Raw genomic sequence first — 144179 nt, 5'->3', positions numbered from 1 at the left:
GGCAGATTGTACAGTCAACTTCCCTGCCAGTTCTTGACTATGGTGACACCATTTACTAGATTGCAGAAGCCGTCTACCATAGCAGGGTTTCCCAAACTCGGTCCTGGGGTCCCCCCCGGGTGCACGTTTAGTTTTTTTGCCCTAGCACTACACAGCTGATTCCAATAATCAAAGCTTGATAATGAGTTGGTTATTTGAATCAGCTGCGTAGTGCTTGGGCTAAAACAAAAACGTGCACCCAGGGGGGGGCCCAGGACCAAGTTTGGGAAACCGTTTGCCATAGCGCCCTTTGCTTTACCATAGGTGACAGTGCTAACCACTGCATCCTGTATCAAAAGGTTGTCTAGTCCTTATTAAAGTCCCGTAGATCACTTCATTATTCCCTTTTTGTTCACAAAGCTCTACTACACAAGCTTCCAACTTACCTAACTTAGTTGCTAATGTATAAAATAATGAGTTACGGTTAGCTTTTGAGGTCCCTCTGGTCTTGACCAATTTAGGTAAACCTTCCTTTAGTTTTAGTGCCCCCCATTGTTGGAATAACCTACAAAATTCCATGCATCTTGATTCCCTGGTGCTGCTAGGGCAGTTTAGGACTCTGGTGTTGAATTAATTAATTGAGGATTGCAGTTGTGTCGATTTGATTGTAGTGCTTTATTTGTCGAAATGGTGGTGTTGAGGTTGTGCCTTGTGGTTGATTTTATTCTTATTGTACATTTTTCTTCCTGTTTGTGAGAATGTTTGTAGTCGGGGCACTGTTGTGTCTCTGACTGATTAAATTATACGACATGCTATTTTATCAAATCGATTACCTAACGTTTGATTGAATACGTGATTGAATTAAACCATGCAACAATTAACTCATTAATAACCTGGGGCACCACAGAAGTATTAGTTTATATAGAGCGGCTATCTCCCGAATCCACTCTTGAAGATCTTTTATATCAATAGCAGTCAATTATTAATCGTCACCTTATTTAGTCTCATCTGAACGTCGTACAATTCTTGGTTATCTTCACGAACCCTGGCTAACAAGTTGAATCAGCAATGCAAAAATTCGCTTAATTATTTTTTGACTAAATACCTAAATAATCACACAGAATTACATATAAACAGGATGGATCATACATCGATTACTAATCCTGTCATAAAAGAAAAAGTCCCAAGCGGACGAAACCTATATGACGGCTGGTTACACAAAGAAAGGGAGTTGGGTTTGAATGAAAAAGCGGGAAGACTGAGGAACAAAAGGGGATTGGGTCTCTATCGGACCTTGAGAAGCTATGCTACCGTAAATACAGAATCTTATGCATTCTAATAACCGCCCATTTGGAAAAGGAAAATGCAAGATATATATTTACACTGAGCTGTGCTTCGATAGATGGGTCGAAGATGGAAGACTGGTTTGCCCACCAGAGATCGCCCTTGTCCCTTGTCGAATCTGTCTGGTCGTAGTGTCATAGAGCGGATACATTGTAGTACCCTGTCGTTCTCAGAAGATTGTCTGTCCTTTCCTAGGCCACGTACGTTTACAGCTGCTGCTGATAACTCGACGTATAGGATGCATCACTTCTTCAGTGAATAAGAGTTCTAAGTTCATACCAAGTTGCCATACTCAGCTCGTGCTGTATTCTGGCTGGTCTAGTCGAAATTCACCATTCCAGCGTGGTGATCGTCACCTCCACGTTGAAATTCTCCCTTTTAAACGTTAGGACAACAGTCCTAATATTTCTTGAACTAAATGTTAATTTCATTAGGTTGTAGTTGAAATTAGCCCTTTTAAACGTATGGACACAAGTCCTCACGTCATCGGGAACTAAAGTTTGACTTCCATCAATGGGCTTTTGTAGTGGGGGAGAGAAGGGCGTGTTTCATAGTTCTCAACCAAAGTCTGTTCACTTGGGACACTGAGTGAGCATAGTTTACTTTATGAAAACAATTCTCTCATTTAGAAGCTAAAATTACATTTAGTCTTTTCACAAATAGTTTCATTTTTAAACATTTATATTGCACAGCAATTCCAATTCTACTATAATGTGTAGACTTTCCAAGATACAATTTATGTCGTCCAATCATCAGATATAATGTCCCAGGTACCAACTGATCTGACATCATATTCTTTAAGTACCAACGGATACTTTCAACTGGTTGGATTACAGAAATATTGTTCTTTCCCCCAACCTTTTTATGTTGCCATGACAGCACCATTGGGAATGAGACCCTGGTCTCAATTGGGCTTCCCTGAATAAATAAATGTTAATAATAAAGATAATATACATGTAGGCCAATTAGAGCTGTATTTTGTTGATATCCCATGCCCATCCTTTGGATTGAAGTATCCTAATTATCTAGATTGTTTTTGGACTCTCTGTTTTGCTTGCTGGCAGCATGATTGATGGTACCTCAAAGATAACATTTGTCTCTGCCTGAGACGGACCCAACTATGTTAAATCCAAAGATTAGACCTGCAGTAATTAAATTTGAATCACAAAGCAGTCTGTGTTTCAGCTTCACTTCCTCCACTCAGGAATGTTAATCATAGAGAATTTGACATGTTTAATTCTTGAAACTATGTTGAGGCAGCTCTCACATTTAGGAGGTCCAGCTACTTTTCAGTTTTTTTATCTTGTTGTGATCGTCTCTCAGTTGCGGTAATAACACATACTTTGTCTTAGGTCAGATCTAAATAGACTGGTGTGTGTTGTATCTTAGCGAGATTACCTTCAGAGAGCAGAGCATATTTGTGTGGGGACATTGTGATTCATCCAAGCAATACAATACATGCAGTGTGTACCCCTACCCTAGGGGAGTTCACTGGAAAAGTGTGACAGTGATAGCTACTCTGCTGCCTTCTTAAATAAGCCTTCAATTACATAATGCAAGAGGAACAACAAAGCTATTTGGTTAACTGATTTGTGAAAGATTTCTGATGTGAATTTTTTGGTGTTTTTCAGTATTACATGAGGTATTGCTCTATGACTGTGTGTATGGTCATCACTGCTATGCACAACATGTTCCAGGTCTCATCCTTACCATTGGGTTTGGGAATACTGGTAGCTTCATAGAGATACACAGTACTTAAGAGGAGAACGTCTAACCCTAACATTTTTCAAAGAAAGCTGATGCTGTATACTGGCCATTGGGGTGGGGTCCGTGCTATCCGGTATCCTTGGGACTTCCGTGAAGTAGAAATTTAAAAGGGTTAAGGTAAGGGTTAAAGTTAGGGGTAGGTAAGGGTTAGAGGTTAGGGTTAAGGGTAGGGACATCCCAAGGCTTCTGGATAGCACTGACCGTTGGGGTGGGCTTGGTTTTGGGGAGTGTCCGGGGGTGGCTTTTGACCCATTATTTGGATTCCTCAACTTAAACATTGTTAAGAAGAGGTTCGGTCCAAATTCGGATGTTGGGTACTATATTCATTGAACATTATATGAATCCTATAATTTGAAATGGGCAATTTGGGTGCAATCAATGACCTTAATTTCTCAGAGTTCAAATGATCTTTCAACAAAATAATGTTTCAGGAATCCTGATGTTATCTGTTTCTAACTACAGAAACCATTTCAGAACAATCTGAGTGTCGAAATCCTCTTTCTTGTGCATTTTGAGGTGGAACACCTTTATGGTCTTAGCTGACAGCAGACCCCTTCCCACCAACCTCTAGACAGCTCAGCTCACCCCCAGAGCTATTTTTAGCTCTTAGCTCTTTCCCTCCCTCTCTCACTCCTATCTCCTCCCTCTCTCTCCCACTGTTATCCCCTTAAAGAGTGGGGATGTGGTTGGGGGTGAGCTTCCACCAAGACTGATTAAATAAACCCCCCGTTTTCTTCTGTTATGCATTATTGGTCCAGTCTCAAAATATAACATTACTGGAGCATCCCTTCAAAAATACATCACGCACATCATATACATCCACACACATAAACACATACACTACATTACCAAAAGTATGTGGACACCTGCTTGTCGAAAATCTAATTCCAAAATAATGGAGTTGGTCTCTCTTTCCTGCTATAACAGAAGGCTTTCCACTAGATTTTGGAACATTGTTGCGGGGACTTGCTTCCATTTAGCCACAAGAGCATTAGTGAGGTCGGGCACTGATTTTGGGTGATTAGGCCTGGCTTGCAGTCTGCATTCCTATTCATCCCAATGGTGTTTGATGGGGTTGAGGTTAGGGCTCTGTACAGGCCAGTTAAGTTCTTCCACACTGATCTCGACAAACAATTTCTGTATTCACCTCGCTGTTGCCACAAAGTTGGAAGCACAGAATCGTCTACAATATCATTGTATGCTGTAGCGTTAAGATTTCCCTTCACTGGAACTAAGGGGCCTAGCCCGAACCATGAAAAACAGTCCCAGACCATTATTCCTCCTCCACCAAACTTGGCACTAATTTGGCACTATGCATTGGGGCAGGTAGCATTCTCCTGGCATCCGCCAAACCCAGATGGTGAAGCGTGATTCATCACTCCAGAGAACACGTTTCCACTTCTCCAGAGTCCAATGGCAGCGAGCTTTACATTACTCCAGCCTGTGCTTGGCATTGCATGGTGATCCAAGGCTTGTGTGCAGCTGCTCGGCCATGGAAACTCATTTCATGAAGCTCCCGATGAACAGTTATTGTGCTGACGTTGCTTTCAGAGGCAGTTGGGAACTCCGTAGTGAGTGTTACAACTGAGGACTGACGATTTGTACATGCTACGCGCTTTAGCACTCGGCAGTCCCGTTTGGTGAACTTTTGTGGACTACTACTTTGTGGCTGAGCCGTTGTAGCTCCTAGCCATTTCCACTTCACAATAACAGCACTTACAGTTGACCGAGGCAGCTCTAGCAGGGCAAAAATTTGACCAAATGACTTGTTGGAAAGGTGGCACCCTATGACGGTGCCACATTGAAAGTCACTGAGCTCTTCAGTAAGCCATTCTACTGCCAATGTTTCTATTGCCATGGCTGTGTGCTCAATTGTATACACCTTTCAACAACTGGTGTGGCTGAAATTGCTGAATCCACTAATTTGAAGGGGTGTCCACATACTTTTGACTCCAATTTACACATGACAATGGAGGGACATGCAAATGTATCAGTCATGATGACTCATTCTGGGTAGCTGGTTCTTTTATTCATTACACCTAATACTAAGTCACAGCCTAGGTCTCCCCTATTACTGAGTCCCATACAGTGATACTAATAGCATTGTTACTTAACGGGTTTAGTCCAGATTTGAATATATTCAGGTGCTAAAACCATCCTCTGGAATAGGTGAGCCATGTAATGATGAAATAGATTTCAGGCATAAGAATTGTGGTTTATTTAGTAGTCTACAGTGTATAAGACCTCCACAGAAGTTCAGAGAGGTGTGTAGAGTGCACTTCTGTCTTTTCTACATACGCTTCACTGTGCACTGACAGGGGCTAACTTGCACGCAACAGTGTGGATGTGTGTGTGTTTGTGMATGTGTGTGTGTGTGTGTATGTGTACGCTTGTGCTTCTGTGTAAGAGGGAGTGGAGGACAAAGAACACCAGTGAGTGGGGGAGAGGGAGCAGTAGGAAGAACAGAGTAGGGGAGAGGGCGCAAGAGAGAGAGAGAGCAAGAGAGAGAGCTAATCAAAAGCAAGCGAGAGAGAGCAAGAGCAAGAGCGAGAGAGAGAGTGAGAGAAAGAGAGCAAATCAAAAGCAAGAGAGCGAAGGAGAGAGAAACCAAGGGACGTCTTAACACGTCACAATTCCCAGGAAAGGTTCTCTTGTGTGAATTTAAATGGGCTTCAGACAGAGGATTCCCTTCACTTGGAGTGGAGCTGCTCTCTGTTCTGTAGTGTAGTGAAGCGGAGCGGAAAGAACAGGAAGAGAGGAGAGCAGAGGAGTGAATTGGTCCCACTTCCCATGCAGCCCAACTGTTTGACAGATGGCATGATCCTTGGTTCTAACCCAGCTACTGCCCTTTTGTGCTCTGAGGTAATGTATGTTTCCTACCTTGCTTTAGCGAAGCTTAGGTCTACAGTATACATACATGTATTGTACATGCTGTACTGTAATGCTTTGAATGTGCTTGTATGAATGGGTGTGAATGGAACTACTGTACTATGTGTTTAAAATGAATGAGCACAAGTTCAGTGTCAGATCACTATGTCATCATACTACAGGCTAGTGGTAGTTTATCATCACTTCATCGATATGTTATCAGTCACCTTTGAGGGATTTTCTGTTGGTTCATTGCACTCTTCAGTTCATTTTCTCATTTGGCAGGAGATGCATGTTTGGTCACTAACCTTCGATTACATAAATTAGGTGATGTAGTGTAATAAATGGAAGTTTAGCTGAGGAGAGCACCCTATGGTGAGCACTTTCCTCTAGAGTCTGCATCCACCTGCACCTTTTATCAATCGTCTGTTGTCAAGCAAAATGATGCTGCTGGTTGCCACTGCCTGAATAGGCACACACCTACTGTGGAAAAAGACGTTGTCCCTGCACCTTCCTCGCCTTCTCATTTCTATTAGTCCCTGAGCAATAATAGCCAGTGATGTGTAAGAATACAGTATAATGATCTCTGCCCCAAGAGGGGAACAAGTCTGATTAAGGTTGTGTACATGGAACATAATGTGCGGTAGGTAGGGGAGAGATGGGGAATGTTAGATGGAGAGATGGGGAATGATTGTAGTTGCACATTTTGGGTCTGTTTGAATTCTAGTACTGTTCAAGTCAATGGAAAATACACAAGATCACCAATTTAGCTTTAGATTTGTAAAGAGCCTGAGGTTGAATTGTTGAAAAAGTTACATTGAACTACTAAACAATGGTAGCTCTTGAGTGAACAAATTACCCCTTCATTGCATCAAATAGATACTTCTAAGATCAGAGAGCACTCAATGATTCTGTCACATTTTGATAACCATCTTTTCTGGTAGAAATAATGATATGTTATGTTAAACATAGAGGTCTCTAATTGAATACTTTACGTGGAACAGTTTACTTTAAAACATTCGTCATAACGAGCAGGAATAATCTCATAGATTATTAAACAGAAGTGTGACTGAAGCAAAGGGATTACTTGAAATGAGGCGTAAAGTGGACAAATAACTAAGAGGATAATTACCTCATTTGATTTAGGGCTGGATTCAAACAAAGCTGCCTTGCATGTCTAGACGTACTTTTGTTCTGCTTAGAAGTCTGCTGGAAACATATTGAGATCTGGCGTTGCATTAGAGGAATTTCTTTCTCTCTCTCTCTCCTCTCTCTGTGTGTTAGAACGTCTGAGTTACCAGTTTAGATTTCTTATGTGTTCCTTCATAGCCCTGCAAACAGTCCATAAAATAGAGCCGTTTTTACTCTCATATCCTCTCTAATAATTCTTCAGATATATTTGAAGGGCGCAGACAACAGTTGGCTGTATTCATGTGTCATATCATTGGCACTGGCTGAGGTCAAAAATGACATACAGAGTGATGGCTTTACATCACTGCTATGCATTAGCACTTAAATCAAGACAAATATGCATTGATACGTCTCATCCAGTTCACATTATTCATTTTGACGTGAGTGCAAAAGCATGGCCACCTCCTTCATGCAGACTTGAGTGCCAGCTGGACGTCACGCATATGGGAAATACACTGAAACATGCAGACAGTGCAGATTCAAGGCATAGACATTACAATCTGGAGCTATGTGGAGTTTGGTCTCTTTTTTTCAGCCTTTTTTCTTCTGCATCTGATGGTTTTTATTTGTTCTATTTTAGGTTATCATTGAATTCCACTGAATCATGATTGATGGTTAACATCCTCCTCCTGCATTCCTCTGGGTCACTCTCTCCATTCATCTAGACCCCATTGATCCTCTCATTATTAACTGTAGATTTCGTAAAAGACGTGCTGCACAGCACTGCCTTCCCCTGCTAGGTGCCAATTCTCCCAGCCAGGGTGACAAAGTATGTGAGTTGGTAATCCACCGGGGGTCTGAGCAGTGGAGGAAAACCTGCTGTGTTTCATGTTTTCACCCATGTCCAGCTTAATGGGCAGATCTGGGATATTGGGCTCAGACTCTTCGTAATGAGTTGTAAAAGCAGACTTTAGCCTTTCGTAGTGGATAGAATATCGGTTATCGTGATTTACGTCCCATTGAAAACCAGGACTAGGCTGAATCCTCCAGAGAATAGCTAGGTCTATCTTGTTAAATGTCATACATTGTATAATCTGTAGGACCTGTTTTTTGGCTATTTTTAGCCACATTTTTTTTTACCTTTCCTTTATTTTGTATCTTATTTTAAAGATAAACAGACGTAAGCAATACAACCATAAAGATCAGCAAGACATGAGTAAGCGTCAGTAAAGAGGATCCCTTGTGTCAAATAGGAATAATGCACAAATTCTTGAAGACCCAACCTATGACAATATTCACTGCAACCTTGGTGTCAGTCTGTTAATGAAGTGACGATTCAGTCTCTCACTGCCAAGAGGAAAATGTCATAAGGCATTAATTTAACCATGGGTCAGATAAACAGTTACTGGAATTTCCTAAATATGTTAAATGGTATCATGTACCTCTCAAAGTTCAACAAGGAAAGTAACACCGTCATGTTGAGTCAGAGAACAATACTTGTGAGTTTGATGAGGAGGATTGGATGAAATAATCAATAGATTTGTATTATGTTTTTTTGGTAAACATCTGCCTGTACAGCTCTGTAGTATCTGGGAACAGTGAACATTAGTAAATTGTCTGTGAGGTTTAAACTTTTGATAAAAAATAAAAACAATTTTTTTTAAATCTGTGCATTCATGTTTAGACCTGATATTGTCATATATAGATATGGGTCTATTTTGTTTGAGGGAGGCTTATTTATACCACACCATCCCATCCACAGTAGTTTCCTTCATTCATCTGTATTGGTAATAATCTCATCTGTTTCTTCTCTCTTGCCTCACCAATATCAGAACAATAGCACAGTCTCTCTGCTTCCCAGGAAAATGCTCTCAGTACAATTGATCACCTGTCTCATGAATGTATTCTCAGTTTCCTATTTGACTCAGCCATGCATCCTTCCCATCCAATATTTCCTCATCTCCCACCCCTTCTAATGCGACTAGCCACGATGCTCCTCACTCTTTTCCCCCTGCCCTGCTACAAAGTTTCTCCTTGCAGGCGATCACTGAGTCAGAGGTGCTAAAGGAGCTCCTTAAACTTGACCACAGAAAAACATCTGGGTCAGATGGTTTAGACCCTTTCTTCTTTAAGGTTGCAAAATATCATCACCCAGCCTATCTCTGACCTTTTTAACCTGTCTCTCCTCTCTGAGGAGGTTCCCGTTGCTTGGAAGGCAGCCACGGTGCATCCTTTATTTAAAGGAGGAGATCAAGCTGATCCTATCTGCTATAGGCCAATTTCTATTTTGCCCTGTTTATCAAAAGTGTTGGAAAAACTTGTCAATAATCAACTGACTGGCTTTCTTGATGTCTATAGTATACTCTCTGGTATGCAATCTGGTTTCTGCTCAGGTTATGGATGTGTCACTGCAACCTTAAAGGTCCTAAATGATGTCACTATTTCCCTTGATTCTATTTTTATTGACTTGGCCAAAGCTTTTGATACGGTAGACCATTCCATTCTTGTGGGCCGGCTAAGGAGTATTGGTGTCTCTGAGGGGTCTTTACCCTGGTGTGCTAACTTCCTCTCTCAAAGAGTGCAGTGTATAAAGTCAGAACATCTGCTCTCTCAGCTAATGCCTGTCACAAAGGGAGTACCCCAAGGCTCGATCCTAGACCCCACACTCTTCTCAATTTACATCAACAACATAGCTCAGCAGTAGGAAGCTCTCTCATCCATTTATATACAGATTATACAGTCTTATACTCAGCTGACCCCTCCCCGGATTTTATGTTAAATGTTCTACAACAAAGCTTTCTTTGCCCTTAACCTTGTTCTGAACACCTCCAAAACAAAGGTCATGTGGTTTGGTAAGAACAATTCCCCTCTCTCCACCGGTGTGATTACTACCTCTGAGGGTTTAGAGCTTGAGATAGTCACCTCATACAAGTACTTGGGAGTATGGCTAGATGGTACACTGTTCTTCTCTCAGCACATATCAAAGCTGCAGGCTAAGGTTAAATCTAGACTTGGTTTCCTCTATCGTAATCGCTCCTCTTTCACCCCAGCAGCCAAACTAACCCTGATTCAGATGACCATCCTACCCATGCTAGATTACGGAGACACAATTTATAGATTGGCAGGTAAGGGTGCTCTTGAGTGGCTAGATGTTCTTTACCATTCGGCCTCCTTATAGGACGCATCACTGCACTCTATACTCCTCTGTAAACTGGTCATCTCTGTATACCCGTCATAAGACCCACTGGTTGATGCTTATTTATAAAACCCTCTTAGGCCTCACTCCCCCTTATCTCAAATCAAATCAAATGTTATTTGTCACATACACATGGTTAGCAGATGTTAATGCGAGTGTAGCGAAATGCTTGTGCTTCTAGTTCCGACCATGCAGTAATATCTAACAAGTAATCTAACCTAACAATTTCACAACAACTACCTTATACACACAAGTGTAAAGGAATGAATAAGAATATGTACATAAAAATATATGAATGAGTGATGGCCGAACGGCAAAGGCAAGATGCAGTAGATGGTATAGAGTACAGTATATACATATGAGATGAGTAATATAGGGTATGTAAACATTATATAAAGTGGCATTGTTTAAAGTGGCTAGTGATACATTTATTACATCAAGATGACAAGATGCAGTAGATTGTATAGAGTGCAGTATGTACATATGAAATGAGTAATGTAGGGTATGTAAACATTATATAAAGTGGTATTGTTTAAAGTGGCTAGTGATACATTTATTACATGAGTTTTTCCATTATTAAAGTGGCTAGAGTTGAGTCAGTATGTTGGCAGCAGCCACTCAATGTTAGTTATGGCTGTTTAACAGTCTGATGGCCTTGAGATAGAAGCTGTTTTTCAGTCTCTCGGTTTCCGCTTTGATGCATCTGTACTGACCTCGCCTTCTGGATGATAGCAGGGTGAACAGGCAGTGGCTCGGGTGGTTGTTGTCCTTGATGATCTTTTAGGCCTTCCTGTGACATRGGACGGTGTAGCTGTCTTGGAGGGCAGGTAGTGTGCCCCCGGAGATGCGTTGTGCAGACCTCACTACCCTCTGGAGAGCCTTACGGTTGTGGGCGGAGCAGTTGCCGTATGAGGCGGTGATACAGCCCGACAGGATGCTCTCGATTGTGCATCTGTAAAAATGTGAGTGTTTTTGGTGACAAGACAAATTTCTTCAGCCTCCTGAGATTGAAGAGGCGGTGCAGCGCCTTCTTCACCACGCTGTCTGTGTGGGTGGACCTTTTCAGTTTGTCCGTGATGTGTACGCCGAGGAACTTAAAACTTTCCACCCTCTCCACTACTGTCCCGTCGATGTGGATAGGGGGGTGCTCCCTCTGCTGTTTCCTGAAGTCCACGATCATCTCCTTTGTTTTGTTGACATTGAGTGTGAGGTTATTGTCCTGACACCACACTCCGAGGGCCCTCACCTCCTCTCTGTAGGCCGTCTCGTCTTTGTTGAAAATCAAGCCTACCACTGTAGTGTCGTCTGCAAACTTGATGATTGAGTTGGAGGCGTGCATGGCCARGCAGTCGTGGGTGAACAGGGAGTACAGGAAAGGGCTGAGAACGCACTCTTGTGGGGCCCCAGTGTTGAGGATCAGCGGGGTGGAGATGTTGTTACCTACCCTCACCACCTGGGGGCGGCCCGACAGGAAGTCCAGGACCCAGTTGCACAGGGCGGGGTCGAGACCCAGGGTCTCAAACTTAATGACGAGTCTGGAGGGTACTATGGTGTTAAATGCTGAGCGGTAGTCGATGAACAGCATTCTTACATAGGTATTCCTCTTGTCCAGATGGGTTAGGGCAGTGTGAGATACTACTGCAGCCCTCATCCTCCACATACTGTACAACACCAGTTCTGCCAGTCACATTCTGTTAATGGTCCCCAAAGCACACACATCCCTGGGTCGCTCCTCTTTTCAGTTCACTGCAGCTAGTGACTGGAACGAGCTGCAAAAATCAGTAAAACTGGACAGTTTTATCTCCATCTCTTCATTCAAAGACTCAATCATGGACACTCTTACTGACAGTTGTGGCTGCTTCGAATGATGTATTGTTGTCTCTACCTTCTTGCCCTTTGTGCCATTGTTTGTGCCCAATAATGTTTGTACCATGTTTTGTGCTGCTACCATGTTGTGTTGCTACCATGCTGTGTTGTCATGTGTTGCTGCCATGCTATGTTGTTGTCTTAGGACTGTCTTTATGTAATGTTGTGGTGTCTCTCTTGACGTGATTTGTGTTTTGTCCTATATCTTTTTTTTTTCCCAACCCCCTTCCCCTCAGGAGGCCTTTTGCCTTTTGGTAGGCCGTCATTGGAAATAAGATGTTTTTCTCACTGACTCACTGAGTTAAATAAAGGTTAAATAAAATAAATACAATAAAAACTGGTAATGAGTAATATTGCAGCACTGAGCCAGTATTAACATCCATAAAGACTACTTACCCATGATAAACATCAGCACAATTTCCATAGCATTACTTTTCGAGCAGTGAATCTAATAAGCTGCAGTCAGTGGTCAGTGACGGCTTGATGTAGGATAATTCATTTTTGTAATTCACCATGTCGGAGAGCATTGTATATTAGTGTTAATTTGTTAATCACATTGTCAGCCATAATGAAAATACGAAATCAAAGGCAGTGGTTTCAGCTCAAGCATAACTGACATGCTTTGCTAGTATTGACATAGGTGTTACAATAATCCAGGTTTGCTGGAGTTGTATTGATGAAAGCATGCTGAGTTAACTTTACTCTGCTCTTTATTAAATGTCATTGCCATCACGTGAAGAGTGGCATATTATTTCGCTTCTTTTAAGTTTTCAGCATTCTTTTTACCATGCATCTGGTACTTTTTTTTGGTATCCTGCCTTATCGACTTTGGCAGTGTCTTGCAATACTGACTGTAACACCAGGGACGACATAAGTCCTTTTCAATAAGAATTTCCATACATTTTCTCACCTCTTTAGATTGTGTATTATATTTTGGATTTACAGATCATATCTTGCCTGACCAGCACAATTACTACCATACAGACACAGTGACCTCTCTGTTACAGCTTTGTGTAAATGGTATTGTATTTGATTAGAGGTGGCTGGTTCACTCAGCAGAGGCAGCTACAGTTTTGGATGTAGTGTAGTGATGATTATATATTTTTCCTATCTGTGTACACTGATGCTTCCATGTCATCCACATGGGTAATGAGGTGCATCCCAACCATCTCAGGCATCCTTCCCTGGCAGTGACCGGATGTGTAGTTGATACGTCTGGCTGGATGAATTGAATAGTTAGTGTTATGATTTTCTGTATCAGGGAGTTCCATCAATGCTTCAGAGAAAAGCCCTGTCTAAACCAGAGCTCTTATGCTATCGGCATTTGCCACAGTTTACTATTTCATCATTATATCCATGCTTAAATCTCCTAAAAGCAGTGCAATAAGAAAACATAAAAAACTCTCCATGATTGTCAGAGCAGGAGAAGCTATGCTCTTACAATCATGTTTCTAGCCATGTCTATAAACGTTGGTATGCTTGTTACTATCATAGTTGTTTTCTCAAGTATATTTGTCATACTGTATATAATACTGTAAATACATTGGATATCTTACTCCCCAGAGCTCTCACAATAAAAACAGAATATTCCATTCTTGTAATTATTTTTAATTCCCATGACATGTCGCCACACCTGTGCCTCTGCTTGTTAGTGGAAAACTCAGAATACTTAGATGAGGTGTATCTCACACCTAATTGTTCTCAGGCAAGCTGCATGATCTCACAAGCTTACATGAATGTTTGATAGCGCAGCGGTAATCAGTCTGGTAATTATGAGGCTAAAATATTCAGACAATTTCAATGTGTTTTAAGCCCCGGGATAGATGCTGGTTGTTATGGTGACTGACTGGTGGTGGCAACATTGGGTCATGCCGTTTACCTCGATTAACCCTTTTGACTGCCACACAACTGTCCAAGATTACCCCATCACCCCCACACAGAAATGGAGCATGCCTCCAAGTAACCACTGAAACACACTCTTAGTCATGTATTCATTCCCTTTACAATTTCATGAAGCTTACTGCAAGTTTACGGCAGGTCCTCTCTAAGCTTGTGGCGCAGTTCTTCCACTTTTAGAAATTAAACTCTCCAAATAAGAAACTGAGAGTTTGAGTGTTCACTTTGGGAATGGGAAATCTACCTCAGGATTTCCTCTGAGAGTTCAGCGTGGTTAGCGGATCACACAAACTAGCCTCCATTGTGATTTTTTTATATTCTGTGACGTACATGAGTTCATCTTCAACATTATTATCTTCTGATTGAATGCATCTTTCTAGTTGACATGGAGCTTGCTGTTCCAGTGGTGCTGTACAAAAGTCATGATTTCATACGTACAATAATTGCTGGGTTGACAGCTTGCCAACACATCAGACATTCTAATCTCAAAGCCATTAAACAGTAGCCTCTGGAGGTCAGTGCTATTACTCCTAGCTGTGCCATTTGCCACCTCATCGAATTCAGAACCATTACATTTCGACAAAATCATTCTTCTTGATTTAAATGGTACTTAGACCAACAGAGAAATGACGGTACCACAATGACATTAATATGGAATGCTAACTTCTTGAAGTGTCATAAAGGAAGTAGGTGGTAACTAATGCGAATGTCTAGCAACCCAAAGGTTGCAAGTTTGAATCTCATCAGGGACAACTTTAGCATTTGAGCTAATTAGGAACTTTTCAGCTACTTACTACTTTTTAGCTACTTTGCAACTACTTAGCATGTCCCCCTAACCCTAACCTTAACTCTTTTAACCTAACTCCTAAACTTAACCCTAACCTTAACCCCTAACTCTAAGCCCTAGCCTAGTTAATGTTAGCCAGCTAGCTAACATTAGCCACCTAGCCACCTAGCTAGAATTCGTAACACATCACATTCATAACATATAGTACATTTTGTAAATTCGTAACATATAACACAAATTGTAATTCGTGACATACAATACCATACGAAATGGGTGATGGACATCCACAATTTAATACATACCAGACTAAACATAACATATCATACTAAATCGAGTGTCTCAGATTTAAGTACAGAATAATACAAAATGCTCTGAGACAGGTTGAGCTATTAGATACTGTCAGCCATAGAGCTAGTTCCAACTGCTCATTAATACAGCTTCAGTAGAACTGTTTACTGAACCCATTGAACCTGTTTACAGCACAGACTAAAATACACCCCTTAACTCTACCAAGAGTTGAAGTTGTTGTCAACTCTGAATTGTTGTTGTCAACTCTGAATTGTTGTTGAACAAAGATCTGTAAAGAATCGGAATGAAAAACTGCTGGAGTACCTCTTCTTAACTACTGTACAGTATTGTCTCAGTATGTTTGATGTTCTTCACTCTCATGTCAATACTTCTCTATCATATTCAAGGTCCTATCCTCACTGCTTATGTCTCACAGGATGTTCGTATTTGACTATGTCCTATGTTTAGTACATTTATTTCCTATTTGTCTGGTTAATACAGAATGAACAATAATAGCTAGATCACCCCTGAGTCGTGATCAACCTATGATTTCCCATAGAAATGCATTTTTCTGTATATGAATTATTCATTCAATGGGGAGAGCCTGCAGGATAAAGAATAGATAACAATTATTCATCACCAAGCTCTAAACTCGAAAAGGAGCCACTAAATTATCCCATGGGGGAATCAATGGGGAAGAGTTATTTTGAATGTCATGCTTTGTTGAAGCACCCTATATAAAATGCTGATTTAGACTAATTAAGATCATGCACGGTTATTAGTCATATTCCTGCTCCATAGCAGGTGAAATCTTTATCTGTGAAAGTGTAGCAAATCACATCCAAGTATTCCCACTTGGAAGGCCATTGTAAAGCTAAAGAGATGATTGCTTTTTTTGTCATTAACCATGTTGACTATAGTGATAGTCCACTTGACATACTATAGATTGTTAAACAAAGTGTGCCTGAGGTAATGGTGCTAATGGTTCCAGTAGTGATGCAATCTCTTTAAATAGTTCAGGCTTTGACATGTGAAATTAACTCTGATGTTAATGGGGCATGACACCTCAATGAACAAATTCATATCTATAGATAGATGGATGTCACTCAAATGTGGATAAAAATGGAACAGCGAACAGCTTTGATGTCTAGCATCTTATATACAACATAGCCCTCATATGGATTTCTTGTTGTGGGAATGGGTAAAAATCCATTATTTGCTGGGGAATTGATTTAATTTGCCTACATACAAACCTAAAAACAAATCAAGTGTTACCTAGTATAGCTTACAGCGTACAGTAATATATTTGCATATACTGTATTTCTGCTACAGCTTTCATTTTGTGAAATTAGCCACCATTTGAAAAGAGCAAAAGAGTAGCAGTTTGTCATCCTCTCCAGCCAGCACCATTAAGTGTGTTTACCTCCACCTGGCAGGATGGTGGGTTGGCTGGTGGCCAGTGTCCTCTGTGCCCCAACGCATTCTGGCAGATTTATGAAGGGGGATGGATGGGGACCACACTTGTCCTCCTGGCTCCTAGTCTGAGCTGTTAATGTCTTTGTACTGTCAATTAATTGAGTTTCAGAGCATGATGAGGGCACAATGGAGCAGGCTGTCATCTGTTCACCTTTTATGGACCATGACAGCTCTTCAAGGTGAATGGGAGGTGTTACCTTTAAAGCTTACTGTTGGTTCACCATTGGCATTAACAATGGCTGCTGAAAATATACTGCTGCTGCATTGGCAGTACAATTGGGAATTCAATGTTATATGCTGGTGAGGCATAGTCAAGTAATCTGAAACATTTTGTCGTATGAAGGGGTTTGTATCGTGTGGTCTCTGCTGGTGCATACTCTGAGTAAACAACTTGATAACTTTGACAGTTTGATACAGTACCGCAGTTTGATACAGAGAGTAAAAACAATATGCTGAAAACACATTTATCTCACTGCTCAAAAACATATATAACATTGTCTGCTTTGAGAAAATATGCTTTTCACTTCCGCTTATGATAGCTTGGTGTCACTCTATTCTCTATCTAGACTTGGATCAGTGCCACAAGTTGGTGCAGGCAAGTGCAGACTGCATTTTCAAGGCAGTGTATTTTAGGCATTGATACAAGGACTGCCAAACAAGTCGACTGGAATTATCTAAATGTGCTGCTTAATGGAAGTATTGCCTACTGTCTCACTGATAAGCAGAGGAGAGGTGATATGAGTGTGCCTACTGTCTCACTGATAAGCAGAGGAGAGGTGATATGAGTGTGCCTACTGTCTCACTGATAAGCAGAGGAGAGGTGTTATGAGTGTGCCTACTGTCTCACTGATAAGCAGAGGAGAGGTGTTATGAGTNATGAGTGTGCCTACTGTCTCACTGATAAGCAGAGGAGAGGTGTTATGAGTGTGCCTACTGTCTCACTGATAAGCAGAGGAGAGGTGTTATGAGTGAGCCTACTGCATTTTCTATGGTGATATACTGTATATGAAATGTGTGGGACAAAATATGTGACATCATGATGAATGGATGCTTTATCCAGCTCACATTACTAGAAAAACACAATTTAGTTTATTCCACCAGCAAATATTATTTTGAGTCAGGTTGACTGTATTTTGACACAATCAGTCGACAGTTTCCTTAACAATATGACAACCCTGGTTCAGAAGTCTCTAATAAAATAAAAATGTTCACCTCATGGATAAAAGCAGTGGTGTTGGTGTACTTGGAACTTAAACACCTGGAATATTTCTGGCTATTATTACTAATAAAAATAATATTGAATGGAAATGCTGGACAAAGTAACAGAGGCTTTAGATCCATTTTAGCCAGAAATATTCCAGGTGTTGTAGTTCCAGGTACAACAACCAATCACGCTGCATTATTCATTTGACTCTGCTCTTTCTTCTCCAGCCAGCCTAAACATACTACTCATTTAAGGGTGCTTTTATCCACTCAATAGAGAGTATATGTACTTCTTTTCAGCAGACCATGGAGGCCAGTAATACTGAACCATGCAATGGAGTTCTACTTTAACAATGGACTCTACCAAATCAGTTTATAGAATCACTCACAGTTAAGATTATGTTTTTTCACTTAGATGCCATACAAGACAGTAGTGTGCTTGCATACTGTCAATACCAGCCCCCTGACAGATGGTTGAGTTGCAGCCAGGTTTTAAAGGTCAACACATAGACTCAGCATCACTCATAAAGCATTGGATGTCCATAAAGGAACCACATCAGACCAGTATGAGGATATTGACGTGTTTGCTGCACGGTTTATTGGATTCTAACACTGAGTTGTCCTTTTTGGCACCTGTGTAAAGAAACATTTCAGGAGTAGAAATGCATCATGTAATCTACCCATTTATCATTATAGCTTGTTTTATCCTCCAGATCTACTGCAGTGGGGTGGTCCTTATAGAATAGACAATTTGCTGTGTGTGTAATTCACTATTTACAATCAGTGCTTGTACCATTATGAAGTGAGCAAATAACTCCATGATTGCTGGATGTTATTACAATAGAACATCTTTAGCGGATGCAAATTTGTCTGTTGAAATAGAGTTAAAGGTTTGCCATTTGGGGATAAGCTTATGTAACTGTATTGACGGTTTTAAATACCCTATTTAACATAAGAGCAGAAAGAGTTGCACCTTATCACATACATTAGGCTGACAGTTTCTTATTCATCCATTCTTACACATACTGGTTGAAGGTGAGTAGATACAGTAGCTTGCTGACTTCCTCCACCATCCTTCCTGTGATATGATGCAAAGCAATTCATCTCATATTCCTAATTATTGGAAGACTATACTTTAACTCAGAGATGACCACACTGATAGATGAGTTACACTCCCATTAGCACTGTAAATGGTTGACTTGTCAATCGAAAAGTTAAACTATTCTAGTTGTGAAAACTAGACGCTCTCTCTTCATGATCTGGTCATTATCTCCTGTGAGGGAAGAACCCCTGGGGTGTGTGTGTGTGGCCACAGACTTCTCTGACTCAGTCAGTCAGTCTAGTCCAAACAATTAAAAATCTATTCCTCTGATAACATTAATAACACTTGTCTATTGTCTTCTGTTTCTCCGCCGGCTTTAATTAACTAATCTCTGTTTGTATTCTCTCTACATAAACCCTGTCCGGTTTTGTCAAATAGGTGCCATTTCCTTTGATTTGTCCCAATACCATACTGGCCCATGGTGATTCCTAGGGGGTCAGAGAGTGAATGTGTCTAAATGGTATTAAGCCCATTCATCATCCATCCTTGTCTACCCTTCCACTGGCCTTGGAGATTGAAAGAGACTGCTAGGATTATAGACAGAGCAATCAGAAGCCTCTAATTCCTCTACCCAGTAATTAGTGCATCTAAAGCCAGGGTCTTAGGAACTAAAAGACTTAAGGCCAGTTTATACTTGGTCTGACGACATGTCTGTAGACAATTAGAATGTGACAAGTGTCACTGGTCAAAACAACATTTAATTTATAATCCGGTGGAATGTCTATAGACCATCACTGCAACTGTCAGTTTCACACAGACATGAAAAAAGTTTAACGCCTCATGTCCACCAGATGCATCAAACTCTTTGCGTTCCGACGGAAGTCATTAATTGTCAATGGAGCCGTCCGCAACGATACAGTATGTTGGGGATGCCCCACTAGGCTGCGGTAGTTCTGTGTACTGCATGCGTTGCTTTACCATGCAGTGGTACAAACAGAAGTACATACTCAGACTCCAACTAGCTAGCTTTTAGCTAGTTGAAAAGCGAAACATATGTGCGTCAAGTACAAAAAATGCGGGCATAAGTCTTTGCAACTGTCGCAACATCCATTGTCGTGGTTACCCAACTGCCACAGCAACCAGACCAAACCCTCTTGTGACAAGATGATGAAAGAATTCTAAAATTCTCTGGTAGAATTACCCACTTTTATTTCGTCACACTGTGGTAGTAAACTATCTTATGCAAGCTTGCCATTACCTTGTAAATAATTATGTTGATGTGGGTTTATTTTCCTGTAATATTGAATAAAAAGTAACTAATGTTAAGACGTTGTCAGCTATACTCTGGTTGACATTTACTGCTAGGTTGACATTTACTGAATTCATTTTTAAATGGTTGGGTTTATTAGTGTTGAAATAGAGAACGTATGCTATTTGAAGTACTGGGCTGCTGATGTCATAAAGAGGCTGTCGTCTTGTGTTTATACGTTTTCATAACGCCATCGACAAGTTTGATGTCGCTATGACAATTGTCTACAGACATGTCGATAGACGGACTGTAAACCAGCCTATAATGTGATCCGAGATGTCTATGTGCTGGTGTTTTTTAGATATGAATTGTAACGTCTGTCGTCTTCCTCGTCTGAGGAGGATAAGTTAGAAGGATCGGAGGACCAATGCGCAGCGTGGTAATTGTTCATCTTGTTTTAATAAAGGTGAACACTCAAAATACAAAAACAACAAACGTGACAACCGAAACAGTTCTATCTGGTGCAGACACACAAAGACTGAAAACAACCACCCACAAAACCCAACACAAAACAGGCTACCTAAATATGGTTCCCAATCAGGGACAACGATTGACAGCTGCCTCTGATTGAGAACCATATCAGGCCAAACACAGAAATAGCAAAACATAGAAATACAAACATAGACTGCCCACCCCAACTCACGCCCTGACCATACTAAATAAAGACAAAACAAAGGAAATAAAGGTCAGAACGTGACATGAATATTACTTTGAAACTCAATTTCAAACGTTTTAGGAGCTTATTCTTCTCACCATTGAATAGCCAGTGTCACAGTTCAGCAGTTAATTTGTGACAATAGTTATTATACTTTGTCTCTCACGGTTTGAATTTAGGAACATGCCTGTGGTCTGAGTGTGATGGTAATCCTGTCAGACATGGGCAGTGAGGAACCATCATGTCTTCAATCCCCCAGTCACAAGACCTGTGTAACATTATTCACAACATGGTGGTGGCCCACACAGCACCTGTAGGACCCTATGATTAGTGTCTCCCTGGATCTCTCTCTCCTTCTCTTCTCTCTCTCTCTCTCGCTCACTCACTCACTCACTCACTCACTCACTCACTCACTCACTCACTCATTCACTCACTCAAAGGCATCATGTTGTGCAGGGACACAAAGGACTTTTCGGTGAAGTCCATCTAGGTGGTTTGAATGTTGCCTGTTCTGCCAACCAACAGCACACTGCCTGAGTTTCACAGGCAGTGTTCAAATGACAGGTACCACAGGCCTAGTCTCCACACCTTGATGGAAAGGTGGATGTAGGGATGCTTAACTTTGCTTTTTACACTTTTCTGCAGTAGTGACTCATTTGTGTAATTGGGCTTGTTGTGTATTATTTAGACTGGCTTGGGATCCAGGTTCAATTCAATCTCTTCTCAGCTCAGCTTCCCCTGCCACTACCATAAAGAAGGCAAATGAACAGTCTAACTATTCTTCAAGGCAGGGTGACTCAGGCAGGGATTATACTGTTCTAATTACAGATCTAGTTGCACAGTGTTTCCAGTTACAAAAGCTGTCATGCAGTCTGGCAAACCAATCATTAAGTGAATTAATGCATGTAAGATGGCACAATTGTAACGACATGACAATTCCCCCATCAGGCTAATGGATTACTGTCATCTTGCCAGCTAAGAACATGAATGAGGTGCTTGGTGGTTGAATAGAATAAGGAAGTTAGCCTTAAGTGGCTGCACCATATGTTTTACTCACAGTGATTGCACCCTCTAGCCGCTTCCCACGCTCCTCTCCAACCATGTATTAGAGCAGTGACTCGCCACATTATAGGACACATTTACTGCAAAATGGGAGAAAAGCCTAGTATGATCTGGTCTGACACATCCCATTTAAGAAACTATGTCTTTTTTTGTCACATTAGTCTTTAAAGATGCTGTCTGGGATCTTAAGCACTTACACATTTGTAACATCATATGAATTCCCCCCAAAAACTACATAATTGTGCACAGTTTTTGGGGACCGTTTTGGATCGTGAGCACTGCTTTCAAAACTACTGAGAGAAATGATACAAAACCTTTGGAGCATCATTTCAAGCCAAGTGATATTGCTCCATCGGAGTGCCTTCCAAGCAGAAAATGTGTTGTGAGTTTGGAAACGAGGGAGGTCCTTTTGAATCTATTCCAGAGGCCCTAGTGGCCTAGTTCTGTCTTTCATGTTAGAAATGCAGTGAAAAAAAGGCAGTTTAATACAGATTACCCCTCCACCAATCAATACCAGTTAGTCAAATTTCAAAGCCCACTTTGATATTATCAACCAAGTTCTACACACACACAGACACACAGTGATACAATCCTTGGAGAGGCATGAGCCACCCGTCTCAAGTTAAAATTTTCAGATTTTCCTCCCAACCACAATGATGAATACCGTAAAACGTCAATTAATAGCCCAGGCGTTTATTTGCTTCAATCACTGAACACAACCTATGCTTATTAGAGACAGGCTTCTATTTGAGCCAGGCATCTATTTCCTTAATGCACACAGATTTTGCTCAATAGAATGTTGAAAAGACCAACACACTGTTTATTGTGACCAGTATGACCTATAAAAACATAATAATAACAAATCCATCGCATATCAGACTTGCAAAGGCTGCCTATCATAGACCCCCGATTTCGCGCCTTAGCACCATAGAGAGCGGTTTAGAACCGCCGATGCCCAGCTATTACAAGGGACAGGCGGCTATTTGAGACATTTATTTTAGATTTAGGGAAGGCAGATTATCAATAATAAATGATCTACATCTCTCAGTCCAAGTCCTCCACCTTTCCTGAACTGTTATCTAATTACAATCAAGTCTCCACCTCTCTGAACTGTTATCTAATTACAGTCAAGACTCCACCTCTCTGAACTGATATCTAATTGCAATCAAGTCTCCACCTCTGAACTGTTATCTAATTGCAATCAAGTCTCCACCTCTCTGAACTGTTATCTAATTACAATCAAGTCTCCACCCTCTCTGAACTGTTATCTAATTACAATCAAGTCTCCACCTCTCTGAACTGTTATCTAATTACATCAAGTCTCCACCTCTCTGAACTGTTAGCTAATTACAATCAAGTCTCCACCTCTCTGAACTGTTAGCTAATTACAATCAAGTCTCCACCTCTCTAAACTCGTTATCTAATTACAATTGTCGTGTCTGGACTATCATTAAATGTGAAGACTGTATATTATCAAATCAATCCTCAGGTTGAATTATTACGTGATTAAACTAATCATGTAAACATTAACTAACTAGGAAGTCGTGGTACACGGGAAATTGTTTAGCGTTACAGAGTTATAATTTCCGAATATAACTCTTCAGATATTTTAATATCTTATCATTTAGTCTTCCATTAATAATTATTAATTGCTCATCAGTTCTCATTACTGAACGTCGCAAACCCTTGATATCTGCACAAACCCTAGTTAAAATCATGAATCTGCGATATACAATTAGCTTAATTATTTATTTACTAACTAACTAAATAATCACACAGAATTACATAACAACAAACTTATAGATATTGGTTACTACCAATGATAGAAAAGTCCCTGTGGGCTAAGCCGATATGGAAGGCTTGTAGACAAGGAAAGGGTGGGGACTGAGAAAGAGCGGGAAAGACAAAATGGATTCACTACACACAGCGCATAATTATAATAATTGAAATGCTAATCCTTTGCACATGAACTTTCCCAGAAGTTACAATGTATTTAGTGGTTGTAGTGGTTAGAATGACTACTTTCAAGAGTACCATTCGGAAATGTTCTCATAGAAAAGATGCTTCAGCGTTGTCGGTATTCTCGTTCTAGGTTGACAGTAATTTCTAGCTGCAGACTAGTAATTCGTGTCGTCTAGAATTGCTCCTTCTTCTGCAGTGATCGATAGTCTCAGAGTTTAACCATTTCCAGCCGTGTAGCCAAAAACTACAGCGCTGTATGGTCTCCGTGGCCTATAGAATTGTAGCCATTCCAAAGTGGGGACTCTGTCCCGGCATTCTCTGACTTAATGTACATTTGTAGGAAATGGGGTTTTACACTTCTAGAAAAGATGGTGTTCTATGACGCCTGATATAATGGCTGGCCTCACGGGGGCATGGCCACTGACTAGATAAAACTTTCATCTTAACAAGTATCTTGTTTAGAAGGCCAACATCACATTACTTATTTCACAAATAGTTTAATCTTCACTCATTCATTTATATCAACAATTAGATGTACATCTGATGACTGTGAAGTATACACATACAGAGGTACAGTTATGTTGTTCTCTGTCCTTCCCTGATGTCACAGAATAAAATAACTTTGACAGGATTGTTCTTTAATTACCCACGGACCATCACATTCTCAAAAAATAGAAACATTGTTTAGTTCTCCCATTTTGGGATTAGGAGTTTTGGCGAGAGAAGCCCTTTGTTCTGGAGACTCTCTACCTCAATACTGCATGGCAGTTCTTACCCGGTATTTAGGACCTGAGATAATAAAACCTGGGTTAGAGAGAAAGAGTGAGAGAGGGGGGGAAGCCACAATCTACACCCAGAAAGGGCCACGTCATGACACCTATCAAGTTTCCATCTCTCTAAACTGTATCTAAATAGCAGTCAAGACTCCCACCTCTTAAACTGTTATCTAATTACATTCAAGTCTCCACCTCTCTGAACTGTTATCTATATTAATCAAGTCTCCACCTCTCTGAACTTTATCTAATTGCAATCAGATCTCCACCTCTCTGAACTGTTATCTACTTACAATCAAGTCTCCACTCTCTGAACTGTTATCTAATTACAATCAAGTCACCACCTCTCTGAACTGTTATCTAATTACAGTCAAGTTTCCACCTCTCTTGTCACGAATCCCGCTTCCTGAGTCTGTTTTGCCTGTGTTCTGCCTGGAGTGTTTTTTCCGGTGTCCTGGAACGCACCCTGTCTGGTTTCGGGCGACGTAGCTAGTTGGAGGATCTCTGAGTACCCGCACCTGTATCCCATCAGCTATCTGCACACCTGGTCCTGATCATCACCCCCCACTTCATAAGCGTGACCTGACATCCCATTCCCTGCCGGATCGTTAGCCATGAATATCATTCACCCGGACACTCATCCCATCCCTACCTGGTCGTCGGTGACTTCAGTTACTTCCTTGGATCTGCTTACTCAATTCCCAAACTCACCTCCGCTGCCCGCCCCGCTACTTGGATTTTCTATTCACTACATTTACACTTGTAAATAAATACTCACCTTCGTCTACTCTCCTTGTCCTGGTCTGCTCTTGGGTTCTACTTAGAGAACCGTGACATCTCTAAACAGTTTCAGACTAACCCATTTAGAATCATTTATAAAACCGGAGATAAAATCTTCTGAGACAGACTGGTTTTCTGCCAGTTTCAAATGTATTTAATTTCCTCCGCTGTATTGTCACAGCTATTTCCATTTGATTTGCTCTGTTTAACAGCTCTAGGTTCCTTTTAATCAAGATAAAGTTAACCAACACCCACTTGCAATAACCCTTAGCCTCTAGGGGATCAGTGTCCTAAACCGGGACAGTTGTTGCTCAATATGTGATAATGTGATTAGAATGACGTTGTAAACAACAGCCCAACTTTCCGGGACATAACATGTCTTATATGGGCAGGAAGCTTCAATTATTGTATATCTAACTGCAGTGTCCAATTTACAGTAGCTATTTTAAAGCAAAAAAGACCATGCTATTGTTTGAGGATAGTGCACAACAACAAAACACATCTATCACGGCAACTGGTTTGATACATTCACCTCTGAAGGTAAATAATGTACCTACATTCAGTAATCTTGCTCTGATATTCTGAGGGTCCCAGAGATAAAATGTAGTGTAGTTGTGTTTGATAAAMACATTTTTATATTCAAATGTAGGAACTGGGTTCAACAGTCTGACCCCACTTCAGTCTCTGGCTCCACACCCACCCCGCCCTGCCATCTAGATGTGTGAAGGTTAGTGTATTTTCTGTAGGGACGCTAATGATCCATCATGTATGACATGCCTGGGAGTGTGTAAACTTAAATGTTTTATTAGCATAGCATGTGTGTATGGTCTCTATAGTTATGTACTTGAAAATGTATAAATTGACTGATTCGGCACATTTGGGCAAARTCCTAGCAGACTTGATACATAATATTGTGTAGTGATGTAATTCTTCTCTGGATCAGTCTGAAACTTTGCACACACACTGCTGCCATCTRGTGGACAACATTTAAATTACACCTAGAATCCAACATCACTGTCTGTCCTTTCTCTTGCATTTCAAAGAGCATGCAACAACAACAAAAAATAGAAAACGCATTTTTGTTTGTATTATCTTTTACCAGATCTGAAGTGTTATATTCTTCTACATTACATTATTCTCCTACATTTCATATTTCCAKACACMTCAAAGTGTTTCCTTTCAAATGATATCAATAGTATGCATATCCTTGCTTCAGGTCCTAAGCTACAGGCAGTTAGATTTGGGTATGTCAGTTTAGGCGGATATTGAAAAAAATAGTTGAATCCTTGCAGTAGTACATTTACATTTACATTTACATTACATTTAAGTCATTTAGCAGACGCTCTAGTACAGATCCATCAGTTGACTGGCACAGACAAGCCAGGATATTCTCTGCATAGCTTCCTTCAAATCCATTACCCCTGACCTTTTACGTGTCAGTAAGGTTGTCAGACATGACGGGAAAAGCTGCATCCCCAAAACAAGGAATTGAAGAATGATTCAGTCATGCAAGGCCTATGGGATGAAGGTTATGCTTTGGAGAGGGGAGAAGATGAAAGACAGACAAGTTATATCAATCAGCCAGTGTTACTTGGACTGAAGGCTCAGAGAGAATKTTGATGACACATCGCATGATGTTAGACATCCTAAGCACTGAGGCGCTGGTATATGACAGGTCATATGTTGCATCCATTGACCCAACCCTATGGCAATGATCCGTTCCGTGACAAAAACTGTTGCTCACATCCAACACACATCTCTTGCTCTATCAGACTCAAAGTATGAGGAGCCTGTTAGTGGTTCACTAACTTCAGACAAGGAGCCAGAGAGAACACATCTCTTATCTGTCACCACCTAATTGGCTAAGATGGTATTCTGGACCTGGGTCACATGTCTCTCCCACTCAGAAAATTACAGTGGCTCCTGGCTGCTCTCAGATTTAATAGGGAAAACTGATTACAACCATGGGAGAGATGGAAATGCTCCGGAGTGGCCATTGCCAGATAGAAGGCTTGCATGCGACCTACCACACACAGGTCACATTTAGGAGCTAGCAATCTTGTAAGGAAGAGGTGGTGATACACACATACACATACGCACACACACACTATCAGACAGACAGAAGTCCACTCTGTTGCCTATGGCCTTTTAACCCTTTGTTCTGGAATAGGCAGAAAGGTCAGGATTAGCATCAGGGTCTATGATATAACTACCCATCATAGAGATTTCACTGTCACTATATGAGCCATGTTTCCCTCTGAACTCAATATCAGTGCAAGACAGATTTCAAATGTAATGTGATGTAAATGAGACAAAAAATTTGTCATTTACATCCGTGGTTGTTTGCCAGACACCACTAAAGGTTAGCCCAAACATCATTGAATGCCAAGACATAAGATTACACTAGTGCCACTTCTTCCTATGCGCAGACTACGTGCTGCGCGTTGCGCGTTGCGCGTTGCGCGTAGAGCCCTGTGCCCGCTAGAGGGCGAAAAAATAAAACTCAGTCGGGGTCTCAACTTACTGTTGAGAGTTAGAAAAGTAGAATTCACAAGGTGACATTCTGACATCTGGTAGGGCATCAGCAGTTTTCTACTTTTTATGTCACTCAATGTCAGCTAACATTGCTAGGTAGGTAGTTTAGCCAGCTATCTTAACGTTGTAGTCGGCCTAATCATCACCAAATCACCAACCGGCAGGGCATGTGCTCAGGGGCCCTGACCTCCAGGGTCCCCATTGATATCATGGCCAAAGTCATGGCAAAAGTGTAAAATTGCAGGAAATTTGCTTTAAAACTGCAACATTTTCTCAGTCCCATGGCAAAATGTGAAGAATTTGCCTTGACCATATCCCGCCCCCAAAAGTCTAGAGGCTGCACTGGATTACACTGCAATTATAAGGATTAGCTCTTACATTGTGCATGTTTCTGTAACACTTGTCTCAAAACCCAATTATTATTGTTCTACTGTTGCATTTGTGCTCATTCTTAGGATGGAAATTGGGCATTAAGCACGTACAGCATTTCATTTCAGAGGGAAATCCTAACTAAAACTAACAATTAATTATGCCCACAACAGTTAGAAATGCCGTATGGACCTGTGGGTTTGAATTCAATAAAAAAAAGGCACATTTCTGTTTCCTTGTAGAATTTGACCATCTGACAGCTGTTTCTCTCATGGTGCCAAGTTCCGGGTTGAGAGCTCTGTGTGGATGTCTGCTGGGCTGTGTGCCACAACCAAGAGACAGTCACTGACTCTGGCCCCACTGTGTGGTGGTGGTTTAACTGTTGCTAAAACTGTCAGAGAGAGAGGATGCTGTAGTAACATTTTGTGCAACAGTTGGCTAACAATTTGGTGTCATGTACAGCTGTTGGTTTTAATAGGGTGGTTGTGTCACATTCAGTGGRGGATTTAGGTGTAGGCGACATGGGGAGCCACCCAGGGCTGCATCTCTCCGGGGGCGGCAKGGGGCACCCGCACAAAAAAAAATTGGAATGGTGACATTTGCACAATCGGTTTTCTATCGCTTATTTGCGTGTCACGTCAATGATATCATGTCACCGTGTGGGACCGTGGGTCAATTAACCTGGTCGGAGTGGGCACCCTGATTCTAGTTTGTGAGCTAGGCAGGCTACTGCCTGGGAAGGTCTCCCACTCAGAAGTACGAGATGGGGAGGGGGGTGGGGGTAGGTTGACCCCCACTGGAAGCCCGAGGTAGGGGGAGCGGGGGAATCTATCAAATAGTGCACCTCTAACTTTGTTCAGTACTAATGCAATTAGTCAAATCAGTCACACTACAAAATGCTACCAAATAAACCACAATTCATTCATAATACTGTGAATATATAGTTTCACAGACATGTCGTGGCTTTTTTTTCTGGTTTGTGCGAAATCGTTAAGAATAATATAAAACCAGTCTGCACACCACCAAGGTGAATTGGTTTAGTCTTGACTCTTGGTTGACGGTGTTGGGGGATGGGTAACGTATTGATGCTCAAATGCCAAATCAACACAAATTTGTTTCTATTTGTCTTTGTTCGGCTAGGGAGCCATACAAGCTTGAACCGCCACTGGTCACATTGAACATTGAGGTATCTGCCTGCCTGGACTCATATACCCCATATACCCTGGACATGATGATGATAATTTATTGTGGAAATAGTTGTCAAAGTTATCAATCTGAATAGCATTAGGAAATTAAATCATGTATAGGCATGTTTAGGAATACCTACCTCACATAGCTTGGATGTTTCTGAGTTTGTGGGAAATGTGTATTTAATCTTGATAACTAAGAGGTTAAAATTAGGGAGGTCAGTTTACTGTTTTGGTCAGCAGCATGTGCTTGCAACTGATAGGTCACTGGGCAGTGGTCTGCTCTCTCTGGCTCTGAGAGGCAGGGAATGATTGCTCGGATCCAGAGTAACGGGACTTGGCTCCGCCTACAAGATGCACTGATAGTTCGTGTGTTCAACGAATCAATCTCCTTGTGCTCACTGAACTTCTTCGTGCGTATTGAACTACGCGTCAGCTTCACGTTCAATGACTAGCGTACTCAAACTTGCTGATGTTGACGAAAGATTTAAACATTTTGAAGAACATCTGGAAGGTAAAGCATTTTGAAATACAAGTAAAGATTTTGGAAAAGGCTTTATATAGCCACACAGTCCACTTCAACCAACTGATAGGCTAAATCAATTAAATCGTACCGAGTTTATAAATWGAGTCTTAATGGATTTCTGATATTTAAATACATAATGAAATATAAGGATGGAGGCAATTTAATGTTTCATGTTATAATTGAGAAATAAACGCGTCACACTGGCCACGGATTATGCTGGACCTCTGCAAAGGTAGGACATTCTTATTTACCTTTACTTTCCTTGTTCACTTGTTGACATTCATTACAGCCGACGATAATTCGTTAGTTTGAGTTAACAGCGATATGGGTAATAGTTCAGGTAATATTACGCAGCCCATCGACTGTTTCATGTCAACGATGTTTCACTTAATTGGTGGTTGTGAAGCGTCTGCTTCTGCCATGACTTGAGTCGCATAATTTCCTTATAAAATAATCATATTGATTGGCATGCCTGGCTTTTTTCAAACAAAAAGTTATTATCACTGCATTGAAAACGTTTTCAAAGGCCATAACTAAGACTCCATCACAGGATCCTCTTGAACACTTCTTAAAAATCTATAATGAACTTTTCAGACTTTCTATTATGGACAGTAATTCATATTGGGAGGCTTGATGAGGGATGGATTACAGTGATACCCGTTGGACATGTTGCTGACATTCTGCACACAGCTCCTCTCTCAATTGGCTTTGTAACATGACCCCCAGCCAGCTGTTATGCAGGGCAGCATGTGTGCAGCAACAACTGGAGAAGTACCAATAGGGGTCCCCAGTCCTACTCTATAGCACCCTTTTGCCTCGATTATGCATGTTTCTAAACACTCCTTTGTGTGCATTTACCCCATAAAACCTTTGTAGCCTAACTAAACCTCCTTAGTACAGTATGATGTAACTGTCTCTTAAAAGTGTGTTGTTTTCTCTGTACTCTAGGCTATATCTCTACCTAGAATATGTGCCATCTCCATTTTATTCTGACAAACTCTCGGGATGCATGCAGCATGAATATAGCCTACAGTGTCTCTCTTCCTAGACAAATCTGAATAACACCACTTTGAATGCTTCTCACAGCCAGCCAATCTCTCTCAGCCTCAGACAGCTTCTCTTCTTCTGTAGTGTGTGACATGACTTTGTCAGGCCTGGGAAAGTGCTTCTCTAGCTCACAGGAAGCAGCAGTCAGGGCCCTTTCTCTTTCTGTCATATCGAAACTACAATGTTTTCTTCACAGCTTATATAAATTCACAAACCTTCTCCCTTACTGCAGTGCCAGGTGGCTTGGAGGCAACATTTTTCATTAATTAGAATCTACATAATCCTGTTGCGGCAGGATTATTTTTCGGCTGTAGCAAACTGGCTCAAATCAAGATCCTACATCTGTACTAGAGAGTTGCAGATACTCTGATGAAGTGGCTGGTGGTGAAGTAGCGTGGGAACTGTCTGTCCAAGAGACTGTGGTGGCACAAATGGCATCACTTCTATGTAAATGACTGAATCAGACTGGCCTTAAAAGGCATTGTTTGTTTGGGATGACATGAGCCAAAATGTAATTTCTCAAGAAAATTCAGTAATTGGTCTGGCTGTTTGTAGCTAGACATCCTGAGTGGTTTTGACAGTATTTTAAGGATGTCTAGAACAGTATTACCATGTAGGATGATTAGTGCTGTCAACCTGTCTTCTCTACGCACTACAAATTAGCCATATCTAGTTAAACCTCTTTTTTTGTTTACGGCCATGAAAGAAATACCTTCTAGTTATCACAAACCAGTTATCACGAACACATCACTTAAGCTTATAAAGAAGATAGAAGGTGGATAATAGAGCATATCAAACCCAAACAGACTGTCAAATGCTTCGTTAGAACACATAACATCTATTGAAGCTTAGCTGAAAGTGCCGTCATCTTATTTATTCACAGGCACAATTAGGCTTAATAACACAGACATATCCTCCTGTGATTGTGGTTTAACAAACACTGTCGGTCTGGTGAAAACCTACCTTTCACTGTTTAAAATGAGACTGGCTAAGTGTGGTAAAGCTTGTCTGTCTGACCAACTATTTCATACAGTGTTACATGTTCCACACCACACTCTGGGCCCAGGTTGGTTTCCACAATGGAGCAATTGCTAATTTTATAACACACCGAATACTGTAAATAAGAGATAAACTCATTTCCTCCATAGACGCGAACCAAAACATCATTCAGCTGTTTTTAAGATGGAGAGAATCAGAGGAAGGCATAAGTATTCACTGCCAGTCTGATAAGTTGTGATGTACTTCAGCCACCTCATCAACCAGAATGGGGTTTAGAACGCCCCTTTAACGTGTGTAAAGTGAGGCTACAGTCACATTACAAGGCCCTCAATGCACACAAGTATGCCTTTGGAGAGTGTTGGTATGATATGAATCCTTGTAGCCATTGATGTAAGATTCATGCAAAAGATAAACATAGTACAGATKATTTCCAGACGRATTTAAAATGCTATTTGTGTTTACACCAGATTTTTTGGCATACAGTGCCTTCGGAAAGTATTCAGACCCCTTGACTTTTTCRACATTTTGTTAGGTTACAACCTTATTCAAAAATGATTAAATTGTTTTTTCTCCTCATTAATCTACACACCATACCCCATAATGACAAAGCAAAAACAGATTTTTAGAAATAGTTTCTAATTTATAAAAACTAAAAACATATCAGACCCTTTTCTGATTACATTGTTGAAGCACCTTTGGCAGCAATTACAGACTCCAGTCTTCTTTGGTATGACGCTACAAGCATGGCACACCTGTATTTGGGGAGTTTCTCCCATGCTTCTCTGCAGACCCTCTCAAGCTCTGTCAGGTTGYATGGGGAGCATTGCTGCACAGTTATTTTCAGGTCTCTCCAGAGATGTTCGATCGGGTTCAAGTCCGGGCTCTGGCTGGGCCACTTAAGGACATTCAGAGACTTGTCTCGAAGCCACTCCTGCGTTGTCTTGGCTGTGTGCTTAGGGTTATTGTCCTGTTGGAAGGTGAACCTTCGCCCAGTCTGAGGTCCTGAGCGCTCTGGAACAGGTTTTCGTCAAGGGTATTGTGTGAAGATTGCTGAGGATTTWAAAAAATGTAATCCATTGAAAAATAAGGCTGTAACGTAACAAAATGTGGAAAAAAGTCAAGGGTCTGAATACTTTTCCCGAAGGCACTGTAACTAATTTCCATCTGTGGTCCAACTCCAGCTTCATGTACCATCTGACACTGTTGTCACAGGCACATACAGTAAGCAACACAGAAGCAGTTGTATAGTTTCTGTATACAGGATGAATGGTCATGAATGCAGTGGGTTAATGAGTGATCAAATTCCAGTGAGGCCTGTAGCGTATTGTGAGGCCTGTAGCGTACTGTGAGACCAGTGAGGTCTGTAGCGTACAGTGAAGTCTGTAGCGTACAGTGAAGWCTGTAGCGTACAGTGAYGWCTGTAGCGTACAGTGAGGCCTGTAGCATACCGTGAAGGCCTGTAGCATACCGTGAAGGCCTGTGGTGTACAGTGAGGTCTGTTGCGTACAGTGAGGTCTGTGGCGTGCTATGAGGCTTATAGCGTAAAGTGAGGTCTAGCTTAAAGTGAGGTATGTAGCGTACAGTGATGTCTTTAGCATACTATGAGGTCTAGCGTAGAGTTAGGTCTGTAGCATACAGTGAGGTCTGTAGCATACAGTGAGGTCTGGCGTACTATGAGGCTTATAGCATACAGTGTGGTCTGTAGCGTACAGTGAGGTCTGTAGCGTACAGTGAGGCCTGTGGCGTACAGTGAAGGCCTGTGGCTTACAGTGAAGGCCTGTGGCGTACCGTGAGGCCTGTGGCGTACCGTGAGGRCTGAGGCGTACAGTGAGGTCTGAGGCGTACAGTGAGGTCTGAGGCGTTACAGTTGAGGTCTGGAGGCGTACAGTGAGGTCTGTAGCGTACAGTGAGACCAGTGAGGCCTGTAGCGTACAGTGAGGTCTGTAGCGAACTGTTGCATACTGTGAGACTTGTGAGGCCTGTAGCGTACTGTGAGACCAGTGAGGTCATAGCGTACAGTGAGTTCTGTAGCGTACATTGAGGTCTGTAGTGTACAGTGAGGTCTGTAGCGTACAGTGAGGTCTGTGAGGCCTGTATCGTACAGTGAAGGCCTGTGGCGTACAGTGAGTGTCAGCGTAAAGTGAGGTATGTAGCGTACAGTGAGGTCTGTGGCGTGCTATGAGGTCTTTAGCGTAGAGTTAGGTCTGTAGTGTACAGTGAGGTCTGTAGCATACAGTGAGGTCTGTGGTGTACTATGAGGCTTATAGCATACAGTGAGGTATGTAGCGTACAGTGAGGTCTGGTAGGTCTGTAGTGTATTGTGAGACCTGTAGCGTACTGTGAGGTCTGTATCGTACATTGAGGCCTGTGGTGTACAGTGAAGGCCTGTGGTGTACAGTGAAGGCCTGTGGCGTTACAGTGAAGGCCTGCGGCGTACCGTGAGGCCTGCGGCGTACCGTGAGGCCTGCGGCGTACCGTGAGGCTGCGGCGTACTGAGGCCTGCGGCGTACCGTGAGGCCTGCGGCGTACCGTGAGGCTGAGGCGTACCGTGAGGTCTGAGCGTACAGTGAGGTCTGTAGCGTACAGTGAGACCAGTGAGGCTGTAGCGTACAGTGAGGTCTGTAGCGAACTGTAGCATACTGTGAGACTTGTGAGGCCTGTAGCGTACAGTGAGGTCTGTAGCGTACTGTGAGACCAGTGATGCTGTAGCGTACAGTGAGGTCTGTAGCGTACAGTGAGGTCTGTAGCGTACAGTGAGGTCTGTGCGTACAGTGAGGTCTGTAGCGTACAGTGAGGTCTTGTAGCGTACAGTGAGGTCTGTGAGGCCTGTAGCGTACAGTGAAGGCCTGTAGCGTACAGTGAGGCCTGTAGCATACAATGAGGCCGTAGCATACAATGAGGTCTGTAGCGTACAGTGAGGTCTGTGGCGTGCTAGGAGGCTTATAGCATACAGTGAGGTCTAGCGTAAAGTGAGGTATGTAGCGTACAGTGATGTCTTTAGCGTACTATGAGGTCTTTAGCGTAGAGTTAGGTCTGTAGTGTACAGTGAGGTCTGTAGCATACAGTGAGGTCTGTGGTGTACTATGAGGCTTATAGCATACAGTGGTATGTAGCGTACATGGAGGCCTGTGGCGTACAGTGAGGTCTGTAGTGTATTGTGAGACCTGTGAGCCTGTAGCGTACAGTGAGGTCTGTAGCGTACTGTGAGACCAGTGAGGCCTGTAGCGTACAGTGAGGCCTGTAGCGTACAGTGAGGCCTGTAGCGTACAGTTACGGCCTGTAGCGAACTGTAGCGTACAGTGAGACCCGTGAGGCCTGTAGCGTACAGTGAGTCCTGTAGCGTACAGTGAGTCCTGTAGCGTACAGTGAGGCCTGTAGCGTACAGTGAGATCTGTAGCGTACAGTGAGATCAGTTGCTACAGTGAGGCCTCCGAGGCCTGTAGCGTACTGTTAGGCCTGTAGCGTACTGTTAGGCCTGTAGTGTACAGTGAGACCTGTAGCATACAGTGAGCCTGTAGCGTACAGTGAGGCCTGTAGCGTACTGTGAGATCAGTTGCGTACAGTCTGGCCTCCGAGGCTGTAGCGTACTGCTAGGCCTGTAGCGTACAGTGAGACCTGTGTTGCCCTGTAGCGTACAGTGAAGGCCTGGAGCGCTACAGTGAGGCCTCCGAGGCCTGTAGCGTACAGTGAGGCCTGTAGCGTACAGTGAGGCCTGTAGCGAACTGTGAGATCTGTTGCGTACTGTGAGACCTGTGTGGCCTGTAGCGTACAGTGAGGCCTGTAGCGTACAGTGAGGCCTGTAGCGTACAGTGAGACCTGTGAGTCCCGTAGCGTACAGTGAGACCTGTGAGTCCCTGTAGCGTACAGTGAGTCCCTGTAGCGTACAGTGAGGCCCTGTAGCGTACAGTGAGGCCCTGTAGCATACAGTGAGGTCTGTAGCGTACAGTGAGGCCTCCGAGGCCTGTAGCGTACTGTTAGGCCTGTAGCGTACAGTGAGGTCTGTAGCATACTTTGAGACCTGTGAGGCCTACTGTAGATTTAATGCAGGAAGGGGAAAGGTAAGATGGGGTAAATGTGGTTACGTGAGCGAGCAGGGTTTATGTTATTTTCACAGCTTAACATAACTCATGATATTTCTGCATCACATCACTTACCTGTGCCTTGGAGCATAACTCTTGCATTACATATTAAACATCTAAATGGGTCTGACAATTAACACTTGTCAGTTTTCTGTTCAAACACTGTTGTTCTCCAATCTCGTCTCCACGTCAGTAACATTTCACCCTGAGAAAAAGAGAGAACTTGTAATGTATGAATATTTTATGTGTGGCAGTACCTATATGCAAAACTGTTTTTTGTTTGTTGTTCATGTAGCGTACTGTATCTGTCTCCTTTTCACATCGTAGCTTTGTTTGATGACTCGAGTCCACTGGCATTCTGTATCAGTAGTTCATCTGGCAGTCACTGTGTATCAACGTAAGATTCTCCTTGAAGAGGGAGGCCTTGGACATGCAGTAGAAACTAGGGAATAGCCTGAGGGGAAGAAAAATAAAATATATATATATATATATATATATTTGACAAAGGTATAAATCACAACAGAGCGCTGTTTCACTCACACACTCCGACTTTCTGCCATGCTGAGTGGAGAGCGGACCACTCTTATCAGAGATGCAACCATAGCTCTATTATACTGTAGGCTTATGCTACTAGAAAAGATGTCGAAAGATAATTAATGATAGCCCTGTCTGTGATACATAAAGCTAGTACAGTCAAAGTACTTAAAAGTATCTATTTTCTGAGTATTTACCATGCTTTGCACTACAAGAGTTTATTTCATTCTCTGAGAGCAGGCATAACAATGAAATGTTCAGCTATGTAACCTCTTTAATATCTCTCTGAATGACTATGAGATCTCTTTGATCTCCCTTTGAATGGTTCTGTGACCCGTGTAAATGTCTCAACTGATTGCAGTACTTAGAGCTGCTGTTCTGTCCTCACCAAAGCCTTACATCACGTGCTTACTTTAGCATGAAAGACTTAATGATCGTTAACATGACTCTGTAATCTGCACACGCTTTGTTACTTCGTGCTGTTGARATAGCGATGGTCTAACAATAGAATGGGGAGAGGACAGAACAATACTATGAAACGTTTGATGGTGAGAAATGAGGCATGGAAGGAGGCTAGCAGTCATATGGTCGTACTGTAGCGCAGAGTGGTCGACCGCAGCGGTCCAAAGTCATGGAAAATAGCCATCTCTGTCTCAGCTGTAACAGCAAAGTAACTCTGTGGTGGGTCCCAATAATGTAAACCAGGCACAATACATAAGGGCATTTGAGGTTCCTCCATCTGTGCCTGATGGCCTCGAGTCACCGCACGTTCCTTTGGTCTTAGCCAGCGTTGGTCTTAGCCTCGGAGACATTGTGTCCTACTGTACCTCTTTGTTCCTTGCCTTTAGCATCTTTATTCATGAAATCATTTCCATATGCTTTTTCATATAGAAACCATTTGATGTGTTATATGACATGACTAATATGTCATATAACACATCATGATATGTTATATGATATGACATGGCTGTTACAGTGGAAACCTTATTAATGAAGTGACTGTATAGGGCTGAGACCACTCTTCTCCCCTGTCTCCTCATTCTCAGCTCCAACCTCTCGTTTAGTGGTGGTGACATCACCTGTCCACCTGAGCATGTCCAGGGCGACCTGAACGTGTGAAGCTGTAAAGAGAATGTATAATGCATGCTGTTATCCCACTGCCACACTGAGCCTGCCAACAGGTTGGACTGTGGAGAGGGGGGGTGGGGGTTGATTTGGAGAGGTGGGGGGAGAGGAGGTGGTGAGAACAGCTGTGGCGCACGCTCAGACGGGACTAGATGATAGGTCAAAAGGCATCCCGCAGTCTCGCCACGAGTCCCCGTTTCCCCCGGTAACTTCATCTGCTGCTCATGAGTCACGGACACAGTCACCTTGGAATCTGACACCTGGAGGAGAGCAAGTTCGTGTGTGCACGTGCATAAGTGTGTGTATATATGTGAATTGCTGCTCTCTATTGCACTACTTTGCGACTTTAAAGGCATTATCGACCTGAAGAGTGATGTTTTACTTTCTCCTGAATTTTCTGTCGATCGTTTCACAGATTGTTAATTATTGTCTGTATTGTTATTACCTAGCATTAAGACAGCTGGATGGCTATGACCTGGAAGTGAACTGTCTCCACGTTGTCATCCTTTAATATGTTATTAGACAGAATAATACATTCTGTAGAGTACAGTAGTGTTGTGTAGAAAACCAGCTGATGGTAGTACATGGTACAGTATCGTACTGAAGGCAGCTATTGGAAACAAAACACTTTTTGATGTATCGTCTAGTTCATTATTGACTGCCGGTAGTATTTGTATTGATCTCTAGATAGCCCAAGTCCAATATTTGACCACGGCTCACAGGTGAATGTTGTTATCTCGAGGGCAGAGGGGCCAGTGCTGGCTAGTGACTCTGATAGCAACGATTAAATCGCTAGATTTGTTTACTGTCTCAAATTCAGTTGCAAATGCAACACCTTGGCACATTCATCCATCAACCTTCCCCATTTGTTGTATTATTAATACATTCATTTAATGAAGGCGTTCAGTTCTATACAGGTTACAGACCTCTTAAAGTTTGAGCTTTTAAGATTAAAAAATAATAATAATCTTTGTTTGGAAAAAAGTTTATTTGGAAGTGGAAAACCATCCTCTTCCTCTATCGAAGATCAACTAGATTTACAAGACCAAGATCACGAACACACAGTGCAAATGGCATTTCAAATGTAGTACAAACATTTCATAGAGGTAAAATCCATATACTCCTACACACTCAAAACATGCATGAACATAGCTTCAAACATCCCATAAACACACCCACAAACATCAGATAAACACACCCACGCCATAAACTCCACACAATAAACACATTACCCCACCCCACTCCCAACACAACCCCAACTAACTACCAACCCATACACACACACAAACACATATACATATCAATCAATCAAATGTATTTATAAACCTCTTTTTATATCAGCAGATGTCACAAAGTGCTTATACAGAAACACAACCTAAAACCCCAAACAGCAAGCAATGCAGAAGCATGGTAGCTAGGAAAAACTTAGGAAGAAACCTAGAGAGGAACCAGGTTATGAGGGGTGGGTGGCCAGTCTCCTACTGGTTGTGCCGGGTGGAGATTAGTAGAGTACATGGCCATTAAGGCCAGATTGTTCTTCAAGATGTTCAAACGTTCATAGATGACCAGAAGGATAAAATAATAATCACAGTGGTTGTAGAGGGAGAAACAGCTCAGCACCTCAGGAGTAAATGTCAGTTGGCTTATCATAGCCGAGCATTCAGAGATTGAGGAAGATGGAGAGTCGAAAATAGCAGGTCCAGGTCAGGGTTCCATAGCCACAGGCAGAACAGCTGAAACGAGCAGCAGCACGACCAGGTGGACAGGGGACAGCCTTGCCGTTCACCTTCGCACCCCTGGGCCAGACTACACTCAATCATAGGACCTAAAGACTTAAAGGTTGATACCGAYTCTACGTCTCTCACATGGATAGGCAGACCATTCCATAAAAATTGAGCTCTATAGGAGAAAGCCCTGCATCCAGCTTTTGCTTAGAAATTCTAGTGACAATAAGGTGGCCTGTCTTGTGACTGTAGCGTACATGTAGGTATGTACGGCAGGACCAAATCGGAGAGATCGGTAGGAGCAAGTCCATGTAATGCCTTGTAGGTTAGCAGTAAAATGTTGAAATCAGCCCTAGCCCTAAATAGGAATTCAGTGTAGAGAGGCTAGCACTGGAGTAATATGATAGAAAAATGTGCTTCTAGTGAAGTTGCCATATTTAGCACTAACTGAAATGTATTTAGTGCTTTATCTGGGTAGCCGGAGAGTATAGCTTTACAGTAGTCTAATCTAGAAGTGACAAAAACATGGATTAGCTTTTCTGCATAATTTTGGGACAAAAAGTTTCAGATTTTTGCAATGTTACGAAGATGGAATAAAGCTATCCTTGAAATATATGTTCATCGAAAGAGAAATCAGGGTCCAGAGTAACGCTGACTGTACAACCATCAACATTAATTGTCAAATCAAATAGCAGATATCTTTGTTTGGTGGGACCTAGAACTAGCATCTCTGTTTTGTCAGAGTTTAAAAGTAAATAATTTGCCACCATCAACTTCCTTATGTCTAAAACACAGGCTTCCAGGGTTGGCAATTTTGGGACTTCACCATGTTTCATCAAAATGTACAGCTGTGTGTCATCCACATAGCAGTGAAAGTTGACATTGTGTTTCTGAATGACATCACCAAGAGGTAGAATATATAGTGAAAACAATAGTTGTCCTAAAACGGAACATTGAGGAACAGCGAAACGTACAATTGATTTGTCAGAGGACAAACGATCCACAGAGACGAGCTGACATCTTTCCAACAGAAAAGATCTAAACCAGGCAAGAACTTGTCCTTGCAGACCAATCAGGGTTTCCAATCTCTTCAAAAGAATGTGGTGATCGATGGTGTCAAAAGCGGCACTAAGGTCAAGGAGCACGAGGACAGATGCAGAGCCTTGGTCTCTGTGCACCTTTCATCCAAGCTACTCAATACTGCCCCTGCAGCCATGAGTTAAGCAATCACTTTTTTCTGGACACTCTTCTATAAAGCCCAGCTCTGTGGAGTGTACGGCTTAAAGTGGTCCTATGGACAGATACTCCAATCTCCGCTGTGGAGCTTTGCAGTTCCTTTAGGGTTATCTTTGGTCTCTTTGTTGCCTATGATTAATGCCCTCCGCCTGGTCTGTGAGTTTTGGTGGGCGGCCCTCTCTTGGCAGGTTCAAAGTTTTGGATATTTTTTTTTATAACCCACCCTGATCTGTACTTTGTRCCTGACCTGTTTGGAGCGCTCCTTGGTCTTCAAGGTGCTGCTTGCTTGGTGGTGCCCCTTGCTTAGTGGTGTTGCAGACTCTGGGGCCTTTCAGAACAGGTGTATATATACTGAGATCATGTGACAGATTCATGTGACACTTAGATTGCCCACAGGTGGACTTTATTTAACTAATTATGTGACTTCTGAAGGTAATTGGTTGCACCAGATCTTATTTAGGGGCTTCATAGCAAAGGGGGTGAATACATATGCACGCACCACTGATGAATACTTGCCCAAGGCACTGTAAACGTAACAAAATATTGCTTCATCCGATGTGGTCCCAGAAACACCTCTATGACATAAGGTCCAGCATATCTCTTGATGATTTCTTCCTCAAAGAAATCTCGAGCCATGATACCTGAAAAAGGAGGAAAGAGTGAATTATTGTGGAACACCTAACAGTCCGTGAGGTGTAGGCTACAATATTTTATGTACCTTTTGCTTTGTAAATAGCCAAACTTAAAATCAAAAATCAAATATGGGCCTGGTCCCTGGCGAGAAAACCCCCCACACATGGAGTTTGAGTGGATGTTTGGGACTCGGCTTGCTTGATATTCTTCCCTTTTTTTCTGTAGCAATTTTGAGCAAATTGCTCAAGGGCCACAATTGATTTGTCTGTGTAGATGACGTCATTGAATGTCTTGCCAGRTTTGATCCATGCCTGGGCCTGCAGGACGCGAAGGTCTTTGTTTGTRAGACAAATCATTGGGTCGAAACTACAGAACATTATGGCTATTAGCAGGGCTATATTCTGGCCTTTCTAAATATTATTTTGGCCTTTATTCGGATTACAATCGCTCACTGTTGTTTTTTTGAAAACAAAATATTCTCCAAAATATCGTTATTTATAGCCTTCCCGCTGTGGATGTCTATTTCAGCACCGTTTCTCGCTGCTTTGAGACAAGCATGGAGAAACTAAAATGTTAAATTATATTCCATGATATTCTTAAGATATGTGTTGACTGAATATAAGCTGGTGATGTCTGCTAAATAATCAAGTTAGGTTTCTCCAGAAATAAATCATTCTAAATAACAAACTGGCTTTATTTACAAATTAGTGAGAATGTCTCACCCCATGTTCAAGGATTGCCTTTTTCTCTCTCACTCTAGGTTAAATGAAAACTAAATCTCCAAAATATCATTACTTTTTAAAAAGCCCTTTAGGATCTGTGAGAATATCTGAGAATATCTAACGGAAAATGCCCCTTAGATATTAATTTTGAATCTTCCAATCCTCTAAATGTAATTATTGGCGGAGAGTCACGTCATTGAAAAATATATTTTTAGATATACTGTAGGACCATAGGCAAAATGAGTCTCACTAGTATTGAGTAATGTGGTGTAGGTCTTGTTTAAAAATAATATTGCGCTCTGATCCTTGCTTCAGGCTGCACAGCTATTCTTTCATCAAGTGATCATATTTTCACCCATCGGAAAATTCGCAATATAATCTTATCTTTACAAATATGTAAAATGAGTTTAGATTTAGAATGGCACATTATGAAATGGGCAGGAACAGGAACAGGAACAGGGGCAGGGGAAAAAGAGCAAATGGAGGCCGCGCTCTTTCCCACCGGTCCGTTTTGTAGGTTACTTGGGGGTTTATAGTGGAGCATGTGCTTAATATGAGCAGCTGAGAAATAAATATAACAACACTTATTTCACTCCACACATCAACTACTGTTTGAGGAGCATGCTCTCACTGCCCGATGGGATATTCCTGTTTGAGGAGCATGCTCTCTCTGCCCGACAGGGGATATTCCTGTTTGAGGAGGCATGCTGCTGCACGCCGATGGATATTCCTGATTTGAGGAGCATGCTCTCACTGCCCGATGGGATATTCCTGTTTGAGGAGCATGCTCTCTCTGCCCGACAGGGGATATTCCTGTTTGAGGAGCATGCTCTCTCTGCCCGACAGGGGATATTCCTGTTTGAGGAGCAATGCTTTCACTGCCCGATGGGATATTCCTGTTTGAGGAGCATGCTCTCATCTGCCGACAGGGATATTCCTGTTTGAGGAGCATGCTCTCACTGCCGATGGGATATTCCTGTTTGAGGACATGCTCCTTCTGCCCGACAGGGGATATTCCTGTTTGAGGAGCATGCTCTCACTGCTCGACAGGGGATATTCCTGTTTGAGGACATGCTCTCTCTGCCCGACAGGGGATATTCCTGTTGAGGAGCATGCTCTCACTGTCGACAGGAATATTCCTGTTTGAGGAGCATCTCTCCTGTCCCGACAGGTTGACTTTCCTGTTTGAGGAGCATGCTCTCACTGTCCGACAGGTGATATTCCTGTTTGAGGAGCATGCTCTCACTGTCCGACAGGTGATATTCCATCCAAACGCTGTATGCCATGGCCTCTCCAACATTGTTCCTGCAGCTACCCAGTGCTTAATTTGGGAAACCAAGTGAAATCTGTTTGGGAACATCGATAGTAACATGTTTTTGCAAAGAAACATACAGTGCCTTCTGAATCTATTCAGACCCCTTGATTTTCTTTCGACATTTTTGGTAGGTTACAGCCTCATTCTAAAATTGATTAAATAGTTTTTTRCCCAGATCAATCTACACACAATACCCCATAATGACAAAGGATTTTTTTTTAGCTAATTTCAACTGAAATAACWKATTTACGTAAGTATTCAGACCCTTTACTCAGTACTTTGTTGAAGCTGCTTTGGCAGCGATTACAGACTCGAGTCTTCTTGGGTATGATTCTACAAGCTTGGCACACCTGTAGTTGGGGAGTTTCTCCCATTCTTCTCTGCAGATCCTCTCAAGCTCTGTCAGGTTGGATGGGAAGAGTTGCTGTACAGCTATTTTCAGGTCTCTCCAGAGATGTTTGATCAGGTTCAAGTCCGGTCTCTGGCTGGGCCACTTAAGGACATTCAGAGACTTGTCTCAAAGCCACTCCTGCGTTATCTTGACTGTGTGCTTAGGGTCATTGTCATGATGGAAGGTGAACCTTCGCCCCAGTCAGAGGTCCTGAGCGGTCTGGAGCAGGTTTTCATCAAGGATCTTTCTGTACTTTTCTCTGTTCATCTTTGCCTCGATCCTGACTAGTCTCCCAGTCCCTGCCACTGAAATACATCCCTACAGCATGATGCTACCACCACCATGCTTCACCGTAGGAACAGTGCCAGGTTTCCTCCAGAAATTACGCTCTGCATTCAGGCCATAGAGTTCAATATAGGTTCATCAGACCAGTGCATCTTGTTTCTCATGGTCTGAGAGTCTATAGGTGCCTTTTGGCAAACTCCAAGCGGGCTGTCATGTGCCTTTTTACTGAGGAGTGGCTTCTGTCTGGCCCCTCTACCATAAAGGCCTGATTGGTGGAGTGCTGCAGAGATGGTTGCCCTTCTGGAAGGTTCTCCCATCTCCACAGAGGAACTCTAGAGCTCTGTCAGAGTGCCCTTCTCCCCCGATTGCTCAGTTTGGCTGGGCGGCCAGCTCTAAGAAGAGTCTTGGTGGTTCCAAACTTCTTCCATTTAAGAATGATGGAGGCCACTGTTCTTGGGGTCCTTTAATGCTGCAGAAATGTTTTGATCCCCTTCCCCAGATCTGTGCCTCGACACAATCCTGTCTCAGAGCTCTACAGACAATTCCTTCGACCTCATGGCTTGGATTTTGCTATGACATGCACTGTCAACTTATATAGACAGGTGTGTGCCTTTCCAAATCATGTCCAATCAATTGAATTTACCACAGGTGGACTCCAATCAAGTTGTAGGAACATCTCAAGGATGATCAATGGAAACAGTATGCACCTGAGCTCAATTTCGAGTCTCTAAGCAAAGGATCTGAATACTTATGTAAATAAGGTATTTCTGTTTTCGCTTTGTCATTATGGGGTATTGTGTTTAGGTTGCTGAGATAACTTTTTTTTTTTWATCAATTTTACAATAAGGCTGTAACATAACAAAATGTGGAAAAAGTCAAGGGATCTGAATACTTTCCGAAGGCACTGTATTTCACTAAACTGTTGACAGCCCGTCTGCGTGGTCGAGAAATTAATAAAGGAGAGAGAGGAGGAGATGGAAGCATATGGCGGTGAGATATTCTGTAAAGCTAAAGTTAATGTCACCCAATGAATTATGAAAACATAAAAAACGACCTATTACTGTACTAGGCTATTCAAAATCGTATACAAATTCACTAATTGTAGGCTAACTGTAAGCCACCCTGCACAATCAATGAACCAACAGCATCGCCTAGCATCGCCCAGCATCGCCTATACGTTCTCTCCCAGACTCACGGATAGAAATGTTGGAGTGTAGCATAAAGTAACCAGTCCATCCAGTGTACATAATAATACAGTCCACACTCAAAGGCAATTACTCGAATTTGTTTAATTTTGGAGTATAGGCTAGACCAATTATGTACCAAATACTTCTTTAATCAGCACAATCATAATTGGGGGCTTGGGCTTATAAGCCTATGCATATGCATAAGCTCTAATATGCATGTGGGAGTTTTGAATGAATCATCATTAGAAAGCTCTGTCCATTTCTTTGTTAGGCTTTGGAACAACATACACAACAACCATGTTTCACACTGTTTCAACCTGCTGTTGTTCTTTCTTCAAATGTATCATCACAGTGAGCTGAGTTTTAAAAGTAGATAGGCCTACTGTTGATGATAAGTGTTTCATGTGATTTTTGAAATCATTTGCATTGATGTCAGACTGGTTAGAGAGACAATAGAGCCCTGAGTAGCAGGCCATAAGGACCTGATGGTAGTTAGCAAGTTGGGTACTACCAAAGCATGTCCAGAGTGCATAAAAGGCAGTTACCATGACTCGACGGTCACATAGAATTTTACTGCGGTCATGACTCATTCCTGCCGGTGTGCCATTAATACTGTCACTACAATAGCCCCAAGCCTGTACTTTGGTATAGAATAAGCAGTATGACTATAAGCAGAATAAGCTATTTTGGCATAACGTTTACTATACTGTATATTAGTCAACATGTAGAGCTTAAGACTTGTGAAACTGGCATTTCAAACCCAGATAGTTACGATTGCCATTGACTCCTCTGTGTGTCTGCTGTGCTCCGACCTACAGGCAACTTACAAAATAATGGAAACACTTGAGTGAATGTTGGTGTTTCCTTTATTTTGGCCTTTATGTTTTATATCCTCAGTTGGTTGGTTCAACAGCCAGTCTGCTTTAGTGGTTATTTCTACCCACGCTGTCTCTTCACACTGTTCATAAAGAGGTACTGGAGCAGGCTTGTTGACACACAACTGTTTGTTGACACATACAGCCGTTAGAGTGTATGGTAGAGGACATGAAACCTGCCTGTTAAAAGTGTATGTTAGAGGACATGAGACCTGCCTGTTAAGAGTGTGTGGTAGAGGACATGAAACCTGCCTGTTAAGAGTGTATGTTAGAGGACATGAGANAGTGTATGTTAGAGGACATGAGACCTGCCTGTTAAGAGTGTGTGGTAGAGGACATGAAACCTGCCTGTTAAGAGTGTATGTTAGAGGACATGAGACCTGCCTGTTAAGAGTGTGTGGTAGAGGACATGAAACCTGCCTGCTCCGTACACTAACAATGGAAGGCTAGAGCTCCATTGTGCAGTAAAAGGTTTTAAGTTCATCGGAGACCTCTTCAGCGAAGTGTTTTTCTCTTTCATAATAATTGTCTTCTTCAGACCCACGTTTCAGATATTTGTACGTTCCCCATGCCAATATCACTTACCCATCACACAGTTTAACAAATACATTTAATCTGCTACTTAATAAATAATGTGATAGTCAATGTGTCTTTGGTTCAATGTATATGTCATGGTGGGTATATCTGAACCTATAGGTCTACAATTACCTCTGTATTTGTACAGTGAAATGTAGACTTGAGCACATGGCTATTGGTTCAAAACATCTCTTATTGGTTAATGTTCTCGGAGTCAGTAAGGTATATGGTGGTGGACTCAGACAGTGGAGACACAGAGTATCACTGCCAGCTAACAGCATTAAATGCATTACATGGGCATACCAGTGTAACGACAGGTTAGTGTAAATGAGAAAGTGTGTGTGTGTCTACATATTTGTGTGTGTGTGTTTTCTGTCTGTGTTCATTGTGTTTCCTGGGTGCATGTTTGTGGGTGTGCATGTGTTTGTGTGTGTGTCTCCTTTGCTGTGTCATCGCCCTCAGCCTTGCCTGTACCTAGCACCCCTATCACCTTCCTTTAACCTGTAGGTGCTGTCTGTGCGGAGCGAGAGAGAGGACAGTGGGACACCGGTGCTCCAGGCGACGGACTGCAAGAGCCTACCCAACCTACAACACATGCGCGGGACAGTAATCAACCACCCAGGAGCATACAGTACAGAGCTCATCTGATCTGTCAACTTCAAGACTGGAGTGTTGCTTGTACGTGGAGACATCCTGTCTAGCATTGGGAGTAGCAGTGACAGCCAGCCCTAGCAGCAAGCAGTAGGCAGGCATCGAGCAGAGAGAGAGAGAGAGCTGTGAATGTGTGTAACTGGGCCTGCCAYTTCCGGGGGAGAGAGGAGGAGTACTGTTACACTCCCTGACAGACCTTATACATGTTTCATCTGCTGCTTGGAGAACAGACACCCCGTTTGTTGTCTATTTCAGCCGTCTCTCCTGGCCCGAAACGCTGCTGCAAACCGCTAGCCCTGTTGTCGCTTGACGACCAGCAACAGCCACACATCTCCCCAAAGCTGAGGACCAAGCCAGGCCCCAGCTATCTTAAGGACTCACCTCCTCACCTGTCAAGCCATGCACAGGGACATGGAGTAAGCTAACTTTGAAAACTAGTGGTAAGGATCCAGAAGAGTATATAAGGCTATATGAGAGATCAGTAAATGAGGACGACCCTGGATTTTTAAGTGTCTCTGTGCTGTTGCAGCATCTTGGCACCTGACTCAACAACCAGCTACCGCCTCAGCTTCCGCCAACTACAGCTCCCAGCAAGCCTGCCAACTACTAAAACAGCGAGCCAGCCAGCACTTCTCCTCCAATATCCACTGTCCTCGACCATGAACGAGAACTTACGGCCCCCATCACTCCAGGTGAGCGTTCCCCGCGATGCCCCTGCCTACTCGGATGGGGGGAACGGCGGGGTCTCAGATGGTCCTGTGTGGTCAAGCTTGTCCACCCCAACGCTACGACGCAAGCGCTTCAAGATGAGGCGCATGAAGAACGCGCCCAGTGAGAGGGAGAAGGAGAAGGACAGGGGTAGGCTGGTGAATGGGTGGCTAGCCTCCACCCACTCCCACTCGGGCTCCAAGGAGTACCTGCAGCTGCCCTCCATCGAGATCACCCGGTCCAGCGACGAGGATGGGGCCTCCTGGTCCAACTTCTCTACGCCCAGCGCCTCACCCCGACGCAAGCGCTTCCTGCTCCGCAAGTGGCTGAGGGTGAGAGAGAAAAAGGAGCACACCGGCAGCGAGAGCAGGTTGGTATGGGGTATTACCTCCCCCAAAATTTACACCCAGACCTCTTCTCCTTTCTTCCCTGCTGTCTCCCCCTTAAACCCTTCATGCTGCTTTGAGCCTGCTGTCACTGTCGACTAATGTTTTGGCCAGTACTAACACTAACAGAAAGAACAAGGTCTTTGTCATTTTAGAATGTCTGTTTTTTCATTGATCTGTAAGATTGAATAAGATTTAAAGGTTTATGATTGTGAGGCAGCAGCCTGCTGCCCATTGTATTCAACATTATAGCTGAAGGTGAAGCATGTTTTTAACACACCAAGAGGCAGGAACTAATGCTTTCAGTTATAGCACCTCGATACAGCATTCAAGTGCACCATGACCTAGAGGTGAAAAAATCTTTAAGAAAGTCCTTGCGGAACTGCACATAGCCGTATTTAGAGAATATAGAGGCCTAGGGTCAGTGGATTAATGTTTGACTGCAGCCTAATGATTTGGTTAATGTGCATTTCCATGTAAAAAGACCCATGAGCACTAGTTTCAAGTTGTATTGTTACATGCACAGGATACAGCAGGTATCAAATCAAATGTATTTATATAGCCCTTCTTAGATCAGCTGATATCTCAAAGTGCTATACAGAAACCCAGCCTAAAACCCCAAACAGCAAGCAATGCAGGTGTAGAAGRACGGTGGCTAGGAAAAACTCCCTAGAAAGGCCAAAACCTAGGAAGAAACCTAGAGAGGAACCAGGCTATGAGGGGTGGCCAGTCCTCTTCTGGCTGTGCCGGGTGGAGATTATAACAGAACATGGCCAAGATGTTCAAATGTTCATGAATGACCAGCATGGTCAAAAGGTATAAAACATTACAGTGAAATGCTTAACTTCCAAGCTCTTTCCCAGTAATGTACAATATAAGTAGTAATATAGATAAGAAATCAAATGTGAAATGCAAGAAAACACAAAAAGAAAAGAACAAGAATGCAGTGATACAGGTCTTCTATACAGGTCAGTGCTGTGCCAGTACTGTTACAATGTGCAGGGGTACTGGAGTGATTGAGGGAGGAATGTACATGTACAGGGTTAAAAGTGTGGTAGCAGGATAAATACTCATAGCAATAGTTATCACAATTACCAATATACTAACATGTGAAGTTCATAGGAGCACATTTGGTGTCAAATGAAAGCTAGTCTATATATTTTTTAATTAAGGCAAATATACATTTTTCCAAACATTTTCCATCCTAAAAATGAAGAATAAGCAAAGGCTTTGAATTCTGGTCAAATGAATCTCTTTCCATTTACTGTAGCCCTTTCACTCACTGAACACTGACCGACACCAGACGTTCATGGATGTTGAAAATTGGTTAGTCCAAATCTGAACCAATCATAGCTGTCTGTTTCACAAGTAGAGTAGGGTATAGGTCAGTAAAATATAGTACATTACTGTACTGTACAGTAGAGTTTGTTAAAGTAGAGCAGAGTATAATTTACTGTATTGTACTGTACTGGACTATAGTCTACTGTACTTTACTGAACTCTACTGTACTGAACTATACTGTGCTGTGTTGTGCTGTGCTGTACTGTGATGTCCAAACTTGCGAAACATAAACGTCTATGATGGGTACAGATTTGATCACAAGTCATTATGAAGTCAATCATTATTCTAATGAGCGCCGCCCCAAACTTTTATTGACTCTTCTTTGGGGGCGGCACTCATTAGAATAATAGCCAGGTTAACTGGACAAATATATAAAAATGGTATCCACGAGTTTATATGACTCTGGGGAAGTAGATAAAGGGCTGCACTGTCAAAAATCCCAAAGTATTCCTTTAACGTTAACGTCCCAATTACTTTGAAACGTTTTGACGTTTCAACGTTCACACCCCTACAAAATCAAAACGCATAGTGCAGTCGGAAAGTATTCAGACCCCTTGACTTTTTCCACATTTTGTTACGTTACAGCCTTATTCTAAAATTGATTAAATCGTTTTTTTCCCCTCATCAATCTACATACAATACCCCATAATGACAAAGCAAAAACAGGTTTGTAGGAATTTTAGCAAATTCATTAATTAAATATATATATCACAATTACATAAGTATTCAGACCCTTTACTCAGTACTTTGTTGAAGCACCTTTGGCAGTGATTACAGCCTTGATTKTTTTTGGGTGTGATGGTACAAGCTTGGCACACCTGTATTTGGGGAGTTTCTCCCATTCTTCTCTGCAGATTCTGTCAAGCTCTGTTAGGTTGGATGGGGAGTGTCGCTGCACAGTTATTTTTAGGTCTCTCCAGAGGTGTTCGATCGGGTTCAAGTCCGGGCTCTGGCTGGGCCACTCAAGGACATTCAGAGACTTGTCCCAAAGCCACTCCTGCGTTGTCTTGGCTGTGTGCTTAGGGTCGTTGTACTGTTGGAAGGTGACCCTTTGCCCCAGGCTGAGGTTTTGAGCGGTCTGGAGCAGGTTTCCATCAAGGATCTCTCTGTACTTTGCACCGTTCATCTTTTCCGCAATCCTGACTAGTCTCCCAATCCCTGTCACTGAAAAACATTCCCACAGCATGATGCTACCACCACCATGCTTCACCGTAGGGATGGTGCCAGGTTTCCTCTAGACGTGACGCTTGACATTCAGGCAAAAGAGTTCAATGTTGGTTTCATCATAAACTTGTTTCTCTTGGTCTGAGAGTCCTTTAGGTGCCTTTTGACCAAATCCAAGTGGGCTGTCATGTGCCTTTTACTGAGGAATGGCTCCCGTCTGGCCCCTTTACCATAAAGGCCTGATTGGTGGAGTGCTGCAGAGATGGTTGTCCTTCTGGAAGGTTCTCCCATCTCCACAGAGGAACTCTGGAGCTCTGTCAGATTGACAACCGGATTCGTGGTCACCTCCCTGACCAAGGCCCTTCTCCCCCGATTTCTCAGTTTGGCCGGGCAGCCAGCTCTAGGAAGAGACTTGATGGTTCCAAACTTCTTCCATTTAGAATAATGTAGGCCACTGTGATCTTGGGGACCTTTAATGCTGCAAAAAATGTTTTGGTACCCTTCTCCAGATCTGTGCCTCGACACAATCCTGTCTCGGAGCTCTACGGACAATCCCTTCGACTACATGGCTTGGTTTTTGCTCTGACATGCACTGTCAACTGTGTGACCTTATATAGACAGTTGTGTGCCTTTCCGAATCATGTCCAATCAATTTAATTTACCACAGGTGGACTCTAATCAAGTTGTAGCAATATCTCAAGGTTATGTAAATAAGGTATTTCAGTTTTTTTTATTTGATCTAAAAACCAGTTTTTGCTATGTCATTATGTGGTATTGTGTACAGATTGATGGGGAAAGTATTTTTATCGATTTTAGAATAAGGATGTAATGTAACAACATTTGGAAAAAGGGAAGGGGTCTGAATACTTCCCGAATGCACTGTAGTACATATCAGGGACCTATAATGTCATTATTTTACCATCATCCTGCTAAGGGCTCTGCGACTAAACACCTCCCTCTGCAACTGGATCCTGGACTTCCTGATGGGCCGCCTCCAGATGGTAAGGGTAGGTAACAACACATCTGCCACGCTGATCCTCAACACGGGGGCCCCTCAGGGGTGCGTGCTCAGTCCCCTCCTGTACTCCCTGTTCACCCATGACTGCATGGCCAAGCACGACTCATAATTAAGTTTGCCGACGACACAACAGTGGTAGGCCTGATCACCAACAATGATGAGACAGCCTATAGGGAGGAGGTCAGAGACCTGGCAGTGTGGTGCCAGGATAACAACCTCTCCCTCAACGTGATCAAGACAAAGGAGATGATTGTGGACTACAGGTTAACAGTTAAAGTTTTCAATGTTTAGGTTAAAGTTTAGGCCTGGTAGAGTTGCATCCTTAGTTTACAAAGATCAGACAGCCCACTTGGCACAAACGTTAATTCAACGTCTATTCCACGTTTGTTCAATGTAATTTCATTGAAATTACGTGTAAACAGCATTGATTCAACCAGTGTGTGCCCAGTGGGAGGTTTACACTGGAGTAACACACACGCACACTAACGTCAAGCATTTATTTCACTGTTTGTCTACGAAGCATGTGATTCATAAAATTGGATTTGTCAGCAAATTACACAATTAGATGAGAACCTGCAGTGCAGACTGTGTTCTTGTCATGTTCATGGGAATGGAGGAGCTTCTAGTTGTGTTGGGATTCGTGTTCTCCCTCTTCCCCAGCAGGGAGCAGAGATGGGAGCAGAGATGGTAGCAGCAGATGGTAGACATACAGAGGGTGATTACAACATGTCCATGCCATTTGACTGAAAACATATATTTTACCTAGAGGCATGTGTGCATAACCCTGTCAGCTCTCAAGATAAAATAACTTTACCATTTCAGACTAATCACATCTATATCCCCCTCTAGGGATGCAAAACCAGTTTGTTCACACCGTATTATCAGTCAATGGTTCACATATACATACAGTATTCCTTTCTGCTGCTGAATAGTCTTGTCTTGGTCTGTTTTGCTGTGAGAGAACTGATGGATGAAGACTGAAAAGACTTAACAGTGGGCGTATGTGTTACATAAGCTACCACAACTCAATATTAATAATCCCATCATCAATTATTTATTTGGCAGTATTGAAGACCCAAGCTATTTTCATCTTGTTGGGTAGCGGCGACACAGCTAGCGAACATAACGAGATATTGACATTTTTCTCCATCTACACTCTTGTAGCCTTAAGGGAAACACTGCTTCTGACTGCCTCTGCAGCACACAGCTATGAATTAAGCATTCATAAAAGAAGCTGTGACAAATGACAACACACTTATTTCAGGGCTGTGCCGTTGATCCAGACCCACATTTGATGCCTGTTTGTCATATGCTGCAGTTTGTCATATGCTGCAGTTTGTCATATGCTGCACTGGCTCCAGCGTTCTCCTCCCATTCTTTGTATTGCTATGATTTACAATGTAGTGCAATGGGGGCTGTCACTGCCAGCAGGGCGTGTAAGTGCATGGTCAGAGCAGCCTTGATGGGAACAAGGCACTGCTTCTTGCCCAGGTGATGTAGTGTAGTGAGGGAAGGTGGGGGATGGTCTGCTGGAAGCTCTACGTCCACTGGCTGGCTTTCCGTTACAATACGATGGCCATGTTAGAGATTATATGTGCAGCCCCTCGCAGTTGCAACACCACAATACATTTACTTCATGCATTATTCACTCCCACTGTATCTCCCTGAAAATGTCATTCTAGCCTTTGCACACCAATAAAGTACAGGTTCCAGGTTTCCTTGTTTGCAGTGAGGTTCTGTCTGTAGCAAGCCTCAGGTGAAGCCATTGTAGTCAGATCTGGTTCAAGGCCATTTTCAGTGTACTTGAAAGCAATGCAATAAGCATTCCTTGTGTTGTAATTGTCCCTGTTACCTCAAATCAAATTGTATTTGTCACATGTGCCGAATACAACAGGTGTAGTAGACCTTACCGTGAAATGCTTACCCCTAACCAACAATGCAGTTCAATAAATAAAGTTATGAAAATATTTACTAAATAAATGAAAGTAAAAATAAGTAACACATGGAAATTACATAACAATAACGAGGAAATATGCAGGGGGTACCAGTATCGAGTCAATGTGTGGGGGTACAGATTAGTTGAGGTCATTTGTAAAGGAGTCAATGTAAATAGTCTGGGTGGCCATTTGATTAATTGTTCAGCAGTTTTATGGCTTGGGGGTTAGAAGCTGTTAAGGAGCCTTTTGGTCCTAGATTTGGCGCTCCAAGCGGTAGCAGAGAAAACAGTCTATGACTTGGATGACTGGAGCCTTCCTTTCACACCGCCTAGTATATCGGTCCTGGATGTCAGGAAGCTTGGCCCCAGTGGTGTACTGGGCCATACGCACTACCCTCTGTAGCGTCTTGCGGTCAGATGCCGAGCAGTTGCCATACCAGGCGGTGATGCAACCGGTCGGGATGCTCTCGATGGTGCAGCTGTAGAACTTTTTGAGGATCTGGGTACCCATGACAAACCTTTTCAGTCTGCTGAGGGGGAAAAGGTGTTGTCATGCCTTCTTCACAACTGTCTTGGTGTGTTTGGACCATGATAGTTCGTTGGTGATGTGGATACCAAGGAACTTGAAACTCTCAATCCGCTCCACTTCAGCCCTGTCGATGTTAATGGGGGCCTGTTCGGCCCGCCTTTTCCTATAGTCCACGATCAGGTCCTTTGTCTTGCTCACATTGAGGGAGAGGTTGTTGTCCTGGCACCACACTGCCAGGTCTCTGACCTCCTCCCTATAGGCTATCTCATCGTTGTCGGTGATCAGGCCTACCCACCGTTGTGTCGTTGGCAAACTTAATGATGGTGTAGAGTCGTGCTTGGCCACACAGTCGCGGGGGAACAGGGAGTACAGGAGGGGATTAAGCACGCACCCCGGGGAGCTCCAGTTTTGAGGATCAGCATGGCAGATGTGTTGTTGCCTAGTCTTACCACCTTGGGCGGCCCATCAGGAGTCCAGGATCCAGTTGCAGAGGGAGGTGTTTAGTCCCAGGGTCCTTAGCTTAGTGATGAGCTTTGTAGGCACTATGGTGTTGAACGCTGAGCTGTAGTCATTGAACAGCATTCTCACATATGTGTTCCTTTTGTCCAGGTGGGAAAGGGCAGTGTGGAGTGTGATTGTCATCTGTGGATCTGTTGGGGTGGTATGCGAATTGGCGTGGGTCTAGAGTTTCCGGCATTATTGTGCTAATGTGAGCCATGACCAGCCTTTCAAAGCACTTCATGGCTACCGACGTGAGTGCTACGGGGCGGTAATCATTTAGGCAGGTTACCTTTGCTTTCTTGGGCACATGGACTATGGTGGTCTGTTTGAAACATGTAGGTATTACAGACTCTGTCAGGGAGAGGTTGAAAATGTCAGTGGAGACATTTGCCAGTTGGTCAGCGCATGCTTTGAGTACAGGTCCTGGTAATCCATCTGGCTCCGCGGCTTTGTGAATGTTGACCTGTTTAAAGGTCTTGCTCACATTGGCTACGGAGAGCCTGATCACACAGTTGTCCGGAACTTATGCTCTTGTGCATGCTTCAGTGTGGCTTGCCTCGAAGCGAGCATAAAAGGCATTTAGCTCTTCTGGTAGGCTTGCGTCACTGGGCAGCTCACGGCTGGGTTTCCCTTTGTAGTCCGTAATGTTTGTCAAGCCCTGCCACATCCGACGAGCGTCAGAGCCGGTGTAGTAGGATTCAATCTTAGTCCTGTATTGACACTTTGCCTGTTTGATGGTTTGTCTGAGGGAATAGCGGGATTTCTTATAAGCGTCCGAATTAGTGTGCCACTCCTTGAAAGCGGCAGCTCTAGCCTTTAACGTAAACTAATTCACTTTGTACATCGTGCTGGTCCGTACAATTGACCTTATTTTAGCGCCCAAAAAAGGTAATAATTCGACATCAACTGTAATATCAATACCATTGTTAAGCACAATTTCTCCCCTTTCCAACKAATTCAATGACGAGACCTTCATGATGCCCATCTCTGCATGATTTAAGAAGGCAATGAGCTCCATCAGGGTCTTTTTTTTAAATGGCGGGTGGGGAAGCTAAACCTATTGCGTGATAGTGATAAGGAGTTTTTAGGGCGGTGCTAAAGTGATCTTCAGAAGTAAACAGCGGCTTTTGAGAGTCATGATAGCTTGCAGTGATGACGCAAAAAATGACTAGGTATCCCCCCCTTACCTGTCCCTGTCCCTTTCTTGTTTTTAAACGGTGAGAGAAGTGCTACACCTGGTGGAGAGAGGCTGTAAAACAGAATTAGTTGCTTTATGCGTGCTGTACATTACGCCATGACAAGTCATGATGTAACGTACAGCGTCGGAGGGGTCTGTTTTTTAAAACTTTTRTCCAATACTATAGAGCCGTTACCATGTCAATCAACACTTGAATAGAAACGTAGTTCACACCCCAGAATTTGAAGTCAACACAGTCGCTACAGTCCCATTAGTTTTCTTTGCAGCCTCATTTGAATGTCGCGGTTGCGCACATTTGGACGGAATGGGGTTAGCGTATGTTAGCTCTTTAACAAGCAGGGCAAAGCCCTTAAATTGTATTGTATGACCTCGGTCATTTCAACATTGCGAAAAGTAAATATGTTACAGAGGAAGTATTGTTTTATTGTTACATTCTTACTCAAGGGTTATTGTGTGTATAAAAATGGGAATATGAGRTGTCTGTTTCACAAGGTTAAGTATTATAACCTGAAGGAATGTATGACTCTAGATTCTARGGCTACAGGTAACTACAGCTTCAGTCCAAGCTCAAGTGCGACCTAGCTGTGTATTTAGTCAGTTAATGTATAAACATGGTACGGCGGCATTAATAGTTAAACTGGCTTGTGTGACTTATGGACCCCTCTGGACATTCTAAGCACATTTTAGCTGGACTTCACAGAGAACACCCATCAAACATGCTGTGAGTACAGTACTCTAATTACTGATAATGCTATAGGCTGTACCAAGGGTGAATACTTGGCCATTGTTTAGGCCCTATTCCTTAGGAGTTGGCTGAATTTCTGTACGACAATCCAAGGCAATACACTACTATGTGCGCTTTGTCTGACTCAAAACACTGTTTCTAATCATTGCCTAAAACATGTTTGATAGGGTCTGAAGTTGTCTTAGATGTACTGTTGTCTGTTTCAACTGTTTCAATGGCAAATATATTCCAGTTTGTATGAAAATCCCAGTGTGGATTGTATATAATTATTTCATGCAGCAGTAAGATTGAAAGTGAGACAGTCAGACATGGTATGACACTTTTTTCAATCAGAGACTTATGTTATGAAAAACACTTTTAGCCTTGAAGCAGATTTACGTCAGATATTTCCAATCTCTGACACAAGGGACAACTCTGTTAGGACAATATATTGGAGTTGGGTCTTCTTTAAGTGTCTTACCAGATATCAAAACTGATCCAGATATCAAAACTGATCCATATCAAAACTGATCCAGATATCAAAAATGTTCCATTTGTACTGTATGACATCCAATAAAGATTTGTTACAGTTTTAGATAAGTCATCTAGTTATGCATCAAATTGACCCATTGGTTAGTGTGAGTAACTTACTGTAGTTACAATGGAACTTATCGTGACAGTTTAACAAGTAATGATTAGTGTACAATCTGCATAATGCAATACAGCTATGTCAAGTTTATATTATGGTGTATATTTGGTGTAAATTTGGGTCTTACCATCTCCTCTCAGAGCCTGTAAGAACTCCTCCAGTCTGGTCTCTGTTTCAAACTTCAAGGGGGTGCAGTGTTTCAGTGTAGTGTGTGTGTGGGGTGTCTGGAAGTGTGTGATTATAGTGTGTGTGTTTGTGGGGGTCTGTGGTAGTCGCTTCAGCCCCTGTGGAGTCTCTGTTATGAGTAGATAAGACCTGGACTATTTTAGGGAAACACGACAGTATCTTTCACCAGGCTTGAGTGTCTCTGTCTGGCCTGTGGATTTAAATATTTCAGAGACAAAACCTTTCGACAAGATACTGGAGATAAAAGATAGCAGTTAACAAGACTTGGAAAGTGTTGCTAATGCAATAGAAGAGATTAGAAATGCCTCCCAAATGCATTTTTAGAAGGGTTATTTCTGATATGGTTTATTGAATAGATTCCCAGGAGCAGATTATTATTTTTCTTTAGTGTACAGGTTTTCCTCAGCTTTAAACTAAGGAATGTGGTGAATGACAAATGTTAACCCTGCTCACCTTTTTTTGTAAGTGGCTATTTCTTGCGAATCAACCACTGTTGATACTTATACAGATAACATAATAGGAGATATGGTTGTCTAATAGTCTATTAAAGTCCACKATTTTGTTTGGATTGTCTCTCAGAAACCCATCCTGAAAAGCAATTGCTTTGGAATGAATTCAAAGCCCAGAGAGAACCCCATTACCACTACTCTGGCTGCCTCTAAGTCTGTAATGCCAGTGCTCTCTAAATTCACTGTTTTGTTACATCTCCTACAGTAGCTATCATGTTCTAAGCACATAGTGAATCAATTGTGTATGAGTTATTAATGATTTAGTGAGGCCTCATGCCACCTGCAACTTTCATTGCTTGTGTTCTGAAAGAGGCATGCACAATTGTGCAGCATATACACGCCATACACTTGCATAAAGTCTAACCAACACACACATGCACACAAACTCAGAGCAGTGAGTTTACTAAAAACCTACACCTGATTTCTTGTAGAGCAGGTGCAATCCAGGCATTGCTGAATGTTTCACTTGGGTATACATCTCCCTCCAACCCTCAAAACAACCTTGATAACTACCTGGAAAACTTAGGCAGAACTTCACTGACTGGCACGCCAGTTGAGAAACCACAGAATCTAAGTTGACAGTGGGGCGTATTACCTAAGCAAAAGAAAGGCCCTCTCTAAAAACCTCTGGAGTCAGGGACACAACCACCATTTCACAAGGTCTCCAAACACATAATGATTGACTGTTCTTCACTGAAGCATTATTTAGCCTAGTCTGCAGTTTTAAACTGGTTCCTCAGAGGCAACATGATGAACGAAAATTATTTAAACAATGACTTTACTTTTTAATACTATGAATAAGACTGGAGGAAACATAGCTCTCAGCTTCTCTTTGGATAATTCTGAACATCTGTCTTATGCAAATGTGTTATGTTAAAAACTTCCCTTTATGATCATGTTAAAGGCAATGTCAGAGTTCTTTGAAAGTGATCATCCTCAGATGTCTGACAATTTCTCCATGTCAGCTACCTACAGGTAACTGCCAAAATAAAGGAAACACTTGAGTAAATGAAGGATATAAAGTATATTGAAAGCAGGTGCTTCCACACAGGTGTGGTTCCTGAGTTAATTAATCAATTAACATCCCATCATGCTTAGAGCCATGTATAACAATGCCCAGTTGCCAATTATTTTTGCTATGATGACTAGAAGAAGAGACCTCAGTGACTTTAAAAGAGATGTCTCAAAAGAGCATAGGAGGTTTAAAGTGTGTGTGTGTTCAATTGAACACTTATGGTAGATTCTGGAGTGGCGCCTGAGACAGCGTTTTCCATCACCATCAACAAAACACCAAACGATGGAGTCTTTAGTGGAAGAATGGTGTCCCATCCCTCCGATAGAGTTCCAGACATTTGTAGAATCTATGACAAGGCGCATTGAAGCTGTTCTGGCAGCTTGTGATGGGCAGGCAATACCCTATTAAGACAATTTATGTTGGCAGTTACCTGTATGTCTTCAGAGTTTCTGGATGGACTTACTATACCTCTAACTGGGAATCAAATCAGTACTTCACACAGAGATCGAATGGGTTTAATGGGTAGCCAAGCAGCACAGCAGGACTGGTGGGATTCTCTTAAGTGCCACAGTATAGGTGAACATCTCTACCACAGACCTTTATCTCTGTATGACTCATGATCAGTGTTTGTGTGTCTTGTAGGGCCATCTAGTGGGTATAACTAAGAAGTATATATACTGTGGTATTACACATACTGAAGTTTGCATTCTCAGGACACAGAATCACCGTAGCAGTGAAATTCTCTATGAATGTACCTGAAGGAGTGGGTAGGGCCACATATGTTTTCACTGGATTTATTGTGTGAGTGTGTATTTGTGTGTGACTGACATGTGTTCCTCTCTGTGTTCTGTCACCCAGCAGCCAGCAGAGCAGCCAGCAGAGTAGCCATGATGATGACTCCACTCGCTTCCTGACTCCCTTCAACCTAGAGGAGAGGTAAATACAAGAATATTCTGAATTTACTTGTGTGTATTCTGTGTGTTTTGTATTTATGAAAAAGTATTTAATTGTTTGTCTGGTTTGATGAAAGCAAGGGGAGAGCGCTGACGGTATGAATCAGGATGCTCAGGAAATGACTGTATTCTCCGTCTGCTCCTTATACTGCTGCTTTTTCACCACTAGATGGCAGTTGGTCCTCAGCACTGCTAGGCACTGCTGCATCTGGCTTGTAACACCCATTATTGGTAATTAAGCATGCTAAATTTGCAATTGTAATTCACATGTTAGTGGCAGTGCTTCAAATATGAGTGAGAACATACTTTTCCTTAATGTGGGAACCTACCTCCTCTCCCTCTCTTGGGGTGTGTGTGGGTGGATGGCTGCGGCTCCAGCTCTATATTACCTCTGTCAGCGGTGGGGATATATTGAAGTGTTCTCAGGGAGCACAAATGTCAGGCATGGGAAGTAAATCAGATAGAGAGCAGAGCGTGGTGCCTGCCTACCTGCTGGCCTGGTGAGAGAGGATCATACCTCAGCTATGAGATACCACATCAGGAGGAACTCAATGGCCTGTAGCTCATTCTGGAGAGAGGAAGGGCTGTTATAAAAGCTTCCAAAGGCACCTGTCATATCTGCCTCTTTCAAATGCTGCGTCTTTGTAATGAAAATGGATTCGTCATACTGTGGTTTAGTGGTGAAATAATTTTTTTTGACATTCAAACAAATCGCAGCCAAATTGACTGTGAGGAAGCTTAAAGCAGTGATAATGGCTTTGAATAAAATGAAATAGAGTATTAACCATTATTGAAAAATCAGCAGCCTGAGCTGGTGCTGTTGGAATACCCCATTTRTAACTCTTTATTTCTCTCTCCTATAGTATCTACGGTAGACTACAACATTCTACTCTCCCTTTCCTATCGCTCTCTCTCTCTCCTGCTCTCCTCTCCGTACTGCTCTTTTTCTCTACAGTTTTTCCCTCGCTATTTCTGTGTACTGCTCCGAATAGGAACCTTACGTTTGACCTTGTGGGATTTGTCCTGCATGCTACTCTTTTCTCTCTGCTTGTAATAACTGGCTACTGCTGCTGGGGGGTAAACGGTCTGTACCCAGCTTTAGAGGGCATGGAATGTCATGTCTCCTCTGCAGGTAACAGCTATATTTAATGTCTGCTCTGGATGTTCTCGATGGCTGTCTGCAGCGGTATGTTTGCTCACAGTGCAGCTACAGCATGGCACAGGCTAGCTGGCTTACCGGTAGGCTAGCTGGGATGCCGGTGGCAGTGTGGATGTTCCGGTGTAATAGGAGCAGGCTAGGTTATTAGCATTAGTATTCATTGCACAAGCTTAAGCGGTTTTGCCTCGACAAGTGGATTTTGTGGTTTGTTGTCTTTGCTTACTAGCTTACAAGATTATCCAGGATGACCCCCTCTTCGCTCATTGTTTTGGTGCCTGTTGTAGAATGCTGCGATTGGACAATAACTGTTGATTATGCCATTTTTCTCAGGATAATTGAGGCTTTGGTCACAGCCTGACCCCACTGTTAGATACCAAGATGATGAGAGACAATGACTTGTCAAGCTATTCACCTGTATGAGTGAAGTATGAGGATGCCTCTGTGAGTGACATCTGCTTTCTCTCTTCTCTGCCTTCCAGGTCTGACAGTGCAGCGGACAAGATCAGGTAAGCCTGCGCTCTTCCTTATACGTCCTATTCTCAGCTGGGTGGTGGATCCTGTGCTGTGGGGTTATGGTGTTTATGGTTTGGTGTATAGGTTGTGGGTTTATGGTGTGATGTATAGGTTGTGGGTTTATGGTATGGTGTATAGATTGTGGGTTTATGGTGTATAGATTGTGGGTTTATGGTATGGCGTATAGGTTGTGGCATTAGACGGCGTGGGGTTAGATGGCGTGGTGTATAGGTTGTGGGGTTATGGTATGGTGTACTAGATTGTGGCGTTAGATGGCATGGCGCTATAGTGTGGCATAGACGGCGTGGCGTATAGGATGTGGTTAGATGGCGTGGATATAGGTGTGGGCATTGACGGCGTGGCGTATAGGTTGTGGTTATGTAGCTTGTATAGATTGTGTTAGATGGCGTGGCGTATAGGTTGTGGCATTAGACGGCGTGGCGTATAGATGTGGGGTTAGATGGCGTGGTGTACATTTGTGGCGTTAATGGTGTGTGTGGGGGCCTCTGGCGTTATAGGTTTGTTCTGGGGGTGTGCATTAGAGGCGCGTGGCATTGTTTTGTTATACTGGGTTTGCGTCTACTTTTATTTTGTATCTCAGTTTTATATATTACAGTTTTTTATTAGTAGTTTCGCAGCGTATAGGATGAGCGGGGTAGTATGGATGTTTGCCAGTTTATTTTGTATTTTAATATTCTTTATGGACTATGGATGTATTAAATTGTGCTGGTTAGGATGCTTGGCGTATAGGTTTGTGCATTAACGCGTGGCGTTATAGGTAGTCGGTATGGCTATAGTTACTAGATTGTCGGGTTAGAGGCGTGGCCGTAGGTTGTGGCACATCTAGCACGGCACCACCCGTCAGGCGCCCTATCAAGGCATCGTGTGTAGCATCAATTTCAAATCTTATATATAAGCGCCTCCTTAAACCATCAGCTGATGTCACAAAGTTCTGTATAGAAACCCAGCCTAAAATCCCAAACAGCAAGCAATGCAGGTGTAGAAGCGRGTGGTGTATAGGTTGTGTGGTTAGATGGCGTGGTGTATAGGAACCTGCTGTCCTGTCACCCCATGAACCCCAGCCCGCCCACCCTGCATGTGACAGATGGCTTTGTCCCTGCTGACTGAGGTGTCTGAATACACTTTACATTTGGAAAGGCGAGTCGTGAATACAGTTGCAAGCCATGGAATGTCATTGTTTGCTTTTACTGGACAAACAACATCAGTCACAATGTGGGACACAAACAGGGCTTTGTTAGTGGACAGCAGGTTGCTGCGATTCGTCTGTTAGCTACTCTGTTTGGTCGGTTTTGAAGATCTGTGTGCAGTCACTTCATTCTGAAGGGTTTTCAGACAGTTACACCTATGGAGACACTTGCCAGGTCTGAGTAACACTGTTTTTATGACACAAGCCCAAAAGGTGAGTGATAGTATTGTAATGGGGAGGTATGAGAAATGCATGACGGTTTTGATTTGTATGTGCAATATGGTAGTTGTCTTTGTTCATCTGTCATTACTCATTGTGTATGTGTGTAGGAGGGGAACCTGCCATCTACACACAGTTCACAGTTTGGTAGGTCTGTCAGCAGTGTGTTGTTTTAGTATGGATGTGTGTGTATGTGGGGTGACTGGTTGTTGCTGTGTTAAGGTTGCGATTGCTGATTTAAGTTATTTATTTATTTTAATTTTTTTAGGTAGAAAGAGGGTTGTAAGGACAATGTTGATGTGTTTGCAGTTGAAGCTGCTTAAAACACAGGCAGCTGATCCTCAGTTGTCCCTCATCATTCTTAGGCACGTCTGGGGTTACCATGGTTACTTACTTTTATTGAGGTTACACAGATATACACTACCGGTCAAAAGATTTAGAACACCTACTCATTCAAGGGTTTTTCTTTATTTTTACTATTTTCTACATTATAGAATAATAGTGAAGACTTCAAAACTATGAAATAACACATATGGAATCATGTAGTAACCAAAAAAAGTGTTTTATATAGCCACCCTTTGCCTTGATGACAGCTTTGCACACTCTATGCATTCTTTCAACCAGCTTCACCTGGAATACTTTTCCAACAGTCTTGAAGGAGTTCCCACATATGCTGAGCACTTCTTGGCTGCTTTTCCTTCACTCTGCGGTCCAACTCATCCCAAACCATCTCAATTTGGTTGAGGTTGGGGGATTGTGGAAGATCGGTCATCTGATGCAACACTCGATCACTCTCCTTCTTGGTAAAATAGCCCTTACACAGCCTGGAGGTGTGTTGGGTTATTGTCCTGAAAAACAAATGATAGTCCCGCTAAGCCCAAACCAGATGGGATGGCGTATAGCTGCAGAATGCTGTGGGAGCCATGCTGGTTAAGTGTGCCTTGAATTCTAAATAAATCAGTGTCACCAGCAAAGCACCCCCACACCATAACACCTCCTCCTCCATGCTTTACGGTGGGAAATACACATACGGAGATCATCCGTTCACCCACTCCGCGTCTCACAAACACACGGCGGTTGGAACCAAAAATCTCAGATTTGGACCAAAGGACAAATTCCCACCGGTCTAATGTCCATTGCTCATGTTTCTTAGCCCAAGCAAGTCTCTTCTTATTGTTGTCCTTTAGTAGTGGATTCTTTGCAGCAATTTGACCATGAAGGCCTGATTTCATGCAGTCTGCTCTGAACAGTTGATGTTGAGATGTGTCTGTTATTTGAACTCTGAAGTGTAGTATCTGTGATCTACATCTGTTTATATTAGTTACTATGCTGTTACTAAGCAGTAATGTATTACGGCAATGGTATGTTACTACACCTAATAGGAAATGCACATGCGCACTATTGGGCCGGGGGCTGTTGAGCACGAGAGGTTTTGACTAAACGAAACTAACTGTACTCCCGTCTCCTGCCTGGTCATTTCTCCACAACACAAATATTACATGAAGCATTTATTTTGGCTGCAATTTCTGAGGCTGGTAACTCTAATGAACTTATCCTCTGCAGCAGAGGTAACTCTGGATCTTCCATTCGTGTGGCGGTCCTCATGAGAGCCAGTTTCATCATAGCCGTTGATGGTTTTGCGACTGCATTTGAAGAAACTTTCAGTTCTTTAAATGTTCGATATTGACTGACCTCCATGTCTTAAAGTAATGATGGAATGTCGTTTCTCTTTGCTTATTTGAGCTGTTGTTCTTGCGATAATATGGACTTGGTCTTTTACCAAGTAGGGCTATCTTCTGTATACCCCCCCCCACCTTGTCACAACACAACTGATTGGCTCAAACGCATTAAAAAGGAAAAAAATTCCACAAATTAACTTTTAACAGGGCACACATGTTAATTGAAATGCATTCCAGGTGACTACCTCATGAAGCTGGTTGAGAGAATGCCAAGAGTGTGCAAAGCTGTCATCAAGGCAAAGGGTGGCTATTTGAAGAATCTCAAATAGAAAATATTTTTATTTGTTTAACACTTTTTTTGGTTACTACTGTACATGATTCCATATGTGTTATGTCATAGTTTTGATGTCTTCTATTATTCTACAATGTAGAAAATAGTAAAAATAAAGGAACTCTTGAAAGAGTAGGTGTTTGAAAATTTTTGATCGGTAGTGTATCCTCTTTCATAACTATCTTATTCAATTTTCAAAATGCATTCCTGTTGGTCGTGGTCCTATTATCTGTTCAGATCATGAAGGACAGGACATGATCAGGCAAACTAGTGGAGTCCGGTGGTATGTGTCTGGCTTGGCCTGGCCTGAGTTGAGTTGCCAGTCATGTGGGTGGTGTGACCAACAGACAGAGCCAGGTTTGGATCACTAAAGCTACTGACTACCATCACATGAGGTACAGATGGTCTACTGAACTACATCTGAATCTGTTTCTATTGTGTCCAGCAATTAAGCTCCCTGCCTTTCAAAATAACTGATACAATAAGTAAGGGATAAACGCCGACTTTGTGTACATTACCTTGGGAAAAATGGACGACACAGCGGAGTTTAATTTGCAGAGTTAATTTTTCCAAGGTAATGTACAGAATGGAGGCGTTTATCCCACTTATACCACAGTTGCCAAAGAAAACAATACTAACCACACATTTATCTGTAAATACTTTGTCATCTTTTTGTTGCCAGAGACGTGATCGAGTCGGTCGTTCAATTAGTTCGATATTTATGGACGTGACTCAGTTGTTTGTTGTTTATGTTCCGTTGCCATGTTCGCTGGCAATGTTCTTACCCCTTGCTTGCTAGCTAGCCTGCTATCTATGGCTAACACAGTCACGACCAGCAAAGTAGCTGTTTTCTATTGACATTAATTTAGATACATACATAACAATGATTATTTTCGTTATCAGATGCTCCAAAAAAAAATCTCGAATTGTGTATCCAATTTCAGTGTATGTAGTTGTTGGTTTAGCATTATGTAACTTTGTAGCAAGTATGGTCTGCATGTGTAGGCACATACTGTATCATGATTACAAGGTGTCCTGATATCTTTTCCAACTGTCCCGTTATATGGTTTTAATGTCCATTCTAGAATGCCCTTCTAGCCAATCAGAAACAAGTATTCAACAAAGCTGTGGTGTAAGCCATAATACAGTGCCTTCAGAAAGTATTCACACTCAGAAATCCCTCCAGCCAATAATGTCTATTTTCACAGCATTCAGCTCATGCTCTGGTCCAAATCAGCTCTACTACCTCTTAATAACCTCTTAAGTGTAGGGGGCAGTATTTTTGTTTTTGGCTAAAAAAACGTACCCATTTGAAACTGCCTATTTCTCAGCCCCCGACACTAGAATATGCATATAATTGTCAGATTAGGATAGAAAACACTCTAAAGTTTCCAAAATGGTCAAAATTGATATTGCAAGCGAAAACCTGAGGAGAAATCCAATCAGGAAGTGCCACTTTCTTTGAAACCTCTCTGTTCTTATGCATCCCTATTACCCATTTAAAGGGATATCAACCAGATTCCTTTTTCTATGGCTTCCCTAAGGTGTCAACAGCCTTTAGACATKGTTTCAGGCTTTTATTTTGAAAAATGAGCGAGAACCATCACATTGCGTAAGTGGATAGGTGGGGGCTCTCAGAGTGAGTTGTGCGCAACAGAGAAAGGCAGCCATTGTTACCCCCGGTCCTAGTGAAAAACCAACACTCCTGGTTGATGTATTATCGAATAGATATTTGAAAAACAACCTGAGTATTGATTATAAAAAAACTTTGACATGTTTCTGTGGACATTATGGATATTATCTGGAATTTTTGTCTGCGTTGTCGTGAACGCTTTTTCCTGTGGATTTCTCAGCATAACACGCGAAACGAACGGAGGTATTTGGATATAAAAATATCTTTATGGAACAAAAGGAGCATTTGTTGTCTAACTGGGAGTCTCGTGAGTGAAAACATCCGAAGATCATCAAAGGTAAATGATTAATTTGATTGCTTTTCTGATTTTCGTGACCAAGTTACCTGATGCTAAGTGTACTTAATGTTTTGTCGAGCGATCGATAAACTTACACAAACGCTTGTATTGCTTTCGCTGTAAAGCATAATTTCAAAATCTGAGACAGGTGGATTAACAAATGGCTAAGCTGTGTTTTGCAATATTGTACTTGTGATTTCATGAATATGAATATTTTCTAGTAATATTTCTTGACTGTGGCGCTATGCTATTCAGCGTTGCTGATGACAATTATCCCTGATCCGGGATGGGTAACAAGTAGAGGTCTTAACTCAGCTGTGTGAAGCATGCAACTACCACCCATGTTCGCAGTCAAAAAACAAATCACCTACTTAGGCATTACCATATCCCCCTCTATTCACACTACTTGCAGGAAGAACTACTTAGAAACCTTTCAAAAGATCAAAAAAATACAAAAAAAGATGGTCCGCTATGACCACTTATTTGCATATGCTAGAATCTCAATTATTTAAGTGAATGTCCTCCCTCGTATTAATTTTATGAGTTCTATGTTACCACTGCCTCTTCCTCTAGACTATTGGTCTAAACTTGACTCTGTCATAAAGAAGATAATTTGAGGGAGCAAATGTCAATAGTTTCACCAATGAGATTACAATATTAATTATTTTCTGGATTGACTACGAAAGATGTGCATCATTGTTTGGATCCATTATAGCATACTCAGTAAATGTGTGGAAAGCTACACAGAAACATATGAGATCTAATCTTAAATGGCATTCAAACTCTCCAATATTGCGTAATAATGAATTCTTAGCGTGTAAGAAACCACTTGTATAATATTCTTGGTCTAAGAAGGATATTTATACTTTCAAAGACCTATTTAATGTGAATGGACTCCTCCGTTTCCAGGAAATCCGTCAGTGTTTTAATGTCCCAAGTTCATAATCTTTTCTTTACCTTCAACTCCGCCTATCCATGTGAGCCTACGGGTTCCAGTGTGTAGACAGTGTGTAAAAATATATTTGGATCATCTAGAAACCCCAATCGCCAATTAATTTTAACATTTTCCATAGGTTCTAACACCTCAAAGACATGGAAATGCCCGGGAGTGGTTGAATTCTGGGGGAAAGTCGAGGATGTAAAATCTGTACTTATAGATAAAATAATGCCATTAGATCCAATAGTGATGTTGCTTTGTGATGACTCTGATTTGCACTTGTCAGAGTGCCGGCGGAGAATGTGGTTGGCAGGAACCACAATTGCTAAGAAAATGATTGTACAAAGGTGTATTCCACCTCATGAGTTACCATTGCAACAATGGCTACTCACATTTAAGGAAATTGTACTTATGGCGCTCTCCACTGCCAGGATCCACAGGGCTAAGGTGTTCACTCTGGACACATGGAAAAAAGAAGCAGCGGACATTTCTCAACTCTTAACCAATGGGCCTTTACATCCGTGAATCTGTATCAATAATTTGTCACTATTTCTGAGGTTATATGAATAGATTTACTATGTAATATGAATAAATTGGTTTTTATCTCATGATTTATTTTATATGCTATCAGATTGCCGGTGGGGGGATCTTTAAAAACCTCTGTAAATGTATTGTATAAATCCTACAAATTTAAATAATAAGTTGATGTAAAAAAAATATGTAATAATTCACATTTACTTTTTTCATCTCATGATGTGTTAAAGTGGGATTCAAATGGATTTAATTGTTGACAAAATGACAATCTACACAAAATACTCTGTACTGTGAAAGTGGAATAAAAAATTCTAACATTTTGAAAAAATGTATATAAAAAATAAACCACCTTTGACAGCTGTGAATCTTTCTGGGTAAGTCTAAGAACTTTGCACACCTGTATAGTACAATATTTTTTTATTCTTCAAGCACTGTCAGGTTGATTGTTGATCATCACTAGACAGACATTTTCAAATCTTGCCATAGATTTTGAAACCGATTTTTAAGTTGTAACTAACTATGCCACTAATGAAAATTCTATGTTGTCTTGGTAAGCAACTCCAAGCTGTCATTGAATACCCATACTAACATACTGTATACTACATATTTAATGAGTATGTACTACATACTGTAAACGAACGGTATCATTTCAGTTGAACGTACTAGCGCTTTGCCTGTCTAACGGAAGTTGATGCTGTTGCTATGCAACCTCTTGCTAGCTTGTTAGCATAACAAATGACTAGCAATATATTTTACGATTTCAGGTGTGTTTATAAATTCAATCTGGAGTGCCAAAATGCACTCCGAGTGTGCTCTGGGCATTCGTAAATCCAGAGGGTTGTCAGATTGTCCATTTGTAAATTCATAGAGTTTTGCTCTCGGAGCAAAACAGAGCAGAGCACATACTGGACGCTCTGGGGTGCGTTCGTAKATTTCAGAGCGCTCTTGTCAGAGTGTGCCAGACGGCAGATAAACTGATTAATTTACGAACGCTCAACAACACCCGTTGGGCTCCCGAGTGGCGCAGCGGTCTAAGGCACTGCATCTCAGTGCTAGAGGTGTCACTACAGACCCTGGTTCGATCCCGGGCTGTATCACAACCGGCTGTGATTGGGAGTCCCATAGGGCAGCACACAATTGCACCGGGATAGGGGAGGGTTTGGCCGGGATAGGCCATCATTGTAAAATAAGAATTTGTTCTTAACTGACTTGCCTACTTAAATAAAAGTTCAATAATAAATAAATATGGCCTGTGTCAGTAAACATTGGCAAAAAAGGGTAATTAAATTGTTGCCAGCAGCACAGTTAGTCACCAACGCTCTGGATGACACAAACAGCCTAACCAGCTCTGTAAGGGTGAGTAAAATGGTCAGTTGAGGTGTTCTATCATTTGTATCTGGAAGTAGCTAGCAAGCTAGCCAACATTAGCCAGTTAGCTTGGGTGCTTGACTACCGTTATAAGGTCAGAATGCACGGCAGTCAAGCATTTTTGAATGGAGTCTGTTTCTGACCGTTTGAGCAGACACWTGCACATTTGTGGCCTGCTGGAGGTCATTTTGCAGGGCTCTGACAGTGCACCTCCTTGCACAAAGGCGGAGGTAGCGGTCCTGCTGCTGGGTTGTTGCCCTCCTACGGCCTCCTCCACGTCTCCTGATGTACTGGCCTGTCTCCTGGTAGCGCCTCCATGCTCTGGACACTACGCTGACAGACACAGCAAACCTTTTTGCCACAGCTCGCATTGATGTGCCATCCTGGATGAACTGCATTACCTGAGCCACTTGTGTGGGTTGTAGACTCCGTCTCATGCTACCACTAGAGTGAGAGCACCGCCAGCATTCAAAAGTGACCAAAACATCAGCCAGGAAACATAGGAACTGAGAAGTTGTCTGTGGTCACCACCTGCAGAATCACTCCTTTTTTGGGGGTGTCTTGCTAATTGCCTATAATTTCCACCTTTTGTCTATTCCATTTGCACAACAGCATGTGAAATTTATTGTCAATCAGTGTTGCTTCCTAAGTGGACAGTTTGATTTCACAGAAGTGTGATTGACTTGGAGTTACATTGTGTTGTTTAAGTGTTCCCTTTATTTTTTTGAGCAGTGTATATAGTACCAGTCAAATGTTTGGACACACCTACTCATTCAAGGGTTTTTCTTTATTCATACTATTTTCTACATTGTAGAATAATAGTGAAGACATCCAAACTATGAAATAACACATGACATCATGTAGTAACCKAAAAAGTGTTAAACAATTCAAAATATATTTTTGATTCTTCAAAGTAGCCACCCTTTGCCTTGATGACAGCTTTGCACACTCTTGGCATTCTCTCAACCAGCTTCATGAGGTAGTCACCTGGAATGCATTTCAATTAACATGTGTGCCTTGTTCAAGGTTAATTTGTGGAATTTCTTTCCTTAATGCGTTTGAGCCAATCAGTTGTGCTATGACAAGGTAGGGGTGCTATACAGAAGATAGCCCTATTTGGTAAACGACCAAGTCCATATTACGGTATGAACAGCTCAAATAAGCAAAGAGAAACGACAGTCCGTCACTACTTTAAGACATGAAGGTCAGTCAATCAGCAAAATTTCAAGAACTTTGAAAGTCTCTTCGCTTTGAAAGCTTTGAAACTTTGAAAGTGCAGTCGCACAACTCATCAAGCGCTATGATGAAACTGGCTCTCATGAGGACCAACTTAGGAAAGGAAGACACAGAGTTACCTCTGCTTCAGAGGATAAGTTTATTAGACTTACCAACTTCAGAAATTGCAGCCCAAATAATTACTTTACAAGGTTCAAGTAACAGACACATCTCAACATCAACTGTTCAGAGCAGACTGCGTGAATCGGACCTTCATGGTCGAATTGCTGCAAAGAAACCAGTACTTAAGGACACCAATAAGAAGAAGATACTTACTTGGGCCAAAATTTGAGATTTTTGGTTCCAACCGCCGTGTTTTTGTAAAACGCAAAGTAGGTGAATGGATAATCTCCGCATGCGTGAGTCCCACCGTGAAGAATGGAGGAGGAGGTGTGGTGGTGCTTTGCTGGGGACACTGTCTGTGACTTATTTAGAATTCAAGGCACACTTAACCAGCATTTTTACCACAGCATTCTGCAGCYATACGCAATCAAATCTGGTTTGCGCTTAGTGGGACTATCATTTGTTTTTCAACAGGACAATGACCAAAAACACATCTCCAGGCTGTGTAAGGGTTATTTGACCATGGAGAGTGATGGAGTGCTCCATCAGATGACCTGGCCTCCACGATCACCCGACCTCAACCGAATTGAGATGGTTTGGGATGAGTTGGACCGCAGAGTGAAGGAAAAGCAGCCAACAAGTTCTCAGCATATGTGGGAACTCCTTCAAGACTGTTGGAAAAGCATTCCTGCTGAAGCTGATTGAGAGAATACTTTGAAGAATCTCAAATATAAAATATATTTTGATTTGTTTAACACTTTTGGTTACTACATGATTCCACATGTGTTATTTCATAGTTTTGATGTCTTCACTATTATTCTGTAGAAAGTAGTAAAAATACCTTGAATGAGTAGGTGTGTCCAAACTTTTGACTTGTACTGTGTGTGTGTATATTATATATGTATATATATATTTTATATTTTCCTTTTATTTTCCACAAACCCTCCCATCCCTCCCTTAGTTGGAGTAAACTAATTGACAGTCACACCAGCCTTCGCTTTGGCTCCCCCTCCTGTCCAGCTCAGGCGTTCGGTGTCGCCGGCCTTCTAGCTGCTGCCGAACATACTGCTGGCAAACGCTCTTCACTCTTCAACCCCGGACTTATCTCTTCATCATTACACACACCTGGTTCCAATCCCCACTCTATCACTGTATATATACTCCTTCTGCCATTTGTCCGTGTCGGTCATTGTAAATGTTACTTGTTTTCCTAAGAGGAATCTCTCCTACTATTTCCAAAGGACTTTATTATTTAGCGCTTTGGGTTCGCCAATTGGATGTACATTTTTTGGTCCTTAAATTAAACTTGTATACTTTTTTATTTATTACAATTTTCTTTAAAATATCAGAGTAAGAACTCGACTGACACTATGAAAGCTTAAACCAAGTTTATTCACCCCAAAGGATCGAACAGCTGAACAGACAATGACATGGTTCCACCAGTGGTGGTATATATACCCCAATTTGGGGTGGATCTCCTCCTTCTCTCTAAACACTACATCTTTGTTGCTAGGCAGGAAATTAAGTGACGCAGGCGATAAACTGTTCCTTCTCCCTTAACGTGACCTGACTTCGGCCCCCTTCCTCACTAATCCACAGCTATCCACCCTTATCACTGCCTGCCAAGATATGATTGTCTTTCCTTCACTCAGTACATTCCAAGCTTAATTGCCTCTACCATATACATTCCTCCTACAGATAACCATTAACTTCTGGTGTAGACCCTAGACTATGGCACCCCTCATGTCTCTAGTATAACTGATGATTAACAATATTTAAAGTTTAGAAATCCAAACCCATCAGCTGCAATTAGTTGGTTGTAATTTTGGATAGATCAGACATTTCCATGTAATTTTTTTTCACTGTATGTGTGACATAACTCAACCAGTTGTATTTATGATATTATTTACAAAGATTATACCGTTTGAAAAAATGTGCCTAATTTCTATGGCTTGTTTAAAAATTTTGGGAGAGGATTTCATTTTCAAATAACCAAAAGTGAAAGGTGGTAATCTGAATAAAGGGAAAAGGCCATTCTTGAACACGGGGTGAACCCTTCTTTCTAATCTGCTAGAGAACCAGTTCAGATTTAAGAATAACTCTTGTATTACTGAAGCRTTTAGTGAGAGGTCTAATGCTTTAATATTTAATCATTTCTGCCCCCGAATTCGTATTCATTATATAAATAGGCCCGTTTAATTTTGTCTGGTTTGCCATTCCAAATAAAATTTCATATTTGTTGCTTATATAATTGAAAAAACAAGTCGTTAGGTGTAGGCAGGGCCATAAGCAAATGGGTAAACTGGGATATGACAAAAAAGTTAATCAGGGTGATTTTTCCACAAATAGACAGGTATTTTCCTTTCCATGGAAGCAAGATCTTATCTATTTTTGCTAACTTTCCATTAAAATGTATTGTAGTGAGATCATTTCCTTCTTTCAGGATATGAATACTGAGTATGTCCACTTCACCATCAGACCATTTTATTGGTCAACTACATGGTAATGTAAAAGTTCTCTTTTTTTGTGATCCAATACATTATCATAATTTAGTTGTAATTCAGAGAGGTTAGAAAAGTTCTATAGATCATCTATGAGGCTATGGAGGAATCCAAATTGTGGATTTAAAAAAATAACATGTATGTTTTTAAGCCCTGGATTTACAGCCCCTTGATATTATTGTTGGATCTGATTTTAATAGCTACATTTCGATGACCATATTAGATACAGTATGCCAATAGTGGAAAACCTCATTTTACTCCTCTTGACAGTTTAATACTTTGAGAAGTAGCCATTATTTACTAGTTTACACTTACAGTAGGATTACTATACATAACTTTAACCCATTGTAGAAGATATTCTTCAAAATGGAAATATTCCAGGCATTTATATCTAAATTCAACTCTTACTTTATCAAAAACCTTTTCAAAGTCAGCTATGAATACCAGGCCTGGTTTCAATGATTTTTCATAGTGTTCTATTGTTTCCAGTAGTTGTCTTATACAGTATTATCTTCAATGTATCATCCATGTAAAAAACCTGTCTGATTAGGATGAATAATATCCAACAATACCTTTTTAATTCTATGACTCCATCATTTGTAACAAGTTTCAGTAAATTCTTTTTAGTAGCATTTCTATGTTGAAGATTCTAAAATAACTGGGTGCATTTTCCGCCGTATTCCATCCAGTTGGATTTYTTTTTATAATATATTACACTTGATCTTTCTTGTTCCTCCAGCTTTTTTTGTTTTTCCTCTAACTTATTCTGTGCCTCTATAGTCCAGTTTTTATTGCTATACACTACCGTTCAAAAGTTTTGGGTCACTTAGAAATGTCCCTGTTTTTGAAAGGAAAAGCTACAAATTTTGTCCATTAAAATAACATCAAATTGATCAGAAATACAGTTTAGAAATTGTTAATGTTGTAAATGACTATTGTAGCTGGAAACGGCAGATGTTTTGTGGAATATCTACATAGACATCAGCATTTGTGGTTTAAGTTACAGGCTCAAAATGGCCAGAAACAAAGAATGTCAGTCTATGCTTGTTCTGGGAAATGAAGGCTATTCCATGTGAGAAATTGCCAAGAAACTGAAGATCTCGTACAATGATGTGTACTACTCCCTTTACAGAACAGCGCAAACTGGCTCTAACCAGAATACAAAGAGGAGTGGGAGGCCCCGGTGCACAACTGAGCAAGAGAACAAGTACATTAGAGTGTCTAGTTTGAGAAACAGATGCCTCACAAGTCCTCAACTGGCAGCTTTATTAAATAGTATCCACAAAACAACAGTCTCAACGTCAACAGTGAAGAGGCGACTCCGGGATGCTGGCCTTCTAGGCAGAGTTGCAAAGAAAAAGCCATATCTCAGACTGGCCAACAAAAAGAAAAATTTAAGATGGGCAAAAGAACACAGACACTGGACAGAGGAAGATTGGGAAAAAAGTGTTATGGACAGACAAATCTAAGTTTGAGGTGTTCGGATCACAAAGAAGGACATTCGTGAGACGCAGAAAAAATGAAAAGATGCTGGAGGAGTGCTTGACGGCATCTGTCAAGCATGGTGGAGGCAATGTGATGGTCTGGGGGTGCTTTGGTGGTGGTAAAGTGGGAGATTTGTGCAGGGTAAAAGGGATCTTGAAGAAGGAAGGCTGTCACTCCCTTTTGCAACTCCATGCCATACTCTGTGGACGGTGCTTAATTGGAGCCAATTTCCTCCTACAACAGGACAATGACCCAAAGCACAGCTCCAAACTATGCAAGAACTGTTTAGGGAAGAAGCAGTCAGCTGTATTCTGTCTATAATGGAGTGGCCAGCACAGTCACCGGATCTCAACCCGATTGAGCTGTTGTGGGAGCAGCTTGACCGTATGGTATGTTAGAAGTGCCCATCAAGCCAATCCAACATGTGGGAGGTGCTTCAGAAAGCATGGGGTGAAATCTCTTCAGATTACCTCAACAAATTGACAACTAGAATGCCAAAGGTCTGCAAGGCTGTAATTGCTGCAAATGGAGGATTCTTTGACGAAAGCAAAGTTTGAAGGACACAGTTATTAAAAATCATTATTTATAACCTTTTCAACATCTTGACTATATTTCCTATTCATTTTGCAACTAATTTCATGTATGTTTTCATGGACATTTCTAAGTGACCCCAAACTTTTGAACTGTATTGTATACAGTATCTGTACTGGTAGTCCCTCTATTTTCTTTGTTAATATGAACTCTTTCGACCTAAATTGCTTTCGTTTTAAGGATTAGTAGTGAAGTGTATGGCCTCTAAAGGCACGTTTAAATGTGTCCCATACAWTAAGGGGCTCTCCTTTACCTACTGTATGTTATGTTGAAAAAAGTAAGTTATACATTATTTTGTCCTGGTTAAAAACAAGTTGTCATCCAATAGGCTTTGATTACATTTCCAATATAATCGCCCACGTGGAAATTCTGTAAGAATAATGTATATGCCCATTTTTCGATGGTCTGATCGCGTTCTGTCCCCTATCAACACTTTTTAAACTTTTGGTGCCAGAGAGAATGACATAAGAAAGTAGTCAAGACGACTAGCTTGATTGAGCCTCCTCCATGTACATCTCACTTTGTCCGGATATTTAAGCCTCCATATATCCACTAGTTCCAATATATCCATGATATTCGTGATTTCCTTAAGTGCATGAGGGTGATAGTTTGTCATGTGATTTCCTTTATGATCCATTGAGGTATTCAAAACAGTAATATAATCTCTGACCATAATAATAGTCTTGTATTGCTTGTAGACTTGATAAATTATGACATATATATATATATATTTTCAAAGATGCGTGGATCATCATTATTCATTATTTATTTAAAAGAATACATTTACCTTGCGGATCTGTTTGGACAATTTGCACATTCGGATCCAAATTATTGTTAATTTATATAATGTGGAAAAAGTCAAGGTGTCTGAATACTTGCACTGTAATTCGCCCCTCCCTCCAGTCCTCTTGCCACACAACTTTGTCAAATTTTTTTGAGTGAGTTTCCTGTAAACGATAGATATTATATTCCTTATCTTTTAGCCAGGTAAATACTGATCGTCTTTTGTTATTATCTGCTAAGCCATTGCAATTACAACTGGCTATACTTATTTCACCGTTTACCATAAATAAAAAAGTTTCAATTTTATTTATCATAATATATGTTAATAAACTTACCGTTAAAAAGTACCATGATGATTGACTGTCCATATAGCTGTACCATGATATTTGCACTGCTACTGAGTAAGCCTCCAATTGTTCTCCACTATACCACCCGCTAAAACCTCCCCCCATTGACGTCCCAGTGACTGGAAGAACAACCCTGGCCATCTGGATCCTAGGGCCTTTGAGAGATTGGGACCCATCCTTTAAAAAGAGCACACAGTGCCACCTAAAGAACAGAAGCAGAATAACAGCCAAAAGCATTTCCAACACCCTCACCTCGATTGTATTGTATACTGTTATTTAATATATATACACATTTATTTCCACAATTAACTAATAATATGCGTAATAATGTAGGTGCTTCATAACCAGGACTGGAGTTACAAAAATATAGTTTTTTTGGCAATAAATTATTATTTTGTGAAAGAATTATTGTGATTCATCCTATACATCATTACCCCTTAGCAACAGATCTGATATACATACACACACTCTCCCCACCCTTCCCCACAAACAACCACAAGCACAGATGTTCAACAGTTTTTCCATCCCCGGGCCCAACTCAAGAGAAGACTTGATGTGCGAATGCATATACAGTTGTAGCTGTTTGAGAAGGCATGCAACATTTAGCAAGAATAGGAGATATTTGCTTTACCAATGTCAAGTCCTAGCTGATGGAGCTCAGATACACCCCTCTTCCCTGAAACACACACATGCTGGTCCCCCGTTGTGAACATTTTCCCAACCATCTCTGAGCAGTCAGACCTTTTGATTATTTTGTGCCACCAGGGCCACAATAATTTGCCCGCTCTCTGATTGTCCGAGTGTGACCCCCTGCCCATGGGTTACTTCAGCTAGTGTTGCCAGAACTGCCACTACCTAGGGGGGTCTCCACCGGAATCCCCACCGACTAGGTACAAGGTCTTCAAGGTTCTCATTAGCAGCTTTGAGAAAGTCCTTGTATATTATGCTTAACCACCCGGGGGCTTTGGCTTTGTTGGACCAACCCTGCCAGGCAGGCTCAGACTCTTGCTGGGGCAGTGCTGCTTTAGTGGGTCTCTGACCACATTTATCTTTCTGTCTTGGCTGCGTATAAGGCTACTTGCAGTAGGCCTATAAAATACATAAGGACTTCTTAGTGTGTGGGTTGCTCAGGTGGGTTTCTAGGGTTGGGGACCGTTCCATCATGATAGGACAATAAATAAATAAACTATATTTGTAATTTATTTTAAAATGTACATCCCATATCTGCACTAAATTTAAAACGCTCTCTGCACAACTCCTGCTCGCAGACACACATGGGCTCTGGCATTTGCAACCATTTTCCTTTTTCACTCACTTAATCTCACCACACTTTTCCAATCACAAAAACACACATCCCGTCTTCCATCACAACCACACTCCCCCCACATATACACCCGCACATACCCACATACTGTGCCTTCTACAGTATGTCCTCTGTTTGCTGTGTTTTTATCTCTACCATGTTGATTCCTAACTCATTTCGGGCTTTTGAGGACTTGTGTTCCAGTTCCTTATATTTGAATATGTATTATTTCAATAATTGTCCTTTAAGCTAATGCTGTGTTTTATCTATTTATAAATACTATAAATATAAATTTGAATACAAAATTATTTTACAATATTCCCTATCTTGAATGGTATAGTGTATGTGTAGTTTATTTCTTTATCAATTGTTTTATTTGATTGTTTTCCTGTTTTTTATCACAATTCCTACCATGGATAGTATTGGGTGTTCCATTATTCGTCTCCTCTATGGGAACTTTGTATTATTTAGAATAGCCATGGGGTAGTCTTGGTGTCTCAGAACAGTTGGTTATCAATGTAGTTTATCGACGACAAGAGCTACACGTTTCCATTTTAGTCTATTAATTTTGAAGAGTGGGTAGAGAACTTTGTGCCGTTCTGCAATTCTTCAATATATCCACATAAGTTTCTTACCTCATGATGCCATCTATTTTGTGAAGTGCACCAGTCTCTCCTGCAGCAAGCACCCCCACAACATGATGCTGCCAACCCCGCGCTTCACGGTTGGGATGGCGTTCTTCGGCTTGCAAGCCTCCCCCTTTTTCCTGCAAACATAACGATGGTCATTATGGCCAAACAGTTCTATTTTTGTTTCATCAGACTAGAGGACATTTCTCCAAAAAGTATGATCTTTGTCCCCATGTGCAGTTGCAAACCGTAGTCTGGCTTTTTTCTGGCGGTTTTGGACGCTCTTCCCTGCTGAGCGGCCTTTCAGGTTAATTCGATATAGGACTCTTTTACTGTGGATATAGATATTTTTGTACCTGTTTCCTCCAGCATCTTCACAAGGTCCTTTGCTGTTGTTCTGGGATTGATTTGCACTTTTCGCACCAAAGTACGTTCATCTCTAGGAGACAGAACGCGTCTCCTTCCTGAGCGGTATGACGGCTGTGTGGTCCCATGGTGTTTATACTTGCGTACTATTGTTTGTACAGATGAACGTGGTACCTTCAGGCGTTTGGAAATTGCTCCCAAGAATGAACCAGAATTGTAAAAAAAAAAAAAAAAAAATCTGAGGTCTTGGCTGATTTCTTTTAATTTCCCCATGATGTCAAGCAGAGGCACTGAGTTTGAAGGTAGCCCTGAAATACATCCACAGGTACACCTCCAATTGACTCAAATGATGTCAATTATCCTATCAGAAGCTTCTAAAGCCATGACATCATTTTCTGGAATTTTCCAAGCTGTTTAAAGGCGCAGTCAACTTAGTGTATGTAGACTTCTGACCCACTGGAATTATGATACAGTCAATTATAAGTGAAATAATCTGTCTATAAACAATTGTTAGAAAAATGACTTGTGTCATGCACAAAGTAGATGTCCTAACCGACTTGCCAAAACTATAGTTTGTTGACAAGAAATTTGTGGAGTGGTTGAAAAACGAGTTTTAATGACTCCAACCTAAGTCTATGTAAACTTCCYACTTCAACTGTATGTATTAGCACCACCCAGATTCAGCTAAATGGACTGTAAAGTTAAGTTATTCATCCAGTGCTTGTGGGCCTTTATCCATTTATTCCTCAGCGGAATATATTTTTCACAAAGTTCCACTTCAGCCTTTCAACCAGTAGATCATTTATCCATCCCTCTGTCCGTGGGGTGAAACATTACCTATTCCCCCTCCAGTTTGTGAATGTCAGCAAAACCTGATCCTCCTCTTTACTCTGTTAGGGAGCCCTGGAGGAAACAAAGACCCCCAAAAATTATACATTTTTGCAGAAAATTGACAAATTGTTGCAGAAGGGAGTTTTTTTTTTAAATAATACTGCACCTTCTAATGAGTCAGTTTATACAGTAACTGCAGTACTCATTCTCTGATTTTATGAGGTGACATTCACTAATGTTTTTCCTTGAGCTATATAATAATGAAGATGATCATGATTATAATGATGGCGATGATGACGCCGAAGATGATGGTAATGATGATGATATGGGATTTTAAATGATGACGTGATGATGGATGACTATGATAATTCTGGGTTGGGGCAGAGCAGCTACAGTACTATGCAAAAGTTTTAGTCAGGTGTGAAAAAATACTGAAAAGTAAGAATGCTTTCAAAAATATACATGTTAATAGATTATATTTATCAATTAACAAAATGCAAAGTGAGTGAACATAAGAAATATCTACATCAAATCAATATTTGGTGTGACCACCCTTTGCCTTCAAAACAGCATCAATTCTTCTAGGTACACTTGCACACAGTTTTTGAAGGAACCTGGCAGTTAGGTTGGCCCAAACATCTTGGAGAAATAACCACAGTTCTTCTGTGGATTTAGGCAGCCTCAGGTGCTTCTCTCTCTTTAGGTAATCCCAGACAGACTCGCTGAGGTTGAGACCAGGGCTCTGTGGGGGCCATACCATCACTTCCAGGACTCCTTGTTCTTCTTTACGCTGAAGATAGTTCTTAATGACTTTTGCTGTATGTTTGGGGTTGTTGTCATGCTGCAGAATATATTTGGGGCCAATCAGATGCCTCCCTGATGGTATTGCATGATGGATCTGCCTGTACTTCTCAGCATTGAGGAGGCCATTGATTCTAACCAAATACACAACTCCATTTGCAGAAATGCAGCCCCAAACTTGCAAGGAACCTCCACCATGCTTCACTGTTGSCTGCAGACATGTACTGCTGTCATGTACTGCTGTCCAGCCCTTCAGCGAACAAACTGCCTTCTGCTACAGCCAAATAGTCCATCAGTCCAGAGCACCTGCTGCCGATTTTCTGCACCCCAGTTCCTATGTTTTCGTGCATAGTTGAGTTGCTTGGCCTTGTTTCCAGGTTGGAGGTATGGCTTTTTGGCCGCAAGTCTTCCATGAAGGCCACTTCTGACCAGACTTCTCCGGACAGTAGATGGGTGTACCAGGGTCCCACTGTTTTCTGCGAATTCTGAGCTGATGGCACTGCTGGACATCTTCCGATTGCGAAGGGAAGTAAGCATGATGTGTCTCATCTGCTGCAGTAAGTTTCCTTGACCGACCACTGCGTCTACGGTCCTCAACGTTGCCCGTTTCTATGTGCTTCAAAAGAGCTTGGACATCTGGAAACCCCTGTCAGCCTTGAAATTTCTGCCTGGGAGAGACCTTGCTGATGCAGTAGAACTACCTTGTCTTGTTGCTGTGCTCAGTCTTGCCAAGGTGTATGACTTTTGACAGTAAACTGTCTTCAGCAACCTCACCTTGTTAGCTGAGTTTGGCTGTTCCTCACCCAGTTTTATTCCTCCTACACAGCTGTTTCTGTTTCAGTTAATGATTGTGTTTCAACCTACATATTGAATTGATGATCATTAGCACCTGTTTGGTATAATTGTTTAATCATACACCTGACTATATGCCTACAAAATCCTTTGACTTTGTGCAAGTGTACCTACAAGAATTGATGCTGTTTTGAATGCAAAGGGTGGTCACACCAAATATGGATTTGATTTAGATTTTTTTTCTGTTCACTCACTTTGCATTTAGTTAATTGATGAATATAATCTATTAACATGTCTATGTTTTTGACAGCATTCTTGCTTTATAGCATTTTTTCACACCTGCCAAAAACTTTTGCACAGTACTGTATGTCTGTAGGAGATACTGTGAGGTCATGACGCAGCTGCACTTCTCCCCATTCCCTCTCTCCCCTCTCTCTCTCTCTCCGTGCAGTGGAGATAAGTGCTGATGTGCCTATTCACAGAGACGCCGCAAGGCTCCAGTCTAGAGCAGCCTGTGCTGCTAATGCATGCCTCGCAGCTCCTACAGCACTGAGAGAGAGAAAGGAGGAGGGGAGAAAGAGAAAGAAAGGAGAGGGAGAAGGAGAAAGATTGATAGAGGAGAGCAGAAGGAAGACCACCCTCATCAGGCAACCACATCTCTGTGAGCCTACCAAGAACCGTCCCACACACACCATGGCAAGCCAACCAATCAGAGCATTCGCATCCTTGATCTATCCTCCTTCGTACAACTGCTCATCCACACACAGTTGAGAGCAGCAGCAGCAGCATCCGTGGAGGAGAGGTACTGTAGGAATGTAACGTTACCCATAGACCACCTGACCTGAGCAGCAAACAACCTCTTTACTGGAGAGTTGTACAGGAAATACAAAGGAAATACTTTAACATTTTTATCAACCATATGGAATTCAATGCAGAAGATGAGAGTCGGATGTTGTGTTTTCAATTTTTACTTTGATGGTTATAATGGAAGCAATCAAGTCATTCAACCTTAATTCTTTGGACTTCATTCTTTGGGATGTGGGTTTTAATGTTTCTCAGAAGACCAACCTACTGAGACGTTTCCTGTCTACGTTTAGACATCACTTTTTATGCTGGCATGAGACTTGAGCTGTCTTTTTTAGAGCTTGGGTGTGTTGTGTGAGAGGGGACGTGGTAATTGTACGTGTGGAGGCCCGCGAGGATGACATAGCAGGCCAGTAGTGTTGTGACAGACTGAGGCTGAGAGAGCGACACAGTGGGACAGAGAGCAGAGCAGGCGAGGCCATGAGAGCCAGGAGAAGGGACAGGATGGTGTCTATCTGTTCACCATGCACAAAAACAAGGTCAGGTTCTTTGTCTCGATTCTTATCAAGTTTTTACCTATAGTTTATTAAGTCTTGTAAAATTAGTCTATTCTGCTTTTGCTTCTACAGTATTTCCTCTGTTAATGGAATGTGGTCTCTTCATATGAGGTTGACATTAGTAAGAACTGTCATCTTATGTGTATAAAAGTGCAGTACACTTTTCTATATCAAATCATTTCTGGGTAACAATTAAGTGCCTTACTGTGATTATTTTCAATTAAAATGGTCAAAAATAAACAAATATAGCTTCTTAGCAAAGAGCAATTTCTCAATCAAGAATTTAGCTAGGACTGTTTGGGGTGGTCTGAGTGGGGAGGGGAAAACTGAAAACTAGCTGTTATTGGCAGAGAGGTTTGGAACTGTCTTTCTTAATGGTGTATTAAAAAATGTACCGCCTGGTGATGTCACCAGGTAGGCCAAAATTCCATCCCATCAAAACAGGCTAGAATTTCAGGCAGTCTTTTCAAATAGTTCTTATACTAAAAGGGCATTATCATCATGTTCACAATATATAAAACACAGGAAAATCACCTTTTTGACTTAAGACGTTTTTTTTCTGCTGATGATGACATTGACTTCTCTAATCTTTTTGTTAAATGCATTTTGTTTCAATATCAAATTAACCTCCTGCAACAGTTTCAACAGCCCCAGTTTCCTTCCCTAAGCACTTCATAACAAACACAATACAGTATGTGGAATTTGATCGATCGTTACAACACCTATATATGTAACATAATCAGATCAACACTCCTGTTAGCAGACAGTAGCATAAATCACTACAGAACATTAGACAATTATAGATGTTTATAATTGTTTAAGACCTCCAGTGGAGTATAGGGATTTTCCAGGCGGCTTGATGGCCTTCCAAATCTGTACTGGGATCTGTGCTCCCCAGTCGGCTCCATTAGGGGTAATTTGGCTAGATTTATGTTCCCTGTAAAGCTGAGAACCCAGTGTGGCCTGCAGGCACTCCCTGTACCCCCACAGTGATGAATACCCGACAGGTAATTTTCTACTATCCTTGCGTAACTCTCTGTCTCTTTTTAATTACTGTGAATGACTGTCACTAATGAGCACATAGAGGGCTATTAGGAGAAGCCCACGTCAGTCTGCCATTACTGCAATGTAATGAGAGGATGAAAGGATTGACCATTTACTGTGAGAGAGGTAGAAGAGTGATTGCCATCTAAATGCTCTATATCAAACACTTCCCATTAAAATGGGTCACTTGCTTTAGTTTTCACCTCTTGTAGAATTGATGGAATATGATATGATAATTCTAGAGGTAATGGATTGGTCCAAGTTAACCAGTTTACCAAGAGGGGTTTCTCTGACACACATAATAATATATGTCTTGGTTCTTAGGTAGATTTTTTTTAGACTAAGATTTACCATCACCAACGGTAACAGTTTGATGTCCCCACATCGAGGCTGATTTATTATACACACAAACACACCCAGTCAGACAGTCTATCAGTCACAGTCTCACATGGTTTAAACAGCTCCTGCTACATGCTGGGTGGGCATCTGTCTCACCTGAGATCTCCCTACACAGGTGAGGCTAGTTACCCAGCTAGTCATTCGGTGGTCCCAACTGGTGTATTAATGATATATATGGCTGGTTCTCTATGTCTCTCAGCTCTGTCACCAATAGGGTACTGTACATTTTTTACTAAGGTTTTCCCCTCACTGATCCATCCTTACACATCCATTAGACCATGTGTCTGCAGACAGGCAGGTAGAACTGAACCTGAGCTGCTGTGATGTGCTGACTAATCATCAGACCTCTGGTGACTGGCTGTAATTCTGTTAAGATCATTAGTGAATCTATCCTGCTGCTTAGGCACTGTAAAAGCATGTATCTCACCACATCAGAAGCCAAGCTACTGAATGCTAATTGTATTGCTTACCGGCACTCATGTACCGGTACATATCCATAGGGTGTACACACAATATGTCATTATGGGCAGAGCCCATCTGTCCAATACCCAGTTAGGTAATTAAGTTAGATCCTTAATTGTGGAGTAGCAGTGGGCTGGTGATGAAAACACTGCAGGCCCACGTGGGTAACCTACCAGGGATACGGCAAAACTACAGAGAACTGTCGACTGGCAGATGTGTTCAAAGAGGACATGCAGAGTCTAAATTAAGTTTCTAAATATCCCTCCAGTTTTCATCCCATCCCTCTTTTTTTGAGAGGTCTCTCCCAGACTTCATAAATCAAGAGGTGTAATCTGTATCCTATCTGTCCAGACGTGATTGATTTTCCCAAGCTGGCCTAAAGGTTCCATGTATTATTCATTCTGGGGCGGTCCACCTCTAGCCCAGGGGTGGGGAGATATGAAGCACACTGGTTCAACATCACCCCTCTGAGCCCCTAATTACCCCAGAGGGGCCAGCTCTCTGAGGGCGTGGGTCTCTCTCACTCTGCGTACTCATGGGATGAAAGCCCTGGAGGTCTGGCACTTGTCAAAGGATGATCAGAGGGAAATGTGAGGGTATGGAGGGACAGATAAACCAAAGCAGATGGTAGAATATGTCATCTGTGTTGAAGCCACCAATTTAACAATACCTCTCAGGAAAATTTTGCCAAATTGTGATTTTTGTCAACAACAAAAAATCTGCTGAATTATTTCAACTCCAAATAACTAGGGGGTTTGATGGAAAATCATCAGCCAGCCAAGCTCAGGGAACCACTTTAATGGGTGCCGGGAAGCCCACTTTCACACATAAGTGAGACAGTGGGAAGTTATGAGTCTGCCTAGTGAGTGGAATCCAGTAATGTAAGACTCTTACCTCTGAGGATATGAATTGATAGAACGAACTAAAGGCCACCGAACAAAGTGATTAATGGGAGATGTGGGCGCAGCGCCTCATGTTGAGTCACTGGTGATAGCGATGGATGMAAGAGAGAGAGAAAGGCCTGGATGGATGAGCCACCGGCCTCCCACACACATCACTCCATGGCCTTGGGTGATTGTTTTGTCTGTGTTCCCTGTAGTCAGTGGGCACTAGAGAGAGGCAGGGCTTTCCACCATATGGGTCTTCATTTTTCACACATCCCTTGGTAACCCAGTAGCCCTAAATGAGTTAGGTTAGGATAACTATTATTTTGATATAAGTAGATATCACAGAGTTGGCTCTATTATTATAATCTGAATGAAGCCTGTCTCTGTCTCTTATGCCATTATGAACACACACTCTTTATAATAATATAGCAGGAACAGACCACACATCATCCTCAGCCGTTAAAGATCATGCCGCTCCTTTATCACGTTGAGCAAAGCCAGACAGGGACAATGTTCATATCCTCAGGCGTCTGCTAGCCTGGGCCTCCTTAAATAATGGGGGATCTGCTGCATTCTCTTCCACAGAGGACCAGGTATACAGATACTGACTCACCGCCAGTGGGCTGTAGTGAACTGACAGAAATCTCATTGTGCTCCCACCCCCGCCCAGCGGCATACTGGGAGTTAGGTATCATGGTTATTCGCCTGTGTGCCTCCCCATGTCCCATTTCCTCAGCCATATTAAAGTCTCACACCTTCTTCTCTACCGATAGGCCAAGCAGAGGAAGTGGAAGAATCTGATATGGAGACCACAAAGGTAGGATATACTGTATTCACTAAACAGACACAAGTACTGTAGTTTGTTTAAAAACACTCAAATCAAAGCCTTCAATATTGCACCATTCATACTGTACTGCTTATAATGTATATCTTACCCAGATGAAACACTTCACTCAGCTGTAACCATATTCAGGAATACCACAAGAGGGGACATTCTCCATAGGGTGTGAATGCCCTGACTGCCCTGGCACTGTGTTGACCCAATGGCTCGTCAGTCTTCACATATCACAGTCTCATTAAATACTGTACTAGAGTTGCTGCCACTTGTCCTTATCTGCAAGCCCATGGTCTATCAGGTCTCTGTCAGCATTGCATTGTACAGGGACAGTCACCGTGGCTTTTGTGTGCTCTCTACTGCACTGTACTGCCTGCACAGTCAACATGGTTAGCTGATCCAGAGGTGGTCCACCACTGTACTGTATTGTATGTCACTAAGGAACAGGACAGCTGTATCCTAAAAATAGATCCAGGCTAGATGTATTTTAACAGAATGAGTTACCTTGCATTCGCCCCACTCCAATTGTCCTGGTGGATTTGTCAAATAAGGAAGCACAACTAAATATGTCAAACCATTGGGGTAATAGATCGCCTCTGATATTACGCAAGCAGAGCTATGTAATACGTGTTGTTTGTGTCAGTTTCTGATGTCCATCAGAGTACACTGTAACCACCCTCTTGGGGGTACATGACCTGATAATGATGTAATCACAGCTTTCCATCAATTATTTTCATTATCTGAGGTGGGATTGTAGAAGGATGTTTTCTATCTCTTTGTAGGTTTCTGGAATGAGATGTTTGGGGCTGCAAGGCTGTTTTGTGGAAGTTTGTTAAAAGATGCTGCTTTTTCACAGTGAGTGGCGTGGATCATCTGCTCAGCTCAAAATAACTCAAGTTCCATCCTTGAATGTCTTGTGGGGTTTTGTGGCATGACAACCAACAGTAAACTGATGAAAAGGTGTGTGTGTGTGTGTGTGTGTGTGTTTGAATGAAAACAGCAGGCAAGGTCCACATATGGCCTTCAAACAGCAGGCAAATTACTCCTGACTTTGATAGTGATGCGTCCCATTCATCTCTATTTGCCAACAGGGAGTTTTCTTTCTGGGGTCTTGAAAATACCAAATATACTGTTGAAGTCAGAAGTTTACATACACCTTAGCCAAATACATTTAAACTCAGTTTTTTCACAATTCTTAAACATTTAATCCTCGTAAAAATCCCCAGTCTTAGGTCAGTTAGGATCACCACTTTATTTTAAGAATGTGAAATATCAGAATAATAGTAGAGAGAATGCTTTATTCAGCTTTTATTTATTTCATCACATTCCCAGTGGGTCAGAAGTTTACATACACTCAATTAGTATTTGGTAGCATTGCCTTTAAATTGTTTAACTTGGGTCAAACGTTTCAGGTAGCCTTGGCCCATTCCTCCTGACAGAGCTGGTGTAACTGAGTCAGGTTTGTAGCCCTCCTTGCTCACACACGCTTTTTCATTTCTGCCCACATTTTTCTATAGGATTAGGTCAGGGCTTTGTGATGGCCACTCCATAACCTTGACGTTGTTGTCCTTAAGCCATTTTGCCACAACTTTGGAAGTATGCTTGGGGTCATTGTCCATTTGGAAGACCCATTTGCGACCAAGCTTAACTTCCTGAGTGATGTCTTGAGATGTTGCTTCAATATATCCACATGATTTTCCTACCTCATGATGCCATCTATTTTGTGAAGTGCACCAGTCCCTCCTGCAGCAAAGCACCCCCACAACATGATGCTGCCACCCCGTGCTTCACGGTTGGGATGGTGTTCTTCTGCTTGCAAGCATCCCCCTTTTTCCTCCAAACATAACGATGGTCATTATGGCCAAACAGTTCTATTTTTGTTTCATCAGACCAGAGGACATTTCTCCAAAAAGTATGATCTTTGTCCCCATGTGCAGTTGCAAACCGTAGTCTGGCTTTTTTATTGCGGTTTTGGAGCAGTGGCTTCTTCCTTGCTGAGCGGCCTTTCAGGTTATGTCGATATAGGACTCGTTTTACTGTGGAAATAGATGCTTTTGTTTCCTCCAGCATCTTCACGAGGTCCTTTGTTTTGTTCTGGGATTGATTTGCACTTTTCGCACCGAAGTACGTTCATCTCTAGGAGACAGAACGCATCTCCTTCTTGAGTGGTATGACGGCTGCGTGGTCCCATGGTGTTTATACTTGCATACTATTGTTTGTACAGAGTAAGGTGGTACCTTCAGGCGTTTGGAAATTGCTCCAAGGATGAACCAGACTTGTGGAGGTCTACAATTGTAGACTTGTGGAGGTCTTGGCTGATTTCTTTTGATTTTCCCATGATGTCAAGCAGAGGGGCACTGCGTTTGAAGGTAGGCCTTGAAATAAATCCACAGGTACATGTCCAATTGACTCAAATTATGTCAATTAGCCTATCAGAAGCTTCTAAAGCCATGACATCATTTTCTGGAATTTTCCAAGCTGTTAAAGGCACAGTCAACTTAGTGTATGTAGATTCTGACCCACTGGAATTGTGATACAGTGAATTATAAGTGAAATAATCTGTCTGTAAAATTGTTGGAAAAATGACTTGTGTCATGCACAAAATAGATGTCCTGACCGACTTGCAAAAACTATAGTTTGTTGACAAGAAATTTGTGGAGTGGTTGAAAAACGAGTTTTAATGACTCCAACATAAGTCTATGTAAACTTCCGACTTCAACTGTAAAAATACACGACCGTTCAAAAGTTTGGGGTGACTTCGAAATTCCTTGCCTTTGAAAGAAAAAGCAATTTTTTTGTCAATTAAAATAACATCAAATTGATCAGAAATACAGTGTAGACATTGTCAATGTAAATGACTATTGTAGCTGGAACGGCAGATTTTTTATGGAATATCTACATAGGCGTACAGAGGCCCATTATCATCAACCATCACTCCTGTGTTCCAATGGCACGTTGTGTTAGCTAATCCAAATGTATCATTTTAAAAGGCTAATTGATCATCAGAAAACCTTTTGCAATTAAGTTAGCACATCTGAAACTGTTGTTCTGGTTAAAAAAGCAATAAAATGGCCTTTAGACGAGTTGAGTATCTGGAGCGTCAGCATTGTGGGTTCGATTACAGGCTCAAAATGGCCAGAAACAAAGAACTTTCTTCTGAAACTCGTCAGTCTATTCTTGTTCTGATATTGAAGGCTATTCCATGCGAGAAATTGCCAAGAAACTGAAGATATCGTACAACACTGTGTACTACTCCCTTCACAGAACAGTGCAAACTGGCTCTAACTAGGATAGAAAGAGGAGTGGAGGGCCCAGATGCACAACTGAACAAGAGGATAAGTACATTAGAGTGTCTAGTTTGAGAAACAGACGCCTCACAGGTCCTCAACTGGCAGCTTCATTAAATAGTACCCGCAAAACACCAGTCTCAATGTCAACAGTGAAGAGTTCTTCTGTATAGTGTATGTGTTATTTTGCCCATCTTAATCTTTTCTTTTTTTGGGGGGGCCAGTCTGAGATATGGCTTTTTCTTTGCAACTCTGCCTGGAAGGCCAGCATCCCGAAGTCGCTTTTCACTGTTGACGCGGGAACTATTTAATGAAGCTACCAGTTGAGGACCTGTAAGGCGTCTGTTTCTCAAACTATGCAAATAACTTTATACGGTTGTTTAGCTATGGGGAAGAGGTGTCCTGGGGGGGCAGCCTCGACCTTAATAATACCATCCTCCACCAGGAAACTCAGAGCGTGGTTTGTAAGGACAAAGGTTTGTAAGGACACAGATGAGGTTGCTCGCCTCCAGTGGTTTGCATCTGAACACAGAGCTATAAACAGATAAGAGACCTGAAGCTGAAGTTTATCTCACCATGCATGCACATGGGCATTCAGTTGTTATGAGAATAGAGGGTAAAGGTTACGTCATAATGCTGAGGCTACACTCAGCAGGCATCACTGTTGTGTACAGTTTTATCCATTGGGAAAGGACCTAATCCTCCAATGTGCAATTGACTGTTTACTTTGTATTAAAGAGTAGAGGGGAGTATTAATAATGTCAGTCTGGTGCGTGTTGACTTGACCATATTATGCATTTCTGAGTTTATGAAATTATGAGTTTCCCAGCCTTATTAGAATTTTTTTTTTTTAAATGTTGGTCACATGCTTCGTAAACAACAGGTGAAGACTAACAATGAAATGCTTATTTACAGGCCCTTCCCAACAATGCAGAGAGAAAAATAGAAAAATAATAACAGGAATAAATACACAATGAGTTGGCTCATATGTATAGGTAACTGCCAAAATAAAGGAAACACCAACATATAGTGTCTTAAATAGGGCGTTGGCCCACGAGCCGCCAGATCCACCAGAACAGCTTCAATGCGCCTTGGCATAGGTTCTACAAGTGTCTGGAACTCTATCGGAGTTCAACACCATTCAACACCATTCTTCCACGAGTAATTCCATCATTTGGTGTTTTGTTGATGGTGGTGGAAAATACTGTCTCAGGCGCTCCAGAATCTCCCATAAGTGTTTGATTGGGTTGGGATCTGGTGACTGAGACACACACACACACAACCTTTAAACCTCCTATGCTCCTTTGAGACCCCTCTTTCAAAGTCACTTCATAGCCAAAATAAATGGGCAACTGGTAATTTTTCTACATGACCCTAAGCATGATGGGATGTATTAATTGCTTAATTAACTCAAGAACCACACCTGTGTGGAAGCAACTGCTTTCAATATACTTTGTATCCCTCATTTAGTACTTTGTTTTTGCAGTTACGTGCATGTCCACTGCAATGATGAATAAGTATTGAAGGAGGAAGTCAGGGACAAGTAGTGGGTACAGTACTGTAAATAAAATACTGTAGTTACAGACAGGCCTATGAGCATCACCAATGAGGTCACAGCCAAACAAAATCCATATAGAATGTAATAAAATGCTGACTAAACCTGATGAGAGCAGTACACAATCCCCTAGTCCTCAGCACACCATATGACATCACTTCCTGGAACAAGCACAGCTGACACTATTTTTAGCGTTCAGGATCGCACTTGGGTTGAGTCATTGATATACTGCAATGGTACAGGAGCACATCTCTCACGGAAAAGTCTAAACAGTGTCCTTCAATTGCTAACAAGCGTCGGTCAATACTGAAGCCACTTTTTCAAAACTCTTCACACAGTCTGCATTACCAACATGCATTTTAGCCAAACAGTTCATCTCACCTCCAAAACTCACTCAAACCACTAAAACACTTCATACATGTCTCAAAATAAGCTCTTTCGACAATAACACAGGCAACAATTCTCACTCAGAAAGCATAACATTGTCACTCATAACACACTGATCTAAAAAACACTAACAAGGAGCATTACATAAATGATTAACTTTTTTCTTTGAAGTTTGAATGATTTTTCACATTAATCAATATTTCATTATAGAATAAGAATAACACCTTTTCACTTTATTGACTGTACTGAAGTATATGTAACAAGAATGAATCAGAAATGCAGCAATTTGCTTCGAACTAAATCATCCCGAAGCCGTTCTCTTTTGTCTGTTTGGTAACGAGAATAAAACAGGACAATTGGGTAGGCTTTCAGCTGAAATTGCAATCAACTGGGTTTGCAATGATTAAATATTCTGCTGAGATTTTCTATATGTTTCAATCTGGTTACTGCATAAATGCACGACATTTGCCATCATTCTGTTTTTAATGTGTTTTTAACAGTTTTGGAAACAGTGTGTTAGCATTTGAAAACATGTGCTGCAAATATATCCTTTTGCAAGTGGTGGAGTATGAATGAGAAAAGAGTTAATGGATTTCGGAGAATGTGGTTTGGTCCACATACACTTCTGTTTCGCTGACTGTGTGAAGAGTTTTGACAATGTGACTTTAGTTTTAGGGTAAGGTTAGGGTAAGGGTAGGGGTTAGGGTTTAGGGTAGGGATGTCCCGAGATAGCACTAACCCATCTCTTACTGTGGCAGAACACTGCTGCTGTTCACTGCAACCTAAAACTTGCTTGTCACATCACTTGCTACCACCTCCATTTGACCCCACCACGCACAAGGAGAGAAGAAAAACAGAGGTGTGTTGATACCCTGTTGTACTCAAGTCTGTTGTGATCTGTTGTTTCTTTCTCTGTCCGTCATCACAGTCAATAGACAACAAGTGTCTCTTGTTCAGTCAAGGTGTGTAACAACTTTCCTCTTCTTCTGACGAGGAGTAAGAGATATCGGACCAATGTGCAGCGTGGTAAGTGTCCATTTTAATATATATATAACTGAACACTACAAAAATACAAAATAACAAAGTGAATGAACAAACGAAAATCGAAACAGTCCCGTATGGTGCAAACACAGACACAGGAAACAACCACCCACAAAACACAAAGGAAAACAGGCTACCTAAATATGGCTCCCAATCAGAGACAACGACTGACACCTGCCTCTGATTGAGAACCATACTAGGCCAAACACATAGAAATAGAACAACAGAACAAAACATAGAAAAACAACATAGAATGCCCACCCCAACTGACGCCCTGACCAAACTAAAATAAAGACATAAAAAAGGAACTAAGGTCAGAACGTGACAAGGTGACTGAAAACTGTTTGTATTTTTCCTCTAGCTGGCTATGTTAGAGTTGTGTATTGGTTTCTTTTTGCATGATTGAAAACCAGAAGGCATCCAAACAGCCTGTTCCCTGGTCCCGCCCCTCTCCTCTTTTTATTCTGTGTTAATTGTGTGTGCTGGGGATTTGATTTGGTGTGAGAGCCTGTCTATTTTGTGTGTGTGTGTGTGTGTGTGTGTGTGTGTGTGTGTGTGTGTGTGTGTGTGTGTGTGTGTGTGTGTGTGTGTGTGTGTGTGTGTGTGTGTGTGTGTGTGTGTGTGTGTGTGTGTGGCTGTGACAGTAGGGCCATTACAGCTCTGTGTCTCTACTCATTGGCCATGTGCGACTGTGGGGTTGGCGTTTAAAAAATATTTTTATTTATTTAACCTTTATTTAACTAGGCAAGTCAGTTAAGAACAAATTCTTATTTACAATGACGGCCTACACCGGCCAAACCTGGACGACACTGGGCCAATTGTGCTCCGCCCTATGGGACTCCTAATCACGACCGGTTGTGATACAGCCTGGATTCGAACCAGGGTGTCTGTAGTGATGCCTCTAGCACTGAGATGCAGTGCCTTTGACCCCATGGCCACATTTTCCCTGGTCGCTCTGACAATAAACAAATGTGACAGCCACCCAGTCACCGGATTGCCCATAGTCGTCTGATTGGCTAGTAGTGATCAACCTATACGTGTCTGAAAAAAGCATAAATCTGGTCCTAGGGAGAGACTCCCAGAAGGCAGCACAATAGGAGCTCTGGCCTGCCTGACAGAATACATCCCATCCCACACAGCACACCACAGTGTGGGATTAATGCAGATTAGCTAGCAATACTAAGAAACAAATAAAACGTCAAATAAAAAATAAAACGTCTAGGCTGGATTAGGAATCCTAATTTACAAAATAGTTACACAAATCATGTGAGTGTGTTACTGCTGACTTGCATAACAGTGTCATAATAAATTTACTGAGATGACATCATAAATGTAGAGATGTATTAAAACTACACATGAATGTCCTGATCTACAGCCACTACAATCTGTAGATCAGGACATTGACATTGCTGTTCTTAAAAACATATGTACATTTCAATAGGACATAACATTTGTATTTCTATTGATACAGTTCTAAATTCCTGTGATAGAGCTGATGATAACTGACACAAACCGTTAATAGTCCGTGTTTCTGCTAGTGTAATGCAGTCAGCAGTGGGTGTTGATGAGAGGGACAGATCTGTCCCAGGGTCAGATCTAGGCTGCCTGACAGGGAAAAGGCTATACAGACACTCCTGACCTGCAAACCGATATTTTATTTCATAATTTGTTAAAATTAGGTTACGGATAGGGTTAAGGTAAGGGTCAGGTTAGTGATTCTGCAGGTCAGTGGTCTCCTTATAGTCTCTCCCACCTGACAGGCTTCCTCTCCTGCAGGGAGCTGTTCATTCAGCAGCACTCTGCTACTGCACTGGAGCCTCAGCCTCACAGAAAAACCTCCACAGAATTCTCATGTTGCATTCTGTACAGTGCAGAAGAACAGCAAGAGCTGAAATCATCTTAACATCAAAAGATCACTGGATAAAACTAACTAGTCAAAATAAATGAATAAAGTAAGTAGTGACTTTGCCACAACAACGTGCAGAAAACCTGACATAACAGCCCTAAAAACATCACAGACTGTAAAATGGCCACCTTAGCTCCCTCCTCTATGCCCATAGATGGCCAATGCCATTGAGTACATTCATTACTCTGATTACGTTGTAAGAGCCACAAGAGGTTTTGCCTCATCATTGGTACACGGAAGCTGTCTTCACACACAGTCATGGAAACAATAACCACTCATGTCAATTTGTATCCAAAGACTGGGCAAGACAAAATGTGATGTGTCATTGCTGAAAATTATGCTGGTTTCCAGGAAACAGCATGTGGAGTGGAAGACGTGGTCATTTGTGTCACTCTGTTACTGTGTAGCCCAGTGGCTCTCTGGGTATTGTTTTTCTGGGACCTCAAGTATTCCTCTCTTTGGTAGTGGTTAATCTTTATCTTTGGTTGTCCATAAAGGAGCTGGGCATGAGTAAAGTATTATCCTGCTGTGTGAGTTAATCTGAGATGTTCTATTGTTCTGAATCAGCTATAGCACGCAAGGAGGGTCAGGACTGACACTAAAGCTATAAACAATGTCTTCTGTCCTTGCTTTGTCAAATCAAATGTTATTGATCGCGTACACATGCAGATGTTCTCGCGGGTGTAGCGAAATGCTTGTGTTCCTAGCTCCAACAGTGCAGTAATACCTAACAATACACGCAAATACCCAAAATAAAAAGAAAGGAATTAAGAAATATAGAAATATTAGAACGAGCAGTGTCAGAGTCCGGAATATAAATGAATAAAGTAAGTATATATGTGATGGTGTGTATAGACAGTATGTTTATAGAAAAGGTGTGTACAGCAGTAGTTATATAGGATGAACCAAGACTAGAATACAGTATATACATATGAAGTGGGTAAAAAGTATGTAAACATTATTAAAGTGACCAGTGTTCAATGACTATGTATACTGAACAAAAATATCAACGCAACATGCAACAATTTCAAAGATTTTACTGAGTTACAGGTCATATAAAGATATCAGTCGATAAATTAATGAATTAGGCGCTAATCTATGGATTTCACATGACTGGGAATACAGGTATGCATCTGTTGGTCACAAGTCCCTTAAACAAAGGTAGAGGGGCGTGGATCGAAAACCAGTCAGTATCTGGTGTGACCACCATTTGCCTCTTGCAGCACGACACATCTCCTTCGCATAGAGTTGATCAGGCTGTTGATTGTGGCCTGTGGAATGTTGCCCCACTCCTCTTCAATGGCTGTGCGAAGTTGCTGGATATTGGTGGGAACTGGAACACGCTGCTCAATGGGTGACATGTCTGGTGAGTATGCAGACCATGGAAGAACTGGGACATTTTCAGCTTCCAGGAATTGTGTACAGATCCTTGTGACATGGGGTGGTGCATTATCATGCTGAAACATGAGGTGATGGCGGCGGATGAATGGCCTCAAGATCTCGTCACGGTATCGCTGTGCATTCAAATTGCAATCGATAAAATTGTGTTCGCTGTCCGTAGCTTATGCCTGCCTATACCATAACCCCACCGCCACCATGGGGCACTCAGTTTACAACGTTGACATCAGCAAACCGCTTGCCCATACGACATCATACACGTGGTCGTCGGTTGTGAGGCCGGTTGGACGTACTGCCAAATTCTCTAAAACAATGTTGGCTTATGGTAGAGAAATTAACATAGCATTTTCTGGCAACAGCTCTGGTGGACATTCCTGCAGTCAGCATGTCAATTGCATGTTCCCCCAAACTTTTTGACATCTGTGGCATTGTGTTGTATGACAAAACGGCACAATTTAGAGTGGCCTTTTATTGTCCCCAGCACAAGGTGCACCTGTGTAATGATCATGCTGTTTAATCAACTTATTGATATGCCACACCTGTCAGGTGGATGGATTATCTTGGCTAAGGAGAGCTGCTCACTAACAGGATTGAAACACATTTGTGCACAGAATTTTAGAGAAATAAGGTTTTTGTGCATATGGAAAAATTCTGGGATCTTTTATTTCAGCTCATGAAACATGGGACCAACATTTTATATGTTGTGTTTATGTATGGGAACATATTTTGTGAGAGTGTTGACATGTTTTGTCATGGGTCGTGTTGGCAATATCTAGATGTTCTTTTCACAACACATTGAGACATTAAAACCTCTACCGCTTTTCTCTCCCGGATCCGGGATCCTCCTCATCAAAAAAGCTGACTAGCATAGCCTAGCCTAACGAGACAGGGATATCATATAATATAATTTCATGAAATCACAAGTCCAATACAGCAAATGAAAGATAAACATCTTGTGAATCCAGCCATCATTTCCGATTTTTTTWATGTGTTACAGCGAAAACACAATATGTATTTATATTAGCTAACCACAATAGCCAAACACACAACGGCATATTTTCACCATGTTTCCACCGCATAGGTAGCCTTCACAAAACCCACAAATAGAGATAAAATGAATCACTAACCTTGAACAACTTCATCAGATGACAGTCTTATAACATCATGTTATACAATACATTTATGTTTTGTTCGAAAATGTGCATATTTAGAGCTGCAAATCGTAGTTATACATTGTGAATACGTAGCAACGATTCACCAGAATGTCCGGAGATATTTTGGACACTCACCTAATCTGACCAAAGAACTCATCATAAACTTTACATAAAAATACTTGTTGTATGGCAAATGAAAGATACACTGGTTCTTAATGCAACCGCTGTGTTAGATMTTTWWAAATAACTTTACCACAACATACAGRATGCGTTATTGTGAGACAGCWCTCACCTATTCTCCGCSGTMTTGGAGTCAACATATTACACAGAAATATGAAATAACATCATAAATGTTGTCTTACTTTTGCTGTTCTTCCATCAGAATGTTGTGCAAGGAGTCCTATTTCCAGAATAAATCGTTGTTTGGTTTTAGAATGTCCATTTCTTCTGTCGAATTAGCAACTTTGGCTAGCCATGTCGAGCTCACGTGTCCATCATCTCTTGACGCATGGAACGAAAAATTCCAAAATTACCAATAAACGTTGAATAAACTGATCAAACTCGGTTGAAAAATCCTACTTTATGATGTTTTTCTCATATGTATCAAATAAAATCAGAGCCGGAGCAATTCGCTGTGTATACCGAACGCTCTTCAGAAGACAATGTCGAGMTCCCCCGCGCGCSGTCGAKAACAAACAAAYTACCGGACCTGCCACTCCAAAAGCTCTTATTCGGCCTCAGATCAAGCTAGACACCCCATTCKACCTTCCACTGCCTGTTGACATCTAGTGGAAGGCGTATGAGTGCATACATATCGATAAATAAAAGCCAGTTGAATATGCAGGCCCTGAAACAGAGCCTCGTTTTCAGATTTTTCACTTCCTGTTTGGAAGTTTGCTGCCAAATGAGTTCTGTTTTACTCACAGATATAATTCAAACAGTTTTAAAATTCAGAGTGTTTTCTATCCAATAGTAATAATAATATGCATATTGTATGATCTAGAACACAGTACAAGGCCGTTTAATTTGGGCACGATTTTTTCCAAAGTGAAAACAGCGCCCCCCTATTGACAAGAAGTTTTAACAGTATTATAGATAGGGAGGAGAGGAAGCTACAGTGCCTTGCAAAAGTATTCATCCCCCTTGGCGTTTTTCCTATTTTGTTGCAATACAACCTGTGATTTAAATGGATTTATATTTCGATTTCATGTGATGGACATACACAAAATAGTCAAAATTGGTGAAGTGAAATGGGAAAAAAAATATATATATCTAAAAAATAAAAATCAAATATGTGGTGCATGCATATGTATTCACCCCCTTTGCTATGAAGCCCCTATATAAGATCTGGTGCAACCAATTACCTTCAGAAGTCACATAATTAATTAAATAAAGTCCACCTGTGTGCAACTAAGTGTCACATGATCTCAGTATATATAAACCTGTTCTGAAAGGCCCCAGAGTCTGCAACCACACTAAGCAAGGGGCACCACCAAGTAAGCGGCAATATGAAGATCAAGAAGCTCTCCAAACAGATCAGGGACAAAGTTGTGGAGAAGTACAGATCAGGGTTGGGTTATAAAAGAATATCAGAAACTTTGAACATCCCACGGAGCACCATTAAATTCAGTATTAAAAAATTTAAAAAATATGGAAACACAACAAACCTGCCAAGAGAGGGCCGCCTACCAAAACTCACGGACCAGGCATGGAGGGCATTAATCAGAGAGGCAACAAAGAGACCAAAGATAACCTTGAAGGAGCTGCAAAGCTCCGCACTGGAGATTGGAGAAAAAATATGCAAATATGTTTGGTGTTCGCCAAAAGGCATGTGGGAGACTCCCCAAACATATGGAAGAAGGTACTCTGGTCAGATGAAACTAAAATTGAGCTTTTTGGCCATCAAGGAAAACACTATGTCTGGTGCAACCCCAACACCTCTCATCACCCCGAGAACATCCATCCCCTCAGTGAAGCATGGTGGTGGCAGCATCATGCTGTGGGGATGTTTTTCATCGGCAGGTACTGGGAAACTGGTCAGAATTGAAAGAATGATGGATGGCACTAAATACAGGGAAAGTCTTCCAGAGATTTGAGACTGGGACGGAGGTTCACCTTCCAGCTGGACAATGACCCTAAGCATACTGCTAAAGTAACACTCGAGCGGTTTAAGGGAGAACATTTAAATGTTTGGAATGGCCTAGTCAAAGCTCAGACCTCAATCCAATTGAGAATCTGTGGTATGACTTAAATATTGCTGTACACCAGCGGAACCCATCCAACTTGAAGCAGCTGGAGCAGTTTTGCCTTGAAGAATAAGCATAAATCCCAGTGGCTAGATGTGCCAAGCTTATAGAGACATACCCCAAGAGACTTGTAATTGCTGCAAAAATTGGCTCTACTAAGTATTGACTTTGGGGGGTTGAATAGTTATGCACGATCAAGTTTTCCGTTTTTTGGTCTTATTTCTTGTTTGTTTCACAATAAAAAATATTTTGTATCTTCAAAGTGGTAGGCATGTTGTGTAAATAAAATGATACAAACCACCCAAAAATGTATTTTAATTCCAGGTTGTAAGGCAACATAACAGGAACAATGCCAAGGGGGTGAATACTTTCGCAAGCCACTGTATATCACTTCCCGAAGCTACAGGGCACACAGTGTACAGTGTACATAGGGCAGCAGTCTCTAAGGTGCAGGGTTGAGTATCGGGTGGTAGCCGGTTAGTAATAGTGACTAAAGTAATGTCTGTGATAGTGTGACGGGGTCTACCAGGGTTTGTTCTGGTCACCAGAGCGTTAACATGATCTCACCCTCCTTTCACACCCTGTCTCACCCCATCCCTCCTTTCTTCCTTTCTCAAAACCATTGCTTGCTTCTTAAACTCGCTCTTTCTCACAAGGGAGGTGCGTCAGAGACGTTCAAATGAAACAACGTCATTTAGCTGGCAATCTAAGTAAGCCTAATCTTAAGTGTTGACAAGTGTTTTGTCCCACTTACATATTAGTATAATGAATAAACATGATTGAATTTGTGTCATATGTATTCTGCTGTAATTCTGCCTGTCTAGTGTAATAAACTAGAAAGTCAGTAAAGGTCTGGGTTGTGGCTGGTAACAGACATGGAGAGTGGTTACCATTAGTGATAGCTGCATTAGCTGTCTTAATGAGGTGTAATGCATGCCCTCTTTAAGGCGATTACAATGGGGAATGTGATGCACTCTGACCCKGTGCCTGTGGTTTAGTTGCCTATTGTGTTTGGAGAGTGTTATTGTCATTAAGGGGGCATGGAGAATGGGCTTTGTGACACCAATGCCCTGTAGCTTCAGGAAGTGATATTGCTTTCTCTCCTCCCTGTCTATAATACTGTTAATGTCTCAATGTGTTGTGAAAAGAACATCCAGATATTGCCAACACGACCCATGTCAAAACATGACAACACTCTCACAAAATATGTTCCCATACATAGGCACACACACACACACACACACACACACACACACACACGAACACAAACAGACGGAATACCCCAGTGCACAATACAGTATGTGCCCTGTGTTAACAGATTAAGAGGTCTAGCTGCTGATACTGACGACCTCTGGGTCTGACAAGATGAAGCGTGAAACAACTGCAATAGGTCCCCCTAATACCCTACCCTTCTCATGCACATCCAGTGTTTACCCTGGGGGGTAAACACTTCAGCGCTTCAAACCCACTAAGAGGTCACTTCAACCCCACTAAGAGGTTACTTTCCTGCGGAACGTGACCCCCAGCAATTCCCTCTACCCCTCTAAAGCTCCAGGACTATGCAGCCTGGTTCATGCAGGAGAGCGACTGAGTGAGCCATCTAGGGAAGAGGTGGGAGGACGGAGAGGACAGGAGGGAGGTAGCAGAGCGGAGCATGCTCAGTAGGGACCCGGCAAGTTCAGCTGTCATCTGCAGTGGGGTCTGAAAGAAAGAGAATGAGAGGCAGAGAAAGATAGAGAGAGGCAGAGAGCGAGAAAGAGAGAAAGGCCATATTAGAGACAAATATTTATTTTCCCTTTTGTACTTTAACTATTTGCATAACATTACAACACTGTGTATAGATATAATATAACTTTTGTGAGTGTAATGTTTACTGTTATTTTCTTATTGTTTATTTCGCTTTTGTTTATTATCAATTTCACTTGCTTTGGCAATGTAAACGTATGTTTCCCATGCCAATAAAGCCCCTGAGAGAGAGAGAGAGAGAGAGAGAGAGAGCGTGAGAGCGTACTGCATATCCATCATGTGGGCTAACTCACAACACACAAACAAACATACACTCAGGCGGATGGCATCACTAGCGAGGAAGAGAGCCCAGCCGAGAGGAGAGGAGAACATGAATAAGATGAATGAGAGGAGAGGTGAGTGGGTGAGTGAGTGTTGGCATAGTGTTACTTACTTCTGGGAGGAGGAGGAGGAGGAGGGGAAACCCAGGGAGGAGACTGTGATTGGTAATGATTTGGCACCGGCCCCAGTGTGGGAATGTCTGCTGTTGATATGATATTCGGAGTGGGTTTAATCTACACAGATGCAGCAACAGCAGGACAGGGAGTGAAGCCAATACACAGAAAGCGAACTTGGTCCCAGAGCATTTCYTATTATTCTGTATGTAAATCCGAGARACTCCATTTAGTTTGATATGTTACGTTTCGTATGGTTACTTAAGGCAGATGGTTACTTAAGACAAAAACTAAAGTAGGGTGGGTGGTCGGGGTGGATGGGTGGTCGTATAATGTGAATGTCTAGCAACCCAAAGGATGCGAGTTTGAATCTCATCACGGACAACTTTAGCATTTTAGCTAATTAGCCCAGGTTAGACCAGGTTGAGGAACCAGGGGATAGAACTCACTGCATGTGTCTGAGTTTTGGCCTCCTAGTGGCTGGTGTGTGTGTGTGTGGGGGGGGGGGGGTCTGCGGGTACCTGTGTACACGTAAAGGCAATTCCTTTATCATGTGGACCAAACACTCACAATCAGAGTGGACTGTAGTATTTGCCTGTAGTTTTGTTTTGGGCACTTCGGAACAGATAAGTAGCACACTGCAGGGCAGAGCCCCCATCCTTCTGTTTCTATAGGCAGTCCCATAACCTCTCTTTCTCACACACACAACAGTAATGTATACAGTGCTGCCTTGCCTTCCTACAGGGACATGTTCTGCAGGGTTATTTTCACAGTGACATAACAATGGAGGCTCCCTGACCCGGGCTGCACCAAGATGGGGATGAAGAAGTAAAAGCCATAAGGGATGAAGAAAGGCCCTTATAAACAAAATGTCTCTGTATTATTCAGTAAGGCCAGTTTCATGGTAACTTTAATGTGGAAAGATGAATTTGTATGATTCGTAATGATTCCGATGGAAGCATCCAACACGTGGGAAAACGCTGGACAATTTCCTCTATCCCCCAACACTTGCATACACAGACATACTCTATCTCTGTGAAAACAGCAACTGCAAAGTGGCCTGGGTGTGCCAGAATATCAGGACAAAATCCCCACTCTCTCTCTCTCTCTCTCTGTCTGTCACATGAAAGGAGAAGGGATGGGGAGGTATACACTGCAGTATCATGGGGGAATAGCATGGCTGTGTTTTCCTCTGGAAGAAGCCTGCAAGATTGTTCTCCCTGGACTGGAGCTTTGCTGTTGCCTCTCTCTCTCTCTCTCTCTCTCTGTATTCACCATATTTTCTCGAAGTTGCATGTTGTCATCTCCATTCTTTATAAACTTCCCTACGGCGCTGTCTGAGCTTCCCAGCGATATTTCTGACATTGAATGTCACGCCCTGACCATAGAGAGCTGTTTATTCTCTGTGTTGGTTAGGGCGTGACAGTGACTAGGGTGGGTTATCTAGGTGATTAATTATCTATGTTGGCCTGTAATGGTTCCCAATCAGAGGCAGCTGTTTATCGTTGTCTCTGATTGGGGATCATATTTAGACAGCCATTTCCCCCATTGTGCTTTGTGGGATCTTGTCTAGGTATAGTTGCCTGCGAGCACTACATGAGCGTCACGTTTCGTTTTGCGCTTTATTGTTTTCTTTGAGTTTCACTACCTAATAAAGAGGATGGAACAATACCATGCTGCATCTTGGTCCACTCATTATAACGATCGTGACATTGAAAGTGTTTTTTCTGGTCATAGTCATAGTGGAGTTTGGAGTGTGACTGTTTGAGGTTGTGGACAGGTGTCTTTTATACTGATAACAAGTTCAAACAGGTGCCATTATTACAGGTAACGAGCGGAGGACAGAGGAGCCTCTTAAAGAAGAAGTTACAGGTCTGTGAGAGCCAGAAATCTTGCTTGTTTGTAGGTGACCAAATACTTATTTTCCACCATAATTTGCAAATAAATTCATAAAAAATCCTACAATGTGATTTTCTGGATTTCTTTTTCTCATTTTGTCTGTCATAGTTGAAGTGTACCTATGATGAAAATTACAGGCCTCTCTCATCTTTTTAAGTGGGGGAACTTGCACAATTGGTGGCTGACTAAATACCTTTTTGCCCCACTGTATGCTGAGCACTTGTTGGCTGATTTTCCTTCACTCTGCGGTCAAACTCATTCCAAATCATTTCAATTGGGTTGAGGTCGGGTTATTTTGGAGTCCAGGTCATCTGATTCAGTACTCCATCACTCTCCTTCTTGGTCAAATAGCCCTTACACAGCCTGGATGTGTGTTTTGGGTCATTTTCCTGTTTGAAAAACAAATGATAGTCCCACTAAGTGCAAACCAGATGGTATGGTGTATCGCTGCAGAATGCTGTGATAGCCATGCTGGTTAAGTATGCCTTGAATTCTAAATAAATCACAGACAGTGTCACCAGCAAAGCACAATCACACCTCCTCCTCCATGCTTTACAGTGAGACCACACATGTGGAGGTCATCTGTTCACCTACTCTGCGTCTCACAAAGACATGGCGGTTGGAACCAAAAATCTCAGATTTGGACTCATCAGACCAAAGGACAGATTTCCACTGGTCTAATGACCATTACTCATGTTTCTTGGCCCAAGTAAGTCTCTTATTATTATTGGTGTCCTCTAGTACTGGTTTCTTTGCACCAATTCGACCAAGAAGGCCTGATCCACGCAGTCTCCTCAAAACAGTTGATGTTGAGATATGTCTGTTACTTGAAATCTGTGCAATCTGGAATGCAGTTAATTGCCCATTTCTGAGGCTGGTAACTCTAATGAACATATCCTCTGCATATCCCCTGTGGCGGTCCTCATGAGAGCCAGTTTCATCATAGCACTTGATGGTTTTTGCGACTGCACTTGAAGAAACTTTCAAAGTTCTTGAAATGTTCCACATTGACTGACCTTTATGTCTTAAAGTAATGTCTTAAAGTAATGATGGACTGTCGTTTCTCTTTGCTTATTTGAGCTGTTCTTGCCATAATATGGAATTGGTCTTTTACCAAATAGGGCTATCTTCTGTATACCACCTCTACCTTGTCACAACACAACTGATTGGCTCAAACACATTAGGAAGGAAAGAAATTCCACAAATTCACTTTTAACAAGGCACACCTGTTAATTGAAATCCATTCCAGATGACTACCTCATGAAGTTGGTTGAGAGAATGCCAAGAGTGTACAAAGCTGTTATCAAGACAAAGGGTGGCTACTTTGAGGAATCTCAAATAGAAAATATATTTTGATTTATTTAACACTTTTTTGGTTGCTACATGATTCCATATGTGTTATTTCATAGTGTTGATGTCTTCAACACTATGAAAAAAGTGTAAAACCCTTGAATGAGTAGGTGTGTCCAAACTTTTGACTGGTTCTGTATATATATWTTTTTTATTATTATACATTTTCGAGATGGAATAACATTTTCAGTTTAAACTTAAATGACTAAAACCAGATACAAAGTATGTAGAAAAGATACCAAAATAAAAGCTACACAGTCAGGGAGAATTGAACTTTCCAAAAACAATGAATTTAGCAGTATTGATTTTGTTGTTTGTTTTGAGCAAAATGACACAGCATGAGCCATGGCTCAATGCATAGAATATGTAGGAAATTAGCTCTCAGATCCTTGGCAAAATGTGTTAAATTTACAGGAAATTAGCTCTAAAACTGCAAAAATGTCTTTATGCTCCATGGAGAAATGTGTATAATTGCAGGAAATCGGCAAAGATTACCTTACATTTCTCGACACCACCAAGATGGGGGCCTCTAAAATGTTCTCTAAAAGTCAGCCGCACCGATGGTCAACCGCTCCCATTGCAACATCCCCTGCCACACCCACCATCTAAGCCCCTTTTAGATCCAGAAACCTGCTTTCCCAGTATATCCAGCACCCTGATGTKATTCTTAGTAATCGTATTTCACTATTTATTTTAGTGGATTATTTGATAATTTTTTTATGGGACATGACTGATGTAATACATAACATAACAAGGATAATGCATGATGCTGTTAATGTATGTGACATAGACAAGCACCATAGACTAGGAACATAATGCAATATAATCAGACACAGGTTGATATGTTTTAGTGTCTTAGCTTCCTTTTATCCAATTATGGTCAAATGAAACAAGTTCTTAAGTGCTCAGAGATGCATCTATCATCCTATCATGATCAATACAAACCTGCAAAACAACAATCATATCATAACTATCTGGCCATATTTTGCTTCAACACAGTATAAGTACTTTGTGTGTTTGATTGCTGGCATTGGCAATGGGATAGTACAGCCCTTATCTGTTGATTTATGTTTAAGAAGGGATGGTGATGACTGTATCTCAGCTTTGGGTTTTTTATTGGATCGACTGTCATTCAAGAGGAGGTGGATTCTGGCTAAGACACATCCTGTGAAAACTATATGCCATCTCTGCATGGTTTGACAACCATTTTCTGCATCATATTCTCACAACTTTGTATCCAATCTTTCCAATATTCCTGTGGGATGAAAACAGATATATCAGAAAGCAGGGGACACTGTGCCAAAGGCAGTGGCTCTTCTTTATATAGGCTGAATGGTTGTTGAACAAGCCTGTTGTAATGATGTATATAATATGGAGTCAGGCCGGGGCAGTTGAGTGCAAACAGAAGCTGAGAGCATTTAGTCTACAGTGTTAACACTCCTCCTGTATTCACACAGGGCCTTGCACCTCGTCATTAACGTACAGTGAGCCGTGTTATTTAGGAACAGCCAGGCCAGTGCACATCGTCTGTCCGTTTTCCATTAAGCTTTTTTGAAGCATAGTAAAAAAAAAAAAACGTTATAATATCACCGTACGTGATCAGAGCTTTTCCTCTCTGTTTACTATGTCCGCCTATCTGCCTTTTACAAGACAGAGAGAGAGAGAGTGAAAGACGCCTTTTGTGTTTTTTGAGAGAAACCTTTTGTGTTTTTTTGAGCTCCTGGTGATTATGGAGCAGTTTTGAATATAACCATTCCCTCTCCAGATAAAAGGCATATGTCAGGTTTTGATTTGTCATAGGTCAGCTGATAAAGGCACATTTTGCCGTTTCCAACCCCACTCTGCATGTTTTTGTAAAGCACGAAATGTGAATTGAATTACCCTTATATTGAGGCATTGTGTTTCTCTTTTCAATGTTTTCATTATAATTTTCAAAGATTTACCCCACAATTTCAATTAGTTAATTGTGTTTTTTCCATATCAGGTTATTTCGATGTATTAGTATGATTCTTTCTAGATAAAATCACTCAGACTAGTCTTACTGTAATACAGTAGCTGGGTGTACAGGTACATGAAGCATTGACTTGTTCACAGTGGCTCCCTATAGTGGTCAGACCTCTAGGGGTACATCAGTAAATTGGGACCCAAATAAAGAAATACCCCCCCCCCCCCAGTCAGTCAGTCAGTCCTGCCTGTCACAATCAACCCTCCTCACCACTCCCATGCCCAGAGACCTGCTTCTGCCACGTCCTCGCCAGATGGCACTGTCCCTGTCCCGTCGGCCGTTGGTGCCATGCCGTGTGTCCCGTGGAGGGCTTTGTCCTGTTTGCAGCCTGTTTCCTCTCCCTCTTGTCACCCCTCAGTGACCCTGGCCCCCACAGCCCCAAGCACGCTGTCTGTCTGTCCCCAAGTGGCTCTCAAAGCAGGGCAGCAGGGACGGATGTACAGTGGTAGTTTCACTGTGTACAGTGGTAGTTTCACAGTTCTAACCACAGAGGAAAGCACATCGATCCATGCTCAGAGGATGCTGCTGTCACTTTGGAGCCTGTGCAACACAGCTTGCAGTCCCCCAGCAAAGTGCACTTTAAAACATGCCAGTAGATAACCCAGTGTGTGAGTGCTATCCTAATGTGTCCCAACACCCATTGACAGGCTAAATATCTGATTGTGAGGCGGTCCATCCCCCCCACCCCCTTCTCTCTCTCTCACTGTCTTTCTCTGGTGTCCCACTTCAAGAGTGGCACCAACACACACAAATGGCTTGTCACCCTGGAAACCGCATGGCCAAACACAGCTATGCAATGCTGCATCGGGGTTGCCATGGTGATGGTGTAAACAGCCCTTTGGCCCAGAAAGTCGGAACAGAACAGAGGCTTTCAACATTGGGCGGTTGTTGGCACAGCGTCTTAAAAGAACGCAATACTAACCCGTGTGGACTAGTAGTAAACCAGGCCTGGGGCAGAACAGGCCATTTAGCCATCTAGCTACTCCTATGGACCCCATACACTACCCACGTCTTAGTGTTTCTCTCAACGTTGGTCAGTTGTGCCATCTAGGTCTCCCCTGAGTGCACAACAATGAGAGCAAAACAAAGTAGGTCAGTTTTGATGTGAGCCTAGGCAGGCTTATCCAGGCAGGGAGAGACTGGGCCGTGGGCAGGGTACGAGCCTGGGCCCTTTGTCCCACAGCACTAGCCAGAGCACCCACAGAGTCAGTTCTTTCCAGCACCAGACCTCAGGCTTTTGTTGGGGTGTTTTCTTTACATGAAACTGAATCTAAATCAGAAGTGTGACATGTATAAATATGGGGCGTATCATTGTAGTATGTCTGATGCTGTACTATGTTAGTACAAAGTTGACAAATGGGTCTTTTTGATATCTTCAAGAGATTCTAGTGTATGCAGCTTTCAAATGTAAGAGCATGAGAAGGTTAGGTGTTTAATCCACTTTACATCAGCATTTAGGCTATGTGAGTGACCCAACTTTGGACATAGAGTTCCACCACCTTGGATAAGTTATTTTTGGGTGAACCCGTGGGGGAAGTTTTCCGCTCGACCTGATGGACTTAGTGGGATGTTGTATCCAGGCAGCATACACCTCCTTAATAGGCTTTGGAGAAAAAAAWATATAAATCACAACTTCGCCTGTGGTATTTTTACATGCTCTCTATCTTGAGGAACCACTCAAGTTCATTATGGCCATGTTTACACAGGCACCTCAATTCTGATCTTTTTTTACACTAATCAAATCACCTCTGAAAAAGATCTGCTTTGAAAAGATCTAATGTGATTGGTCAAAATACCAACTAGTGGAAAAATTGGGCTGCCTTTGTAAACACAGCCTATGTGAAGCTAGGTAGGCCTATGTCACATATGTCAGAGTCAAGGCCCGCGGGCCACATCCGGCCCGCGAGAAGGTTTTTTACGGCCCCTGGGATGATCTTGATTTATTATTAGAACCGGCCCGCCCAGACCGCAGCAAGCCGGCAGCCGCAGAATCTTTACTACACGCACCAATACTACATTTCCCACAATGCAACCGTGATGCACCGGCAGTAGGCTGCTTCATTTCAATATTTATTGCACAGCAGTCGTCAGCATCACAGTAAAATTAACTTTCAGATACCCATCAAAAATGGCCAAAACGGAAGGTGGACACTGAGAACCGGGGTTTCAAACAAGTGGGAGTCGGAGTATATGTTCACGGAGGTAGCTGGAAAACCTGTGTGTCTTCTGTGTGGAGAAAAGTGTGGCGGTACTGAAAGAGTATAATCTGAGACGACATTATGAAACGAAACACGCGGACAAAAACAAGAATATGGACATGGAACAAGGCTACAAAAGGCAGAGGAATTAAAACGAGGCCTCAAATCTCGACAGGCTCTGTCAAAAAAGCCAAATCACAAGCCAGGGCTGCTGTCAAGGCCAGTTTTATTTTGGCAGAAGAGATCGCTAAATCAGCCCGGCCATTTACGGAGGGAATCATCAAAAACTGCATGATTAAAGTTTGTGACGAAGTTTGCCCAGAAAAAAGGCAACTCTTTTTAAATGTGAGTCTGAGCAGAAACACCATTGCCGAAGAGAGTAGACCAGTTGTCCATCAATCTAAAAGAGCAGCTTGTGAAAAAGGAAAAAGATTTCATTGCATATTCCTTGGCTGTGGATGAGAGCACCGACATTTCTGACATTGCCCAGTTGTCGTTCAATTCATCCGCGGAGTGGGACTCCAGCCTAAGCGTGACAGAGGAGTTTTTGGCTTTACGTCCTATGCAGGGCACAACTACGGGGCATGATTTGTATGAAGAGGTGTCAAGATGTGTAAATGAGATGGAGCTGCCTTGGGAAAAACTCGTGGGTTTGACCAACCGACGGAGCACACTGCGATGTGTGGACACAGGAGCGGACTGGTGGCGAAGAGATACGGGAAAAGATGCAAGAGGAAAACGCGACAGGTGAGCTGACAGCTTATCATTGTATCATACACCAGGAAGCGCGTTGTGCGGTAAAGCCTTGAAAATGGAGCATGTAATGAGCATCATCACGCGCACAAGTTAACTTTATCAGAGCCAAAGGTTGAATCACCGCCAGTTCAAGGCCATTTCTAGACGAGTTAGAAACGGAGCATGGGTGATTTGCCCTTATCACACAGAGGTGCGATGCTAAGCCAGGGAAAGGTGCTTCAAAGATGTTTCGAGCTTCGTGAGGAGATTTGTCTGTTCTTGGGACAGCAAAGGGAAAGACACAATCACAAAACCTCGAGACGAAATGTTTCTGTGTTTGAAATGGCTTTTCTGTGTGACATTACGAGTCATCTGAATGCAATGAACTTGCAGCTGCAGGGTCGGGATCATGTCATCTCTGATATGTACAGTACAGTGAAAGGCATTTAAAACCAAACTGACTCTGTGGGAGACGCAGATGCGGAAAGAGAAAATTTGAGCCCACTTTCCCACTGCCAGACCATAGAAAGAGAAGCTCTCTACCAGTGCGTCCCGAGCGCACAGTTGGCTGATAAAATAGGTATGCTTGCCGCTGACTTTCGACGCCGATTTGCTGACTTTGAAGCACAAAAAAAGCAGGTTGGAACTGCTCGGTAACCCATTGCTGTTGACGTGGAAAGCTCACCACCAAACCTCCAAATGGAGTTGATTGACCTCCAATGCAATGATCACTGAGGGCAAAATATGCGGCAGTGGGTGCTGCGAGTTCGCCCGTTTCCTCCCCACACCAATGCCCCAGCTGCGCATCCAGGCGCTGCTCAAACGTTTGTCTATGTTTGGCAGCACATACCTGTGTGAACAACTGTTTTCTTTTGATGAACCTGAACAAAACATCACACAGAAGTCGACTTACTGCTGAACACCTCCACTCAATTCTGAGGATTTCCTCAGCTCAGAGCCTTACCCCGAACATTGATGAACTTGTGGAAAAGATGGGACACCACCAAGTATCACCCTCAACCTCAAACAAGTGAACATTACTGTGCAATCACATATTTAGAATTTTACTCAGTTCAAGTTTAAAAGTTAAAGTTTAATATTGTTTTCACTGCTGTTTACTTCTCCTTAAACAAAGTGTTGTTTTTGATTAATAGATTTTTGCACTTTATTTTATGTATTTCAATCCAATTATTTTTTAAAAATATTCAGTTGAGTGGATGATAGAAAATTGCTATTATTGTTTTTTTCTTTGAAGTAAATTTAGCCCACTTTTGCTAAAATAGAAAAATATAGGCTACTGATGGTGCCTTGAATACCGGTTTCTTTCATTTTAATGTTCATGTTATGGGGATTTTTATATAAAGGAAATTGTCTTTTGGTGCTCTGTTGAAATTAAAGATTACTGACAGAGCCATAGAAAAATATTGCTTATTTATCTGATCATATTGGAATATATTTGTTAGGTTTTCAGTAGGTTCAATTAGGTTCACTAGACTATATGCGTCATTAAAAATTTTCAATGAACATTCGAACAGTCCGGCCCTCGGCTTGTAGCTAAATTTTTTATTTGCCCTCCCGTCCATTTGACTTTTTACACCCCCTGGCCTATGTAGTCTACTGAAGTGAAATTACCTTTTTGCCATTTAAAAAACAACATTCTTAGCGAGTCATGAGGATGACAGTATTTAAAGAGTAACTTCAAATGCAAAGGTCAGTGAAAATAACAATAGCAAGCATTTTTTTCACTGCAACAGATGACTAACGACAAAGTGTAAATGGAACCGTCTTTTGAAGTGCAGTTTGACATATGGCTTCAGTCTGAAGGTAGCATTGGACCATTAGATTTATGGTCCATACGCCAGGGTAATATCTATTGTTTATCTAAGTATTCAATTGTTTCCTCTTTTTATTACACCAACTATTGTGGTGATGGAGGCAACTATGGCAACTGAATATTGAGTCCACTGTATGTTGTGAGATTTAAGTGTTAATCTATGAAATTACTAAGCACCTTGTAAATAGATGTTTACGGGAATTGAATGAGAAGCTTGTATGTACTATTGAGGTAAACACATTTCACAATTAGAGAAATGCCTAGTTCTTACTTTTCTTACACCTTGGTTTGTAGGTGGGTGTGGGTATTATGGACTGTGTTGTATGTTTGTTGTAAATGTTATATCAGTGTGCTCTGGGGTGTAATGGGCCTTCTGGGATTGGTTGTATAATGCAGGAGAGGCCATTGATGTCAGCCCCCCCCTTCATGAACAGCATGAATAATTGAGTGGCCAGCAGGCTCAGAGCACCAAGCAGTGGCAGAATGCAAGCCTTTCCCTCCCTCAGACTCTCTCTCCCTCGGACTCTCTGTCCTTCTCTCCCTCTCCCTCCCTCAGACTCTCTGTCCCTCTGTCCTCCCTCAGACTCTCTGTCCCTTTCTCCCTCCCTCAGACTCTCTGTCCCTCTCTCCCTCCTCAGACTCTCTCTCCCTTCCCTAGACTCTCTGTCCTCTCCCTCCTCAGACTCTCTGTCCCTCTCTCTCCCTCCCTCAGACTCTCTGCCCTCTCTCCCTCTCCTCCCTCAGACTCTCTGTCCTCTCTCCCTCCCTCAGACTCTCTGCCCCTCTCTCCCTCTCCCTCCCTCAGACTCTCTGCTCCTCTCTCCCTCCCTCAGACTCTCTGTACCTCTCTCCCTCTCCCTTCCTCAGACTCTCTGTCCCTCTCTCCCTCTCCCTCTCCCTCCCTCAGACTCTCTGTCCTCTCTCCCTCCCTCAACTCTCTGTCCCTCTCTCCCTCTCCCTCCCTCAGACTCTCTGTCCTTCTCTCCCTCTCCCTCCCTCAGACGCTATGTCCCTCTCTCCCTCCCTCAGACTCTCTGTCCCTCTCCTCCCTCAGACTCTCTGTCCCTCTCTCCCTCCCTCAGACTCTCTGTCCCTCTCTCCTCTCCCTCCCTCAGACTCTCTGTCCCTCTCTCCCTCCCTCAACTCTCTGTCCCTCTCTCCCTCTCCCTCCCTCAGACCTTTGTCCCTCTCTCCCTCAGACTCTCTGTCCCTCTCTCCCTCTCCCTTCCTCAGACTCCCTCTCCCTCTCCCTCTCCTCTCCCTCCCTCAGACTCTCTGTCCCTCTCTCCTCTCCCTCTCCCTCCCTCAGACTCTCTGTCCCTCTCCTCCCTCTCCCTCCCTCAGACTCTCTGTCCCTCTTCTCCCTCTCCCTCCCTCAGACTCTCCCTGCCACCGTCTCTCCCTACACTTTTACTTGTGTTGCCTGTGAAATATGGATCAAAACTAGCGATTGCGAGAATTGAGAACACCCTTACTTGGATACAGACATAGCGGACTCAACCAGTCAGGTGAACGGAAGAGCTGCAAAACGCAAGGGAACAGGAGAGAGGGGAGTCTGGGAGGGAGGGAGGGCAGACTCAGATAGCTAGAAACAGAGAGATAAGAATAGCTGTGCACTAGCCTCATACGCTCTCCAAAGGAACGCTCTGCGCTTCCTCTCATCCTCCTGGCATGCTCCGGAACCCATCCTCCCCCTTCCCCTCATCCTCCTGTCCCTCCTCCTTTCCCCGTCTGCGGCTCCTGCTGGTTGAATGAAGCCTTGGCTTGAAAGGGGGTGATCGCATCGGAGCTGGTCTACATGGCTACCAGGTTAGTGGGGAGGAGAGAGCAGCCTGCCTGTCTGCTGCAGAAAGACAGACACACTTCTGCTGCATTCCAGTGCTGAAGATGCAGATGGGGGTGGGGGTGAAAGGGGAGTGTCAATCAACAGCCCAGCGATCCTCTTGTCCCGTTTGTGCAAGTGTTTCAGGGACGTAATTTAGCTCGTTATTAAGAGATCACGCTGGCTGGAGGAGATCAGAGCCCTAAGCCTGCTAAAGGAAATCTCCCAGGGCTCTCTCTCTTTTCTTCTCTCTATTCTTTTTCTGTTCTCTCCGGGAGAGAGGAGGTAGAAGGAGAGCTCAGATGAGCCGCTGGTGAACAGCTCCTTGCTGCTCCTTTCTCTATATGAGGATATGGAGGTTTGAGTGCGTCACAGCAACCAACGGAGGCTGGATGTTTGTAACAATGTAAAGGATGCTGTTGTGCCTATGATTGACTGGTGAGGAGTTGGACAGTAAATCGGCCTTGATATGGTGGGCTTGTAGTTCTGTGGCCCCAGGGATTTAACGTCTGTCTGTGTGTGTGTGTGTGTGGTGTGTGTGTGGTGTGTGTGTGTGGTGTGTGTGTGTGTGTGTTGTGTTGGTGTGTGTGTGTGTGTGTGTGTGTGTGTGTGTGTGTGTGTGTGTGTGTGTGTGTGTGTGTGTGTGTGTGTGTGTGTGTGGGGTGGGTGGGTGGGTGGGTGGGGTAGGTGGGGATGTGTTTGGGAGTGGGGTAATGTGTTTATTGTGTGGTGTGCTTATGTGATGTTTGTGGGTGTGTTTATGTGATGTTTGTGCTGTTTGAAGCTATGTTCATGCATGATTTGAGTGTGTGGGAGTATATGGATTTGACCTCTGTGAATTGTTTGTATGACATTTGAGAGGCCATTTGCACTGTGTGTTGTGTGTGTGTGGTGTGTGTGTTGTGTGTGTGTGTGTGTGTGTGTGTGTGTGTGTGTGTGTGTGTGTGTGTGTGTGTGTGTGTGTGTGTGCGTGTCGTGTGCGTGTGTGTGTGTTTGCCGTTGAGCTCGTGTTGAAGCAACAAGGGTTGCCACTTGCCAGATGGGTATTTTCCAGGGTCAGCAAAAGCGGCAGTGAGAACAAGGCCCCTCGGAACAGCCCGGAACTCTGGGCATTGTGAAGCGAAGCGTTGCCCTCCCCGTTTGGATAGCCTGAGCCCAGAGATTTAGAGCACATTACAAAAAGACAGCAACAAAGTTTCACCAGCAGACGGATTTGCTTTTCTCACTGGGCATGTGTAGAGTACCAAGCTCATTATAATGCTTTTCAACCTGCATCTTATTGCTCAGTGTTCTTTCTTTGACCATCATTTGCTTGTGTGGTCCATATTTGGTCTATCTGTGTTCCATGTGCAGTCCGAGTGCATTGTTTTGTCGTTCTGCTGCAGTATGTGCAGTCCATGTTCTTATCAACCTTATCTTACATACAATACAGTCAGGACTGTGATTGTTTCTGGTGCTGTAATGCAGATGAGCCCAGCTGCTTCCCTGCCTTAGGGACCTACTGTATCTCCACACACAATCTAGTCTCAGGGCAATTTGTAGGATTTGGTACGTAAATCTGTACCCGGTATTTAGTATGATGTATTACTTTACATTAGGTTACATTATGAATGGAATAGCGGTTGTACAATACCTTAGGAATGAGAGTACGAATGGTATCATATGTCTTACCCGTTTGTACAATAGCATGCGAGTTGCTTGAATGAACGTATCATACATTGCGGAGAACGCATAGTATTATATGTCTTTCTCTGAGACCAGGTTAGTTGTTGCTTCATAACAACAGAGGAGAATTATGGTGAGAATTTATTTCGGTGTTAAGGAGAACTAATGACAAAAGTTAGAATAATTTCTGTAGCAGGTTAGGTGACTTGGTTTAAGTTTAGAATTAGGGTTACTGGAAGGAAAAGTTAAAACTTTACAATTGTCGCTGACGCGACTTGAACCTTTGGATTACTAGACAGTTGCAGTATACGCTCATCCATTCTCCCCGACCAACATCCCAACTTTTGTTTCTGTCTAAGTAACTAGAACATTAGTAGATATTATACTTCTTGTAGGTGTTCAGAAATAAGGTGTTGCATGTTTTGTATGGTTCTGAGGCCAGGCTTCAAAACAGTATGCAAATGATGTCATCAGATGGCACGTTGAGTATTATACTAATGTAGCAGGGGAAAAGGTGCAGGTTACCCAGTTCTACCCAGTCCTCAATCAAAGTCGGCTATGATAGTGTTTTTTCTCCCTCCCTCTCCAAATCCCTTATTTCCAGTTAAAAGGCCAAGCTCAACAGAAGGCCTGTCTCTGCCCAGTAGATTATATATAGAAGCATATTATGAATATTTAAAGACATTCTCTCTAGTCCCAGTTGCTATAGCAATATTCATATAGAAGGTGCTTTGTTGTGCTTCATTGTGTGAGTGAGGAGCCGTAAAGGCTTTTAGCAGTTTTATCCGCAATTCACCATGCATTGTCTCTCACTAGTCATAAGAACCACATATTTTTCTCTTACGAGTCACTATAACCACATCCACCACATGTCCACACAAGGCATTTCATGGAGTGGAGGGTGTGGTGTATGGAGCAAAGGGTTTCCATGGTAGTAAAGGGATTCTATGCTCATTCATTTCAACCCATTACACTCCTTCACCCAGTATGTCGTGTTGTTGTATTGGAAAGTGTGTCATAAATGTTTGGCATTGTATACAAATGGTGCAACTACTTGAATGTTTTGTGTTATTGTTCTGGGTCAGCTTCAGGTATAGACCAACATCCAGAAACAGCTGTCTCTATTGTTCTACAGTAGGATGCCATTTTTACCGCCCATGCAACTGTCCTCTCGTCTCATGCTGAACAAACGAGAGACAATTAACTTGACAGTAATGTGTAATGGCCTGTCACACACGTTACGTTTGGTTCATAAAGTAACCTATTGTAGTATGTGTATTTTTTATTTTCTGCATCGTTGGGAAGGGCTCGTAATTATACGTTTCACTGTTAGTCTACACCTGTTGTTTACAAAGCATGTGACAAATAACATTTGATTTGATTTGGCTAAGGCTATGACTCTCTTGTCTGACCATACATGTTAGCAGCATGTGTACCTGGTCTTGTCTAATGAGCAAAGACACACACTACTGGGAATGAGCTGATCAAACCTCCATTTATAGGCTGAGGATTTATGGGCTGTTATGGGCTGCCTTTATCATGTTGATTGACGTGTGATCCAACTCTGAACGCTCATGATAACTGGCTGCACTGTTCAAAAAAGAATCATCTAAAACACCTTCAATGCGTTTAGGCTCTCTAGGTGTGCAATATTAGTCGGCTTAGGTTCATAATGAATATTTTCAAAGACGGGTACATAGGCTTCTATCCAATCAGAAGACAGAGAACAGAGCTGACAGCAGGTGTCAGGGCCTGTGATCATTATGACCCTGTGGTCAGTCAGAGCCATTACACTTTTGGAGTGGACTGGCCATAATGGAGTTATAAACCCATAGGCAAAGGTGATGATGATGACTGGCAGATATCTGACTGGGTAGTTCTAGTACGGTGTGTCCTGTGTGCTCAGCTCAGATCTTAACTCTGTCTGGTTCTGTGGATCTGATGAAAGCCAAGTGAGTGAGACCATTAGTAACTGACCCAGGATGTGACATGAAAAATGATGCAGCTCACACAGCCCACTGGCATATGAGAACTGTTCTGTGTGTGCTTGTGTGCATGTGTGTCAGTGTCTGCGTCAATGTCCGTCCAGGTACATCTGCGTCCTGTGAGTGCGTACGTGCATACTTCTGTTTATGTGTGTGCTGCTGCAGTGTGTGTGTGTGTGGTGTGTGCCTGCATAATGTGTGTGTATCTCAGACAGACTCTGGGTTCAGACACTGATTAACATGCAGGAGAAATAGCAGTGTCCTCTGCTTTGTACCAGCTCACTGCATTATTCACTGATACCACAACACTACATATTATGAGGGCAGCTTGTGAGACATTTCATATACACTCATATACATCTTGTGCAGTTTTACATGCATATATTGACATATACCAGAACATACACATTGTATACAGGTACATAGGCCTGTACTCACAAATGCTCAAACATATGCTGAATCATCATTGTCTATGCTTGTATGTTGAAGTATTATGTAATAGGTACGTGTGCATACAGTCAGTTCTCCAAAAACCTGCAGTACATACAGTATGTACTCTACACAAACACAAACACACTTTTGCTTATCACATAACACCACATAATTTGTCTGTAACCACAATGTACTCTATCAGAGCTGATGATCCATCCATCCCATTAGTTAGATGAGAGATCAGCTCTGGGTACTGCAGAGCACAGTGCACCTGGTATGTATCCATGCAGACAGGCAGACAGTGGCCACCAGTACTATTCACTATGATTTAGTCTAAGCTGCATGCAGGGCTTCTTTGAAACAGTAGAATGGTATAATTGCTTCACTTCTTTTCTTTGAGGTACATACACCATTGGCTGGCCATGACTTAATGGGCTTGCATAACGCCACGTCAAGTAACCGGGGCTGTCCGGCGCCCAGCCACACAGATCACTGACAGCTAGGCCTTTTGATACCTCCGTCTTCATTGTGAGTAGTGCCCATCCTGGCTGCAGACAGAGCCTCCCTGCGATTCTGTGGATGCATCTGAAATGGCACCCAGTTCCTTATGTAGTGCATTACCGTTGACCAAAAGCAGTGCATTACGGTTGACCAAAAGCAGTGCATTATAATCTTTTCAGCTTGTGTTCAAATTGACTATTGCACCATAACTCAACTGAATATCAACATTATAATAACCATGCTGCTTAACTGTCCCTGTTACTCTGCTCATGGCCTTGTGGCCTTGTTCATGGCCTCTGCTCATGGCCTTGTTCTCATCTGTCCAGATTAGTTAGAAAAGCATGAAAATGGGATTGCAGAAAAGCTAAATGTCAATGTCAGGAGGATTAAATATAATTATATATTTTCGCATTATCCTTTTTCAGTGTGTATTTACACGTACACCCCGGGGGAAGGTTTCTCCTGGCTCTTTAAAGATGCAGTTTGTTGTTCATACATCTCAATAAGCAGCAGTAGGATATGATATCCATTATCTGATGCATGGTTTTCACTAATCTTCATGACTGACGTAGAGTATGTGATCTGTTTTTGACCATGCTATTTTCTCTGGTGCTAGCTGCTGCTGTTGTTGTTATTGGTCTCTGGGTTATGTGGGCTAGCTGCTGTTGTTATTACCTGTGTTAGTGGGTGGCTTTCAAGACTATTTGCCGTGATGTAACGTGATTACTCACTCTGGGGATGAATGGAAGCATGGGCCTCAGTCTTTGCATGTTACTCTAGTAGGCCTAGCATTGCCTGTGGGACGGTAACACATTCGCATAATTTACATGGCTTACATTTAAATAAGATATTTAAATGAACTGAAGAGTTCTACAATTAGTTCCTCAATGTTATTAATGTAATGTCTGTTATTTTTTTGTCATGGGTTTTGCTCCGGCCCTACATTCACAAACAGTGCAGAATATGTAGTTTCATGATCAATCAATTAATCAAATGTATTTATAAAGCCCTTTTTACATCAGCAGATGTCACAAAGTGCTATACAGAAACCCAGCATAAAACCTCATAGAGCAAGCAATGCAGATGTAAAAGCACGGTGGCTAGGAAAAACTCCCTTGAAAGGCAGGAACCTAGGAAGTAACCTAGAGAGGAACCAGGCTCTGAGGGGTGGTCAGTCCTCTCTTGGCTGTGCCGGGTGGAGATTATAAGATTACATGGCCATTTAAGGCCAGATTGTTCTTCAAGATGTTCAAACGTTCATAGCTGACTAGCAGGGTCAAATAATAATCACAGTGGTTGTAGAGAAAGCAACAGGTCAGTACCTCAGGAGTAAATGTCAGTTGGCTTTTCATAGCTGAGCATTCAGAGGTCGAGACAGCAGGTGCGGTAGAGAGAGAGAGAGACAGCTGGTCCAGGACAAGATAGCACGACCGGTGAACAGGTCAGGGTTCCCTAGCCGCAGGCAGAACAGTTGAATCTGGAGAAGCAGCACGACTAGCATACTTAAAATCACACAGGACACCAGATAAGACAGGAAAATTACACCAGATATAACAGACTGACCCTAGCCACCCGGCACATAGACTATTGCAGCATAGATACTGGAGACTGAGACAGGGGTGGGTCGAGGGACACTGTGGCCCCATCTGACGATACCCCCGGACAGGGCCAACCAGGCAAGATATAACCCCACCCACTTTGCCAAAGCACAGCTGTAATTAAGAAGTAGAATTAATAATCTCTCTCCCTCTCTCTTTCTCACCCCCAGCACTGCCAGTAACTCCAACAGGAGCACGCCCGCTTGCTCGCCCGTCTTGCATCCTAAACGTTCGCGCTCGCCCACGCCCCAGAGCCTGGAGCCTGGTGAGAACATGGTGGAGAAGGGCCACTCTGACCACTCTGACAAGTCCCCCTCCACCCCCGAGCAAGTGGTACAGCGAACCTACTCTCTGCAGTCCGCCCGCAGCGGAGGCAAGAACTCCAAGGTGAGCCTCATTGCGCAGGGGGACCATCTCTGTCTCAGGGCTCTCCTCTTTCCACCAATCACAGTACAGCACAGTACATAATCATTGTCCTCCTCCACCTATCACACTACAGCACAGTACAGGATCATAGTCCTCCTCCACCAATCACTCTACAGTACAGGATCATAGTCCACCTCCACCAATCACAGTACAGTACAGTACATGATCATAGACCTCCTCCGCCAATCACACTACAGCACAATACAGGATCATAGTCCTATTCCACCAATCACACTACAGAACAGTACAGGATCATAGTCCTATTCCACCAATCACAGTACAGCACAGTGCAGGATCAAAGTCCTCTTTCCAACAATCGCACTACAGTACAGGTCAGGATCATAGTCTCAAATAGTACCTTCAACAGTTTTCAAAATGACTTGTTCAACACACAGTGCATTCATAACTCACAAATAAATCATGTCAGTCTGGCTTATCACTTCAGTTCAGAAAGATATTTCTATCATCCCTGATCACCTCTTCCAGGACAATCTGAAATCAACAATTTATCTGAGGAGGTGATACAGGGGGATTCATTTTTACCCGTGACATAATGTCTTGATAACCTCCAAATGTTGCCAGTAAAGTATTTTTGTCTTCTTGCATTCCATAAAACATGTTCTATAAGAAATAGCCAACAAGAAGGAGTGAGATATCGTCATATCTTGTGAAATGACATGGTTTTATCAGCTTTTATTTGCCATTTCAAATAGATTTTACCCCATCATACCTCGACATCGGCACACCATACTAAATCAAACATGCCATCCTCAAGTAGCTCCAATTTACAGATGTACAATGTACTCCTGATACACAGTGCTTTGTCTCTGATAAGGTCATGTCCAACTCCCATCATCAAACTATAGGTCAGATCCAACTGTCACTCTGGTACTCTGGTACAAATGGCCAATCATGAGACGGGTAACGAGACCCTCAGCACATCAATTCTAGATAAGGACCAATTATCATCGCAAAGACGCTTATACCACACAATCCACCCTATTCTTCCTCCCTCCCTCCCTCCCTCCCTCCCTCCCTCCCTCCCTCCCTCCCTCCCTCCCTCCCCTCCCTCCCTCCCTCCCTCCCTCCCTCCATCCCCTGGTCCTGTCAGAGCGGCATGAATAATCACAGGCAGGGCGCTCAGTCAGCCCTCTCCATCGCAGCACTCAGTCATTAACTGTAGCGACCTCAACTCTGCAGGGCTCGTTCTGACACAGGGTAGTAGGCAGGTCAAGAGGCTGTAGTCTCGCTTCTCGTTCATCAGCGTCTGAACTGAAGAGTAAGGTAGCAGAGGGAAGGACAGGAGCTTTGACTGTGGGTAACTAGGCTTACATCTCAAGCAAGACATGAACATGATAATATTGGGTGATATATTTAGTAATTTCCTCTGAATATCTTGTTGTTGTGAAGTGATAAGGAGCGTGGTAGTTGGCGGTCACGGCTCTCTCACTTCTCATCTGTTTTCCCCTTCACTCACTGCTCACAGTGCTCCCCAGTCCTTGTGGTGTCAGACACCTGTTGCTTTTGTTGTCATTGTGTTCTCCTCTTCTCTCATCCTTTTTTCTTCTTGACAAAGAGTGCTTGCTTTCTCTAACTTTCACTGCCGCCATATGAAATGTCTGTGATCTGAAACTGACTGTTTTCAACTCTTTTTTTTGGTTCTTTCAGCTGTTGTATCTTGCAGTTTTTTGGTTTCTGATTTCTTTGTTCTTCTCCTGATGCATGCTAGTCTCACAAGCGACTTTCCAAAGTAAGCATTACTCTTTTCTGTTCTTTACACCCCCACCCCACCCCCACCTCACCTCCGTGTCTTGTGAGCTGTCGTGTGCCTCCCCCCTCCACCCACATCTTCCATCTGAACACACTCCAGATGGCATCCATGTTGCTATGACCTTTTCCTCTACCCCCCTCTACCTCCCTGCTGCCCTTCCTCTCATCTTCCTCCCTGCCGGACTGCTGGCTTTCAGACACGTTTCAGAGGGGGGGGGGGCACTGTAAAATTCCTTCTGCACCCCTTTCCACCACTCCTGTGTGACATTAATTTCTGATCAATCCTGAGACTAGAGCTTTCTACATCAGAAGCTCCTTTTCTCTGCCTCGCACCACAAGCCCAGTCTCCTCAGGCAAGACAGCAGCAGAGTACGTGTGTCATGGGTTAGTTAGAGCATTTTCATGTATGGACCCCTTGAGGCACGTCAGCACATTCTTTCCAATCGGCTGCATTCAGCTTTGTCACGGACTATGAGACAGGCAGACAGGATGATGTTAATGGGAGCCAAGTTACATTCAGTCAGTTGASTTGGTGTTCAGGCGGTGTCCGGCTCATTTCACAGCACACCCAGTCGATGACATCACCCCTCAGGCCTGTGGTGTGGCCGAGTGCCAGCCCTCTCTGGCCCCACATGAGCCCCTGGCCTGTGGTCAGCAGGAGTCACATGACCCTGGCACTTTGTGCAGTCGCCCAGGCAACGTGAGCTCTGTCACCCTAATCTAATGCAATCCAGATAACACACAGGCAGGCGGGGAGAGAGAGGGGCTCCTCTCTGTAGAGGACCTGGGCCGGCGGTCCCACACTAACTAACTGACTGACCGCTGACGACTTTGTTCAGTCTCCCACTGTCACCAATCAATGAGGCTGTGTATGGAACCGTAAACAGTGAGCAGCACTAAAGCGAGAGTACATAGAGACTCAGCATGAAGACCCATCTCAGACCAAAACACTGAGACATGGACACATCATGAAATTAGAGTTAGATAGTACAATAGTGTGTCTTGGATCGTTTAGTGCGGTGGCCTAGTACTTGTTAGTACACTTGCAAATAAAAACCAAAGCCTTTTCCCCTCTCTTGTTGTTCAGCTCTTTCCTTCATGTTGGTTAACTCTTAATTTTCTCATTAATTTCCTTTCAGTATGACAGACTAAACCTGATTAAAGTAAGCATTTCCTTTTGCTTTCATTTGCCCTTTAATCCCCTAGTCCGATTTGACCAGTGACCTCCTCTTCCCCTCCTCTGTAAATGTGTGATGTCAGTCATCGCCCCTAGCTATCTCTGCCTCCTCTCTAAGACCAGAACTTCTTCCTCTCCTCTCTCTCCTCCCTCCTTAAAGTGTTCTCTTTGTTGAAGACCTGTTAGTTGGACCACCATTACAAACACTGCTGTGCTCTGGCCTTGCCAAGAGTCTCACCATTAAGACGTACTGAAGTCAAGTCATGATTGTTTCTGAGGAAATAGAAGTCACTCCTTTTGTACAATGTTATAAATCAAAATGTTGATATAACATCTCAGTTGGTAGAGCATTGTTGTGGGTTTTAGTAGTTGTGGGATTGTGGAATTTAGCAGTTGGTTGTGGGCTTGATTCCCATGGGGGACCAGTACAAAAAAGTATGAAAATGTATGCACTCACTACTGTAAATCTCTCTGGATAAGAGCGTCTGCTAAGTGACTCAAATGTAAACATTTCAAATAGTATATAATATTGTTGTTGCTTAAAGAACTTTGTGATTGTAATGAAAAGCGCTCTAAAAGTTTAACAAATAATAATAATAATGAATAAATAATAATAATGAATAAATAATCATAATAACCATGGTTCATCACCTGAGGACATTCATCTTTTTAAATCTGAGTAACTGAGTCAGTTCTGTGGGGGTCTGCTTGGCCACAGGAATGTTTAGTTCAGGTTTTTCTTTAGGCCTGTTGTACTGGGTGGATCAGGCCTGCTCAGTTCTGTTCCTCAGAACTAGATTGTTGTTCTAGTGTTGTTTGAAGATATGGGGGTTATACCTGATAGGTTTGTCTGGGTTACAGCTAGTGCTGGTCAGTTCTGGTTTGGTCCGGATGGTTGGTTGGGATGTGTAAAGTAGTTAGTCGTTCCAGGCCTTTCTGATCCTCAGGGGAATCCAGGGCAAGACACTACTACGTACACAAGCTCTCTCTGTTAAGCGGTCCACTTAATCAGTGGGTGTTAACCTGCTTCTTAGTGCTGCTGACACACTTACCCAGACACAAATGTGCTTCGTGGGGGAGGCAAACATTTGATTTAGACACTCATGCAAGTTACACACGTGTAGGCTATAAAGATGCACTTACAAACATGCAATTACACAAATTCAAACACTTGCACAATGGAATGCACACACACTCACTCACACACTTTGCAGATACCTTAAAGCTTAAATCTTCTCTCTCATGCCTCTGTCACCTTCAGAGGAGATTATCCCTGTCCACGTCAGAGCCCAGAGTCCAGGGACATGACTGGGGCCTCACAACTCTCAGACAGGAAATGCAACACACTTATCTGATAGCTGAAATATTTAAACATTATCTACATTCACATCTCCAAAGGATTGATTTACAATAGTAGTCTCGCACCAGTATGCCTCTTGTATGTTTTCGCTGAAATTACAAACCACATTTTTTGTTATTGCCTGGTTAAGTGTATTATTATTTATGTTTTAAAGGCATCAAGAGGAAGCTGTCACATATGTTTTAACCACTAAAATCATGGTTGATTATCCTGACCTTTCTCCACCCACTGGATGGTCCCTAGCATGCATCCCTCTCTGATCACAATGCTGAGACATATTACACTCTCTTTATAGCCCCATAAAACAGAAGCAGGTGAGTTATGGTTGGAATAAGCACTCTTGTTATGGTGCTTCCAATAACAGTGTGTATACTGCCCTCTGCTGTTAGAAAATATACAGCACACAGCAGTACACAAGCATTTAGAAGCAACTCTAAATCATTAATAAATAAACACTTAGAAACAAAGATGAACATATTGTACCACACCCAACCCCAATCCACCACCTGCTTAGCAAATAGCCATGTAAATTTACATTTGTGAAGCCCAGAAATCAATGAAAAGGCCAGCTAAAATATGTGACAAGCTCAAAGGGATATGTCTGTTGGATATCAGCGGAGGCCTGTGTTTATGGTAGGAGGTGCCCACCCAGAGGTTGACATTTACACCTATAAATACCCACTGTCTGTTTTTAATATCCCCTGGCCTCTATGTGTTTATGACATTGAGCCCTGTGGCCAAGTGTTGTTGTGTTCTTGTCTCATTGACTTACACTTGTCTTTGTTCTCTCCACTCTGCGTCGCTCCTCGCTGTCTACAGAAGAGCCAGAGCTGGTACAACGTAAGTTTCATCCTCTTCTTACTCTTTTTGTTACAGTTTTTTACAAGCGCTATGACCCAGTTCTCAATACTTAGGTCACTTTTTCAAAACTCTTCACACGGTTCTCCTAATCAACTTTCAGCTTGGCACAGCAGTTAATTTCACATCCAAAGCTACCAAAACACTTCATACACTTCTCAAATCAACAAATTATTCCATAACACTAGCAAAGTTTGTCACCCAACAAGCACACTTTGTCACTCATAAAATAATGACCTAAAAAACACTAACAACAGGTAGCATTACACAATGTTTTCTTTTGTAAAATGTCTTTACAAAACAAGAATGACACCTCTCTACTGTTTAGAATTCAGTGCAGTATATGTTACTGGAATGAATCAGACATGATGTAATATGCTTCAATATGTTTTATGTCATTTTTTGGCATTGAGAGATTCCAAAATACAAGAATTTGTATATACACCATCAACCGATACAGATACAGTAGCGATGCTAGTCAACCCTATCTTCTGCATTTGGCCACAGATTCTCATCCACATCACATCTTATGTCATCTTGGGCAATAAACCTAGGAAAGAATATTTTGGCATGGGTAGCCTAGTGGTTAGAGCATTGGACTAGTAACCGAAAGGTTGAAAGTTCAAATCCCCGAGCTGACAAGGTACAAATCTGTCGTTCTGCCCCTGAATAGGCAGTTAACCCACTATTCCTAGGCCGTCATTGAAAATAAGAATTTGTTCTTAACTGACTTGCCTAGTTAAATAAAGGTAAAATAAAAAAAAATATATATATATATATATATATATATATTATATATCTTGGGCATGTGCCTTTCCATCCCTGGCAATCTTCTGCAGATTTGTCCAGGCATCCAGCATTCATTGCGTCCAGGAGGGACATTTGATCATGTGGATGGTGGTCATAAATCTTCCACCTCAATGAGGAAAATAATTCCTCTATGGGGTTGAGGAATGGAGAGTAAGGTGGGATTAAAAGTGACACCATCCTGCGATGGGCTGCAAACCACTCTGTGACTGCACGGGAGTGGTGAAATGCCACATTGTCCCATACAATTGCAAATGTTGGCCGTTTTCGACTCAATGCAACCCTTTCCTCACCTGGCACAACCCTTCCATAGAGGTCATCCAGGAATGAAATGAGACGCTCGGTGTTGTATGGCCCAATTAGCGGTTTGTGTAACAGCAATTCATCAGAGGATATTGCTGCACACATTGTGATGTTGGCACCCCTCTGGCCCGGGACGTCCACTGTGGCTCTTTTCCCAATCACATTCCTTCCTCGCCGCCGTGTTTTGGCCAAGTTGAAACCAGCCTCATCCACAAAGATGAATATGTGGGGTGTTTGCCTGGCTTCAATCTCCATGACTCTCTAAAATAAATCCACAAGGCAACATAAGAGCTAGTCTATTAAGGTAGTTTACATTATAGCTAAAAACATGCCATTGTGTGCCTCTGCCCTGTTTGGTTTTGTTCAAAACCAGTTCTGTATTTTATAGTCATCTTACCTGGACATATTGGTTCCTGAGTTGCTTGACTCGTCCAGAGTTCCTCTCAAAGGGGACAACTGCTTCATCCTGACTTGATGTTGTTTGAGGACTCTAGAAATAGTTGTTATGCTTACATTGTGAATATTTCTAAATGTAATGTTGTCTGCCAACAATCTCTGTGAGTTTTATGCTATTGTTTCTGATGACCATATCAACGATTGCAGTTTCCTGCACAGCAGTGAAAATCTACCTCTCCCGCCTGTGGGAGGTAACCGTTGGGTCCTAAGCAGAAATACAAAAACAATTACACACAAGTGGGTTTGGAGGCTTTGCTCAATTTACTTCTGTAATGTGCAGTTCAGTCAGATGCCCTTGCAGAATGCACATCTTACCTGTTGTTTTGCCAGAAATTTCTCAGAATAGATGCCACTGTTGAGCGTTGCAGATTTGGCTGCACTCTCAGACCAGCCTCTCTCATTGATAGATCATGATTTATTACATGATSAATTARYGTAGCCCTAATCTCATCMGAGACTACAGCTCWTGATCTWCCTCTCAGTCTTCTTCRACCACACATARGTACTCCTCTCCCTCTCCCAGCCACTCTTCTTCCTCTGTCAGCCACTTCTCTATCTCTGGCTGGGTCCATGTTTACATTACAGTACAGSATTATTCCTAAAATGTCCCCTTTTGTCTAGATGGTAATGAAATTGAAAGACTAACACCTGGGTAGGTGTTCAGCTACAATGGGAATCAGCTGTGGTTGGTCTAATTGTTTTGATAGTATTTAATTTTTTAGATTTGGAATATATTTCAATACGGTATTACTGTAGAAATGTAGCAAATTGCTGTCTTATTCAGTTTTGTGTTATGTTTGGTTTTGAACTTAAGTTTAACAGTTTTGGAAAGAGTATGTAAACATGTGCAAATTGGCTTGTAGGTACATAGAGTTTTGGTGGTGGTTGTGTCTGAGTGAGAATTCATGACATTTGAAAGATGTAGTCATTGAATGCATTTCGTGCCAAAGCAATGAAACATGATCCACAGTTCAGCCCACACAGACTCCTGTTGTGCTCACTGTGTGAAGAGTTTTAAAAAAGTGACCTAAGTATTGAGAAATGGGTCCTAGCAATTGTAAAAAATTGTAAGAGGTGTGTGCGTGCGTGCGTGCGTGCGTGCTTTCGATTTTGTGCGTATGTGTGTGTGTGTGAGGTTACGAGGTTAAAAGTTCTAGACCCTGATTAGAATCACACGAGGGTATATTCCTAAGGTCACTTTCATATGGAGCTCAGGCTTACCCAGGACGCTAACCAGTGGGATTTACAGTTCTAGGAGTCTAGGGTTACAGTGTGATGGCATGCTGAATTTATAAGAAAAATGACTGAGGATTAATAAAAATGTAATGTTTTGCACCATTTTGTTGCAACTCCCATACCTTACTACAGATGTGATTCATAGATGAATGTTTGACAGACAGAAGCATCTTGTAGCGAAAGTATGGTGACAGCCTGAACCAGTGATCTCAGTCCAACACCAAGACCATTACACCAAGAGGTCCTGACTTAACACAAGGTTTCCAGCCAGTGTACTAAGAGACAAGGTTGCTACATTTTAATGGGGCTGTAATTAATTCATTTCATTATGATTCTTCTTAAACAGCCAAGTAAATCTACTTGATGGCTCAGTTGGCCATCTGTGAGAAGTGGTTTGATACCCTGATATGGTATTATTATAAAGCCATGGTTTCTATGGCGTCTCTGTGGGACTCCATTTTCTTTTCTCTTGTTTCTGTTGTTTTATTCCTTTCTTTTGTTGTTATTTGTGTCTATATATTGTCCCTTCTCTCCCCAGCATGAAAGACAACACATCCTGAGAGTAAGCATGACTTGTACTATTGTGCAATTTTTCAAATATCTTTCTGCTTATTCCTTCTTCTTGGATCGCTTGACTGGTCTCTCTTTCCACTAGTCTGCTCCTCATCCCTCATTCATCAGTATGTTGTTTCCACCTGAGAGCGAAGCCACAATATGCAGCACTTTGGGGTTAGATGACCCAATGCCATGGCCACATTGTGGTTGTGTTTTGAAAAATAGCGTTTTCAAAATGGCTGCTGTGTAAAGAGGGACTATAGGCTACTCAGAGCTGTTATGGTGGTGACGCAATGGGTGTATTCATTAGTCGGAGGCCGTTGCGAAATGTTTGGTCTGCTGCGAAAATTTCAGCAACGGAAACTGTTTACTCCAAACGGGGAAAAAATATGTTTTGCCATGAAAACGAGAGCTTCTACTGGACAAATGCAGGTATATCCCTCCCTGTTTCACTACGTTTGGTTCCTAGAGTAAACGGTAAACCATTTCCACCATTTTGCAACAGGCCAAACTTTTTGCAACGGTCTGCGACTAATGAATACACCCCAGGTTGCAACAAGTCTGCTCAGTGTATCATACTAAACCCACAGACCATGTGGTCAGTGTCTGGAGCAGCCCTGAATGCCTTGAATGACAGGAGAATGGAGCATGGGACTGGTTAGCATGTTCCAGTCTTCCCAAGTCTTCAAATGTGCTCGTTTTGTCATTATGGCCACATTGGGTATAGTTGGGCATTGTTGCTTAGTGAAACTTGAAATGGAGATTCTCCAGAATGTTTAGAAGAATTATGGTCCACATCTAATGTTTTCTGATACTCTCCTCTAGCTACTTAACTTAATTTCTCTCCTGTTCTACCATTACTAAACGAATGCATCATAATACCAATCTGCTCCCAGAAACATTAACTAACACTAACTATGTAATTATGTCTAATCTCTGTTCTGGACCATTGCAACGTATATTGGTATGTGTCTGATGCAGTGCTTTACCTGAGGGTATGGTAGGCTATGTGGTAGGCCATGTCACAGTCACTGTGTTTCTCTACATGGCAATGATGTTCTCCCATGGCACTGAACCTACTGTGATTACATCACAACCGTCCTGATATGAGGTCTGAGCCCAGTAGAGACACACAACAGGCCCCACCCTGCCATATCAACCTTCCTAATGACTCTGTTGCAATGCTTTCATGGCAACTGTACAGGACCTACGCAGGCAGTTGAGGTATTAACAAGGAAATCAATGTCTGCCAGACACCAAGTATAGTGGCTCATAGTATCCATAGTTAAGTGGCAGGTTTAAGAGACTGCTTTTCTCCAAGAGATTTGTGAGGTGAAATATCTGCCTCCTCATACTCTCAGGTCTATAATGAAAACATTCTAGAGTTCATCCCCCTCATGAGAGAGAAAGAGAGAGTGAGGAGAGAGAGGAGAGAGCAGGAGAAGGTGAGCGAGAGACTTAGAGGGAGTCTGCCATGTTTACTCTGAGGTAGATTCTCACAACAAGGATACCACTGTCGAGCCTATCTCCTAACACATGAAAGGCTCACCGCTCTTCATAAAACTTTACATGAGACCACACTGGTTATTTTTACAATGTAGGGAGCCGGGGTGCTTGTTTGAAATGTCAAGAAAAACAAGCAGTGTGTATGATGCAGGACAGGGTGAATCGTCAGGGATCCTGGCTTGGCTGTGTTTCTAAACCAGACAGCCCCTCTCTGCTGAGCTGTTCCCACATCTGGTTCCTCCACCCTCCCACCATCAACACGCCATTTGCAGGGAAAGTGTCAAGGAATAGTGTGTTTCAGATAGAGACGGAATTATTCACACATATACAAACACACATTCATGCACACTCCCTTGACAGTGGCACTTAGTTTGTTTCCAATGAAGATGGAAGTCCTCACACACATGCAATCAAATACACATAGGCATACACCTTCCTGGCCACTCCTCTCCAGAGTGGTTTGTAGCAACCTACTGTCAGTGGGGTGAGAGACTGGCCTCATTATTTATGGGAATGGATATTTAACCGCCCCACCCTGGTTGACTGTACCTGTCTCCGACATCTCTTACTGTTTACCCAGCAGGTTAATGGTTAACCGCCACCTCAGGGACTGTCTATATCCCCATCATCACCTGGCAGCTACACTGTCCTAGGACTTGTCACATTGTCACCTGGAGAAGAACGGAGATAGTCGAATCAATAGCTTCTGCATTTGCTTTAGTCTTCATTTTCATTTTTGGGAAAAGCTCTTAGAAAAACGTTGAATTCAGATACTACTCGGTTATCTGACATATTGAATGCAGTTTTTGATGACAGTGGGCCCAGGTCGCAAACGTCTGAAGAAACGTTATTCACGGGATGCAGAGGCATTTTTAACAGGGTGAAGGCTGTTCACGTCTGAGAGGGATCTGTGAATGATCTGAACTGTTTTCAACAGTGTGCTGAGGATTATTTTGATTCCCGTTCAGTTTCCTGGAGCTTATTTCTTCTCACTGATTTGGCTAGATGTTGAGTGGGGTTGTGGAAATTGCGTAAGCAGGAAAGGTGTGGAATTTGTTTCTGAATTCCGGGGCACAGATGTAACCAATTACAAGTGAGCCTAATGGCGTGCCAATTGAAACCACAGTGTTTGTTTTGTTGCTTATGTATTTTATCATTGTGCCAACCTCTCACCACTGTGCTGATAGGTTGACTTGCCCAGCTCATGAGAACCAATCTCTGTGCCTGTTTGTCTAGTCTGGTCATAGTGACTGACAGGGATCTGGTTTCAGGACTGCATTACTGACCTTAAGGGAGAGTTGTGGGGGACAGAGAGTAGGCCACAGGGTTCTAGGGGGGTTTTAGTGATAGTAACACCTCTAAATGTGGTAACCCTCCTATGCTATTGCTCTCTAATACCTGAATGGTCAAGGACAACGACAGGGGACATACTCCCAGAGCTACACTGCTCCAACTGCATTAGACTGAGCCGCAAGTCTTGGCATGCGACTCCATGCCGCACCACTCAAGATTAATGGACTTGTTTTTCCTCATGGAGTGTGGAGGTAACTGAAGGTTGTGTGCACATCTGTCCTCTGTAACTCAATCACCTTGTCAGCCAATGAAACGGGACTGCACCGCTTTCCAGTTAGGAAACTATCTCTCTTTCTCTCTCTTTCACTCTGTTTTTCTCTTTACCAAGGATATTTCTTTGCTTTCGCTGCTGGTGTGTCTGAGCTGCGCTCACCAAGGTGCTCTGAGGCGTCTGGATCTGGACAGCGTTACACCCCCTGACCGCACACGCCTACCTGCCAGAGCTGCTATTATAATAAAAGACTTGTGGCCAGGGTTACTAGAGTGCCAACGGCTGAAGGAGAAACGACTGGATTCATGTGGCAGCAGTCAGCCGGGTCCAGCTTTCACACTGAAAGGGAGTAGCACCCATACCAGGTTCAATCACAGCAGTCTCCAAGCCACAGCCACTGGACACACAACAGCTCTGTCTGTTTTTCTGCAGCAGACCTGGACCACTGGATCACCAGCATTGAAATCCACCGTTCTGAGCACCCCACAGGGGCACCACGGGTTTAGGTGTCCGTCTGTGTGTCTGAGGGTAGTGTATGGAGTATGGAGGCTCACAGGGGACTGCCGTCGGACTGGGAGGCAGTGCTGGAGCTGGATGAAGCCCTGGCTGGGTGGCTCCCACAGGATCCGGCCCAGGAAGAGTTTGGGTGGGAGTGGGGCTGGGCCGCCTCGGACCCCCCAAACCAGGACTTGGAGTCAGAGGAGGTCCCTGCAGTAAGTTACTGACCCCCCCCCCCCCCCCAGAGAGCTGATGCTAGGAGGGGGAGCGGCGGGGAGGGAAGAGGGGGGAGAAGGTTTGGATGGGTGGTTTTTGTACTGTACCTGTGCCAAGAGCATAACTCTGTGGTTCCCTGACCCAATTATATTTTGGCAGGCAAATTAAATGAAGTCAGTAGCTATTTGCATTCCCATAGTATGCATTGACCCTTTCCCTGGACAAAGTAAGAAGGCTGCAGTTTAAGGGGCATAGACAGGCATTTGTTGTGAAAGGGAGGCTCTAATACTCTTGATATTGTAGGCAGTTATAGAGAGTACTTTCTGTGAACATTTCTCGACAGTAAAAATGTCTGGCGCGTAATACATAATTCCAGTCTTCAAAGTTCTCGAATTTATAAAGTTTTCTTGACAGGCACCACTGGTTTTCATTCATAGCTTAACAGAAACATATTATTTCTACCCATTCTGGGCTGTTGTTGTTATATGAGTATTGAACATATAGCTAGATGATGTTAATGTGAACAGTCTGTTGTTTTCCTTCAAGATTGAAGCAGGGAGAGGTTTTTCCCCTGAAGGGATGTCTTTGGTTACTGTATTGGCAGGCATTGTTTCCTGACGCTGTTCCTACTCAAAGACAGCATCTGACTTAGATACATAGAGCACTCACCCCTGCACTCACACTCAGAAGGCGTCTGGCTGTGGGTCACAACAATACTTCCCTCTTTAAACAAGCCTGTCCTCTGAATCCAGGCCCAAGATAAGATTTACCCAAATGCCTGAGAATGTAACAAGAGAGAATGAATTCCTTTGTGTGAGAATTGAACATTTCTTCTGATGACCTAAACCAACAACCAACCAGACTAGGTTTTATAAGATAAACTATAGCTATAAGGGTTTAACATAGCAGGTTTGATGTGTGTCTTTGTCTCCCTCTGTCCTACATATAAACTGTTGCTGCACAAAAGCACCATTGTGTGTGTTCATACAGTACATTGATGTTACCATATATTGTTGTCTTGGGAATGTGACTCACATTAGGAATGCTCAGGATAATCAAAAGCATGCTTATTGGATGTCCTGATGTGGCAACATGTCAAGAGGGGATCGTGCTTGGTATCAAGTCTGGTTTAAAATGCACTTGTGAAAATGGATATAGTCCAGTGTGTGTATGTGAACGAGAGAGTGTGTGTTCAGGAATGTATGTGGGAGTCGTCCCTCTCTAAGAGGTTACCATTGTTGCTCTCCGTCTCGCCAGGTGTTGAGCCCCACATATAAACAGCGTAATGAGGACTTCAGGAAGCTCTTCAAGCAGCTACCGGACACAGAGCGACTCATCGTGGGTGAGTTACAAACACAAAGTGCTAGGCCACTAAGGCCAATTAGGTCATCAATATGGTGGATATAGGACCTCAGCTTGGTTTTGGTCAAGTTAGCGTTGGCTGGTTGGAGTCAATTCCATTTAAACTATCAATTCAGGTAATTCATCTTCTGAATTTACTATATTGAAATAGAATTAACCCTGACCTTGATGGGTATATTATGTATTCTTCCTGGGCTCTGATCTTTGGCCTCTGCTGGCAGATTACTCCTGTGCCCTGCAACGAGACATCCTCCTGCAGGGCCGACTCTACCTCTCAGAAAACTGGATCTGTTTTTATAGCAACATCTTCCGCTGGGAAACGCTGGTACGCACTGGGCCTCTACATGGGGCTTTCTGTTCTTTTGATCTTATCTATATGTCTCTGGTGTTGGTTAGTTTACAGTATTGAAATGTAATTGGTTGTATTTCTATGGTTTGCAGCACAGTAGATTTTTCAGTATTGTTCAACAGATATATTTTTTTGCATGTGTGTGCAGCTGACTGTGAGGCTGAAGGACATCTGCACCATGACAAAGGAGAAGACAGCCCGCCTCATCCCCAACGCCATCCAGGTGTCCACAGACGGTGAGAAGGTAAGACAGGACAGGGACTGGATCTTCGGCATTCACTGACTGAAAGGAGGCTCAAACTTTCTCCTCAGCCTCATTTCAAAGCATATTTTTTTAACTGATACAAACTCATTATTTTAATTCTCTCCCCACAGCACTTTCTCACCTCATTTGGAGCACGGGACAGGACCTACATGATGATGTTCAGGTTGTGGCAGAATGCACTGCTGGACAAAGTAAGCCAGCAACCTCAATTAACCTCATCACAAATAGATCTACATGTTTAGTATATTGCTACCTTTATTTTCCATTGAATCCAAGTCTCTGCCATTCTGAGTGTCGTCTCTAACCCTGTGCTCTAGCCCTTGTGCCCCAAAGAGCTATGGCACTTTGTCCATCAGTGTTATGGCAACGAACTTGGTCTGACCAGTGACGACGAGGACTATGTTCCCCCTGACGACGACTTCAACACCATGGGGTGGGTGTGGTTTCCATGGCTACAGATATTAACACTGCCTCATCAATTTCCATGGTTGATTAAGATGCCCTTGATCTGCTGCGGGTTGTTATGAGAGGCTGGCCTCATTACTGAAGTACAGTTGAAGTCAGAAGTTTACATACACTTAGGTTGGAGTCATTAAAACTCGTTTTTCAAATTTCTTGTGAACAAACTATAGTTTTGGCAAGTCGGTTAGGGCATCTACTTTGTGCATGACACAAGTAATTTTTCCAACAATTGTTTACAGACAGATTATTTCACTTATAATTCACTGTATCACAATTTCAGTGGGTCAGAAGTTTACATACACTAAGTTGATTGTGCTTTTAAACAGCTTGGAAAATTCCAGAAAATGYTGTCATGGCTTTAGAAGCTTCTGATAGGCTAATTGACATAATTTGAGTCAATTGGAGGTGTACCTGTGGATGTATTTCAAGGCCTACCTTCAAACTCAGTGCCTCTTTGCTTGACATCATGGAAAAATCTAAAGAAATCAGCCAAGACCTCAGAAAATAAATTGTAGACCTCCACAATTCTGGTTCATCCTTGGGAGCAATTTCCAAACGCTTGAATGTACCACGTTCATCTGTACAAACAATAGTACGCAAGTATTAACACCATGGGACCACGCAGCCGTCATACCGCTCAGGAAAGAGACACGTTCTGTCTCCTAGAGATGAACGTACTTTGGTGCGAAAAGTGCAAATCAATCCCAGAACAACAGCAAAGGACCTTGTGAAGATGCTGGAGGAAACAGGTACAAAAGTATCTATATCCACAGTAAAACGAGTCCTATATCGACATAACCTGCAAGGCCGCTCAGCAAGGAAGAAGCCACTGCTCCAAAACCGCCATAAAAAAAGCGAGACTACGGTTTGCAACTGCACATGGGGACAAAGATTGTACTTTTTGGAGAAATGTCCTCTGGTCTGATGAAACAAAAATAGAACTGTTTGGCCATAATGACCATTGTTATGTTTGCAGGAAAAAGGGGGATGCTTGCAAGCCGAAGAACACCATCCCAACCGTGAAACACGGGGGTGGCAACATCATGTTGTGGGGGTGCTTTGCTGCAGGAGGGACTGGTGCACTTCACAAAATAGATGGCATCGTGAGGTAGGAAAATCATGTGGATATATTGAAGCAACATCTCAAGACATCACTCAGGAAGTTAAAGCTTGGTCGCAAATGGGTCTTCCAAATGGACAATGACCCCAAGCATACTTCCAAAGTTGTGGCAAAATGGCTTAAGGACAACAAAGTCAAGGTATTGGAGTGGCCATCACAAAGCCCTGACCTCAATCCTATAGAACATTTGTGGGCAGAACTGAAAAAGCATGTGCGAGCAAGGAGGCCTATAAACCTGACTCAGTTACACCAGCTCTGTCAGGAGGAATGGGCCAAAATCAACCACTGGGAAGCTTGTGGCTACCCGAAATGTTTGACCCAAGTTAAACAATTTAAAGCTAATGCTACCAAATACTAATTGAGTGTATGTAAACTTCTAACCCACTGGGAATGTGATGAAAGAAACAAAAGCTGAAATAAATCATTCTCTCTACTATTATTCTGACATTTCACATTCTTAAAATAAAGTGGTGATCCTAACTGACCTAAGACAGGGAATTCTTACTAGGATTAAATGTCAGGAATTGTGAAAAACTGAGTTTAAATATATTTGGCTAAGGTGTATGTAAACTTCCGACTTCAACTGTACACACTCACACACAAACACACATACACACACAAACACTAACACACAAACACACACATACATACCTCTCTCAGCCCTGCTTCACATCCCTCAGCACTCTGTCCATTATCATGTAAAAGCAATACTCCAGAACTCATAAGCCTAACCTCCCTGGTCCCTGTTCCCCTACGATGGTGGTGTAGGTTCTGTGAGGAGATCCCTAACGAGGAGAATGAGATCAGTAATGACAACTTGTCTAAGAGCAGTGCCGAGGCCAAGCACGAGGGCAGCCCACCATCCATACACAAGAAATGCATCATCACCAACAGCACCATCAGCTCGTCCATCAGCAGCGAGCCCCTCTCTGTGAGTCTCAGCGACATAATAGAGGTCAGAGGTTAAATCAATTACTGTTTTGTGATTTGTTTTGATGGAGGGGAAATGCATTTGTTATTCTGCCTATAGCCTGCATATAGGGAATACAGTTAACTCAACAGAATGTTTTCTGTAATTTGAGCACCAGAACTGAATTAACATCAAAAAATGAACACATACCATCCTACTCATAACTATGTACTCTAGTATCCTGCAGTGTATTTCTAGTGATTGACCCCCTCCTCCTCTGTGTCCTAGTTTGACCTCCCTCCAGACGAATACATCGACTGCCTCCCTGACGGGGAGCTGCTGGCCTTGCCCCTGGTGCTGGAGCAGAGGCTAGCAGAGGCCAGCGGCCTGGTGCCCTCAACCTCCCTAGACTTCAACGACAATGAAGACATCCCCACCGAACTCAGCGACTCCTCAGAGACCCACGACGAGGGTACGATTTCAATCTTCTGTCCATTAACAGATTTGCTGCATATATACTGTATATTGCTTGAAACAGGCTCTTCTGTGATGTCACTAAGTTTTGGTAATACTGTCACCATATGATATTATGTCCCCAAAGGCACTTAAATCTAAAGTGTGTTTCCCTTTATGGCTCTCCAGCAGGGGAAGTGCAGGCCTTCCACGATGACCTTAAAGGGAGACAGTACATCGATGAGGTTTACAAGTTCAGTGTGGACAAGATGTACGACATCCTCTTCACAGAATCCCAGTTTATGACCGACTTCATGGAACAGCGCAGGTTCTCTGGTTAGTCAGACATTCTGTTTGTTGGCGTCAGCATCACATTATTGGCTCRTCCATTGGTGTTGTCCTGTGACAATGTAGTGATAGAATGTGTATCCATATAACGCCACACAGATATAGTGTTTCACTCCTGGAAGAAGGACGACGCAGCGGGGAACCAGACGAGAGAGATCATGTACACCATCTCCCTGTCCAACCCGCTGGCCCCCAAGACAGCCACTGTCACAGAGACCCAGACACTGTACAAGGCCAGCCATGAGAGTGAGTGCTACATCATCGATGCTGAGGTCATCACACACGACGTGCCCTACCACGACTACTTCTACACGCTCAACCGTTACATGCTGACACGGGTGGCCAAGAACAAGTGCCGTTTAAGGTGAGGAGGGCCTTATCATAGCAGCTGTTGGAATAACATGTGGCTCTTGAAACTATTAGAAGTTAATTTAGAACACTGCCTGTCTTGTCACTAGGGTGTCCACTGAGCTACGTTACAGAAAACAGCCATGGGGATTAGTGAAGGGCTTCATCGAGAAGAACTTCTGGAGCGGGCTGGATGAGAACTTCCGCCATCTTGGTAAGTTCCTCTACCAGCTATTAAGTCTGTCACACCAAATGTTCAGCAACATTTAATCTGATGACCGTAAACCATCCTAATGTATGAAAGTAAAAACTGCTTCTGTGTGCCCTGTCAGAGTTGGAGCTGTCGAAGGTGGAGGATGTGGTGTTGGAGTCGGCCCGGCCCTCTCCCAAGGTCAAGGTGGTGAAGACGTCTGTGAGGCGGAGGAAAAGACCACTGGTCCAACTACGGAGCCAGCACCTGGACGACGCCCTCCTCAGCCCTGTCACCACGCCAACCGACGACGAGGTCATCCACCGCATCAAACATGTGGGCGTGACAGGTCAGATGGCAGGGGAACACTTTTAATACTCTTATACACTGTTCATTCTTATACACTTTCATAAGGTACATACATACATTACATGCACTCATATACATTTCCACAACTGTATATTGTGTTAAATATATCAAGTTGACCCTATCTGTGTTTGGTCTGCCCCCCTCAGGTTCCACTCAGACCAGGCACATGCCTGAGCAACTCCCTGGAGGCTTTGCCCTCTACAGTGTCTCCAAACTGCTGCTCATCATCAGCTTTGTGTGAGTGCACTCTATCTCACACACACTCCTACACACACACACACACACACATACAGTATACACACTCACTTTCAGATCCATCTTCATAATTTGTGTTTCATTTGTAGTCGTCTCAGTTCAACTCTCTTTGAAATCTTTAGTAGTTAATCTGATTCTGGGTTAAACATTTGTTTGTTTTTGTTTGTGTTCTGAATTTGATTCCTCTCTCCTCTCCTCTCCTTMTATTGCTTGCCATAGGATCTGTCTAAGGTACATCTGTCTAATGATAAACCACTTAGCCCTGACTAGGAAACATACTCCTCCCTCATTGTAACTGGTTCATTAACCTTTTACTGTAATGGGCTAAATCAGGGTGTTTCTTGGTAGTCTTAAACAAATGTACTTTGAAACAAAAATATACACCTCACACACATGGTTATGGGCTTACAAAAAAGAAGACACCTGTACCATGTCAGATATAGAGTTGAAGTGTCTTCAATTCTGAGTTTGCATCCCAACATTATAGTTTTATACCAAAAGTATGTGAAAACTGTCACGATCTATCACAAGGATGACGCTGGAGAGACGAAGCAGGTACGGGGAGTAACATTTAATAAATCACGGACATGGAACGAGACATAAACAGCTTAGCAAACAGAAAAACAATCAATGCAGAAGCAGGGAACAGAGCTGGGGAACTGACACATATAGGGGAGGAAATGAACAGGTGATAATAGAGTCCAGGTGAGTCCAATAACGCTGATGCGCGTGACAAGGAAAGGCAGGTGTACGTGATGGATGGCAGGAGTGAGTGATGCAAGGCATTCTGGCGCCCTCAAGCGCCAGGGGGAGGGGAAAGAGCGGAGCAGACGTGACAAGTACCTCCCATCTAGGGGCGCCTCCCGGCGTCCCACCTGGGCAAACCGGCCCGAGACAACTGGGCGTGGGCATAGCCGGTTGAGGCATGGAAGCCGACGAACCGCTGGAGCGTGAGAGCCTGGCGCGAGCCCGGCTGAGGCCATGGGAGCAACGATCCGGTGAGTCCACGACGCTGTCGCCGTGAGGAAACCCGATATCCGGTGGATTGTGACGTGGATGGGAACCACCGAGCCAACGAGGCATTGAACTCTGCGAGCCAGCAGGGACTGACAAAGCTTCGGCGGGCTGCTTAAGGCACCCCCGGTTCCACTGCGGCGGCAGAATCCACACCGTCACCTGAAAAACAAACAAACAAACAAAAAACTCCTGGGACAGGCTTGGGCAGACAAGGAAACTGACGATCCAGCTGAGGCCCGAGTGGGATGGGCGCCATCCGAGCCAACCGGGGCAAGGAACTCTCGACGCTGCTAGGGCGTGGAACCGACGAGCAGGGTAGGCACCCCGTTCCACTCGTGGTTGACAGAGGATGGCCATAATACCAACCAGAACGCCAGTAACTCCCGATGCTTCGTGTGATGGTTCTGCCATTCTGTCACGGATCTATCACAAGGATGACGCTGGAGAGACGAAGCAGGTACGGGGAGTAACATTTTAATAAATCACGGACATGGAACGAGACATAAACAGCTTAGGCAAACAGAAAAACAATCATGCAGAAGCAGGGAACAGAGCTGGGGAACTGACACATATAGGGGAAGAAATGAACAGGTGATAATAGAGGTCCAGGTGAGTCCATAACGCTGATGGCGTGACAAGAAAGGCAGGTGTACGTGATGGATGGCAGGAGTGAGTGATGCAAGGCATTCTGGCGCCCTCAAGCGCCAGGGGGAGGGAAAGAGCGGGAGCAGACGTGACAAAAACCTGCTCGTCGAACATCTCATTCCAAAATCATGGGCATTACTATGGATTTGGTCCCCCCTTTGCTGCCAAAACAGCTTCCACTATTCTGGGAAGTCTTTCCACTAGATGTTGGAAAATTGCTGCGGGGACTTGCTTCCATTAAGCCACAAGAGCATTGGTGAGGTCGGGCACTGATGTTGGGCGATTAGGCCTGGCTCGAATTCGGCATTCTAATTCATCCCAAGGGTGTTCATGGGGTTAAGGTCAGGGCTCTGTACAGGCCAGTCAAGTTCTTCCACACAGATCTCAACAAACCATTTCTGTATGGACCTCACTTTGTGCAGGGGGCATGTCATGCTGAAACAGGAAAAAACGGTTGCCACAAAGTTGGAAACACAGAATGGTCTAGGTCATTGTATGCTGTAGCGTTAAGATTACCCTTCAATGGAACTAAGGGGCCTAGCCTGAACCATGAAAAACAGCCCTAGACCATTATGCCTCCTCCTCCAAACTTTACAGCTGGCAGTATGCATTGGGGCAGGTAGCATTCTCCTGGCATCCGCCATACCCAGATTTGTCTGTCAGACTGCCAGACTCCAGAGAAAGCGTTTCCACTGCTCCAGCGTCCAATGGCGGAAAGATCCAGCTTGGCATTGCGCATGGTGATCTTAGGCTTGTGTGCAGCTGCTCGGCCATGGAAACCCATTTCATGAAGCTCCTGACGAACAGTTATTTTGCTGACGTTGCTTCCAGAGACCGTTTGGAACTCGGTAGTGAGTGTTGCAACCGAACACAGATGATTATTACATGCTACTCGCTTCAGCACTCGGCGGTGTCGTTCTGTGAGCTTGTGTGGCCTACCACTTCGCGTCTGAGCCGTTGTTGCTCCTAGACATTTCCACCTTACAATAGCAGCACTTACTGTTGACCGGGGCAACTTTAGCAGGGCAGAAATTTTACCAACTGACTTGTTGGAAAGGTGGCATCCTATGACAGTGCCACGTTGAAAGTCACTGATCTCTTAAGTAAGGCCATTCTACAGCCAATGTTTGCATGGCTTTGTGCTCGATTTTATACACCTGTCAGCACCTGGTGTGGCCGAAATAGCCGAATCCTCTAATTTGAAGGGGTGTCCACATACTTTTGGGGTGTCCACATACATATATAGTGTACGTCACAGAAGACTGAAATAACAAAACCGCTTGACATAGAAACACCGGATTTTTGGCGTATTTTTTTWAATTTTTTATTATTTATGAAATTATTACAAATATTAATAACATTCCACCCATGAAGCCACTAAGTCACTTGACTGCAGAAAATGGCTGCTGAATATACAGACTAGGGCACCTCTGTATCTTTCATTACTCATCTTCTTTCCTTTGTCCCTTACATTCTTCTGTTTTCCTCTCCACCTTCAGCCGGGTTTTTGCTGTGTTGCTCAAAATGATGCTGTTCTATAAGCTGTGGATGCTGGAGTATTCTGCACATCCTCTTACCACTGCAAGGCTGCGGATACATGAGAAGTACGCTAACCATCTATAGGTTTTTAGTGTTGTGCCTATTGCCTACATAATACTCGAATTTATATGACTGTGTACTTAGTCAAACCCAGACGGGATATGTCGTTTAGTTTTACTTGACAACCACGTGGGTTTTAGCTGTTTTCCCAATCACAAACACTTATGCTGCAGAATGCCCCTGAACAATGCTTAGCTTGGAGTTGCTCTTGGCGTGATCTGGGTGTGTTTGACAGTTGTGTGTATTTCTGTCTAGTAAACTGCCCCCGCAGATGGAGTGGGCCCAGCTCCTGAAGTCCCACAGCGTTACCATGATGCGAGCTGCAGAAGTGGAGAGAGAGATCATCAAATCCTCAGTTGGTACTTTAAGACCAGGTAGGGAACAGTGGTACATATCAGGACCAGGTAGGGACAGTGTCTATAGACCGGTAGGAACAGTGGTACTATCAGACCAGGTAGGGAACAGTGGTACTATCAGACCAGGTAGGGAAACATGGTACTATCAGACCAGGTAGGGAACAGTGGTAGATTAGACCAGGTAGGCATAGTCTGTACTATTACCAGTAGGGAACATGGTACTATCAGGGACCAGGTATGGAACAGTGGTACTATTAGACCAGGTAGGGACAGTGGTACTATTAGACCAGGTAGGGAACAGTGGTACAATCAGACCAGGTAGGGAACAGTGGTACTATCAGACCAGGTAGGGAAAGTGGTACTATTGTAGACCAGGTAGGGAACAGTGGTACTATGACCAGGTAGGAACAGTGGTACTATCAGACCAGGTAGGGAACAGTGGTACTATCAGACAGGTAGGACAGTGGTACTATTCAGACCAGGTAGGGAACAGTGGTACTATCAGACCAGGTAGGAACAGTGTACTATCAGACCAGGTAGGAGCAGTGGTACTTATCAGCACCAGGTAGGGAACAGTGGTACACTCATAGACCAGGTAGGGAACAGTGGTACTATCAGACCAGGTAGGGAACAGAGGTACTATCAGACCAGGTAGGGAACAGTGGTACTATCAGACCAGGTAGGGAACACAGAAGACAGATACAGTAACAGGCATTAACACAATGCCAAGTGTGAAATTCTTTAGATTTTTGTGCAGGGTCTCAAAGTGTGAAATATATTTTTTCATTGGGGTGTTTTAATTTGTTCTGTTTTCCTCTACAGATGAAAGACTCTCTATCGAACCTTCAAAGGGGCATTGACTTAAGGGACTACAGCTCAGAAGCTGAGGAGAAAAGAAGCCGTTACCACTGACATACGACCTTAGGCCATGAGGGCGTGGTGTGCAATATAGGAGCTGTTTGTGTGTAAGTATGCAAACGAACAAAGAGAGACAAGAGACCGACCGACCGCGAGGCGAGCTGGGCCCAGTGTGACAGGAATGACTGCCGGCTGACGCCCTCCCCTCAGCTCACAGAGGTCACGACCCCGCAAGTCAGACTATGGACAGGAAGTTCCCCTACCACAGAAAGGAAATTAACAGTGGCGTTCCCACAGCACTGAAGCATTGTGGGAAGGTGACAGCCCAGCGTACCTTGACCCCACTTCTGTCTCTTATTTTTCTTTGTCTTTTAATGTTGGAAGGACATCGTCCTATCAGCCGTTGCCATGTGGGGTATAAAGGACAACAAAACCTCAGCATGTGATTTTACTCCTCACCTTAACTCCTCTCGATGAGCGTCTGTCTGTGGTTC

The 144179-nt window shown here is 42.7% G+C and overlaps 1 protein-coding gene across 1 annotated transcript; it reads left to right on the top strand.

Annotated features, from left to right (window-relative positions):
• Positions 1-47240: 47240 nt before the first annotated feature.
• Positions 47241-143085, top strand: LOC111982706 (protein Aster-B-like). Its single transcript, XM_070433875.1, has 23 exons — positions 47241-48458; positions 55840-55851; positions 60103-60180; positions 61836-61862; positions 120218-120434; positions 122203-122223; positions 125600-125620; positions 128979-129002; positions 134037-134121; positions 134363-134466; positions 134639-134734; positions 134866-134946; positions 135073-135188; positions 137106-137268; positions 137536-137719; positions 137890-138036; positions 138148-138412; positions 138507-138610; positions 138729-138935; positions 139102-139192; positions 142372-142476; positions 142727-142845; positions 143063-143085. The coding sequence occupies exons 1-23, from the start codon at positions 48040-48042 to the stop codon at positions 143083-143085; spliced, it is 2709 nt and encodes a 902-aa protein (XP_070289976.1). The 5' UTR covers positions 47241-48039.
• Positions 143086-144179: the final 1094 nt, after the last annotated feature.

The sequence above is a fragment of the Salvelinus sp. IW2-2015 genome, linkage group LG22 (genome assembly GCF_002910315.2).
Source record: "Salvelinus sp. IW2-2015 linkage group LG22, ASM291031v2, whole genome shotgun sequence".
NCBI classification, from domain to species: domain Eukaryota; kingdom Metazoa; phylum Chordata; class Actinopteri; order Salmoniformes; family Salmonidae; genus Salvelinus; species Salvelinus sp. IW2-2015.
Note: the sequence above shows the minus strand (reverse complement) of the source record. Positions and strands in the feature narration are given on the sequence as shown.

Excerpts from the sequence above, each read along its gene's own strand:
- LOC111982706 (XM_070433875.1), top strand. The coding sequence starts at position 48,040 with ATGAACGAGAACTTACGGCCCCCATCACTCCAGGTGAGCGTTCCCCGC. Across the intron at positions 120,435-122,202 it reads GCGGAGGCAAGAACTCCAAG|TCTCACAAGCGACTTTCCAA; the intron begins GTGAGCCTCATT and ends GATGCATGCTAG. Across the intron at positions 137,720-137,889 it reads CTCAGAGACCCACGACGAGG|CAGGGGAAGTGCAGGCCTTC; the intron begins GTACGATTTCAA and ends ATGGCTCTCCAG.